The sequence below is a fragment of the Centroberyx gerrardi genome, chromosome 16 (assembly GCF_048128805.1).
Source record: "Centroberyx gerrardi isolate f3 chromosome 16, fCenGer3.hap1.cur.20231027, whole genome shotgun sequence".
Classification (NCBI taxonomy): Eukaryota; Metazoa; Chordata; class Actinopteri; order Beryciformes; family Berycidae; genus Centroberyx; species Centroberyx gerrardi.
In genome coordinates this window covers 6,723,777-6,867,955 of record NC_136012.1, presented here as the reverse complement: position 1 = coordinate 6,867,955, position 144,179 = coordinate 6,723,777, and the positions used below count along the sequence as shown (strand labels likewise).

Genomic DNA, 144,179 nt, shown 5'->3' with positions numbered 1-144,179 from the left:
GCACTCACAACCATGTGGATTGAAATAGCGTTCATCACCTTTATCGCACGTCTGTAACTCACTCTCTGTCTCATCTACCATGTCTGTCTTCAGTGTATCCTTCATTTTTTACAGTCTAATAAAGCAGAAAACACCGTGAAAATAGTCAAAAGCAAACAGGGCAAGGAATCAAGGCTCTTTTACCAAAGAATGATACAAGAAAGTAGGGAATTGCATTTAAATAATCTTAACAGATGTAATTTCTGTGTGCACACACAGGCACAAACACTACGTGCACACACACACACACACACACACACACACACACACAGACACACACACCGTGGCGAGCCAAAGTTAGCTGTGAATAAATTAGCCCATCTCTTCTCCATCTCGGGCTCATGAATAAAAGATTTGGTGGCTGAAGAGGAACAGAAAACACATTTACAGAAGAGCAAAATGGAAAACAGAGGAGAAGGGGAGGAATGAATACCTATGTGTGTGTGTGTGTGTGTGTGTATGTGTGTGTGTGTGTGTGTGCGTGTGTGTGTGTGTGTGTGAATAGATCATCCCAAATAGCTGCTAACAGCATAGCGCTCTTTAACAGGATTAGAAGAGGGATTAGCTAATAGCTGACAGAGAAAGAATAGTGGCGAGAGGCAGAGAGAGGCAGAGAGAGGCAGAGAGTGACGGACAGCCAGATAGATAGACAGGAGGAGAGAAGAAGAAGAAGAAGGAGAGGGAGAGAGAGAGAAGGCAAAAGAGAGAGAGAGATAGACACAGGACAGGAAAGACAAAGGGTGAAGGAGAGAGAGAAACTGGGTTTAAAGGCTACATGAATAGCATGTGATGATTATAATGAAATAGGGCTGAAACAGAGCGGTAAAGGAGCAGCTCGGCAAGGTCAACCGGCACTTAGACATAGAGAAAGTGCAATGGGGTCGCAGAAGCCTTGGTAAATCCACAAACCTGTATGGGGCAGAGCAACACCCTTAGAAAAATGAAATTGGTAGTAGGGCAAATAAATCAGCAGTAGGAAGCTGCGAGGTGTGCCAGAGCAGTTTGTCAAGTTAAGCAGGGGCAATGGATGAACTGGGAAAGTGTATAGAGGAAGACGATTGGTTAGAAAGATGTAAACAAAAAAAATGTCGTCCCTCACGAATGATGCAGTCGCCCCCTGGGCCAACCAGTGACGAGATGCATCATCCCTCTGACGTTCGTCAAAATCGGACCAGTGGTGTAGCAGTTACAGCCTTTCAGAGTTCGAAATTTTGACCTTTGATTATAGCGCCACCATCAGGCCAATCAGTGTAATTGTTTAAAATGCATCATCCTTCAAGGTTTCGTCAAAATCGCACCAGTGGAGTTTGAGATATGTTTGTGTTTAAAATTTTGACATTTAATTATGGCGCCCTCGTGGTCAATCAGTGAAATTTGTAAGGACAGCGGATGTTTGTAGCAAGTTTCATGTCAATTGGACCCTTAATTATAGCACTCTCATTAAGCTAATCAGTGTAATTTGTAAGAATAGCTAGATGTGTGTAGTCTTGTGTCTTGTCTTTTTTGATAGGATAGCGCCCCCATCAGGCCAATGAGTGAACATTTTTAAATTCTAGAAGACACTGCAAACATACATCGTCCCTCCATGTTTTGGCAAAATCGGACCAGTAGTGTTCCCGGATTTCATTGCATTAATTAGTCAGAAACAATTTGTTGGAGTATGGAGGCGTCTCGGATTAGATTCATTATCGGAACATTATGTGCTGCCTTCCTTCACCCAGAAACTTCAAGCAGTTTCTTGCTGAAGAGCCCTCGAGTCCTCTGTGTTCAGACACAGCAACAGTTAATCATATTTCGTCAGGATTCAAACCCAGTCTGTCCCAAGGCCGATACTCTTGGTGGCATAACCAAGTGCTGAAGTGTCTGGCTGTAGCAAATGAGAGTTAACAAACCAAAATCAATTCTTTACACAGGGGCAGACTGCGCAAAAAAATAATGGCCCTGGACTTCATGCATAACTAGCCCACTTTCAACTAAAAAAAGAAACAAAATTGTTGCATCTCTGCTGCCTTACAACAGAATGGAACAGAACAGAATATTCAGTATAGTCAGAATTATTGGCATTGTTGCCCATCTTAATTGTTTTAAAGCTGCACTAGGCAAGATTTTTATGTATAAATATATAAATCACAAAGTGGACTGCAATAGAGAAGAGCATCTCATCCCCACTAATTGTCCCACAATGTTGCCAGTGTTTCATAGACTTTTAAATCCATCCATCCATCCATCCATCCATCCACCCATCCATCATCCATCCATCCATCCATCCATCCATCCATCCATCCATCCATCTATCCATCCATCCAGCCATCCATCATCTATCTATCCATCTATCCATCCATCCATCCATCCATCCATCCATCCATCCATCCATCCATCTATCCATCCATCCATCCATCCATCATCCATCTATCCATCCATCCATCCATCCATCCATCCATCCATCTATCCATCCATCCATCCATCCATCCATCCTTCTCACCTTGTATGGTTCTCCAAACAAGTTGAATCCGGTTGAGAACAGGTCTTCATCCTGTTGGACCTCCTGGTTCCTCCTCTCCCACTCTCTTCTCTTCAGGGCGCTGCGCTCCGTCTCCAGATGACTGGGAGGACACACAGAGAAAACAGCTTGTTAGCATTCCTCATTGAGGCCAACACATAGCTTCCAGCTAATGAGACTCATTGGTTTTAATGAGAATACAAGTCATTTTTGGGCCTGCAAAGGGCAGTTTGCTGAAATGTTTTTTCCCACAATGTGACCAGAACAGCTGGTGAAGGAAAATAACCTAAATCCTAACATGTGAGGGTAGCAAGCAGAGTCCTGCTACATGAAATAACAGAGAAAAGTGACAAAAAGTGACAAAAAAGGAAGAGGTTGGAGGTTTCTGTAAAATAAGAGGTTAAAGGAATAGTTCACTCCAAAATAAAAATGTGTTATCTCATTATCTACTCACCCTCATGTCAGTCTAAACACTAGTGAAGTTTATATGTCCACACAACACACAGCGAGTTAGCTAGTTCAGCTTCATGTTAGCCTTCTACAAAACAACTACAATGGCCTGGAAATGGTTCTTTAGAGCTCCAAAAAGGGGAAAAAATTAAAAATGATTGGAATTGAAATTGAAATTATTTCAAACAGCTCATTCAGCATAATCCAAGTGTTCTGAAACCAAACAATTGCACTGTGAGTCCAAAAGTCCAATATTTACATTTACTGCACAAGCTGTTTGGAGTAGTTTTATGGTCATTTTTTGACAGTTTGAGTGACAGGGTGAGTAGACAATGACCAAAATTTCATTTTTGGGTGAACTGTTCCTTTAAGGAGGGGATAAGTAGGTGGAAATACCCAACTTGGTCAGTGTGGTCGAATGGTATATTTTAAGTTGCTAAAAACAGTATTTAGACTTATCAAAACTGTCTCTCTGACATTGTTCTGTGGTCTTGTGGTAAAATGCTACATGCTGCACATAGATTATTTTTCAGTACACATGAATTGATAATCCTTGCATAGAAGCCACAATACCACAGAGGACGTTCTTAACTGGAGTTATGGGGACTTTGGTGCAGCTGGTGGTATTTGGCTGACTCCTGGAATGCACTTAACATCACAGATTGATGGTAACTAACAGTGTGAGAGTATCTGAGTTTTCCTTTAAGGGTTTCAAACCCAAACGGCTGTAATGGTTGTAATGGTGGTCTTACAGATATAAAAATCCAGCTATCCTTGCCCTATCGATTTCCCTCAGGACCATTGAAGCTGGACATTTTTGATCTTTTGAAAACATTTATTTCTCTAGAGCATGTGAAAGGTTTCATTCCAAAACATAACTGATCTAATTTGGAGAAAAAAATCTACGACGTTAACTGCTCAATATTACAACATTATTTAGTTGATTGCATCCTCTAAAATGTTACTATTTTTTAAGTAAAAGGCTCATAACTTCAACTATATCCAATTTGTATATATGTATATTTGAGCTGTACTTTCATGCCAGTAATCATTAATCATATTTTCTTAATAGTCGATATTTCTTTTCTGTCATGCCAGTGTCATATTTTGCAGTTAGATATATGATTTTAGAGTCAAACTCTTCATATCTATACCAAAGGTGGTGCATGGCTGAAATGGACTGAAATACATAAGTGTTATAAAAACTATCCCACTCAACTGAACAACATGGATGCTACTGACCGATGAATGTGAGTCGGTGTCGTACTGCAAAAGTCAGAACTCTCGAATGGCAGCACTTTTAGACTTTTTTTCTATCTATTTATAGCAAGGTTAATCATATGATGCAACATATGCCATTGGTGGCTGCTTTTATTCAGGAGTGCATCCATTTTTAGCGTAGGTGGGCCCGGTGGGAACCGAGCTCCTAATCCAGGCAGTGTTCGTGACACAGTGTCCCCGCTCAACCACACAGGACTGCAAGACATGAGAGATGGATGCAGTTAAGTCCTGTCACAGTGTCATTGGATGGAGCCCAATAAAACTCGCAGTAAGAGTCAAAACCTAATCTTCCAACATTCCCACACAGCTGTAACCTGAAGTGACCGCTTGTGGCTATAATTAAAAATTATATTTTACGGCATATGGGAGAGTTCACAGTAAACAATGACAGGAATGCACTGGAAGCGGGGGAGAGGTTGGCCTGTAGGGAATAGGGAGGGTGGTATTGTCCTTAAATAGCCATATATTTTCAGCCAATGCACTTTAACTAGGGATGGGACGATACATCAAATTTCAATATAGCGCGATACAAAAATGTGACAATACGTATCATGGGGCAGAAAAATAAATTGTGATATTAGCTAGATTTGATCCTGCTGTAGTAATCACAAATGAGACGCTTTCCCATCACAATTTCACAAGCTCTCCATTGAAAATATATTATTTGAATATTGTAATGACATTTTTTTAAATTGTTGTTTACATTCTAGCAAGCCAATGACATTGCTAGAAATATCCGTGTCTCAGAAATAAACATAATTCTGCACAGTCAGACTTTGTTGTCACTGAACTTTTATTTACTACATCGTAGCGTATCGTTGTATTGAATCGTGAACTCCATATTGAATATCGTCCCGTCTCTACCTTTTACCTCGCAAAATAGCGAGGCCTATCCTGCTCCACTCTTTCAGTCACCCTCCTCCACTGAGAAATCAACAGGTTGGCAGTCAAACTCACGTCTCAGAGGTACAAAGTCTGCGCGAGCATGTGTGTGAGTCTGAAATACAAGGGACGCATGGGACTGCAGCCCGCTGACCCACGAAGGGCCAACCTGTTTGAACACAACCCGCTGCAGAGAGATGAGACAGGCCAGCTAATCAGCCATCAACACAATTAGCAGATCCCCCCCCCTCTCTCTCTCTCTCTCTCTCTCCCCCAGATTTTGCCTTCAATATTTAATCCATCATCAAGATGAGAGAGTTGGAATGAGAAAGAACGGAGAGGGAATGAGAGGAGAGAGAGAGAGAGAGAGAGAGAGAGAGAGAAAATCACAGAGAGACTCCTGGGAGGAAAAAAAAAAAAGCCCCAGTTCCAGGGCAACAGACAAGTTTCTTAAAAAGGAAAGAAAAATAACAGAATGATGAAAGAGAGAGCGGCGGGAGGCGGGGGGGGGGGGGGGGGGGAGGAAGGTGGAAAGGATGAGCGAAAAGCGAGGGAGAGCAGTGGGAATTTGAGACAAAATGATTGACAGGTGAGGTGTGTGTGTGTGTGACAGCTGTACAGATGTAATCATTGTGTGCGTGGGGACCGGTGGTTGACATGTGCGTTGTCCGTCAGTGCAGAGAGATAACTGACAGAGCTGTCATGCCACTAGACACACACACACACACGCACACACACCTACACACACACACACACACACACACACACACACACACACACACACACAGACACACACTGCTGTCCCCTGCCACAGATCACTGTCTCCGTCTCTGTCTCTCACGCACTAGACATGCATTATAGAGGGAATCAGGTCAGACGAGGTAATTAACACATACAGCCTTTATTTCCCAGCATGGTGCAGACACAAGCCGGGATCAGACTACAGCGCTACCTGTCATTAGCCTGCTACTGGCTCTTTATTCAACACCATTGAATTAAACACTTTTTTTTTTTCTTTTTTTTTTAGCTTTTTTTACTGCAGCAAACTCAATCAGAACTGAGTCACTCTACTCCTAAAAGTCATTTTGTACACATCAACTGTCTTATTTTTTGAGCAGTATATAATTAAAAAGTAGTATTAGTGTGATTAGTTAACTTAAACTATAAATCTTTGCATTTTAGCCGCAATTTATTCTTTCTTCATGTTCAAGTTCGAGTTTCAATTAGCCTACTTCTTCATTTTAGAACCCTAGAACTTAGCCTTTTGTCTGTTAGCTTGCCTGGACTGTTACAATACAGCGATGTATACAGCAATACATATAGATAAATCTTTTCATGTTTGTCATACAACATACTCCAGCATTTTATAATAAAGCACATTGTATAAGCAGTGCTTCTATGTATGTGTGTAATATGCTATAAGCTGCTGTATGTTTGCTAACGGCTCAGTTGCTAATGTTAGTTAGCAAGCTAGCTAGCCTAACGCTACTGTGTTCTCCATAGGAGAGAGGAAGGCAGCTGATACTAGGAACTTTGACACTGTTAGTAGTCTGTAAATCCATATATGTATATGTAAATCCATGTATGTATATCACTGCTGCAATGACCCACTTTAGTGATCTTTAAAATTTCATCTTGTCTTAATTCAATTGACTGAGTTGACTGTAATTGCAACAATTAAATAATTCTTAAATGTATTTTTGAGCTGGTTTGCTTACATTCTGGTCTAAAACATGCTGAGAAATGATTTCCCACTTAGCAGTCTTGTGGAACAATTAGCCTAATGAACCGTTCTGCACACCTGAACCAGCACAGCAAACTGCCTGACTCTCTCAGTAAAGGAACAGCGCTATGGAAATGCTGGATGATAAATATTTTCCTAGCCTTAACCCTCATGTCAGCTGCAAACCAGCTGCAAACAGGATGATGAAATGCAGCCACAATCTCACACTGAACACATTTCAAACTGAAATTTCCATAGAATTGACATAAAAAAAAAAAGAAGCACTCTTCAGCTGCATAACAATGCATATCCAATATTGCAAATCAACATCCTTAAAAAATAGCTTTCGAAATATAACTCAGCAACTCATTTGGAAAGAATACAAATGGATTAATTTCACTGGTGTTTAGTTGAAGTAAGCAGTTGAATCCAGACTCGTGTTTGATTCCAGGCCATGAGGCGCAGTCAAAATACCTCAAAATTAATCACAATAATGTGGAATGATCTGAATGAGTGATTATATTTCATCTTTCTTTCTTTCTTTCTTTCTTTGGCAGTAAAATACAGTATCTGTTTAGTTTTGCAATTGACTGGATGCTTTTCATAAATTGCTGCCCATTACAGCTAAACAGATTTACACATATTTTGAGGCAGTAAAATCTTTGTTTACATTCATAATTCTTGTAAACATTGAAGTAAAATCAACCTGTATTTTCAGCCGTCTTGGTAATGCTTATTTTCCATCTACAAGCCAGAGTTTTTGGCCACATTGCACTTGCCTGCTCAATGCGTTTTGTCATCTGATCTGGCCAGGATGCATTTCAAACCTGACCAATTTATGCCTCCTGGCGTGATCACATGGTGAAATTCAAATTGAAAAGACAAGTGTAACTGTGGCATTGGAGAACATCAGTGAATATGCCCAAAATGTAGACGGTCAAATAGATTCCAGATTTCATCTCCGAGTCATTGGAAGTCAGACAGCATCCTCCCGTTGCAACAATACCAAACTGTCTCCTAGTTTCACCTCAAACAAACAAGTCAGTTTCCAATTCATTGTGAATGGAGCAGATCCAGGTCTGGTCCGTCTTGTGTTGTTGACACAGATTAGAGGCTTTATTCTCTGGTTTCTGGCTTTGGGAGAAAAGCCGTGCACGAACAACAGATATCGACTGAAATGTCTGAGAACATAGGAAAAACATCTGTTTTAAGGTGGATTGTCCTTTTATAAAAGCTTTGGAAATAAATAATTCACAATAATATACAGTACTTCCACAGAACAAAGCCTATAGTGTCAAATCCAATGGTATCAAAGTGTCTCCTTGTTTCTCCTCACTTGCCCAGAGAGGTAGAAGAAAGAAAGAAAGAAAGAAAGAAAGACAGGATGGATGGATGGATGGATGGATGGATGGATGGTTGGGGATTAATAACAGTGGCGATATCAGCGGTGGGCATACTGTCGATGTTGATATTTTCTGTGAATGAAAATGTAGCGATGGCAGCTTTCTTTCTACCACTTTCTACCACTCTCCTTTACTTCTGTGCGTGTGTGTGTGTGTGTGTGAGGGTGTGTGTGTGTGTGTGTGTGTGAGTGTGTGTGTGTGTGTGTGTGTGTGTGTGTGTCCTGAAGTAATGCTGATAGCCAGAGTGCCACAGTAAGCTCTGGGAATTTAATCTCAGCGGAGCTATGCTGTGCTCCCCTGATAACTAAACACACACATACACACACACACATTTCCCTGACTAGGGAAATGAAAATGCGGTGAGAGTAAATGGGTAACACTCTTCCCTTTCCTCAACAACTACTGTTGAAGTGCCCTTGAGCAAGGCACCGACCCCCCCCCCCCCCCCCTCAGTGTGAATGTGTGGAAGTGTATAAACATGAAGCAGGGCGGTGTAAAAAGAACACACACATGCTCAACAGTTCTTCCCTTGATAAATGAAGGTTTAAACACTACTACCGTTTAAGTATATTAGATTAGATTACATGAAACTTTAATGATCCCTATGGGGAAATTGGGCCGCTGCAGCAGCAAGTAGTAATAGGATACATTCAAGAAAAATAGGATATGGAATAGAGCAAATGGGGGTTATAGAAACATGTGCAACTGACATTTTTACCATTAGAAAAAATTAAGTGGAAATGTATGAATGTGCAAAAAAGGTATGGTAAAGTATTAATAGGAGCAGCAGAAGAAGTAGAAGAAGCAGTAGAACTTAATGAGACAGAAAGACAGTGTAAGACTTTTGCATTTCGAAAAAGGTGAATTAGAAAATTATAAAAATGGATACAGTTTACTATAGTAAAGGAATACTTGTAACAACTTTGCATGTTCTAAATGAAAAAAAAAATGTAACTGTATTCTGTTACACTACCTAAAAAATGATGTATTCTGATTACAGATATACTATTGAAGTGTCAGGTGTTCTACAGCATTATAAAATGTGGCACAGAAGAAAATTGGTTTTGGAATGCAAACCTGAAATACATTTCCTGAACTTAGTATTTTTTGTAACTGTACCTTTATACCTCAAATATGGCAAAATAACCTGAAAGTAATCAGAATACATTACTGACTACAATTTTAATTGTAATGGCATACATTTTGAAAGTAATCTACCAAACCCCAGAAAAATCAAAATATGTGCAATGTATAACATGAGGAATATGAGAGTATGAGAAAGACAAAAAATTACATATTTACAGTGTCTAGGCATGTGGATGGGTTTGGAGAAAAATTATTAATCTTCCACATATACGTATATAGTCTAGAACAGTGGTTCTCAACTGGTCTAGCCTCAGGACCCACATTTTTCCATAGTCATTAAGTCGCGACCCAAATTTCTGAAATTTTTGAACCACTCAAATTTATTTCACAAAAAAATAGTGCAGTAATACACAATGCCTTCATGCACTGTTAAAAACATGAAATAAACAACAAAAAAAAGTGCAACAAAAGTGCAACTAGGGCTAAAAACCCAATGAAATAAAAAGGCAGAATTATCTTGAATTACAGGCATAGGCCTATATGCTTTTTAAACAAGTTTAAACTGGTGATGCTCATCAAGTTTCAAGAATCTAAATTGAACTGTATGAAATATGAAATAAAAAGGCAGACTTTTCTTGAATTAAATAAAAAGGCAGACTTATCTTGAATTACAGGTATATATGCTTTTTAAACAAGTTAAACTGGTGATGCTTATCAAGTTTCAAGAATCTAAATTTAACTGTAGCAGAGATTACCCTATCAGGGGATACATACTGAACAGCATTGTATTATGAAGAATATTCAGTAGCACTTTACTTGAACCCTTCATCATAAGGCTGACATAACAGACCTAAGTTTGGGGGAACTAATGGGATAACTGGGGTGCTTTTTGCTCCTGACAAGAGTCTCAAAGTCTGGGGTGATGGTAGACAAAGCAGCTCTGAGGTCGTGCTCAATGTCCAATCTGTTGCTCTGCTTTGTCTTCAGCTGGACCAGAGCTGAGAAGCCACTTTCACAAAGAGAGGTAGTGCTGAATGGTATAGGATGATTTTGATTGCATGGGTGGCGAGGGATGGATACTCAGTCATCACAGTATCGCACCAGAACTGGGGGAGGCTTACCTCAGTGAATTTCTTTTTCAGCGTCTGATCGCATGAGAGCTCCACCAGCTGACTCTCTTCGTTGCTTGGCAACGTGGCGCTTTCCGTATCGATTCTGAAGGGATCGCGTACCCAGTCGCCATCCCCGTGTTTCTCCAGGAAGTAGTCGTTAAACCAATCCTGCAGTTTAGTGAGATGTGCCGTGACAGTTTTCTTCAGAGCATTTTTGCCTGCAGTGTCCAGTTGTTGTGCCTCACGACAAGCATTGGGAAACATGTCAAGTCTATTTTTGGAAACATGATTCGCCCACAATGCGATCTTCTTTTTGAACGCCTCGATTTTATCAGACTGTTCAAAAATATTGTGTCCCCTCCCATGCATAGACACATTTAATGTGTTTAACTGTTCGAACACATCAGCGAGATAAGCAACTTGTGCGAGCCACACATCGCCGCTAAACAGGTCGGCAAGAGGCGAGTTGTTCTCCGAAAGGAAGGCTGCGATTTCTGTTCTAAGTTCGTAGAAGCGTGAGAGTACCTTTCCCCTCGAAAGCCAGCGAACTTCCGCATGATACAGCGCCTGTACATGCTCACTGCCCAGGTCTTCGCACAGCTTTTGAAAGCACCGGGCGTTCTTGGCGATCCGTTTAATGTGGTTCACCACTTTGACGACATCTTTCAAAGTTTCATGAAGCACTGGCACCGTATCCTTGGCTGCTAAGGCCTCTTGATGCAAAAAAACAATGGTTCCAAGTCGCATTCGGTGCCTTTTCAAGTATTCTCTTCACCACCCCTGGATTTTTTCCGGTCATGGAGGCAGCGCCATCAGTTGTGATTCCGACGCACATATCCCAGCTTAGGCCCACCGAACCAAAGTACAAATCCACAGTACTGAAAATGTCCTCTGCAGTTGTAGTGGTGGGAAGATCTCTAGTGCAGAGAAAATTCTCCTGCATGTCCCCTTCCCACACATGCCTCACATACACAAGTAAAATCGCATGGTTAGCTATGTCTGTGGATTCGTCCATCTGTAATGCATAGTGAGCACTTGCCTTGATGCGAGCTGTGGTCTGTTGTTTGATGTCATCGGACATTTCTTCAACCCGCCTACTTATGGTATCATTCGACAGTGGTACGGTCTTCAGTTTATCCGCTGCAGATTGATCCAGCACCTCTCTGACCATGTCAACGGCTGCAGGTAAGATAAGGTCTTCTGCAGTGGTGTGGGGCTTCTTGGACTTTGCAATACGGTGAGCTACGTGGTAAGATGCACGGAGTGGCTGCTCTCGCCTGGAACATGAAGACGTTAGGCACTTCTGCGATGCCCTCAGATCCTGGAGTCGTCTTTGAAAGTACTCAACAGGTTTGTCTTTATAAGCGGAGTGTTTCGTTTCTAAATGGCGTTTCATTTTTGACGGCTTCATGCTCTCATGTGCCAGCACTTCGCTGCACACAACACACTGAGGTTTTGGTCCCTCTCTTTTGTCCTCAATGTAAGAAAACCCATATTTAATGTAGTCGGTGTCGTATTTGCGTTTCACCATGTTTACAAATGCTCGAATGAGCGCGTTACTGTCATGACAACGCTGGCAGCAAACGCTACTGCATGCGCGCTGTGTCATGGTATGTCCTTCAAAATAAAAGCGCAGCATCAGAAATTCTGTAGACTTTTTCCCTCAACTTTTTTTTTTTTCACGCAGACATCCGCGACCCACTCAAAATGGCCCCGCGACCCATTTTTGGGTCAAGACCCACCAGTTGAGAACCACTGGTCTAGAACACTGAAGTCTGATACCAGTAAAATGCCAGAAAAATGAAGCAATTTCTGGACACACCACACATGCTGACAGATGTTGATGCTGGACTGTGGACTGAGATCAGTGTGTTGTAGTTTCTGAGTATTGCTATCAGATCCAGAGGACCTGTGTAAGTCATCAAGACATCAACCGTGTCTGGAGCTGCTTCATTGAAAATGAATTGGAGCAGACTTGTGCTGCATTCATGTCATATGGGAAAAACCGTCTGAACGACTTGACAGTTCAAAGTTTATTTTGGTGGCTTGTGATCAGCTTTTCCACACTTAACACACATGCACATAGTGAGTGATGCATCTGACGCGACTAGCTGTGTCCTGCCATGGCATTTTAAGAGTTCAGATCACAAAATTGGAGATTGGGGACAAAATTACTAAAATATAGGTAAAAATCATTTATTTTGTTTTATTTGATATTTATCATTCCCTACACTTGACTGCAGGTATTTCTTTGTTGGTGATGTGAGAATTTAGTAAGCCAGAGAAATCAGGGTTCATCACCAAACTTTCCCAAGTAGCATTTATAAGCTGAAAGCTAATGTGAAGGGTATTTTCAAGTAGGATGCTCTTATCTACTGTCTTTCCCATGTGACATGAATGCAGCAATAGAATGGTTGTTTAAGCTTAAAGGTCCCAGATTATCCAGTTTTCATGGCTAATGTTGTTTAGTTAAAAGGGAATTTATTGAATGAACAGTCTCAATACTGGGCCCTGATTGGCCGACAACAGGTCAACTGAGGTAAACCTGCTGAGTGGAGACTTTCCAGTTCAAATGCTGCAAACTGGCCTGACTGGAAGGATTTTAATAATGCTTTAGTGAGCTGAGCCAATCAGGATCAAGTCCAGCTGTGATGCGTTGACTGGAGCTGGTCTGAAACTGCCTGGAAAAAAGGATGGATTTTTGAAATGCAGTAACTTTAAATTTAACCATTCAAACAAAATCGAATTTTAACAATGTCTTCATGAAACATCTCTGATCATATATGTATATAAATAGAGGAAAATTTGAATTCCTATAATAGGGCCCCTTTAAGTGCTACCTCTCCCTTTGTTCATGTTCATGTTCACAAATCTCAGCTGTACTGTTCAAGATCATGGTAAGAATGACAAGAAATTTTGTTTTCAGGCTTGATTTTTCTTTACTTCAAAGTTTAGCCTACACTTCATTAGTGACACTCAGCCAGTCATTACGACAATTTATTTTAGAATAAATCATCTTATTAATCTATTACTTCCAGAAATGAAACACTGCTGATTATTACACCTTATATTGGTTCAAGTGGTGCGCTTATGATGAAAGCCATTCATATTTCCAATCTTTCCATTTTATTTAACCTGTATTTAACCAGGCAGCTCAATTAGGAAGAAATTCCTGAATGCGTTTGCGGTGTGTGCGTGTGTGTGTGTGTGAGAGAGAGAGAAAGACACGAGGGTGGGATGAGTGTGTTGGAATGACAGGGAGAAGTGAGGGGGATAATGAGAGGAGGAGGAGGAGGAGGAGGAGGAAGAGGAGGAGAGGGGGAAGGAGAGAGGAATAGCTGTCAGGCAGCAGACAAAAGCTTTGTTTGAAGTGTCAGTTCGACGACGCATTTTGTGTGTGTGTGTGTGTGTGTGTGTGTGTGTGTGTGCGTGTTTGCTGGCTGGTGTGCTCATTCAGACAGCATTAGACATCAGAGGGATATCAGCAGGCATTCCTGGATAGACAGACTCCGAGAATGAGACGCAGAACGCCATCAAGACGGATATGAAAATATATAGCTTCTAGATTTCTGTATGTGTATGATATGCGGAGGGAAATCAAAATACACTGCTTTGTGTTTCTGTGCGCGTTTGACAGGATCGCAGGTATAATAATGAGACGCAGCCTTCAAGCATATTGTTACCTTACTGCTTTGGTTTCACGCACATCATACAAATGCACGTCTTTGACATTGATGGATAGATAAATAGACAGAGAGAGGGGACGGAGGAATAAGAATAAGAGAGGACTGCCTCGCTTTGTGTTGTTATGTGTGTGTGTCATATGATAGGAGAGATAATAATGACGCACAAACATACTGAAAGCATACAGTTCTTCCTCTCAGACACATGCTATACATATTTTCTTCTTCTATTGTGTTTGCTTTCTTGTCTCGTCTTTGTACTTCGGAAAACAGTGATCCCCGATACGCTCAATATGAAAAATGTTGATTTCTTTCTAATCTTTCTGTTTGTTTAAGAAACAGCAGAGAAACCAGTCAAACCAGTTCTGCAACATACTGATCTGACCTGAAGAGAAACAGTATAGAAACCAGTCTAACCAGTTCTGCAACATACTGATCTGACCTAAAGAGAAACAGTATAGAAACCAGTCTAACCAGTTCTGCAACATACTGATCTGACCTAAAGAGAAACAGTATAGAAACCAGTCTAACCAGTTCTGCAACATGCTGATCTGACCTAAAGAGAAACAGTATAGAAACCAGTCTAACCAGTTCTGCAACATACTGATCTGACCTAAAGAGAAACAGTATAGAAACCAGTCTAACCAGTTCTGCAACATGCTGATCTGACCTAAAGAGAAACAGTATAGAAACCAGTCTAACCAGTTCTGCAACATACTGATCTGACCTAAAGAGAAACAGTATAGAAACTAGTCTAACCAGTTCTGCAACATGCTGATGTTTGCCACAATAGAAACAGTATAGAAACCATTAACTACTTCTACAACAAGCTGATCTGTACAAGTACATATAGGGTTCATTAACATTTTGATAGGGAAACACTAAAGTGAATAGCTGGACACATTTAACAGCCAAATACCGTTTTAGTTTTATAACCAATAGACAAATCTCTCCATTGGCTTCACTGTCATCCTCAAAATAACTAGATAACAAGGCAGCAGAAAACATGTCGCCCTCCACGAATGATGCAGTTCCCCTCTGGTCCAATCAGAAACGAATATGTCACCTTGTATTGACCTGTAATTGTTGCGTTCCCCTTCTCGGCCAGTCAGTCTAATTTTCAAAATGAGGTGTTGCATGTAAAGGATGGATGAACGAACGAAGAGACTGATCCATAACACAAGTATCAACAGATCCCATGCCATCTTAGGTAATAATATACAATAAATAATTCCTGTTAAATTACCATTTCTTCATAGAATAGACTACAGCTGCTATTGCCAGTGCCTTCCCCACATGGGAAAAAGAGAACACCAAATATCGTAATAGCAATAATGCTAAAAAGGTGTGTGTGTGTGTGTGTGTGTGTGTGTGTGCATATACTAATTTATTTGCCGCGATGAGGTTGTAGGTACTCTAACATAATGGCTTTTAGAGCCCAGTGAGACAGAGAGAGGATTAGAGAGAGAGAGAAAGAGAGAGACAGACAGACTGAGACTTCAACAAAGAGAGAGCGAGCGAGAGATAAGGAGAAACGAGATGTTGAAGTGTGTGTGATACAATGAAAACAGGCCACTCGGGCACATTTCTGAGTGCAAACACTGTTGAGTAGAATCATTGTCACGGCAAACACAGACTGGAGTGACTCTAGAGGCCATTCTCACGCCATCGCCTCTCACTCTGGCCGCGATGTCCTGAAATTTATTGTATACCCCCAGGGCCGAAATGGCCTTAACAGCTCTGCGTCCCATAATCAAATTCATGAGAACACGGCCACTCCAAATTTATCAACATTTGAATTATTATTGGTCACAGCCGGAGTTAAAGGCTTTGATGTGTCCCAGGTGTGCGACCAATCCAGCCTGGCAGTTGTTTATAGATCGCTGGTGGCAGAAGGCAGGGAGTAATAGTATTGAAAAGTTTGATTCCCTTTTAAGAGGCGTCTCTTTTGAACCGGGCCCATAACAAGTGCAGATTCAGTACGCTCCCACGGCACATCTGAATACGAGAAGAGAGCTGCGTGATAATTCACAGCTAAGGTGTGAAGCTTCGTGCCGTTCTTCACAATAATAGAACATTTCCTCTCTTTCATTAATGTGATACGGCTCAGTAAAGAACAGCTGAATTGTGGAAAATTATTTTCTCAAGTGCTGTAAACTGTGATGAGGTGTAGGGGAGCGAAGTGTCTCACCCCGACTGAGCAACCTGAATTTGCCATGATGCACGGAGGGAAAAAACTGTAATGTTTCAACTGATTGGTGCTCACTTTAAGTTGTGTGATGTGTGTGTGTGTGTATATGTGAGAAAGCAGACTGTGATCCCCCCAACGTCTCACCTGGATTGTGTCAAAGTCTGTTTTACTCAATTGACTTTTTGTGCCCTACATGATATTGCAACACTAACTTTAACTCATTATTTAAAGGTCCCATATGGTCTAAAACAGGATTCCCCTTGCCTCTGTGATTATAAAGGAGTTGGATGTGCTATCTAAACATGGTGAAAGTATCAAAACGCACGGTCGCCAACTAAATCCACACAATCCATATTAGAAAAGCGAGCCTCTAAACGAGCCGTTTGGACTTCCGTAACTTTGTGGCGTCACAAAGGTTAGCATTATCATTTTTGTAAGAAATAATAGACTAAGTGTTTTTTTCAAAGCGGTTGAGCGGTTGCCATTAGGGCTGCAGCTATCGATTATTTTAGTAATCGAGTATTCTACCGATTATTCCATTGATTAATCGAGTAATCGGAAAAGAAATACTTTTGCTTTATTAAAGAGCAATAGTAAATATACAAAAGAGAAAAGCTGTCCGCACGAAGCTGTCCATACGACACTGTGATTTACTGAAAACGAGGTGAAATAATAATTATTATTGATATTTATTACTAGGCCTAAATATCATACAAGTTCAGGACTGGCTAATGTACATTTATTTACTATGTTGAAGGGTTGCCCTACACCTGCTGACCCTACTCACTGCAATCAAACTAAACTGAATATACCTGCTGTATTCGACTGGTGCATTTTAGGCTCCAATTGCTACTTACACCACCTGATATTTTGCTTTCTGGGGTATTTTATGCATCACTGTGAGGGGAGTAGGTGTGTGTGTGTGTGTGTGTGTGTGTGTGTGTGTGTGTGTGTGTGACTATCATAATAATAACATGAATGAAGCTCAGGCTTTCACAAATTGACTGCAGCATTTTATTTTCTGTGGTTATTTTCTTGAGCAAAACTTAGGGACATCATAACTAGCCACCATATTGATTTACGTTCTTAACTAGCCATTACATATAGCCATAATTAACATACATTCTTTACTAGCCTTCATCTCATCCCGTTTTAATATTAAGTGCTGACTCCGCCCACCCGGGCCAGTTTCGGCGTACGCCGGTAGCAATTACAAGTGGACCCTATCCTACAGTCCCTGCTCTCAGCGGAGGGAAGGAGCTACGCTGTGTGTGGGAAGCGCTGTGACCGTCAGACCTCTCTGGATTAGACAAGCAAGTAGAGAAAACCGGCATCAGAATTTGCATCGAAGCTTTTCGATGATTTTTAGTAATCGAGTTACTCGAGTTCCTCGAGGAATCGTTTCAGCCCTAGTTGCCATCATATATTACCGGAGAGTTTTCCCCTCGTTTTCCTCCACTCTTGAAACGGTTAGCCAATCAGAACAGAGGGGTCGTTAATATTCATGAGCCTTAAAGACACAGCAACCGAAACAACCTGTTCTTGGTAAGGCTCAGAGAGATGCTGGAAAATGAACGTGTAAAAATGGATTGAGAGTGTTTTTGGTACATGACACCACACACACAGCTTTGAATGGACCTCAAGACACAAAATAAAACACTTTTTTTAGAAATTATATTTTAGAAAATATATAGCTTTCAGTTTCTGTATGTGCACATAAAATTATTTCAAAATTTTCTAAAACAATAGGGGCCCGAGAATGGAGCCTTGCGGGACGCTGCATGCTATTGTCACCTTATCTAATGTCCATCCATTGAAACTAAATAATAGTTACATACAGCTACAAATAGTGACAATTGCATTTTCTAAACTTTGGCAAAAAAAAAAAATAAATAAATCAGTTGTTTGCTTTCACACCCAAATCAATCAATACAATTTTCAAAATTGGGTGACTAACAAATAAAGGCATCCAGACAGAAATGGTACCATAAGACTTCACTATCCTCACTGTTCATCAATGTTCTGCAGACTCCTCCATAGTATCTCCTACCCGCACCTTGATTTCCTCATAGGATATCAATGAACTGTGATTACACCCAGCAGGGCCGTGTTGTGAAGCTTCCTATCATCACATTTCATTTTTTTTTTTTTTTTCCACTCTGCCTTTGATGTGTAACTCACAAATCTGCCGGAAGGGTGTTTTCATGTGGCAACAAGCCCAGCAACTTCCAAACTGGACCCGAAGAAAGCACCAAGCGAATCACTGGGGAGAGCGTTCGCGACAATCACACTTTATTCCAAGCATTAAAACGTGTCATCGCAACTATTTCGCAGCAAAATATGAACGCCAAAAGGCCACATGTCGCGTCCCTAGCTGTAAATGCTGTCGGCGTGATAAATGAGACAACGGCACCATGAGTGACAGTGTGAAGAAAACCCTGCAGTTGCTCACTGTTGCCTCTTAAAAGGGATAGCGATTATTCCCTGATTACCCAGATCAATGATAAGGGCTTTCCTCAGCTCCTGACGTTCACCTGATAACGAGGGGTTAATAATTTAACACACACTCAAAAACCACACACACACAGACACACACACACACGCGTCCTTACTTAATCTCCGCACTATTAGCTGATGAGGAAGAATTAGTGCTTGGTTAATTAGTTAATTAGTGAACACACTTAACTACATCCTGTATTCTGTGAAATCAGAGCGAGAGAGAGAGAGGGAGATAAAGAAAACGATAGGATGAGGGGTGGAGAGAAAGACAAAAGACGGAGAGAGAGAGAGAGGGGAGAGAGGAAGGAAAATTAGACACAAAAAAGTGAGACAGGGAGATAGCGGGAGAGAGACAACGAGGAGAGACAGTGGGAAGGAGAGAGAGAGAGAGAGAGAGAGAGGGAGGGAGAGAGAGATCCAGACCAAGGCATCTGGTGACGTTAATGTTTGCCTCAGAATGCACTGAACCCAAACACTGGAGACATATAGTCTGTCTAAAACACACACACACTCAGTCTCATTCTCCCTCTTTCTCACAAACACACATTGGGAGGCGTCCACACATGCACACATGTACAAACACACACACACACGCACACACATGCCGCAAGCACGCACACGGTGCGCACACATACACACACAGCGATAAGAAAACAATGTTAGACAGGCAGTTTATCATAAGGGCAGGAAAAGACAGAGAAAGATTAGAGACCATCCCACTATTCAGAGCAACACAAACGCTGTGTGTGTGTGTGTGTGTGTGTGTAGGTGTGTGTGTGTGTGTGTGTGTGTGTGCATACCAGGTTTTATTGTATGATTTCCAGAAAATGACTCATAAGGACATTGTTGCCAGTCGCCACAAGGGACAAAAAAAAAAAGCTTATTTTGAATTAATGCTAGGTTAACATGTGTGTATGTCTCTTTGTGTGTGTAGGTGTGTGTGTGTGTGTGTGTGTGTCATCTCCTTCCCTTCTCCCTCTGTTTGTCTCTCTCTCTCCATATCTAATGACATTATGTTTGTTAATATCTGTATCACATAATCCTTGCGCTTTAATCTCTCTCACTTATATGTGTGTACATGCCCGCATACATACATTCTCTTCTACGTGTATGTGTGTGTGACGCCTGTGTGTGTGTGTGTGTATGTGTGTGTGTGCGCCTGCTCATTTCCACGGTGAATGCAGTGGTTAAGGTTGTTTATATGTTAATGAGAGCTGTCATCTCCAACATAATGGCTTTACTAATGTAATCACACCCATTATCACGCTTATGATCTCTGTCTCAGACATTATCGCTGATGTCACATGCTTGTCAGCGCCGCCGGGAGCCTATGAGAGCGTGCGGATCGTTTCTGTGCTACGAGAGCGCGGGTCGGCTCTCCAGAACTGTCGTGACATTTCCTCCGCTTCCTCTGCCGTTCGCAGTCGAGGAACGACGCGATTTTGAAAATTGAATTGAAAAGAAAGCCATATAATCCTCACGCTTTAATCTCTCTCGAGTGTATGTGTGCACATGCCCACATACATACATTTGCGTGTGTGCCTACGTAAATGTGCATGTTTGCCTGTAGTCTAGCATAGATAGGTCTCCGGAATTCATTTGTTCGTAAAGTACCACAAACAGTCACAAAATCCCCAAAGTAGGCCATACTTCAGTTTAATAATAATAATAATCAGGCATCAGCCAGTCAGTAACATCCACCTCTGATATAATGGATATGATGCAGTTTGTTTGATTACATAGGCTATTAATTGCAGAATTGATCAATATTACACTGGTTGTCTATCGGAATACCTTAAGCTGACTTGAGTCTGATGTAATATTTTGATCAGAAGTCACACAAGTATACATGCATATGTCATTATTATTATGATTATGATTATTATGACTATCCTGGGTTACAAATGGAGAGTTTTAGTGTCCCATGATGGTCTAAATGCTGTTTCAGAGGCTTTTCCACCCTGACAAGAATACATCTATAGGGGAAACACCACACATTTACATTTTCATGCCAAAAATTCCAAAAATAATACAAGTATTCAAACTTGTAATATTTTGGAAATTTTTGGCATGAAAATGAAAATTTAATGATACTGAATACTGGCACAAAACATCAGCTATTGCCAGCTTCAATCCAAAAATAAAGGTATCAGTATCTGACTTCAAAATAGCATACAATGCACTACAAAATACCACAAACTACCCCAAAGTAAACCCACAGAGTACTTTGTAGTACCTTATAGTACACTTTGCAGTATTTTGCTTTATGAGAATGGTCAGCTTGCTCTGACCGATCAAGCGCTCAGTCAGAACTACCTGTTGTGCAATAGGCTACAGAGAACAGAAGAAATAATGAATGAGTAAAAGCCAATTATCCCCAGTCAGTGGCATAAATAAACTATCCTGCTGTTCTTACATGACCTCCTCTACTCTGCTGCAACACTCTGCCTCCGCCTGTCCTCCTTTTCCTTCAACCTCTATCTCTCTCCCTCTCTGTGTCTCTCTGTGTGTTTTTGCCTGCCAGCATGAACAAGCTGTACTGGACACACACAGACACACAGACACACACACACTGCTGCCTGCCAGTTCGTATGTGTGCAAGAGAGATGAGGGAGCATGTATGTGTGCTAGTGTGTGTGTGTGTGTGTGTGTGCCTGTGTGTGTGTGTGTGTGTGTGTGTGTGTGTCTGAAAAAAGATAATACAATTTTTGGGACTCCAGCAGCATTACCTCTTCTCCTATGTTGCTATGGTAACAAGCTCAGGACCAGAGAGAGAGAGAGACACAGAGAGAGAGAGACGGAGAGAGAGAGAGAAAGAGAGAAAGATGGATAGAGAGACCCCCAAGGACACACACACATACACACACACACACACGCACACACACACACCCAGAAACACCACACACGCACACAGAAACACTGCAAACATGCCTCCACACCATGTTCCTTCTCTCTCCCTCTCTCTCTCTCTCTCTCTCTCTCTCTCTCTCTCTCTCAGACAAAGGCTTTTCCAGCCAATTATCCAGCCCCAGTGCATGAAGGGTTAACAGCTGCTTGGTGTCTGTACCACAGAGATTTTACCTCGAGCCATTTGGTCTTGGCTGTAATCGCTGCACACTATTCTGTAGCGTTAAACGTATGCCAAGTATGTGCAATAGCATTCTTTCATTGTGGGGACTTGGGAATGGCAATAGCAGCATCCCACCTAACACATTACATGCCAGCAACGTGACATATTCTGACTTTTTGGTGATTTCACCACTTACTGGCTGACAACACTGTGACTATGTTCTATGGTAGTAATTTAATTAGGGATTTGACTCCATATATACAGTATATTTGCCTCTATTAGCGTCATTACAGTGACTCAACATTGATATATTTGCGTCTATTAGCATAATTACGGTAACTCAAAATGGATGTATTCGTGTCTATTAGTGTCAATATGGTAGCCTAAGCGCAAGTGCAGTTGAAGCAATGTAAAGGATGCTTTTGATTAGGAGACTTGATGAACGCTAGCTAGTTATTTTATTATCTGTAAGTTATAACCACCATTGTTCACCAGTATTTGAGATTTACTAGCTGTAGACTAGCCTACTTAGCCTATCAAAAGCTTGAGCAGTGGTGTTAATTAGCTTAATATAGGGATAGCCTCAGACAAAGTTAGCATTTCCAGTCAAAAACCAGCAGTTTCACTAAATCCTGCAACCATTTTATAGCAAAAACCTACATTAAACACCTCAAAAAATACCTCTGATCTGTCACATTTTGTCCCACGGCACATTGCAAACTACGACTGGCTAGCTAAAAACAATTACGGAACACACTGTAATATCTGCCATAATCCATGTCAGGCAGGGTTGTGAACTGTCACCAAAAAGTCAGCAGATAAGATGTGTATTTCAAATAATACACCTATACATCAAAAAATAAAAACAGGAGGGAAAAAAAGGAGTTTTTTCCCACAATGTCAACATGAGTAGTCTTAGATTAGACCGTTCTTTCTGAATGCTAGAAGACGATAGCTGGACTTGTGTGAAAATTCACATCAAAGAGATTTCCACAACAATAGCACTTCCTTTTATTAAGCAGATACTGCTCAATGAAGAAAAGACATGATTTGTAGCTGATTTTCTCAAGTGCTGTAAACTGTGATGAAGTTTGACAGCACACAGGTACAGTGGAGCGAAGTGTCTGGGGCCTGACTGACCTGTATTTGCCTCTTGCTGTGGTGAAAGTGCCGTGGGGAAAAGACTGAAACGTGTTATTTTCAGCTCCCCATTCCTTTTCATGTTGTGCTTTAGTCTCGCTTTCACAAATAGCTCTTTCTGGGCTTATCATATTTACATTTACTGTAGGACATGTAGTTTAGACTTACAGAGTATACCCATCTCTTTCACTGGGGCATAGGAGATTATATTCACCTATCAGCCTAGATCACATTATTACTGTGCAGGATCCAAAGGACAGAAAAAAAACTTAATCCTATTAGCTGTTCATAGTAGGTGAAAAAGCAACCATTGTTTTCAACCTTCTTTTACAGTAGTGGCCATTTTGAGCTTTCCTCACACTCGGGATGGGAAACTACCCAGAAGACCAAGTACAGCCCAGCTATGTCCGACTGTTGTGTACCAAGATGCACATCAAAGAAACGTCGAGAACTGGAAAAACATATAAATCATTTCACAGATTCCCCACTGAAAAACGTATTTGAAACAAATTGATTTCAAGAATCGGGAGGTATATAGGTTCACATTATAGTTATAGCTACTAGAAGACTAGCTAGCTAGCAGCTAACTTGTAAGCTAGAAAGCTAGTTCCCTGCTAAATTCAGACGTTGCAGTTGTTGTTCCTGACATTGCTAGCTAATTTGATAACTGTTAGGTCTATCTGAAATCCTCACTTATGTGTTGAAGTAATGCTAGTTTCATATGCCAGGTAGTTTCCCACCCCAAATGTAAGTTGCAAGTTCAAAATGTCCGCTATAAGGACAGTTAGATCTCTTTCCCCAACTACCTCTACTACTGGACATTTCTATACGGGGTAACAGAAAGTACTGAAACACATATTGTGGTCAATCCCATTCCTTGTGCCTTCTTACACTGAAAGGATAACAAAATGTCCAAGCTGTTGAAATGTAGCAGCAGTGCAATAAGTGTGCAGCAAAATGTGGGACTCCAACAATGGCTGCAACTATGTAATTGTATTGTCTTTTGTAGCTCAGTGGGTAGAGCCGGCTGACCGTTCTGCTGTTAGAGCTTCCCTCTGGGTAATGCAGTCACGGTTTAGAAAAAAGGAGGCCGCAGTACAAGGCTCAAAAATGTTTATTCTAGAGATATGAAGAAAAATGGCTTTCTTTTAGAGAGAAAAAAAAATGTCTTTTGAAGAAATGTCAAAAAAAATATTTTGCTCTGTAGATGGGAATGAGCTGCGAATATGAGCTGAAGAGAAAACATCCCAACCCAGATTTGTGGTGTTCATCTCATCAAAACATTTATTAATTGAGGGCTCTCTGGAGAGACACAAAGAAATGTGAAGTCTTTCTTTCTTTCTTTCTTTCTTTTCTGTGTGTAAGCAGCTGTTCCTGGGGGGGCCGGGAGAGGAGGACCTGACAGGACAGGCATCGTTTTCTAGGTCGGCTCTCCTTGCATGGCAGACCATCAAGGCCACCCACGTACCTGGTGCTACACCGGGGATATGATGTTTTGAGAAGCCTAGTTCTTCGGCGGCTTCAGACAGACAAGGACTTTGTGTTCTGCCAGTCTGCGGAGCTGAGCGAGTCAGACGGGACCTGGAATCTGTTTTCAGTTGTTATCCCCTCGTGGGCACAAGATGGCTCATGGTGATACAGCATTACACACTGACCCAGTTCAGCTGCAGGACAAAACACCAGTCTGGGCCTCTACAGTAGGGTTACACTGATACATCGGTATTGGCCTTTTATTAAAAATTGGTTTTATTAAAATGTGATTTATATTGTAGAATTGATCAATACTACACTGCTTGTCCATGGGAAGCCCTTATCCTGAACTGATATTTTTATTGGATTTATGGAAGTATGCATGGCTATGTTTTTATTAATATTACTCTGGGTTAGTTTGGATGACTTTTAGTGTCCCTCGATGGTCTACAGCAGTGGTTCTCAACGTGGGGTCCGGGGACCACCAGGGGTCCTTGAGGGGGTTCCAGGGGGTCCGCAGCAAATTGGTGAACTTCAGCATTATTTCATTTACAAGAAGAACACAATTAGAGAATGTAGAAGAATGACTGTTTTGATCACAGTTTCACTGTTTATCTCTCTATCTACAATACAGATAGTCATGGAATTCTGGACAAAATCATATCTAGCAATAAAAACATTCTCAGATTTGGGTCCAAGAGACAAAATCTCATCAAATGGGGGCCATAATGTGGACTAAATTAGGGTCCTTGATATGAAAAAGGTTGAGAATCACTGGTCTACATGCTGTTTCAGAAGCTTGTCCACAAGAACAAAATTCTGGGGCAAACACACCGAATCTTTGCCTTCTTATCTTGAGCTTTGAAACAGTTAAATGTAAACATATCGAATATCTGCACGAAATATGGGTTGGCGGCAGCTTCAAACCCCAAAAGGTCAAACCGTACTCCGCGAGCCGGTCGATAAAGTGAGCGGGCAACTTGTGCCACACATCTCTGAGGTTATTGAAGGGCCGCAGAGCAGCGGCGAATCAGGCAGCCACACACAGGGTACAACCAACAGCCTTGGCCTTTTCAAGAAGCCGGGACAGGTCTCGAATTCGGGCATGTTTTTCTTAACGAAGGGGTATAAGTGGAATCAGAGAGGCCGAATTTGGTCTGACAGCTATTTTGCCAAAAGGGTAATATTCTCAATTCATATTTTTCAGCTACAAAACAGCAGGAACATTTAAAACTTGTATTCTGATTCATCCACTACATTCCACATATCACAAATAATGCTACCTTAGTCAACCTTTCACGTCTGCGTACGAGTTCATTTGTGCAATCTGCAATACCGTCTAAATATAAACTTGTTTAACTTGTTAGGGCCCGCTAACAACTTCTTAAAACTCACTAAGATGAGCAAAAAATCATTAGAAAGTAATTATAGCCCAGCGCAGCGCAGTGTAACGTTGTAGAGATCTGCTTTTGATCTCCAGAAAAAGGAAAGTAGAACATTATCTCTGACTAAAATAACTAAAGCATGATATTATAAAATAAATGATGAAAATATTACAAATCCCCATGAAGCCAAAAGACTCCAGTCTGAGGGATTTACTTTGATGACATGGTAATTATGCCGAGAGAGAAGGAGAGATAGAGGGAGAGAAAACCAGAGAGAAACAGACAAAGAAGGAGACAAAGAATTGAAGAATGTAGAGAAGAAAGGAGAAGAGAGAGAGAGGGGGGTGAAGGATTGAATAAAAACATATGGAGAGATGGTGGGAAGTGTGTGTATGTGTGTGTGTGAACACGTGGGAGGTGGGAGGCGTTGTGTGTGTGTGTTGTTATTTACAGTAGTATTAACAACTTGACCTGGTTTCTTTCTTTCCTTCTTTAGAGGTTGAAGCCCCGCAGGGTCTGAAGCTCTATTGTTTTTGCTCAGGTTTATTATCCTTATTATTATTCTTCTGCCAATTCTCAATTTCCCCTGAGAGCCTACATGAGACAGACTTCTGTCATTGCACTATGATATCTAATGATGTTCAAATGCTTCAAAACAAATATTAACCTGGTTTGCCTAATGGTGGCGCTATAACTGAAGTTCAAACATTAATACTTTAAAAGCCTATAACTGCCAGTCTTTAAAGGTGCAATGTGTAGCATTGCATCATGGTCAAATTAATAGTGATACCTTGGTATAATTACTGTAAACAAATGAGACCATGGTCGAGACAACTGGTAGCCTCTATCTCACACCAGTGGTATTGTTAGTGCTAGTGTTTCTCAAAATTAAGACTACATTTCCCATAAAGTTGCTTCCTGCCCCCCCTCCTCCTCCCTGGTGTCGCACCGGGTGCGTTTGTTTTCTCTTTGGCTTTACTGAAGAGGATAAACATGTTGAAAGTGATTTTTCCATCGGCCTTTCACCAGCTGTCAGAAACTCTGACAGCTTTAGCTCCGTTTGTGCTGGAAGAACGGCGCCCTCTTCCTGCTTTGTGCCATAAAGCAATTTGCCTTTGTGCCGTAAAAGTGCCACATGTACCATCTTTAAGTCTGATTAACATGTAACTTCATACACAGATCCACCTGTCTTTACAAATTTGCCCCAAGGAGCATCAAAGTCCATCATTTGTCAATTTTTACAGTAGGTATAAGATTAGATTGATATATCGGGTGGATTTTTCAGTTTTTAACCTATCACCACCAAACTTGGTACACCGCCTCAGGAGACTGAGTCACACAAATGGTTTATAAAATGGCCCAATTAGTCAAGTAGTAGGAAGGAAACGTCTGGAAAAGCATACTAAAAAAATGAAAAAAAAAAAAATGTCTTTCTTTCTTTCCTTCTTTCTTTCTTTCTTTCTTTCTCCTCTAATCATCCAGGGAATAAGGGAGCACAGGCTACAGGAGAGGAAAATAATGACTAGACGACATCAAAGAGATGAATTTGAAAGAAAAGCAAGACGGAGCAATAGCAGCAAAGGAATATGGAATTATGGATAGTCCCATAACAGTAAACACAAACAGTAGGACCAGCTGTGTGCATAAATACAGACACCCACACATGCGTGCGCGTGGCGTGTGTGTGTGTGTATGTGTATATACTGTATATGTGTGTGCTTGAATCACTGTTGGATATGAGCCATCGTAAACATAAATGTATTGATACAGACCTCTCTTTAATTCTTGGAGTGTGCGTGTGTGTCTCTTCATGTCCTATTGTGCGAGCGTGTGTGTGTGTGTGTGTGTGTGTGGGCATGTGAATACCTGGAGTTCAAAGGAGATGCTATTTCGCTCCGATGACTGTGCTGCATTATTATATTTGTGGGAGAAGTGGGAATAGGGAACTGGCCGCACACTGCCCAAAGTACATCATGTCCAATTGCCAATAGCTGAAGAATGTCCTCCTGAAAACTGCCTTTAAAATCACACTGATGAATCACGCTGCAATCGGCTGCATCTGTCATAATTTCTCCAGCCGAGTGTGTGCAAGCCAGCCTTAATGAAACTAAAACAACCACCAACCATCAGATACACAAAACAACACCTGAGGATCAATACGCATTTAGACAGCCTGCGCTTGGTTACAGATATGCATGCGCAGACACACATCGGCAATGCACACACACACACACACACACACACACACACACACACTTAGTGTATTGATTGAGCTCCCTGTTAGCCATTTTCTCCACTTGCTATATGGGCAGACTGAAGGCTTACAGCTTGCAGTCTGTCCTCACCAAAGCATTGCCATCTATCTACAGGCTAATGAGGCTCGGCAAAGGTTGTTTTTTTTTTTTTTTCAGTGCTTAGCAGTGGTGTAGTCGGGATTATACACAATTATACAGAATATACCTCTTTCTCTGGGGCTTGTACAACAGCGTGTACCTAAATATCAGCCTGGTTGTCATTGAAAAACATAAGATGGATGGGAATAACTACTGTATACCCTTGACTACTACTACTACTACTAGAGATTGTTCAATATATTCACAAATCCATCCATAAAATATACACTGTATATTGTTTTCAGTATTGTTTTCATTTGCCACAACGGATACACAAGGATTTTGACCTGGCTGATTGATGCTGACACCATACAAGACAGTCAGACAATATAGATCTAACACTCAAGGTGCAGAACAAAGCGTAACACCTTGCAAATAGCAGCATATAGTGGTAGCAGTTGCAGACGAGACGTACTGCATGACAGCAGACTAAACATGAAAAAACACTATGAGTATATTATTCAAAGCCAGTGTAGCAGCATTGGCATCATAGTAACAGATGTTCAGAACACACCCAGGTTGATGTATAGGAGAGCGTGCGTAAATGACAGATGCACAAATATAGCTTGGTCGATAGACTCTCGACTAAATAGCTTGTGTCAGTGTCCATGTGCAGATTAGCACGGTTCAGTCGGTCTGTCAGGCGAGGGTGGTGTGTGTGTGTGTGTGTGTGTGTGTGTGTACATGTGAGAGTATGTCTGGGGATGGAGGATGTGAGGGGGGGCTTGGGGTTTTGGTGGCTGAGCTACTGAAAGCAGAAATTTATAGCATTTGTGAGCAATGTTAGTGCAAGTCAATGGGGATAAAAACATTCCTGTTAAAAAGTCACATGTTGTAGCGCCTTCCAAACTGTTTCCTAGTGTCAAAACCATAAAAAATGATACATAGATAGATATACAGATATATTTTCTGTTGATTTATAGGGTAGACATGGGGCTGGTTTCATAAACAGGAACTAAAGGGGAATTCCACTGAATTTTAGTATTCAAATGTTTTTGTGCACCTGGAGGAGATGATACTGGGCTGAAGGGATGCTGACGGATTCCCAAACGGTTTCATTTGATGGCCTTAAACAGATACACATCAGACTACAGACCCCCATTTGATAAGATTCATCTGAGAGGGTATTTACTTTTTAAACAGCGCTTAGAAATGCATTACATAACTGTTCATATTGCAGCTGGGAAGAGAACAGAGGAGAGAGTGACACCTGTGATCAAAGTAGTCATTCTTCTGCATTCTGTCATTAGCTTAACTTTTACTGTTTGAAATAACAGTTAAACTATATTTAATTGTGCTGAGGATCCTCTGGGACCCCCTTGAAGAACTCCTAGGAGGCCCCCGGGCCCCAGCTTGGGAACCACTAGGCTGTAAACACACACACACAGAAGCCCACACAGATAGAGACAGGCTCCCAGAGACGCAACGATAAAGTGAGAGAAACTAAGAGGGATGGAGACACACACACACACACACACACACACACACACACACACAGCAAATGGATCTCTGCGTCTTGCCGGCTTTCAGACAGACAAATGTTCTTTGTAGGTAATAGGGCTTCAGAAGTGAGGATGAGGAGCCGTCCTGAAATTCATCTAGTCAAAAAAAAAAAAAAAAAAAAGCGAGGGGTGGAGACCAGAAGGAGAAGATGGAGAGAGAGGGAAAAAAGTCAAAATGAAATAGTGAGAGAGAGAGAGAGAGAGAGAGAGCGAAGAAGACATCTAGACAGAGTAAAAGAGATAGGAGGGAATCAGACAGAGAGAGGGCGCATTAATTAGGGAGCGAGTTGATAACAAATGTATTAGCCGGGCCTCTGAAGGACGGCAGGAGAGGTGGAGAGAGAGAGAGAGGAGAGGAGGAGAGGAAGAGGGGTGAGGGAGATAGGAACAAGTTAACGGAAGGGGGAAGAGAGGGGGAGAGAGATGGAGAAAAAGACAGAGAGTAATTATGAATGAGGTGATAAGTGGGTAATAAAAGTCCTGGAGGACAGCAGGAGCGGCAGAGACAGAGGAGAGAGAGGAGCGGAGGGGGAGAGAAAGAGGGTAAGGATGCTCTGATATACCACTTCATGACTGTCGATACCGACTCTCGGTACTTAAACTCTGAGTATCAGCAAATAGTAATACCTGAAAAATACTAGAGATGTCAGAAAGTCCCAAATTCTGTCTTCCAACAAGGAAAAAAGCGACGGAACACTGTAATTCCACGATTTCTGTCAAGCTGCAGTTAGCCTCTCTGGCGTCACGTCAACATGGCGGCAGACACTGTAAACGCTACACAGTATCTTCAAAATACACTTAAGTTTGATTTTCAGCATTGTATGACCTTAAATGTATTAAATCACCTGTGTGGTAAATGGTTAAACATATACATTTGAACTGAAAAGCAGCACATTCAGTTGCTAACGTTCTATGCTAACTAGCTAGCTAGCGCTGCCAAATGTCGTTAACGTAACTTTAGCTGCTGCATGCAGAAAGAAACCAGCCATGTAAACATTCGTTTCTTGCGGGCGTCCATGCTTTTCATCTGTTGTTTTGTTTTTTTAGAAACTGGACACTGGCAGTTGTAATAGTGCTGGGAAACTGTAATTAAGACCAGCTGGGGATTTTCGACTTCCAACTTTGAACTGAACGAAGCATTAGACCTTCAGTTTGATATTTGACAAAAATACTTTGTATCCTTTTTTCTCCATTAGAGAGAGATAAAATCTTTTGAGTTCTAACACAGAAAACCAAGAGGCTTTGCTTTGGTCGCCTATGAGTTACAAAACCGGTTGTTTTCCCCATTGATAGGTCATTTTAATGTCATTCTTCATTCTTCATTTTAATTTATTATCAATAGTTTAGCTTGGTCCCAGGGTTATGAGAAATTTACATACACATGGGACACACTATTAACTGTCAGTTAGATTGGTGTAAGAGGTTTTCTGCAGGACACCGACAATATGTGTTAATCAAATATTATGCTTTATTCAGTTAAGACATTTCCTTGCAAGAATGAAATCTAAATATTAATATTTCTGTTCACTCCCAAATCCCAAAACATTTAACTACAAATCCCTTTGGCTCTTCCCTTCTCCTGAAAGACTGGGTAGCCCACGGGAGACACGCACACACGCGCACACACACACACACACACACACACAGGCATACGGGCAAACAGACGCAATCACACAAGTACGCATGCATAAAAACACATTCACACACACAGACAGTAAGTTGGTCTTTGGGGAACTGGATCCTCTCCTTTAGGGGAAATATGAGCCAGTGAAATGTCTCTAATTCGGTTCTTAGTAGCTGTACTTAAACCATAGCTGTGTAATGTACTGAAAATAATAGAAAAATGGAATTAGATTTTCAATCAGAGAATTAACCTATTTTACTGTAAACACTGCTATTTAGCAGCCATATTTAAAACATGTTGGGTAATGAACAGAACATAATTGACAACTGAAATTCTAATAAATTAAACCAGTAGTATAATCTTATGTTCTGCATCTTTTCTCCTTTATTGAGATATTTTGGCAGCCATTTTATGTCGATTCATCATTACCATAGCATTCCAGCGTATCTAAAAAATTTCTAGCTAATCGTAAACACTTTGAAAAGCCATGAAAATCATCACATTTGATTAAAACACCATGGTAGTCTATGGCAGTAAGTCAGTTACATTTTCCTCCATTAGCTGCTCTAGGGCTCCGCTGTTTCTAATGGCATTCAGGCTTTTTTATTCTTTTTTTTATGCTCAATATGAATAGTAGCAAACGGACAAGGTCACCTCTTGAAAAGTACGATCTTGACTTTCACTACATAATTAAATAATATTAAATACTGTATGCACTGCAGCCTTTGTGTCTTTTTGGGTTTAAAGAGTTTGTAGCTATTTTTTAAATTTAGTCTCCATCTTTGTTGCTGTGGTGTTTCTGCACTACTCTTCCCAGAGATCACCTGTCAATCAAACAGTGTGTCCAGTACTGTGGCGTCTTTCTCCTTGGATTTTCTGTTGATGCAGTTTCTGTAGGTGGCGCTCTTTTCTCTGTCTGTTCAGCCATGGTGGCTATCACTACTCATGTTAACTACCCAGTTCTTCTTCTGTTGATTCCAAACAAACCGGACACGTGAAACGCATCACTTCCAGGGGATTTTTCCCCAGGAAAGAGCTACCAGACACCGGCTGTTTAGAACAGCAAATGTAAAAGCTTTCATGAACTGGTTGAAAGCTGAATCACTATTGTGTCTATTCATGTGAAAATGTTGCAGATTACTACTTTAAACTGTGAATTTCGAAGTAAGTGCATGTCCCCGGAGCAGCTAATGCTAGTGCTTGACAGATGATGAAGTCCCCACAGTGCTACCTGCGCTAAAAAATGAAAATGTCAAAACGGCAAAACGCAACATCACTTTGTGTCAAGAATGACACGGCAGTCACATATCAAAAATGTCGCTGTTGTGCTTTAACAAGAGCGTCATTAGAGTTAGCAAATGTCATCAGGGTTCTCCTGTTAACACTGTAGGCCAATTACAACCGCTCAAACACACACACACACACACTCACTCTCTCTCCTCTCAACTCTCTCTTGCTTTACTCTGTGTCTCTCTGTGTCTCGTTGCCTCTTTCTACCCGGTGTAAATAATGTAATTTGTCACAGACAGGCTTCCGTGTAGGAGATGACCTTTTGAAACCTCACAGTAAATTGGTCTCGGCTAGAAAAGCTACGTCATTAGCCCTCTCTCTGTCTCTCCCTCTCTCTGCCTCTCTCTCTCTCTCTCTTTCTCTCTGCATTCAAATTCAATTTTATTAATTTTGTTTAATTTTAAATCCGGTGTTTAATCTACTCTCCTGTAAGGCTAACTAGCTTGCTCCGTCCGTCTCTCTCGCTCTCTTTCTCCCAACACACACGTGCCAGACACACACATACACATGCACACACACACACACACACACAAAACCAAATCATACAACCCTGCTGGGATTAATTGGACGAGCCTTTTGATTGGCTGATGCGAGCGAAAGTGTTTTAATTGAAATACCCGCAACTGCTTATCAGCGCTCTCTGTTAAATCTCTCTCTCTGTTTCTCTCTCTCTCTGTATAGTATAACATCCAGGCATTTTCAGTATGTTGGAGTAAATATGGTAGTGCAACAGCATACTGGTCAGCAATTACTCTACTAATTGCCAGTTAGCAGTCTGATATCTTCTCCGTCAAGCTCAGGAAACATCACAACACTCTCGGTGCTTCCATCATACTGATGTTGGGGAAAAATGAGCCGACTGAACCGTTTTAAATTCAAATTACAAAAACATCCCACTGATCAGCGGCTATACAGTTTTCAGACATGCCCATGCAGAGTGATGATCAACACCGCTATCTGCCCCCTTAAAAGACTCACACACACACACACACACACACACACACACACACACAGGCTCTCACACACACTGATATAAAGACACAAAGTAGGTATCAGCAATATCAGGAGTGCCAACTGCAACAGAGAGGAGAGAACTACTAGAGTACTGGGTTCTAGGGTGTGTGTGTGTGTGTGTGTGTTTGCGTTTGAAAGAGAGACTGTGTAAGTGTGTGTGTGTGTGTGTGCACGCGTTATCATTCCTCAGCACCATGCTCCTCTTGGCAGATGGCACTGCCAACCTCAGGACCTGGGGGGGCGGGAGTGTGTGTGCGTGTGTGTGTGTGCGTGCACGTCTGTATGTGTATGTGTGTGTGCGTGTGTGTGTGTTGTGTTGGTATCTTGGGGGCACAAGGGCAGGAGCTACCTTGTGTTGACTGCCAAGCCTCTCGCTCTCTCTCTTTCTCTAAACCCCTCCAATACTCACTCACACACACACACACACACACACACAGACACTCTTGCTGATATGCCTTGCCCAAGTCACGACTTTTTATTGTGTATTTGATTGGATTCTATGTTTTTTTTTTTATCATTTCTAAAGCACAGTGGTAACACTGCCTATGAAAGGTGCTGTAGAATGAAGCTTATTATTATTAGTAGTAGTAGTAGTAGTATTAGTAATAATAGCAGTAGTATTATTATTAGTAGCCTATTATATCCCTTAATAGTTAAGTGTTACCCTGAAAAAAGCAGTCACCAAAATGACAAATTGGGAATGAAAAGCGCAGACCTTGGCATAGACAGAGAGGTGCAGACGAATTTTGAGAGAACGAGAGAAGAAAGAGAGGGAGAGACAGAGACTGAAAAGCCTTTTGAGAGGCAGAGCAGAGAAATACAGGAAGAGCGATGCGAGATGGGGAATGCGTGGACGGAAACAAGACACATTTTCCTAAAGAGACGCTCGGCTCCGTATGCGAGGCGACGTTCCTAAATGAGATTAGCAATCAATAACCGGGGCAGTAAACAAAATACACGATCGCCGCGAGAGCCGTTCATTAGCCGCCGTCCCGCAGCGGGGCCGATGGGGACGGCTCTTCTTAACCTTTATTTACACGGGGCGGGTCGACGGAGCGCACCTGCTCTTGTACTGCAAGTCCCTGCAGGAATAAAAAGGGGCTGGTAAAGTCCCGGTGGATTAGCAGGGTAAGGCAACATAGACATGTACTGCCAATTAGGGCTGTTATCATAGAGAAACATATTGTGAATGAAATAATGATACTGAGTTATCATGTCCAAATGAATGATAAAAACACACATACTTAATTAACTAATTAAACTCATAAGTATCACAACAAATTAAGGAATATTATTTGAAAATGAGTTTCATCATGTTTTACATTACCATGCACTTCAATGTGATGAACATCAATTTGATTCTTAAGTGATTTCTTATTAATTTTGCCCAATGTTGTGGGTCTGAATCTGCTCACAGCTTCTATTGCAGCTCCCCCTCCCTTCCTTACCCGCGTCTCTCCGCTGTGTATTGTCTAATAAAGCAAAACTACCCCAAAAGCAATCTTTAAAGAAGACATAAAAGGGGCTTTTATATCTAGAGCAATAATCACACAAATAAATATGAGTATTTAAAGGTGGAACAGCGCTGTGAAGACAATGACTGTGCCAATATTAGACCAGCAGCTACAGCAGAAGCTCGCTGATCCAGTCCCACGGGGAACACCTGGTACAGTTATGTACGCTATTCCTCTTTACAGTCTAATTAGTGCTTACAAGGCTTGTAGCTGCATCGACGGGGAAATCGCAATAATTGCACGCTATTAAAAGAAAATCTTTGAACATTGTGGCATGTTTCATATCTGCGAGTTTGGTCAAGCAGTTACAGCTGCGGCAGGCAGCTCGAATGCTAAATATTAAATGACTTAAATATTTGAATATTGACTTCATTTTTAATTAGGGAGAGCTTTTGATCCGGAGACTATTCCATCCAAGTCTCTTTTTACATAGATGTTTCAGCTTGAAGAGACACACCTCTGTGTAAGTACTTGTCTTTTACACTGTATTGAGCTATTGACTCCCTGTCAGCTCTTATCACCTGATGTTTGCGGTGATTTGTCTTGTGCGCTTTTATGCTATGTGTTTTTACTGTGGTTTTATTATCCGTTTGAATTGTTAAGTTGAATGAATGAATGGCTACAAATAAAAACACCACATAAATCTTCCCTCTGACCATGTTTGTGCCAGAAAGCAGTGCTGCCTACAATCTACAGTACTGTATATCATGACCTTGGAATTATAAGCCTTTTGGTCAAAAATGAGATATACACACAACATAGCTCTTCATACATGGTGGCTGAAGTTTTGTAAATGTTTATCTAAGTCAATAAAAAAATAGCTTTAAAGGTAAAAGTAAAAAGTAGATTATAATGGATGTATTGTTTTTGCTGGCGAGAGATTTCAGCACCTTGGACAGCGGCTGTTTCCTCCCAGATGGAAACCAGGTGAGCTCATTGGTTCATTCTGGTTGGCACAAAGTAACACAGATCCAATTCTACAGCCTCGAGGGACAATTGTGCCACCAACATGTGTTAAAATGGACTTTTGTAAGATAGTAGCAATCCGTCTGGTACAGGTTTTGTGTGTGAGCCTTTGTGAATGTTTGGCAGTCCGGACTGAGATGAGCCTCGTCTTCCTTTCACAGCCTCAGTGATGTTTAGCGATGCTCCTGTGTGAAGTGTCCGTTAAGTGGAGCTGGTTTGGCAAGCAGATTTCGGACTGATGAATGAGTCCTGAGCCTGGAAGTGTGACTGAATTGATTGAAACCTTGGGAGGATGGATGGGCAGATTGAATACTGGACTGTGAGACTGAACACTGAATGCATTGACTATAAACTGTCGTCCTGTATATGTCATCCTCTCATCCTCTTCTCTCCTCATCCCCTTCTCAGACTCAGTTTTTCACCCCAGTCTGGAAAGTTCAGTTTTGATTCCAACTCTATTTTAACACACAATATAATAAACAAAATAAAAACAAAATATATAATATAAAAAATGTAAATACTACTACTACTACCAATACTACTCCTCCTCCTACTACTACTACTACTACTACTACTACTAATAATAATAATAATAATAATAATAATAACATACCAATAAACATAATTACATTTTTTTTGTCATCAAAATCTCCAAACTACTCGTAGCGCAGCTGGAACCTTATAATTCCAAGCCGACGATATGTGTAATCAATTCACTAATTAACTATTTAAATGGTTCAACCAATCACCATCAGTGTCAATTAACATGCAGAGCGATCTCCCCCTGATTCCACTAGCATGATTAGCCAGATACATGATGGGCAATTACAGCGAGGCGTATGCAACAGTCAAATGCGAAAACCCATTACAATCATACAAAGCCTTCAGATCTCGGTGTAAGAGAATGAAGCGAGGGGAGAGAGAGAGAGAGAGAGAGAGAGAGAGAGAGAGATGGAGAGGGGGAGGAGGAGGGAGAGAGAGAGAGCAACAAAGAAGAAGAGGAGATGAAAGGGTATTTCTTCGGGAGGAGGAGGAGGAGGAGACCTACAGCGTACGATTCGTTCGGATTTAACAAAAGGCGCGGGGAGCTTCAGGATTGTCTACTCTCGTTTTTTTTTTCCCTTTAAAATGTCTAGTTAGAGGGAAAATCCACTGTCAAGGCAGGAGTCACACATCAATGCTGGCAAGTGACAAACTTTTAACTCCTGCTTTAGAGGCATTCATGCATCAGCCTTCATGGGGTTTGAGCTGTGAAATCCATTGTGTGGATTTTTTTTTTTAAAAATGAGAAAATAACACAGTTTCTCTCAATTTCTCAACAGTTGACGATGTTTTCATCTCCCAGCGGCCGTGCGATCCCTACGATCTCGGACGAGTTGGGTCGTGATTTATGAACATTTATAAACGCTGAGTCGTCAGCTACATCAAAAGACCCTGGTGAGGAGCGGGGCAATGTGTTTGTGTCTCAATCTGCTCATGTAGTACATAGACCCATACAGACACGGCCATTTGTTTCCTTTGGTCTGCACCAGAGTGGGAAAGTTTACTTTTGTTGCATTTTTTTGCATTTGATTTGTTTAGTTCCAATTACAAGTGAACCAAGAGCTTGTAAACAAAAGTCTTGATTCCAGTCAGGCCCTGTAACTTTAGCTAAGCATGATGGGACTTGGCTGCGCTCTTTTGCTGTAGTTTCCCTTCTCTGGTGTTCATACCGGTTAAAAATATGTGAAGAAATAGCTGAATATGAGCATCAGGCCAGACTGTGGTTTGCCCTCGGGTCGTTTTTATTATGTTAGGCTTGCAAAGTATGAGGAAGTGCTGGCTATCGGATGTCCATATCCGTCTACTTATACCCATAATACCTTGTGTTTTTGGGGTCATTTCCTGTAGTTGGTTCGGATCATGTTCTCACTCCTAATGAACAGCACCAGACTCGCATTTTGAGGCATCTAACTGCGGTTATTTGGCGCCACACAAGTTCAAATAGCACCCAAATTTCTCATTTCCCACGTGCTGTAAATGTACTAAATTCTAACACACACACACACACACACACACAGCATCCACCTCGTCATCTGATCGGCAGCACCTTTCATTGTTGGACGTGGCATTTTTAATCTTTGCCGCTTCTGTGTTTCGTTTCACGCAATTAAGCGTATTGCTGCGAGCCCGATTTCCCATCAGGGACGATTTACAGCGCCGGCTCTGGCGGTGGAGCGGTTGTGGGGGGGGGGGGGGGGTTACACACATAGACACCCAGAGCTCGCGGCCACGGTGTGAGCGGCCCCACTCCAGCAGCGGGGGGTTAAGTACCTTCGCTCGAGGGCCCTTCGACGGGAGCCGCCGAGGGAGAGCACCAGCGCTGGGATAAGGACTTGGAAACAGCGGCCGCCAGCTCGCCTATAGTCGTCGCGCTCGCACCACAGTAAAGTCTCGGGACTGGGGGAACGTGTTATACTTTGGCACCTCCCTCGATCCTCTGTCCTCTCTATGTGTGAAACACCGATATGATGGTGGACAGCTCAGTATGTGTTCAAAAAAAATGGAAAAAACAGGAACAGGAACAGGGAAGGCTGCCATGAAAACACTGCATACAGATAGATAGATAGATAGATAGATAGATAGATAGATAGATTCAGCTTAATTCAAGACATTCACTCATCACAGCATTTCAGGACAACAGGCTAATTGACTGACTTTAGAGAACTTATCTAATTGTGTAGAACTGATCATTTCAATTTAGTTGCACCAACAAATGGATTTGCATTTGGACAGCTGCCTTGTTCTTACATAACCTTGTGTATTGACGTGGATTGCACTGAAATGACCTGCACAACACTTTATCCAACACAATGCTTACACTTAACACACCTGTAGTGGAGCATGTCTGATGTCCATACTGTTAGGATGCAGGCTATGTTGGGGTTTTTTCCAACTCTTATTTCTCCAGGGATTTTGCTGAGCGTGCATGGACTTTTTCATGTGGTCAAGTGACTGCTGTTTTGACTTTTACAGTTGAAATATCTCAGCTCTCAAAATGCCCCTCCATGACTTTCCTTAGACCCACTGTACTGTACAAACCGGTGCTGTTATATTTTCAAAATCATGCAAATAAACACGGTTTATAATTAGATTTAACAACATTCAATTGGCAGCTTCTTGGCCTTCTTTTAGGCCTCCGAAACCTCCTTTGTCCTTTCTAGTGTTAAATGGCTTGAGCAGCACCTCGCTCTCTGCAGGCCTTTGCTCTTATCTACTCCGCTGCCTCTAAAATTGCCTCATTGAGCACATTAAAGGTTTTTTAATGCGATGTAAGGTAAAGTCATGTAATGGTGTATGGGTCAGCTCAAAATCCCTTTTACTCAAGGCATGAGCGAGCAACATCACTTGGTACTGACTCTCCTCGTTGGCTGCATGTTAGCCTACACATGACAGCAGCATGTCAACATGCACACTCAACAGGCACGTCGCTGTTCACTGAGTTCATTCATATTCAACATCAATATATGTTAAAGACCAAGCAAATCCATTTGTAGGATTTATTACCTAATGACTGTTTTATTAGCACTTGCAGCACCATTTAAGACTAAGCAATGAAATGTGTGAAGCAGCAAGGTCCCATAGACATCCCAAAACCATCACAGCCCAACTTCACTCATTCATGTGTCCGTGTGTGTGTGTCCGTGTGTGTGTCCGTGTGTGTGTGTGTGTGTGTTATGCCCAAAGCAGACCAACCAGCAACACAGTTTACCAACATTTTTCTCAAATTTCCATGACCTAAATTAATAGTATACTGTATATCACAGTAACTAGTATGAAACTAACACAAGTTACATGAGAATGTAGCAGGAAAAAAACATAATGCATTTCTGAAACTAGAATAGATTTTTGTTTATATTGGAGGTCGCTTGCCTTATGATGATCACTGACTGTTGGGTAATAGTTATAACTGACCCACCTTCATTTTATTCACCACTACATCACTGCTGCTCACTATTTCACCGCACTGTCCAATAACCCGGTGCGGGTCTGACATGCAAATCAAACATTCCTCAGTATAAGAATTAGGCAGTAAAAGCCGGCGTTGTGCTGCGCGTATGTGTGCGTGCGCGCGTGCGTGCGCATGCTGACTGAGCCTGACGGTTTGTCTCAAGCAACAACGGGCAGCTTACGGTGACAAAGAAAGACGGTTCGCACGATTTCTCCCAGCGGAACGCGGGACGCAGTTCGGGTTGCCTCTCCATCTCTAACAACACACTCCTACGCATTTTAAGCCTTGCTTTTGCCTTAAAAGCGGGGATGCCATGTCCGTTCATCCCTCTTAAAAATCCCTCACACATTAAAGATAGCAATAAAAAGCTCCGAAAATAATAAATCAGCGTGTGTCGGACTTACCATGGCTGTTCAAGCTCCCAGTCTCTGAAAAAGTCGAATTCAAAGAGATCCATTGCCGCTTCGGGTGGTGGTTACAATCCAAAGCTGGTGCTACGTGGTTCTACATAGGCTACTGATACTGAGAGTGTGTGTGTATGAGAGAGAGAGTGTGTGTGTGCGCGAGAGGGAGAGGGAGAGAGAGAGAGAGAGTAGACACAAGCGGCTGCCGCTGCCAGGAAGCTGCTACGTGGTCGAGGCAAGCTGACAGCCAGGCAGAGGTGGAGGGAGGAGAGAGAGAGAGAGAGAGAGAGAGAGAGAGAGAGAGAGAGAGAGAGAACACACACACACACACACTGAAGAGCAGAAGAAGACAAGCCACACTGCAAAAAAAATCCTTCCTAACAAGTATTGGGCTATTTACAGTGCACAGAGTCTAACAAAAAATCACCCTTTTTCCCACAAAATCATGTAAGAAGTGGGTCAGTTGTCTTGAAACATTGACTTGGCAATGTGTGGAAACTAGTTTATAGAAAACAGTTGTTTCAAGATGTTATTTATATTGTGTTTGGTGTTGCTGTCACAGATCACATTTGATCAGATCGATCTTCAGCGCAGGAAACCACTCTATACCATACTGTGTCCTGACAAGACATTTCAGCTTAGAAGACACACACACACACACACACACTCAAACACATAGAAATACACTCTGGTTTGCATTCCAATATAACAAGTCAGATTCAAACTTGCGGGTCTCCCACAGGAATCCATTAAAAGGTGATTTTCAAGGTGTTACTACCTTATCCAACAGTATAAAATGGAGAATGGCAGCAATCAAACCTATGGCAATGAAGTATATGGGATAAGTGCATTGGCACAGTGAGCCATGAGGACTGTTTGTACAAATAAAGTATGCATTAGTGCAGTGGTTCTCAACATGGGGTCTGGGGACCACCAGAGGTCCTGGTTCCAGGGGGTCCCCAGCAAATTGATGAATTGCAAAACTTCACCATTATTTAGTTCACAATTAGAGAATGTAGAAGAATGACTGTTTTGATCATAGTTTCACTGTTTATCTCTCTACCTACAGTACAGATAGTCATGGGATTCTGGACAAAATCATATCTAACAATAAAAATATGCTCAGATTTGGGTTTGATTCCTTGATATGAAAAGGTTGAGAATCACTGCATTAGCGCATGGCATGGAATAATATCACTACCTACTGTATGTGACAAGATGCATGCAGAGTGGAATTAAAGCTGCACTAGGCAAGATTTTTATGTAAAAATCCACCTGTCTTATCAGCCTAAATCACAAAGTGGGGCTGCAACAGAAAAGAACGTCACATCCCCGCTAACTGAGACACCATAGATTTGCCCAAATTAAATTCTGGTGTAAGTATGGACACTTCTCCACACCAAGAAGTGACAAAGCTGGACTCACCAACATTAGATCTTTTTCCTCTCTTGTCTCTTTGGTATAGAGTATCACAGACCTCAAGTTCAAATTTTTGAAACAGTTCCCTCTCGCTGCCATTTGGGGTCGCCAGTGTGCAAAGTTGCCTAGTGCAGCTTTAATGAAATAACTGGGTGTAGAGAGGCAGGGAAGCAGTAATTAATAAGAATGAATGTTCCCAAAAACATTCCCATCTTCCCATCAGCCTCCATCTTTGTTGCTGTTGTGTTTCTGCACTGCTCTTCCCAGAGATCACCTGTCAATCAAACAGTGTGTCCAGTACTGTGACGTCTTTCTCCTTGGATTTTCTGCTGATGAAGTTTGAGTTTCTCTTTTCTTTGTCTGTTCAGCCATGGTGGCTATCACTGCTCATGCTAACTACCCAGTTCTTCTTCTGTTTATTCCAAATAAACCGGAAACATTAAACGCATCACCTCCTGTGAGCCAGACACAGAGTGTTTAGAACAGCAAATGTAAAAGCTTTCATGAACTGGATAGAGGTTGAATCAAATGGCACAGATTATTAGAGGATTTAGGGAAATTAGAGGAACGTCACACCAGGACCTTTAAGTAGAAAGTATGTCCAGCAAATAGATAAAGTAGAAAAGACATGAGGAAGAAGTAAAAAAAACCTGCCCACCATCCCCTCTTTGCTATCATACACTTGGTACAACACATACCCGGTGGCACGTTTTACTGTTTACGCCTTACTATGAATAATGATTGAGCAGATGGTTGAAAGCTCTCACTCAGCATGTGTCGGTAGCTGTAGCCGGAGCGCCGCTTCCCTGTGACATCATCGTCCTCTCCTTCGAAAACTGCTCCCGGGCAAAAGCCTGCGTGTTTTTCCTCGTGATCACAGTTCACAGAGCAGGAGAAGTCCGAACGCATCGGAAATAACGCTTGAAGGAATACTGCGGGATCTGAGTGTGGGTGTGTGTGTGTGTGTGCATTTATACTTGCAAGTGCATGCATCTGCCCCTGTAAGTGTGTATGTCTATGTCTTTGGTGGTGTGTCAGTGTATGTGTGTATGTATGTGTGTGTCTTTATTTTGGTCTGGTCTGGGGCAACATGCCAGCACTACTCTGCATCACACTCCGCCAGTGCAAACACAACAGCAGCCTGTGATGGAGGGAACAGAGGAGAGGAGGAGAGGAGGGAAGGAGAGGAGAGGAGAGGAGAGGAGGAGAGAAGAGATGAGGAAAGAGGAGAGGAGCCTAGAAGAGTTAAGTGGAATCATACATGGAATAAAAAGACAGCAGCTTCTATAGGAGGGAGCAGAATACAATAGAATAGAATAGAATAGAAATCATTCAAGGGCACATTGTTTGACATTAACTTACTGTTCCACTGCACCTGTCTGTGGCTCCTCACTGGAAGTGCATGGGTTAAGCGTAGTGGAGTGTAATGGGAACAAAACACTGTGGGGCAGAGGCGATATTGTCTCAAAGTGCTGTATCATGACCTTGATAAATTCAAGCCATTTCAAGCTTTCAAATCAAAATTCCAGACATCTCCGGACCTTAAAAACACCACATAAAAATTCAACCATTTTCAAGGTTTTTAAGCACCTGCGGGAGCGTTGTGAGTGTGTGTGCGTGTGTGTGTGTGTGTGTGTGTACGTGAAGTAAAAAGGCTGTCCAAAACTAGGTCAGAGACTGAGAGACAGAAAATGACTGGAGAGAGAGAGAGAGAGGGAGAGAGAGAGAGAGAGAGAGAGAGTGAAGAAAAGAGAGGGACAGAGAGAACATAATATGACAGAGGATTTAAAGAGGAACGGTGGAGCTGATGGAGAGTTAGGTGGACAAAGGAAGCGAGGAGGGAGCGGATCGGAGCGGCGGTGGAATTTCGATGAAGGAAGCGGAGGAAGAGGAAGAGACAGAGACAGACAGGGAGACACTAAGATAAACACGAAGAGAGACAAATACATAGAGACACAGACACAACTACAGAACCACAGAGACACAGAATCTTGATTATAACTGTTTGTTTCAATTACAATCATCACCAAAACCAGAATTGTTGTTTGTGTGGAGATTTCACTTTTTCTTAGCATCTTTGCCAATGTTGTTAAAAACCACAGCCATGCCAGTAAAGTCATTTAAATGTGAATTATATAGAGATAGAGAGAGAGTTACGAGTCACACAGACAGACAGAGACACAAAGAGAAACAGAAACTGATAAAATAGTCAGGAAGGAGCAAGTTCTCTGCTTTGAGCTCATCATACTCGCTGTGTATCTTGCAGAAGTTGAGAAGTCCATGTCATGAATTTTCAATGGGGCAACCAGGCTCTCTCTCTTCCTCCTCTCTCTCTCTCTCTCTCTCTCTCTCTCTCTCTCTCTCTCTCTGGCTCACAAAGCGCTCAATCAACACTACAGTACCACAACTCCACCATGTGGTTACATTTTGGCATTACACTATCCAAATATCCACGTGACCAAGGGATTTCATGTTTTATTCAATCTTAAAATATATATTTTTCATAACAAAATCTTCCTCTGTCTGCTCTCTTTTCTTACTAGAATTTTACTTCTCATCTACTTTTCTCATCTCAAATCTCACTATCCATGTAGGTTTTCTCTGTTTTCTACCTTGTATAATCTGTAGAAGAGGAAACGGGTTACAGTTGAGATTGCAATTACTTGATATCAATTTTTCCTATACAGATAAAATAATACTGAGAAACTTATTTAATTTCACTTGTTTCACTTCACCTCAGTTTGTTCTATTTACTTACCCAGTGCCCCAAAAATGGCCTGAAACTGGGAAATAACAAATTTTGTTGAGGACCAAAAGCTGGACAATTGCATCCGTAAGTTCCATGCACACATAATGAAGCAAATTAAAATTGTTGAGACACAACCAGAAAAGTACATTTATTTAGCTTGCAAATACGCTGAACTCTACAGTTCCCTCAGTGTTATGGAAGTGTGACAGATACAATTTTGAAATGTAAGAGTTTCATTTATAAAGGTTAATCCATAGCTATCTGTCCCTGTTTTTTCTAGCAGCTCCCTGCACTGAGGAAAATGTTCCTTCCACCTCTCAGCACCAGGGCAGGAATGCCAAGTCCTCCATCATCACCACAGTATTCAGTCTGCAACCCAAATTGGACAACTGAGTACAGCACTTTTTAAGATTTAAAGGTGCACTAGGCCAGATTTTTATGCAAAAATACAGCTTGTTCCTGCATGGTCCTCGGTTCGAATCTAGTTTAGGACTTTTGTCGTAAGTCATCCCCCTCTCTTTCTTCCAACCCTTGTGCTGCTGTAAGATTTAGGACTCAGTAAACCTACAGCCCAACTAAGTGAGCATTACTTAATTTGTACTCTGCATCTGCCAGTGTGTATTCTGCTCCAGAATATTCTCTATTATAAAGTGATTTCCCTGTAAAATCATTGGCCCTCCTTGAGTTGTGGACCCAGAGGGAGCCGTCTGGCCTCACCAATGGTTCCAAGGGTTCATGGTTAACTCAAGGCCTGCTTGGGAGTGGGGGATTCGTCCCTAAAGATGACCAAGGTGCTGACGTGCTGTTTGAGAAATTTTGCATTGTGGAACTGGTTCACTCAGTCCATGTTTGGAGATACAGATGAATGAATCATGGATCATGAGCCAAAATGTGGCTTTCTTCAGGATAATATATGACTCTTTAATTTTCAGAAATTCACAAAAAAAGAAAGAAAGGAAAAGAACCTCCCAATGGCAACGAGAGATCCAAACTTTGATTAGCAGCTGCTCCCATTTTGCACATGCATAGTGTGGTAATATTGTAATTTTAGACAGTTATATGCATATGCAAGATCAATTTTCCCATCCCTATGCGTTTCTGCTTTAGCGGAAAAGGTTTTTGTAGGCTGGAATAGCATGTGCAGTCATCCTTCCTTCTCCATTAGCTTTGCCTGTACTGCGTTAGCTAAATACAGTAACTATCAGGGGTGGAAAATGGCAAAAAGAGAGACAATGACTACCTTACAATCTGAATGAATGTAATTCTTCGTCCATGTCAAATGTTAAGAAACATTTTGAGATGCACAATGCAGCATTTGCCACTCAATATTCTGATGAAAAAAACTTGTGCTGAACTTCAATGGAAAATGCAAGTCAGTCAACGGCAACTGCTAGCATGTACTAACAAAAGAGGGAATCTGACTTCTTCAAGCTTTGCCGGTACTCTGAAGATTGCACATAAAGGAAAACCACTTACATATAGTGGGTATGTTAAGAGCTGCATGTGTAGTGTGGCTACCAAACTGTTTGATGGCCTCCCAAACAATGATAAAATCATCCAAAAAATGAAAGACGTGTTTTTGTTGGCAGGAACGGTGCACTCATGGTGGGTCATGAGAAAGAGAAGATGCAGATCGATCCACGCAGATCATTTCTCTCCCTCGGCTTGGACTGGTCTAACAGTGTGAGCGATGTAGCGTAGCTAAGCATTGTCGGGCAGTATGTGACAGGTGAGGCAGCGCGTGAAGAAAGTCAGTCTGATTTGCCAAAGAAAGATTCAACCAGAGGCAAAAATGTGTTGAACATGCTAATGGACTTTGCCAGAGAGAAAAATCTCCCACTGGATAAACCTGTGTCTGCGTACTGACGGAGCACTTAGTGTGACAGGGGAACACAACCCCTCTGTGTGAGCAAGTGAAGTGGCCAATCTTCAACTTCCACTGCATTGTACATCAAGAGGCACCGTGTGCTCAGTCATGTGGACGGGAACTTCGAGAAGTGCAACATGTTCTCACAACAATGGTCGTACTTCAGTTGAGGTTAGGCAAGCAAAACAACTTTGATTAAGATTAGGGTTAAAGTTAGAACAACTGGTTAAGATTAGGGTAAGGTTTTGGTTATGGTTAAATAAGAACATTCGCTGAAATTGCTGAGAACATTTTTTGCATGAGTCAGGACACAAACCTGGATCCCTGGAGTGAAATGGTTACACCCATTCACCACCACACTATTTCTACATCAAACCTTCCTACTGCCTCCTCCTGTTTCACTCAATTTGTACAATATCATACAATGCCTCACTTTTTGTAACTATAGCTACAAACCTCATATGAGAACAGGTTGAAAAGTGATGTCAGTCATTTTCATTGGGTACTTCACGGTGGCCGGGCTTTTCAATGAGCACCAGTTTAAAGCCTGTTGCAAGAAGTGGGAAGTAATTACCCAAGGCTGCTGTTGCACAGCAGTGTGCCTTGGCTATCAAGAGGAAAAGCTCTTGTTCGCATTGCTGTTCATCAATGGAAGACGCCTCTATGTGGGCCAGACTACAAAAAGAGCAACAGAGGGAGCAGTGCCTTAAAGCAATATTCCACTTAGTCTGAACATGGGGGTTATTTGGCACTTGACCGCCATGAAAACCAGAATATAAACAACTCACCAAGATAAGATGCAGCTGGACGAGTTTGTAGTGTTCAGATTTTTACTTCACATTCATTTGAATGACCCACGAAAATAGACTGAAAACGTACATTTAACATGTTCGTGAACAGATTCAACAACAGATCCCACCATTAAGACAACAAAGCATCCTGGGTCCATTGTCATTTTGCATTTCTATTCTTGGTTTACACTAAAATTAGTATTTAAAAATAAAAAATAGATCCGGTCTCCCAAACAGGAAATGTTTCTCCTAAATGGTATTTCTCTGCTATGTTCTCTTCTATCAATAAAAATGATATTTGGTGAAATTATGTTCTAAAATGTTGGACCCACAGTCAATTGGAAATCACAGTAGTGGGATGTGTTGTTGAATATGTTCACAAACATGTTAAATGTATGTTTTCAGGCAATTTTTGTGGCCTCATTCAAATGAATGGGAAGTAAAGATCTGAACGCTACAAACCGCAACACAGCCACTGTCAAACCAAAACAAGGCTTCAAGTGCAACACAGTCACCACAGACTCACAAATCCTCAAACTTCCTTGTTCATTCATTCATTGCCATCATTAGGTGACACCCAAACAGCATACTACTTCATGGCACAAGCACGATACTGTAAGATTTGTTTGGTCCATTCAGTTACTAGTGTATGGGTTAGTAGCTCACTTGCTGTATGGGACTGAACGTAGGCAGCGCCACCTTTTGGTCGGGCAGCATGAAAGTTAAGGCTAATTTATACTTCTGCGTGTCACTGTACCTACGTCATAGGTCTAAGAAGTTTGCAAATATGTTAATTCGTAGGACACCTCATGCCCAAATTATAAAGATTACCTGATGTCACTGAAGTCAAGGGGAGAAATATCGCAGAACATGGCTTTCAGAGAATGTCAACACTACTACTTCTTCTGTGATTACTTCAGTGTTAACAAAGCACAACACTGCCATCTAGTGTTTCCGTGGTCTACATGCAGAATCACCAACGGAACTACAAATGTTCGCACCGCCGTACATACCTACAGCGTAGCCCAGCAGATGCTTGGCCATGAATGGGCTTCCTAGGGTTATATGCCTGCACTCTTCCACACATCCTATTCACTGTAATGTGTGCTACCAACCATGCGTGGATGGCAGCTTTTCATTCTGGATGTGGCGGTACCCAATTTCCTCTATTATGTGGCACAAATGGGAAGAGGAAATGGTTCTGCCGTGTGCAAATCTAGACAATAGAAGAAGAGCCGAGATGAATGGCCAGGCACAGTTCATTCCAGATATAAAGGAGCCTCTGACTGCCTCACTGCTGGCCTCCTTCCTACCCGAGGATCAGAAATACATGCTGGGTGAATGTCTCCTTGCTCTTGTGCAGAAAATACATCCCGTCCAGGCTAGTAGGATCATGGGTGTGCTGTTGGAGGTGGAAAACTATTACAGGCTCCAGAGTCAGTACAAGAGGCTGAAGTAGTGTGGAGCAACTTTAGCATCAACTTCATAGAAATTCTAATGGGGAGTACCAGCAAGCATCCGAGTTGATGTTGGCTATGGGAATTGGTTGCCACAAATTCAGTTTGTTTGGTTTGTTTGATCAGCATCAGCATGACATTCACAGAGTTTTCAGTTTCTTAAATTCAGAGATCAGCCAGAGAAAACAGAGGAAGATCGACCTTTATTTATTGAAACTGCTTGCATACAAAATATATTGCACTATAACCAGACATGTCAACTCAGTACGACCCCAAACATCTTCACCGCTAGTAGTATGTACAAAGGAAAAAAGAAAGAAAAAAAATGCCCAAAAGTGCACACAAGGTTTTCAGCTTTTTTGACTACCCTGGTTTAAGTATCTACAGAATCTCTGCTTGTCTCCACTTTCTGGCGCTCTACTATTAAACAGCCCACAATGTGTCTAGTTCTTATTCGTTTATGTTATATACATTCTGGAAATAAATTACTGAGAAAAAAATCTGTGGTGGTTTTGGCAAGCAATGACCAAGAAGTTTTTGGGTCCTCATAACTTGGTTCCACATTTGCCATGTTGCAACCTCGGCTGGATTAAATGCTTTCTGGTAGGGATGCAAAATGGCCACATGTGATTGCTAGGTGCGTTCAAGTCAACTTCGGGCTGGAAGTGTCTGGTTTGTCATCACAGGCTGAACTGGTGGTGTTGGGGGGGCTATTGTGCTTTCTGCATTTATCCTTGCAGGTTTGAGAAAATTTTATAGGAAATTTCGTTTTGAGACGTCCGGTCAAGTGAAAGCAAAGGATTGTGGGCGGGGCCAGGTCTACACTCACCCGCCCGCATCTGTGAAAACACAAATCATCAGTGCTGTTAGCTCTAAGAGAAAAGAATGGTTCATTGAGACTAATGCCTTTGAACGTACCATTGGGCTGAGGGAGAATGGAAGTCATTCATTCTAATCACAGACGGTTCATGGATTAGCATTCCCCTTCTGCAGCCCAATGGATAAAAGGTAAAAAAAAATAAAAAAACTTTGTCTATTGTTTTTGCATACCTTCATCTTCAACACAATCTCCACACCCAGAATATTGGAACATTGCACTCGCCCAGACAAAACGTAAATGTTCAACATAGTTAGCAGGAAAACATTTTGGACAGAAAATGCTTCTTAAAATTAAAGAACCACATGACAACTATCACCAACATCAACCTGAACCAACATGAAGCCTTTCATTATGTGAACAGTTGTCAAAAATCAATTTCTGGGGACCATAAACCATAGCTAAAACTCTTCTTTTTCTCACTTCCAGCTATTTCGACGGTTCGTTTACGAGGATGCTGGAAAAACCCAAACTATCCATCATCTGTCGGCCAGTGGAGCAGACGACTACAACAGGCCGCTAATCCATTCCCTCTGTTGGCCAACATCTGTGTTGGCAGCGGACTGTCAACATAGCTGGAAGAAGACAAATTTTGGCACTGGTTTTTATCAGCAAACAACTTCAAAACAAAGCCTCTCTCCAAGAAATGAGTTAACAGTATTCAACAATTTTTGTAATGAAAAGCTTCATGTGGGTTGATTTGATCCATTCCAAAGAAACATTACTTCTCCAAAATCTATTTATTCTACTTTGAGGGTGTTTTACAATTTAGGTAGTAGCATACAACATTATGGAGAACCGGCCCCAAAATTCATGTTCTGGTAGAGTGACTGCATTGTTCCAGTGTTCTGGAGAAAAAAGATTGCATTGAAGACGGCGGTATGCAAAAACAACAAAGACAAAAGAGTTGAGTATCTCAAGTACAGCATATCTGCAAATCTTGGTGTCCTAACCAGTGTTCCTCACTCTATTATCTGGGACCCAATTTGATTTGTGGAGCTGTTTCTGGTGGGCCCCCCACATGACAGCAGTACTACAATGTGTCACGAGTCCCAGGGTGAATCGAGATGTATGAAGTTTGATCCTGGGATGAAAATATTTGCAAACCGTTCCCTGTCCTAAACTGTAGTTTTGGACCCAAAATGGGTCACAAGCCTACTTCTGGTGACATGTTTCCTATGTGGCTTCCCACATGATTACAGTAGCAATATGTTCTCATGAGCCTGGATCCCAGACCAAGAGAGTACATTTCTTGTAGAGCTAGATTTCTTGATCTCGACCGGGCTCATCTTTTGTATTAAGATCATCTTTTTTAAATGAAGATTGGACAGTAATGTCTCAACCGGTCAGAGCTGCGGGTGCCTCTGAGCAAAGTCCCCATTGTCCATATACTCTCCTTCACTGTCAAAAGGTAAAAATGCTACCTCAGCACCAATTTGTCAATGACCACAACCATTCAGCATGCAACAGTCCTCTACAGACCATTTCAACTCACATTTCTCCCCACACTAGAAGCCTTATATTAGCCTTATTGGGCGATTCTGTTTGTTATTGGAGTCAACTCATTTTCGTCCCTATCAGATTCATCCTAGAATAATAAACACAAAAGCCATCAAACCACATGTGGCAATTGGTTTTCAATTCAGAATTTAGATTTCATTTCAGCAGATAAAAATGTAATTGAATTTGAACAGATTCTCTGAACCTGGTGTTTGCAAGTAGAATAAAATACACCCAACAAGCAGGTTGAAGCAGCGCCACAGATGCAAAGAGATTCCGTTGCTTTTTCTTTAAGAGAAACTGCCATGGTGAGATGCCCGTTATAAAATGTATTTGGCAGAATCAAGTTTACTTAGCGACGGCCATGGAGTTTAACTGAAGGTTAATGTGGTCGTTAGTAGGCTGAATAAGTTCTGTGACCCTAGGACCCATAACACCTTCAAAAAATTGGAGAAGAACCGGCTTTGAGGAGATAGCCTCTCAATCAGCATCTTGCTGCTTTAACCTTATGAGAATTGTACACCATTCTAACACAACAACTAAAAAAGGCTAAAGGAAGTACAAACAAAGTAATAGTCATTACCCACCCTCACGGTACGTTGGAAAAAAGAAGCTACGCTTACAGAACTAGGATGCATACCCTGGTTGCTAAAAACTATGTCTGGAGCAAAAAAATGGGTTGTTGACAGTGTAGGATTCAATTTCTCTTTTGAGTCCCAAGCTGTAGAAGCTGAGGACCGCAGGGTGGGGATGACCAATGTACAAGAAGCATTTATCAGGGCTGGGAATTTTGTTAAAAGGGTAAGTCCACCATAAAACAGAATTCACAAAGGTTATTTCAGTGACGCTGACAAATCTCTCCCAAAGCTACAAGCTAGGGAACAGACTAATATCTGATTTCATTACAAGGCGAAACCTTGACCAGTACCCAGTCATCTCCAGCTCTTAAAGGAATAGTTCACCCCAAAATGAAAATCCAGTCTTTATCTACTCAGCCCCATGTCAGTCGAAACTGCTGTAGTTCCATCTCAGCTTTCTCCTAATCTATTGAAGTTAACAAGGCCATGTTTTTACAGCTCCAAAAAAGAATAAATGTCCATCAAATTTCTCCAAACAGCTTGTGCAGCATAATCCAAGTGTTTCATGGCCAAACAATGGCACTGAGGATCCAAAAGTCTAATATTTCTATATAGGAGTTCATGAGGTAAATACTGGACTTTTGGAGCTACAGTGCAATCACTATTTGATGGATATTTGATTCTTTTTTTGTAGCTGTAAAAAGATGGCTCCCGTTAACTTCAATAATTTGTAGATAATGACTGACTTTTCATTTTGGGGTGTACCATTCCTTTAATGACACTGAGTCTTTTCTCATTTGTAACATTTTAGTTGGATTTGTCCATGTTCAATTCGGTTTTTGGGTGGATTTTCCGTTTGAGGTGAAAAACCAAACTTCAGAAGTCATCGTCTCACCCTAATGTATGCTAGTCTGCAAGTTCTGTAGCACTAAGGACATTTCATTATTAATAACAGATGTGTGTGACTCAACCCTGCTGTGGAGGATACTATTTTTCACACATAAGTTTATTATCAAGAGCTCTAGCATTTAACTGATATTAAACACAAAAAGAAAATATCAGGATAAGTGCACATTTGAAACAATAGTACAAATCTTTTCTCAGACAAATAATGACATCATTATATACAGTATGCAACCCCCCCTTCTTTTTGCCATCATTTACAATACAATGCAGCCCTATCCTGTTTGAGTCTCTCCTGACAATATTGGGGTTACTTTCACTTGAGCCATTTTTTGTTCCCGGATGCATTGCGCTGAATGTTTACTAGGAAAAATGCAAAATGGCTGCTGCAAAATGGCCGCAGCAGGGAACCGTGACATCAAGTGAAAGCAATGGTCCTAACAGATTAGTGACAGAGGCATTGACACAGATGATATTTTTGAAATGAAAAGGTAAATGAGCTTCTAAAAACCTTTTTCCATGATTCATTACACGCCTTACATAAACGTTTTCTTGTGACATTTCCTCAAGGCGATGAAACATGGAAACAAAACACTGAGGCAATGTAGGTGGGCAATTTTACCACAATGTTTTGATCAGCAGTGTTCTTTCTTTCAGTTCTTGTCCCCACCCATGTTATTCACACTGATTTTGTCCCATTTGCCAAACCCCATTCGGGCTGAAGGCAACACTGCCCATCTGCATTCTCTAAAAATATGTTTCCCATGTGTCATTGACTTTAATTAAGTTGATGGTTGTTTCATCCACTGAGAAGGAAAGAAAGAAAATGTTACTCATCACTGGCTACTCCACTACTTCAGCCAGAGGGAAAAAAAAGAGACATAAACTAAACATCCACGTCTCTCGTTTTGCCTCTGTGTCCAAACCCACTGGATGTCTCCGCTGTCCATAATAAAGATGTACATGCATCGACCGACTAGAAAAGACCTGGCTCAACTGCTGAAATCTGTTCAATTACTTTCATTGCTCCAGTTGTTTTCCTGGAGGCGAGATGGATGGGGACTGAACTACAGGTTACATTGACTCGCACCATTTTGCATCCCCAAAATCAATAAAACCCGACTGCGTGGAGGGTGCAAAATGTATTTGTTTCTGAGCGTTTACCTGGGATGACAAATGGCTGGGGTTCGCCCCTTTGGAACAGAAGGATCAATTCACTGCACTGATCTTCAGAAGTAACTGAATCCATTTCACAGACTAATTGAACCAGGTCAGACAGCTATAGGCTTGTATGTTTGTGGACTGTACAATGACAGAATAACTTCAATGGTTGTAATGGATCAGGTGGTTAAAGCAGGCAGTTTCCTGGTGTGGCAACGTTACCCATAATACACACTATCAGCGCCTGCTCCTGGATTTTACAGGAAGCTCCGAAACACCGGGTGTCACGCTGAGCGATGGGCCAGGGTGACCGAATGATGTCACCCCAGGAGGCAGCCATCTTTATACACCTGGCCCATTATCAATGTCTCTTCTTCCCTGATTTAGATGTCTAGGTTGTGATACTAGCCACAATTAAAGGCACATGTCACACAAAATATGGTAAGGTTTCCCTGAGCATTCGTAGCTTAACATGTACCTACTGAAATTAGAGCGCTCTGGGTTCTAGCTTTGTGAGAGAATTGTCCATGTTCACAAAGACTTCTTGAACGGTTCTAGGCCACAGGAATAGCATGATAATGAGTATCTAGAGCCTGTAAAGTACTGGATTCCACAACTTTCTCGCATAGCCACAAGACTGTTAAAAAAAATGAAAATCACTGCTAATCTGCTAGTCTTGATATGTTGCTAGCTATTGTAGCTTTGCTAATCAACTACAACTATATGAAAAAAAAAAAGGAATGCGCTCAATGAATTGCATTTATTACAGAGGAAATACTGTATTTTGAAAAAATACTGTTAAAAAACTAATTAAGGCTACGAACATTCTGAGAAACCCTGCCATGGTTGTTGTTTTTTTTACACTGGTATACCTACATTTGAACAGTCCTTTACGTTTAGTTGCTCAGAAATAATCTGAATATCTGTTTCAATCAGAAATCAGCAAATACTTTCTACACTAACCCATCTAAATTACTGCAATCAGTTTGAAGTTGTTTTAAGACAGTGGACAATTTGAGACAGCTGAGGATGTACATGTGCTGTAAGGGCCTTGACAGATTTTTTTTTTTTTTGCCTTCTAGTTTTTATTTATTTTGGTGATAATGCCACTAAATATCTTTCCAGGCAGAATATTTATGAAGTCAATAACTCAATGAGCTGTCATAGGACCGGCAGGCTGGAACACAGTAGTGGCTCTAGGTGAGAGCTTCAAGTCAACATGTGGTCTTTCTGTCCTGTTCCACTGAAAACCAGAGGATTCTGGTTCCTGCACTGGTCCCATGAAAGATGACTTTCAGCTATTTGAAGACATGATTGTCTAGTCCTCTTTTTGTCAGGTCTAGGTGTGTCTTAGAGCTCTGGCACGAGGCAGAGAAGAGTAGAGCAAGTCCAGAAGAGTGGATCTCTTACGGTAAGAAATACATTTCCAGTTTCAGTTAATTACTCTCGCGCCATTTGGCCTCCCCAAATGAATTAAAACAAATGCTTACAAGGAGGGTCTCAGAATGGCCACCGCAAACCATGCTGCAGATGGGAACCGTGACATCAAGTTATAGTAAAGGATAGATCGGAGTCTGGCATCTTTAACTATAGGCTGGGATCTAGAACGGGACATGGAAATGCAAAGTGAAGACGCTAAATCTGTCTGTAAGTTTGGTCCAACGGTAAGAAAAAGAAAAAATGAAGAACCCAGCATTTAAAAGTATTTGAAAGTAAAAAGCCTTGCAAACTAGTAGGTCAAGCCCAACGTGTGTCCTAAAATTATTTGAAAGTATGCATGGTCCAATAGCGGAAGAGAATGAAAGAGGGGCATGATCTAGGCAACAGAAAAAACACATGATCATTGATGTGATAAGTATATGCTGGCTCATTTCAAGAGCCTCCAAAAACGCCAAAAACAAAAACACATACCTGTCCACTACATTTCATCCTGAAAAACAAATATGGACGCCTACAGCTAGCGATGATGAGAACCATAGGTGGCTCCACTCGGCAAAATGAGATGGAAATAAGAAACAAAACAGGCCTCAGTCGAACTCTTCTCCGTTCTGCTGATACTAAAGGCATGCTTGATTCGCTCAAGTGTCAATACGATGCCCGGGGTTAAAATTATTACAGAAATATCTAAAGTGCCCCTCCGCTGATGTCATCTCCCAGTTCAAATTTCCCGAGCTCATCTCAAAAAAACGATGTACTGTCAAGATCATCTCCGCAAATCCCAATCTCAGTTCAAACGGAGGTGAAGGTGTGCAGCGGGGGAAACCAGGGAGGGAATACACATCTCTGCCTGTTACAATTGGCTGGAATTCGATGTTACTCCTCTTTTGCCTTGCGATTTCCTCAATAGGCTTGGTGGAGAGGATGAGTTCAATTCATGACTGTGGGGTTTTTCTTCTTACGTCGGCAGCGGGATGTAAAAATCTAAATCGTCCCATTTAGTTAAAAACCAAAAAAAAAAAATTCAGTGCTAACTCACTTGCACCCGTGTGCCGCAAAACTAATCCTGGCGACAGAAAAACAGAAATTGTAATTGGTGGTGAGTGGATGGGTCCGGGGTTGATGCCTCTCTTAGCCACTCAGCTCCGGGCGAATCCCGCTTCTTCCTCTCCGTCCTCGTTTTCTAGTAGCATAGGTCCAAAATGTACTGCTTCTTTTTCTTGTTCACTCCAGAGCAGAACAGTAGACACCAAATCAGTCAAGGACAGACCAGACTAGCAGATACCAGACCAGATCTGCATATACCAGACCAGACCGGTAGATCCCAGACCAGACCGGCAGATCCCAGACCATCTCTGGCCTACAGTCACATCGGTAAACTCTTCCACGTCGATGGAAATGCGAGTGTATGCACGTGTATGAGAAAGACGGAGAAAGAAAGAGAGCGAGAGAGAGAACCAGACCCTACGATGGATTATGACAAGTTGTGTGTGTGTGTGTGTGTGTGTTTGAATGTGTGTGTGTTTATGTGTGTGTGTCTGCATGTGTCTGCTTGTTTAAGTGACTATGTCCTCCAGTGGTGTATCTACGACACTCCGTTGACCAGCGGAGGAGCGTCCTGTTTGTCTTTCTTCATCGCTCGTTCTCTGATGGGTCGATGGTGGTGGCGGGCGGGGCCGTCGCCCCCGGCACCGACACCCCCCTGGGAGGAGGAAGGCCCTCCTCCTCCGCCTCCTCCTCTGCCCCCCGAGGCGTGCTGCACGCTGCGCTCGTTGTTCCCGTCCACGCGGATCTGTGGGACAGAGGAAGCACGTATTGATTGTGTCCGGTCACATGGTGCGTAGCTAGAAATGGAGGGCAAGGACGAGACTGCAAACGCCCGATTAACGCCAATGTTACAATTCACCTTTTCCTAGTGAAGCTGTCAGAACTTTTCCTGTATTCCCACAATAAGTATATCTTTGTCTTTGTTGTACTTTTTGAGAAACAAATGCATGACAATTGAAATCCTGTTGTGTTAAACTACTAAAATGCTCTTGTTTCCAGGCTGCAACTCCATTCAGTTTCTATGTGGTGTACAATGCTTTCTGAATATACAAAGTGGACTGTATGAGGTGAACATTGGCAGCTAAAGTGTCAAGATTCATAGCATTACATTTTCACAAAAATAAACTTTTAATTCATTAACTTTATTAATGAGATACTGCCCAATTAAGAACATGCAATAATTGCAGCAAATAAGTTCCATCAAAAGCTCCATTGAAATTTAGCTGACAGCTTTTTAATGTTGCAATTTCAATCAGCAAACTACCAAAGAACACCGCCAGATACATTTCTAAAATTTTCCATTTTTCAATATGCTACTTTATGTTTAATGTGACCACAGAAGCAACCCATCAAGTCAATTTCTCTTACTCTGCCAATAAAACTAACTTTTAATTCTGCTTCATTTTGGGACACAGTGGACAGTGGAATAGCTGTCCAACACCAAGTGGTTAGCATCAGGTATAAAGCCTATTATTTGACCAGTAACAATCATAGATGAACTAGGACATAGGAAGTCAAGAAAAGTCGTGTGTGTGTGTGTTACCTGTAGGGTGTCTTCCTGTGCTCTGGTCTTGGGGTCTCTGATGTGACGAGGTCGCGGATCACTCCACTGCACATCGTCACCTAAACCAGGACAGACAAAGCCCAAGTTCCAACTAGTAAGTATCATCCTTGTACTCTGCACCACTGTTTCCAAAGAGCACCAAGTCTACACCCAAAGGTGGCTCATGGGAAGATAAAAAACGGGTCCCTAAATTGTTCTGGGAAAATCTGGAATCCAAAACTATTGACTATGGGGTTAATTTTATTGAAGCCTAAAATAGATTTAGGGCACGGGAAGTTGTTTCGTTTTTTATGTGAATCCCTAGAGAAAAGGTGTGAAAGCCAACACCCTTTATGAGAATATTATAGGGAAGGGAGTCTGCAGAGATCTCATTTGACTAATTTCCATTCATCAGGCTATGATTTGATGAGATGCATCTCAATTTGTGATTTGTTCCGATTCAGTACACACTAATTTTTATTTTCTACCACTTGAATGCACAATATCTCCGAGATCATATTTTGCACACTTCATTCGTTTAAAAGATTAATTCAACTGCATTACATTTCATTGTATAAATGGTAGGAAGTGAAAATATTCATACGTCTCTAAGCGGGGCAGAGCGCCTCGCTGTTTCATAACGTGAACACTTGTGCCTAAACTATTGATTTTGATATTCTCTTTGCACACTCTGTTAGGTGGAAGTGTTCTAGGATGAAACCCTGCGATGTGGTTATGGTTCATGCTATTCCCAAAAGTAGCTGAGGTCCATGTAGCACAGATTGCATATCATGCGGCTCTTATCAAGTTCCTTCTTTCCCAGAATTATATAAATCTAAATAAGACCATGTTTACTATTCATGTAGGGGGGAACAGGCCAAAACATATCTTTGCCTCTGCATTCAATCAATCAAAACAAATGGAGTGTAGCAGGCAATGATGCTGTTGAACTTTTTTCAACGTTGCCCCAGCTAACCATTAAACAGATCAGACTTGCACAAGCTAATACTGAAAAAACAGAAAACTGAATTAAGAAAATCAATTTTTGTATTTGATGGATTGGTGCAGGATAGCCTATGGTAGAATGTCAATTCTGCATTGGCTGCAATGATTAGTCCACATTATCCACAATGTCAACAATGTCAAATCATCGATCAGCATTTCCTGTTGTCGATTTGTCGTCACAGATACTTAAGCCTACTTCCTCTCACTTTTCATTTGTATTTTGAGAATTAACTAATTACATAGAGCATGCACTGGAAAATGATTGGAGGAAATGTAAACTAGACAGACAGTAGTAAATGGGCTGTAACTTGGTATTATTATAATACTGGTAACCGGTATTCTCCTTTAACAATGGGTACTCGGAGAGTAAGATAACTATTATGAGAAGTGAAGAAAATCTCTATAATGTTTAAGCAAAAGACTAATGTTGGCTAAAGCGCAGTAATCATAACAATAATGTTCATTTCAGTTTCTGTCACTCGAAGACACCGTTTACATTTCTTGAGACAACGAATAGATTAATTGCTACAGTTGTCTTAAATAACTGACTATCAAAATAATAGTTTCTTGCAGCCGTATTGCTGATTGATAAAGTTCACTGATGTTCCTCTGGTAACATTTGGCTGACTCATCTATAAAATGCAAATATGTAACCATGCCCCACATTGTGAAAAATCCCCGGTGAGGAAATTGAACAGTCTAAAATTCAAAAAAGGAAGAAGCTGAGGACGATTACTACTCACCCTTATATCCTCCCCCTCCTCTTCCTCTCCCCCCTCGTCCCCGCGGTCCTCCTCCGCCTCCTCTCTTCCGCCCGTCCGCCCGCCTGGGCAAGGTCCCGCCGCCTGTCATCAGCTCGTCAGTGGGGGCCAGCGACCAATCGCTGAGCTCGTCTCTGTGGTCCGACTCCGTCTCCGAAGCGTTGGACGCCTCCGAGTTGGTGCCTGGGGGAACGGGGCGCAGGAGTCAAACCTTGTTTACGCTGCCTGGGATAATAAACCGTTTTGTTTCATAATGAAGTCGTCGCCTAGGGGGAAGAGGCTTTCTGCCCGATGCCAACAGCTTTGTACTGGCTAGACGTTCCATTTACTGTCCGTAGACACGCTGTTGAAATTTAGCTCAAGACTACAGTTAGCTTAATCTGTCCAAATAATTTTGGCACCCTGAAACGGGGGCACTGTGTACAAAAAAGGCTGTAATTACCATTCATCAGATATGGCTGGAAATAACCTCAAATTGAGGCAGACAATCTGCACTTTAGCTTAGTCATTGTGCATTGCCAAAGCAATGAGAGTACAGATAATTACTTACGGAGCTCACTGCAGCTGGCAACAACTGCAGATGATACATTTAAATTAAAGCTTTAGGTCATTTCCTCTGCGTCGTCTGTGTGCTACCGCGGTATTCATTTGATGATATTATGTGACTCAAACAATGTTTCTGTGAATATCTGAATGTACCGTAATCACATCGTACCTGAGGCAAAAGCGGCGCCGCCTCCTCGCCGCCCCCTGCCGCCTCTTCCTCCCCCTCCTGCGTAGGGCTTCCCCCCTCCTCCTCCCCCTCCTCTCCCCATCCCCAGCCCCATGCCGTTGTCGAAGACGTAGGTCTTGTCTTTGGCATTCCGAGGCCCCGTTCCTCCCCCTCCGCCGCCTCCCCCGATCTGTCTCAGCTGCTCGTCGATCTGAAGACGCTCCAGACGAAGCTGGTCCACCTCCTACGGAAATAACAGAATTGAAAGCAGGATGTTAAAAGTTGGACCTTGACCTTGCCGTGTTGCTATTATAAACTTGAGATTATTGTAGCAAAATGCTCAAGATGTTTTTGAGTGTAACTTCATGGAGTAAGTGTGATGAGTTGTAAGAAAATTTAAGGTTGCTGTAATAATCTACTTTTTGATGGATGCATTTTTCACACCTCTTGCTCCAGACAAAGGGAGCAATGGGACACAACACAAGCATGGTAAAGCCTCAATCCAGCTTTGTTTTTGGCCCTATAAATAGATAATTAGCTTCTCTAAAAAGTAAATATAATATATATTAAAAATATAATGCAAATATCATTAATAATGAATTCCATACAATTCCAAGCATTGTGTTATTGAGTTTTTATTTATTACCTTGTTGTACGTCCCAGTGGGGATCAGTCTAGAACTGAAACCGTGACACACATCTTCTACTGCTGCTGAAGTTAGAATCTGCACTCACCTTGAGGTAGTTGAGGTGGTAGTCCAGCAGTACTTTAGCATTGGAGATGCTTTCCTTGGTTCCCACAAACACAAATGGCACCATCGCCTGTGAGAGAGATTCAGAAAGAGATGGAGAGCGATTAGAATGTCTTGTTCTGCATTTGACTTGTCTTCAGATTAAACAAAAGTTTCTTTCCCACTGACCTCGTCTGCTGGCGCCACGGGCTTCTTGTCGTTCTCGGGCTCAATGCGAACCCGCACCACGCCGGATTTATCGACCACCTCCTGGATCAGCTTCCCGTTCTTACCGATCACCTTCCCTATGAGGCAGAAACAGGATCCATCACAGTCACAAACCAAAACCATGTTCTTTTAACTGGTCAAGCTCTCTTAGTGTTCATGATTATTTTTGTGGCATTTCTGCTTTATTAGGTGGTATATAGTGGAAAGTGGCAAAAAGGATAGGAGAGAGAAAAGGGGATCAGAATCTTATTCTCTCTTTTCACCTTAAATAACTGCAGTGATTTTCTTACCTACTAAGTTCCGGGGAACTTTGATGACATCTTCAGAAAACTCCAAGAAACTCCTGGCTTTACGGACAGCATCCTGGTCCTGAGACATAAAACAAACACAGAGTAAACTCCTAACTTTATGTACCTTATGCGTCATGCTTGCCCTGATTAGGACACAGAGATATAGAAACGGAGATAAGAAGATGAAGCTGAATGATAGGCTTTTATATGAATAGGTTAGTCCTGGATCATAACTTACAAGCACCATACAGTATGTGTGGAAGGCAAATTTGTCTACATCCAGGTCTATAGTGGTAAATCCAGAGACGTTATGGATCTGTATGCATACCCATTTATGTATCAAAATATCCATCTGTCTAGCCATCCTACCTCTCCGTATATGTGGAAAGTGCAGGTCTCTTCATCCAGGTCTATAGTGGTGACTCCGGGGACTTTACGGGCTTGCTGGATGTTGGCCCCGTGGGTCCCAATGGCCAGACCCATTAAATCATCCCGCACCGCAAACTGCTCGTGAAACCTCGACGCTAGCTGTCTGGAACTCTATAGGAACGCATTGAGAGAAATGGACAGAAAGATAGAAGGAACGAAAGAAAAAACAAAACAAAACACAAACAACACCGAAAGAGAGTCAGCAGGAGTTACAGGTGTCCTGACGGCCAAACCTATAATATAGCTATATATAAACAGTATATGACTGAAGTACATGTATATGTGTGTGTGTGGGTGTGTGTGCGTATATACCTCCAGTTGTCTGCTGGCCTCTTCGTTCCTCTGCATAAGCGACAGTTTGGTGCGCAGGCTCCTAAAGTGCATGTCGCTCATCATATTGGCCCGCTTTGTTGTAACGTCATTCACCGACTGCCAAATCAATCAAATCAATCGATCAATCAATGCACATTTCACACAAATAATCTGACTTTGGGAGGTGTCACTGATGGATGATACCTACAAAATGACGTTATTTTGTTTCAATTCAGAAACGGGTTGCTCCAAACCAACCTCTTCTGTACTGATCTGGAGTTTTTGGCTACATCAAACTAGCTTCCCAGTTGGAGGAGATTAGTTATAAAAGCTAGACGTTCTTTAGTGAAAAGAGAAGGTAACGAACCAGGATGATCAGTTGCTTTTTGTCGGAGTCGTAGGTGATGCTGAACGCTCCCACGGCCTTTTTAAAGTCTTTGTGTGTCGACTCCTTGGAGCACCTGCCGACACACAAAGTTACACATGTACATTAGTGATTAAGCACAAACAGGTTATTATAGAGCATCGAACAAAAGCTTTTGTGTTGATGAATCTTGAGTAAATAAGTCTTTGTCATTGATCAATGTGTGGATTTCTCTACACATTTCCACCATACAACAAATGCCGGTACAAGCGCTGAGGCACTTCTAATAAAGCATTATTAAGCTTTTTATGAGTGTGTCAAACTCACATCTGCCGTAGGTCCTCAGGTACATCCATGCTGATCTTGAGGAAGGTGTTTTTGGTGGCTGGTTTGTTTGGGTTGACCGGCCGTAACCGCTCCAACGTCACGATCTCATTCAATGTAGCATCACACGCAGCATACTCTATAACATAAAACTAGAGAGAGAGAAAGAGACAGAGACATTTGCTGAGTGTGAAAAAAAATTATGTAATAATCTCTGCATTAATGCATAAACCTAAAAAAAAAATGTTCTTAATCCAAGTTTGTGGATTCTCCTGTGTTATTTTTGCTGGAATCTTGTGAGTTCAAACCTTTCAACAGTCAGGCAGGGAAACAGGGTATGAGAGTAAGCGAGAGAGAGAGAAGAGAGAAAAGAAGAGAGAGGAGTGGGAGAGAGATAAAGGCGTAAGAACAGAGTAGATGAGACAAAGAGTGAAACCAGGCCAGAGGAAAGAAAGGGGGATAAAGGAGAAAAGAGAGAAGAACAGCTTGAAGCAATGGAAAATGTCTCAAAGGTTAGTCTAAATTAAATCCTCCAATCACAGATGTTCAAAAAGTCATTATCTGGGTCACAATAACCTCGGACCCAGAGAGAAAACTGTCACCACCAGCTTGCGGTCAGAATTCGAAACTGACACCGGCCGACAGAAAAATGATGGTAAATTTAGGCTGATTATCACTTCAGCTGGAAATCAATCTGTTTTGAAAATCACCCAAAAGTGAGAGAATTATTGTGACACTGTGACTCCCAGGAATCAATGAAACTTCCAATGGAAAGACGGGAAATTAGATGAATGAAATTAGATTTTTTGGAATTTCAGGGACAGTTTGTTTAGTTGGAAACATTTTGAGATTTTTTTTCAAAACCAGTATCTGCTTCAGCTTTGAGTGAATTTTTTATAGGTGAGCAGGTAAGTCACTGATGAAGACCAGGAACAGCAAGAGCCCAAGAACGGAGCCCCGCAGGATAACGCATATGTATCGTCGCCTTATCTTAGGTCCATTCAAACTAGGGGAACCATCTGTTCATGTAGCTGCAGCTAAGGCTATGGACATGACAGTAATGATGTGGACAGAGCCTTACCTCTCCTTTGACCATGCGAACCTTGGCCAGCCACCATCCACACGGCTCCTTGTCATTAGCCCTGGAATAGACCTAGAAACACAAAGACACACACACTAAATTTCACACACAAAGAGCTAAGATGCCTAAAATATATAGGCGTTTGGCAGAGAGGCATTGGCTGAGGACATCCAAATAACCACATGTACAATAGGGATACATTTTGGGCTAATTTCTTACACAATTTTATCACCTGTACTGTATTTCTTCACTCACACTATACATATAGCGTTGGCTCTGCTTCCTGAATTAACCGTGTCTGCTTGTTATGTTAATTTTCTGAAAGGTTTCTTAAAGTATTGAATCAGTCTTACCTCGACCTCATCACTCTCATTAATCTCCTTGCAGACACCTGTTGGAGGAGGGAAACGCACATCCTGGAACGGGATCTGACGCTCTGGCTGCCAACTGGAACAGAGGTACACACACACACACACACACACACAAGAGAACTTGATCATAGGCAACAGGTAACATCTACAGTACACGACTATTTTGTTGTGTGTGTGCGTCACTCACTTGTTTTCAAACGCCACGGATACCGATCCTTCGTGAACATCCTTCACAAAGGCCTATATGAAAAACAAAGGTAAATTAACAAAAGACATGATACCAGGCTTTGCTCTACCTCTCTGAATACCTAACTGTGAAATACACTACAGGCCTATATTTTGCTTGCATCTTTAGCTGGCACAGAGCATGTGAAAGAGTACCAATAGTACCTTTTTCCCATTCCTCCTCTACTCAAAACCCACCACTCATCACCCACCTGGTGATGTTACCACCTACCTCCAAAAATTACTTTTCAGGTTCAAAAACGTTATTTGTGCTCATGAACAAATATTTTAACATTTGCTTTGAAAACACCCAATTAACAAGCACGTAATTCATGATAAGCTGCGACCTATTTGGCTTGTGTGAAACCAAATATAAAATCTACTTTGCTAAGCCCGGGATTAGCACCTGGGACCCCTGTATGAAATTCTGCTGCCCTACCAAGTGAGCTAAAGCACCAGCATGGCTGCCTGAGAAACTTCTAGTGGAGATTTTTTTTACATTTTTGGGACCGACAGACCGACCAACTGGCGAAGTAACTTATAGTAGCTGCCGGTCGCAGCTAAAAATCCTCTAAACAATTCTTAATATATCATAATAGTATATACAGGCCTAATATTAGGCTGTTGAACTACAGCCCAAATAGCTCATGATAGTTTCTAGCTAATGACAGTGTTATGTACTCCATTAGACTTATTATTCAATTACTACTTACTCCTTTCAAGTGAGCCATCCAGTGTTAATGGCCCAATGACTAATGCCAATTTCCTCTAGCAGCGTCTACTTTACGCTCAACCTTTTTAGCATATCAACACAAATTGTGAAATGTTGTCACATAATTAATGTCTCTGGCATCTTTAGGACTAAGCTGCTCTACAACAGCAAGCCGTAGCACAATTATAGATAAGCGGCTGCCAAGTTGCGCATTTTTTCCATGCATTTATGGATATTATTAAACTAATCCACTGCCATTTGGTTAATTACTTCTATTGTGCAAATATTTGATAATGATGCCAAAGAATAAAATGGTATCCAAACCCCAGGCCAACAAATGGACTCCACATCCATAATATGAATAGTTTGCAAAGTCCAACTAAAAGCCAAAGGCATCCCACTGGTGATGTTACCACCTAAACTTGCAAAGCCAAGGCAAACCCAAGACAAGAAACCCATTCCAAACAGGCCTGCTTTCTATTCACTTTCAATTCAGGGAGATGCTTTTCTGAACTACTGGAATGAGAAGCTTGTCAAAGTCAGCCGATTAAAATATCATATTAAGAATGAATGATCTATCATTATCAAATAAACTGCCAATTCTAGTTACATGTCTAACTATTCGACTGGCATTGTATGGCAGGGTGTGGAGTCTACAGTAAAGTGCAGTAGGCCTCCTGGCTAAAACAGAGTCAGTAGGCCACAGTGGAATGCAGCACATACAGGAAGGTTTGCTGGCCAACTCGAAACTCATTAAATCTTAGTCTGCTTTAGGACAGGCTGTGGTGCACATTCATTCCATTCACATTCATTACATTCGTACACCTGCAGCAACACTCCCACTGCAAGAAAGATATGAAAATACTGATAAGAAAGCATTATCCAGTCTTACTAACTCCCAAAATCAAATCAGTATATGGTCACTGTTTACATTTAGCCCTTATGTCATAGTATAAGCATCCAAATCAAAGCCATTTCTGGGCTACTGTCAATTCAGGGACCAGACATGACCACAGAGCCAGAACCAAGATTTTACCCAATGTTGTAAAGAGTCTTTGGTGAGCCACTATGTTGCAGTGTGGCTAGGTGACTGAAGAAACACAGGGCACATGATCAGTACCTGTAACAGCCACAGCCCATACCTGTCTAAGTGTTCATGAGCAAGACTTTGAACCCTTGTTTTCCAAATGGGTAATTTGATGGGAGGTGACAAGGGATTTGCAACTATCTTGGTAGCCCCAAAAATTCCCAAGCATCACCATGTCAGCTACTGATTTCAGGACAATGTGTAGATAAACATCAATTTGGCTACCTGCTCAGCAACCCTTAATAAAACTGAACTAATCACATATGGGCAAAGCAAATCAACAAATCTGCATAATTTACCTTTCTTCTGTTCTAAATTGCTTTGAAAATACAATCATGACAGAATTTTGACACTGCAAACATCCCCTTTCACAAGAAACACAATTAAGATGCTATCGTTTACAATAACGTTAGCTTCAACGCGTTAACATTACTAACTTAACTGCTACAATAACGTTGCTTTACTAGCGAACAGATCGCCAATAAACACAACAATAACAATAACTTTGCTTTGAACTCTGAGGTTCCCGGGGGTGAAATGAGTACCAGCAAGCTAGCGTTAGCTTTATTTACAAATTTTCTGCCTCCACATACTGGTGGTGGCTGGATAGAGGCAGTAAGGCCCACAGGCTGCTAGACAGCTAGCTACAGTAGGCAGCTCTTATCCCAGCAAGCGAATGTAACGTTATTTAGCCCAACGTTAGTGCATTGCATGGTGTGGTGACTGAGTTGACAAAGCTCAACAAAATAGTCATAAACTTACCTTATAGAAGGCCCCACTAGTTCCCCTCACTTCCACGACCAGTTCATCCATGACGCAAGTTACTACAGCTCGCTAGCTAGCTAACTACCGTTAGCTATGTGAGTAGCTAGCTAGCTAGCTGGCTGGCTAGCTTGATGCTAGCCAAAGCAGAGAGTTCGCTACCGCTGGTTTGCTAGCTAGCCAAGTAGCCTGCCAGCTAGATGCGAGAATAGGCCACGATAACTGTGTATGCTTGTAATGTTGTTTCCCCTGTTGCACTCTGTAGGAATCAAGTGTTTGTTTTTTTGCAGATTTGTAATTCCGGATTTAGGATAAATCAAAGGCGAACCATGTAGCTGGCTAGGTTAGCTTGTAGGAGTAGTTATGTTAATGTTATGTGATTAGTGGTGAACCAGCTGCTGTTGGTGCATCTCTCCATGTGACGTCTTCTGTTTCTTCCTCTGCTGAAATTTGAGGCTGCTTACACTCATCTAAGCCTATTGCTGCTCTCCACAGGTAATAGATAGGAATGCCTTCTTCTCACAGCATGGCAATACATCTTAATAAAAATTACCATCTTCTAATGCTGTATTTATTCAGATTACACTGAACCTTATTCCGAATCCCATCAGATAAATCAAAACAGATCATATTACTCTACTATTACAGCCCAGACCCTTTGGCCTGAGACAGTGGAAATCACATCTTATATCCAGAAGTCTTCTGGCCACATCAATCTCAGTCCTCTCTGAAGCTCTCTGAATCTTCTTCCATTGCACAATTTTTTTTTATAACCATACCAATGAAAGCAATTCAATTGGTTTTCTCTAGGCAAATACTTACAGATATATTGCATTTTGACTATTTTGATATTGTCTTTGACTGATCACTCTGTTCTTTTGGCAATAGCTATGATCTTTCTTCGACCCCCACCCTACCCCACCCCACCCCCATACCAAAGCTCCCCACTTGGGCTTCAGCACCTAGGACAGCAACCATTTTCTCTAGGTGAGGGACTAACTGGAGCTGGTGCAGAAAGTAGGAACTGAGCCATATAGTGAGAACAGGAATTATGGGTGATTGAAGAATACCCATGTACTGGACCTGGGACTGTTATTTAAATGGTACTCAGGATAGCCCAGGAGGATTTCACCATCAGATTGAAGACTGGATGAATTGATTAATGGCTTGTTATGACCCCACTGTCTCTTGTGTGTGGTATCCCAGTCTCTTGGTCAGGACTGACAACTCTGTTTTGTTGGAATAAAGCGATCTGGGACTGAAGTTACATTTTGATCTCTACTCAAACCCCCCTACACTTTTTACTAAACTCTCTTTTTTTTGGTAATGCGTCATTGGTGGTCTGTTTTCAATCAGAAGTCTGCCTCTTGCTGAAATCTTCAACACTGAGAAATGTTTCTCCACAGAAAAACAGCGTGCCTTTATTCCTGACAGGAGTATAGTATAGTGAAGAGCGCACATATGGTCTCACAGGGTGACTAACACGGTCCAGCCTTTCTGGAAAATCTCAACATCACTGAATTCATACCCATGTCCCAAAACTTTAACACGTCTTCAAACACATTTTGGATGTCTGTTACTCATTTAAAATTCCTCATTTAAGGGAGTCTCAGCACAATTATTAAATAATTAACCCTTGTTGTTACAGCGTGACCTGCCATGGATGACTTTTCATAGCAATGGACTTTTCATAGCAATGGGACATACCAATAGTTGTATTACCTACATTGCAAGACACTTATTTTTACCATTTTAGATCCTTTAGAATTAACTTCAAATGTGTCAAAATGGCATTTATGTGCATTTTTCCCATCTCCTTTCAATTTATAGTTAATCTCTCTGTCCTACACAGTCAGATTGAGTCACTGACACATTTTATGTTCTTCTCTCTTCACTATCCAATGTCTGGAATCAATGCAGACCTGCAGATTCAGTATCAAGGCAAGAGGATTTAGTCAAATATGAGGCCGTTCCACTCTTCTTCGGTTTTACCCCTCTGATCTTCTCTTCTCGGATTCTCTGCATTCAGCGCACTCATCTGCTACATCCATTAATGGACACATGATCTGGTTGAGAGTTTAATTTTATAGCCAAAGACAAGCCACAAGCCACATGTTTGGAGGGAGAAAGGGAAAGATAGAGAGACAGAGAGACAGACAGGCGCAGAGATGGAGAAAGAAATAGAAAGCTTGATTGAAAAAAATAAGGGACAGACACTGAGAGATAAGAGACACACGTACAAAGACCTAAAGAGAAAACTAGAGAGAGATAAAGAGGGTAATAGGGAGAGAGGGTGGACAGACAGAGCGATAGAAACAGAGGCTAACAGATGAAGAGGGAAATACGATGGAGTTAAAGAGAAACGAGAGAGAAAGATAGAGAGAAAAAGAGAGAGAATGGAAATAACAGACATGAAATAAGAGGTGCCTGTGTGTGGGAGGGAATCAGATCTAACACTTAACTGTCTAAATGCCTTGGTCAGGTCAGATAAGTAGATAATACTGAGCTATGTCCATAGAGAATGAGGCTCTGAGTTGAGCAAAGCTTGTTCAACATCTTTATCAGAAGTCCCTTTGTGAGATTGTGACAACAACAACGTTACATATGAAACATACAGTAGAAGGCAATCTGATAGAATTCAAAACAATAGTAAACTGACAGCAAAAAAAAAAGGAAAAAAAAGAACATTGTCTTCTCAGATTTAACAATAATTATGATAACATTATGACTGCATCATCATAAAAAAAAAACACCACCCTTAAAGACGAGATGAAATGAAAAATGCCTTTTTAACCCTTTTAGATCACATCCCCGGTCATACTGTGCACCTATTTAACAATATATGCCAAAACAAATACCAAAAATCAATTTCATTGTATTCTTATATCAAAATTCAATCATGTTTTCTTCCTGTAAAACAAAATATGCCGTGTGCTTACGTAAGCATGCCCGTAACTAATTTCAACCAATAATATCATGACATCCACCCATCAATCAATCTTCAACTTTTAGCGCACAGAGCTAAGAGGCTAAGATTCATTAGTTAGCTAGCTAGCAACAGCATGGTACTTCGGTGTGTCTTTGGGTGTTATGACACACCCACTTTTCAACGTTCAAATCAAATTCCTCCCAACGTTATGTCCCGCCTGTCTTTCCTGTTTCACTCGGAAATACGTCACGATACGGAAGTTAGATACTCTCGAAATGCCGTTTCATCTCGACTTTAAGGCTTTTGTTAAAGGGATAGCTTGGCATTTTGGCTTTTAATCTGTTTTTCTTGATTAAGAAAAAGGGTGTAGTGAGTAGGTAGAACGTAGTAGTTCAAGTCCTATTATTATAATTATTATTAGCGAAATAACCTTTTAAATGTCTTGAAACCTTAAAACCCATGGCGCAATAGCTGCAAGGGGCCACATTCATTTCAATGAGATGCTAATATGAGGCAATAACAATGCTAACAAGCTAGCTTGTGACAATAGCAGTTGATTTGAGGATGTTAGCTGTGTTTCGGTTATCTGAATTGCCAATACAGAAACTTTTCCTAACAATATGACTTGACTATGACAGGTGAAGAAAAATACCAGACTAAAATTCAAAGTGTCAAGGTATCCCTTTAAGAGCAAACATGGGTTATTAAAAAGGATCACTGCAAATGAAAAAGCCAAAAAGAGCAAAACCAAATGTAAACTTTATGTACAGGGAGAGACAGTAGGCAGGCATACATACTGTACATCTGTACTGGGTAAAATATGCATTTGAGATTATTTCACATGTTTGAATAAGAAACTTGATTTGATGCTTCAAATGTAACTTTCCTCTTGCCAGTGAAAAATGTTTTATACTACTACTGTTGCTACCATCTACACTGTATTCACACTCCAGAACCAGATTGGAAATAAGTCTGTAACTTTAATAAGTAATACATGATCATTTTACTGATCATTACAGAGTTATTGAGTAAATTAATACAGGTGTATAGTGTAAGAAGTGATAAAACTGAAAGCAAAGCTAGCTTAAACCGAACACAGCTTCCATGTTTTTCAATCATTTGAAACCATTTCAAATGTTATTTTATTCAGGTCTGGTAAGTTTATGAAGGAAATGCAGGCACATTCTTTCTTATCGGAGACATGTTCTTACATTAGACTGGTACAGTGTCTTCTCACTTAGAGCTATCAATTAACCAAGAGCTACGCAAACCTAGCGATAGCCAGATCCATAGGTAGTTGTTTTAGACAGAGAAATAGTTGTAGCCTGTTGTAGACTTTTAACTTTCATGTCATCCTTTGTTCTTTTGCCCAACTATGAATCTGGTTTGCATTTATGGAAGTTAAAATCCTCCCTTCAAGTCACAGGTTACAGTGAGACTGAATAGAGTTGTGAAAGGTTTCTTCCTGGTGTGTTATGCACACTTTTCATTGAAGGAGGAATACTGAATCAAGAATATTCCTCAAAACTTTCAGACAACTCATCGACCGTCTGGATTTCACTTGCACTTGCACAGTGTATTTGGTCAATATGATAAATGATTAGATGTAGGTCATCAAACTATCAGCTTATAGAGGGAACATTGGTCCTGAATGCTCTCCTGATGTTTTTTTTGATATGGCTTCCAAATAGACTAATGGCATTTTTTGATCGGGAGCCATTGAAGTTAGAGCATCAGGCTATAAGATTAAGGCCTGGTTGCAAAAAAGCCTCATAACTCTAACATTAGGTTAGTACTGCAGCCGGCGTATAGTATGTTCCTCCATCCACACTCTGACTAGGAACTATCTCTATGGAAAGGATGTCTGTATAAATAATGGATATGTCTTTATGCAGAGTTGTATCATCCATAACTCCCATACTTTTCTACAGACACCATGTGAAAAAGTCCACTAATATATGCTGGCACAGGCTGTACTGCAGGATAAAGATGTCTCCATTATCTATACAGGGGGTCACAGTTTGCATCATCTCTCCTGCCCTTTTCTGAGACCAGAGGCAGTGATATTGATGTTCAGAGCTAATCGTCTAAGACAGACTAAAGGCCTTGAGCTCGGATATTCACCGATCGCTTTGCTCTTCTCAGCGTCTCTCCGACGGCGGGACGACCGGAATAAAACAAGAAATATTGTATTCATTACAGAACATGGCATTGTTACGTCTAACGAGACCGGGAGAGAAGTCAAACAGGGTAAGATCGGCTTTGTTTTTCGACTCCACACACAAAGGGAAAGCAGGATAAACCACTTCTGCTAGAAGGTTAAGCATGGCGAGGATATGTTTACATCAGGACTGGATGGGAAAGAGGAGACTTGCCATGGCGGCCCTTTCTCTAAGTAGTTCTCCTGCATAAGGGTAAGAGGATCACACTGATTCTAAATCAATATCTGACATGCTGTCTGCGAACCTATAGATGTTGCGTTTTCAGGAAGCCAAGCCCTCCAGGTCTTCCCGTAGCTCCTTCACTCTGACCTGGACTTCTGTGTATTAGAGTATCCTAAGAGTATCCTATGAAGGTTGGTAATGTTTAACCACCAGCATTTTTCATGATGCTTTTGTTTCTTATCTCTATGTTCTCCACATTGACTTTGTCTAAGATGCATATTCCCATCCTTCCTACAGGCAATCTTGCTGATTTATGTACATTGCCTCAGAAAGTTTCCCAATGTATTAGTACTCTCACAGTGATGCTAGACCAGTACTCCTATTCCTAGAGGATTGACCCATATGTGCATGATAGTAGTTGATCACAAAAAAAAGGAGCGCTTCATTCATCTTCTTATACGATTGATGTTTCCACTTAAGAGGCTGTCTGCGTGACTGGTTGGCTACATAAATAAAGAACATCTCAAGTGGTTCAAATAATTGAAACCACTTTTGATTATACTACTGATCCATTAAGACCATGATAGAGGCAGCTTTTTAAGGCAGAAGAGCATTTAAGAATACCATTTTTAAGAAGAAGAAGAACATTTTTGGATTTTTGGGGGGGGATTGCCAACAAAATCAATGTGGATAACATAGCAAGATTTGAGAATGATTACAAAATACAGTTGGTCATAATTGACAAAAGACAAACTGTGTTTCTGAAGCTATGGCCTTAAAATAGGTCATAGGTCTGTTTCCTTTGGCTCCCCAAATGATAAGTATGCTTAGTATTAGTGTGTTTAATTATGCCCTGGTCCCAGAAGGAGAGTGTATTTACTCAGTTTCGGTCTGTGGTTGAATAAGTGGAAGAATCCCTGGACTATACTGTGCAAGGCAACACTGTGTTGTCCAGGACATTGTTATATAATATACTGTATGTGTCTCTGCTCCCTCCCATTTTTCTCTTCCTTCCTTTTCTCCTCTCTCTCCTCCCCATCCTCATCCTCAAGGACTTAAAATTGATGCTTCAGTCCCTTTTACTCGCTTTAGCATCCTCTCCTCAAAATCCATTGCTCTTGGTGTCAGTCTCTTGTGTAAATCTCACCCTCCCATCCTCCTCCCTTCCCTGCCCTCCTCAGCAAGGACAGTTTCTCTAGACACGCATTAGCCTCACTCTCCCATCATCCCTCTCCTCCCCCTCTTCCTCAACATGTACAGCTACTTCTTCTCTCTTCCCTTCCTCTCTTCCTCCCCCCTCCTCCTTCTTCCTCAACAAGGACAATTGCTCTTTGTTTCAGTCTCTTGCGTGAGTCTCACTCTGCCGTCCTCTCTCTCCACGTCTCTGTAGAGCAGGGACTTCTGGGCCTTGAGGCGGCAGGCCAGGGACATGAAGATGGAGTCGACGTTCTGGCTCTCCCTCGGGTCCTTGGCCGACGTCTCAAACAGCAGCATGTTGTGGGCGTCGGCGAACTTCAGCGCCATGTTGGAGGGCACCTGGGGACGAAGACACCTCAAAGTTTGGTTGTCAGCTCTGAATAAAGTTTAAAAAAATGAATATAGGATTCTATTCTGTTGTGGACTTTACATGAGTGCACTGACCTGTATTTGGTCAACCAGGTCACACTTGTTTCCCACCAGGACTCGAGGTACAGATGCTGAGACCCGGTGGCCGTTACACTCCTGGAACACAAGAGAATGGGACTTTATTAGCTATGTAACACATACTACTATTACTACTACTACTGCTACTGCTACTGCTACTGCTATTACTACTACTACTACTACTGCTACTGCTACTGCTACAGCTATAACTACTACTACTACTACTACTGCTACTGCTACTGCTATAACTACTACTACTACTACTGCTACTGCTACTGCTATAACTACTACTACTACTACTGCTACTACTGCCACTACTATTGCTACTGCTACTGCTACTGCTACTGCTACTACTACTACTACTACTACTACTGCTGCTACTACTACTACTACTACTACTGCTGCTACTACTACTACTACTACTAGTATTGCTACTACTACTGCTACTGCTATTACTACTACTACTACCACTCCACTTCTAGTATTACTAGCACTACTACTCCTAGCACCAACACTACCACTACTATTTCTACTGCTGCTACTACTAATACTACTACCACAGCCACTACTATAGCCACTACTACAATATCACAACTACTGCTGCAACTACTACTAATAATAATAATGATAGGTTGGTTATTGTAATTATTATTATTACAAATAGTAGTAGTAGTTGTGGTAGTAGTAGTAGAAGTCGTCATAGTGGTAGTAGCAGTATTTTAACAACTTTAATTTGATGTTTCCAGTTTTTGCTTATCCCTCCTACATACACAACCACACAGCCCACTTTGCATAATGTATTTTATCAGAGCAGCCAGAGTGCAGAGTTGGCCACAGTGAAACACGTCTGGAGCAGTTAGGTCTCTGCTGGCTTGCTCAAGGCAGTGGTTAGGGTTAGCATAGCATTAACATGGAGACTAGAGAGCCACGCTTGTGTTTGCAACATCACTGGTTCACCCCAGTTACCGACCTGTATCCACGTCTGTAGGTTGCGGAAGGAGGCCATCTTGGTGACATCGTACACGAAGACCACGGCGTGGACGTTGCGGTAGTAGTGTTCCACCATGGACTTACGGAAACGCTCCTGACCTGCTGTGTCCCATACCTGCACCTGTAGTGATAGACAAGATAAGTGTGTGTTTTTATGTGCTTTGAGAGAGAGCAATGCAGCAGTCAGCAGACTTCCAGACAGAGACAGACTTGAGAAAGAGGAGAAAGACACCCAAATTTACACAGCTGTATTCCCTTTGAGTTTGTAGTTCTCAATAACATATATAGTATATCCTGGCTGGTCATAAACCTTGGGCAGTACTAGAGGGAGCTGTCAGAGATATTACATCCTTTATATGTGGATGGGGGTGACTTATGTTAGGAAAAAATATACCTAAGTTGTTTGGTAAGTTTGTGCGGATCAATGGAGCATTATGGCACATTATTCTTACAATAAATATGAAACTGGCTACATTGAGGATCACTGCACGGCAATATATTGTAAGTGTAAATATGTACCATGTACCCAGACATCTATCATGCAGCCAAAGGAAGATATTGGTGTATTACACTTTGGTCATTCTGTTTGGAGGGCTGATGCATGGAAACACTGCATTGTTTAGGCCTACAAGGGCTTACAAGGACCTTGTCTTACAGGGTCTCAGGAGAGCGCTGCCCTATAGTACTATGGGCTTCTCTGCTTAATCATTAACCAAGGCCTCAAGCAGCACTACTCTGCAACTCTTAAGTGCTTTTCTCCCTCTGTTCATCCTTAGCCCAGGGTTAGCCTTAGCCCCCAGCCAAAGCTTTTTCACAGTGTGTCACCACTTAGCCCAGGGCGCACTTCACGACGCCAAGTGGGAGATAGAGGAGCTGACAAAAAATGTCCATGTCCTACTTCGGTTTTTCCCAGTCAGAGAATAAGAGCGTGGGACTACAGCTTTATGAGTGTTATGAAGTATAGGAGGGATTTGCAACAATGTTTGTGAGCCCATGATGGACTTAACAAACTATAGGCTGGGGAGGAAAAGCGCTTTTACCTTTTAATCTATACTTCAGCAGAGGGATGGACTACATATTCTATGTCAAGAGCTGGACTTAGAGTAAACTAAATGGTCTGAGTTAAAAGGGGGTGATATTGTATGTACAGGCCCTTTCTGAAAAACCACCAATTTACCCTGCATTACCATAAAAACACAGAAGTACTGAGTATATATAAAAAAAATTGAGCACAAATAGAACACAAATGTATTACGTCTGACAAAGTTTCATTTGGTAACTCCTTAAATGCAGTGTGTGACTGTTCAGATTTAACCAAAGAGGCAGAGGAGAGGAAAAGCATTATTTTTCTCCTCTGTACTGCACAAGAACAAGACTGAACAAGACTAGTTCTGATACTGATTTCAAGTGAGATACACATTGTGCTCCTAACGTTTTGCACACAGAGTAAACCCTTAAACTATGTCATCTGCACAACATGAGCTCACACAAATACGTGAAATGAACACGACCTATTGCACTTGCTATATGTCAATATCTTCTACCTCCCCCCCTCAGCCCAGGCCCAGTGTAAAGGACCAGTGAATTACCTCCCATTACCATCTGAAAGGACGAGCGCAGCTAATTAGCATCCGAGGCTGAACGCTACACGGACGCCGCTCGTAACATCAAAGCTCTCTCTGTGTCGAACACTGGAGCGGCACAGGATGGGCTGACAGCAGGTGGAGGAAACGCCACGCTATTGATCGTGCATGAAAATAGGTCTCACAACAATGATAAAAAAGCTTCCTATATTTAGTTTTACTTCCTTTACGTCCCTGTCTTAAATATATAATCATCTATAAAACAAATGTCTCTTTAAGTTAGAATGGAAAACAATACCACAATATAGGTTTATGCCATAATTTTAACTGAATAACAACTTAAACATTGCTTCTCATACAGGCCTAAATGCTCAAAATTGGGGGCAGAACAGCAAAGGTTAATAATTAACAATTCAAATGAAATATATGTGGACAGATGTCTAAGAAGAAAAGCTATGGAAAAACTAGCATTGCTTATATTATGAGACATTTGGGCTACATTTCACATAATCTTGAAAAGTATTACAATTAGTGTGTTGCCTTCATTGTATATCTATACAGACAACTCTTAGTTAGTGCATAATGTTTTTATAGTCTGTGCGTGTGTGTGTGTGTGTGTGTGTGTGTGTGTGTGTGTGTGTGAGAGAGAGAGAGAGTGAGAGTGAGAGAGAGAGAGAGAGAGATATACCACGTTCATGGTGTGTGTCTTAAGGGGCGTTTGAATGGTGCAGACACACTGACCTAATAAGTGTAGACAGTGTGTAGGTGTGTGTAGGTGTGTGTATGGGTGTGTGTGTGTGTGTGTGTGTGTGTGTGTGTGAGTCATCGTTAGGGAGCATCTAGAGGTTGCAGACAGACTGGCTGACTAAGACACAGAGGGGGGTAAAGGAGTGTGTGCACATGTATGTGTATGTGTGTATTGGGTGTAGTAGGTCGCATGCAGATGCCAGGCCAACTGAGGAGGGTGTGTGTGTGTGTGTGTGTGTGGTGTTTGGGGGGGCAGAGAGAGATGTACATTACATATTAGAGAAAGAAATCTCAATATAAAGCCTAATATCAAGTCACAGATCAATCACATGAATAGATGGAGATGTTTGTAAAGGTCCTAGGCAACACTTTGATTCAATGCAAATAGAAAATTATGATAAAATCTTGACCAACATTATTTTTATACTTTCGCTATAGCCCATTTTGTCCTATCTGCCAATTCATATTCCTACTAAAGATCTTGGAAATTGTTACTTTTTAATATAACAATTACCTGACTACTAATACTATGGCCTATATTTTTAACATTCTTATTTTTAACTGTGTACAGAATTGTGTGACTGACATTCCAGTCATGGAGCACCTCACAAATGTAAAGTAAAAGTAAATTAAATGGATGGATGTTTATTAACAGTTTATAAGAGGAATTTGTTAGCAATTCTAAGCAAATCTTGTAACCCTGCTCATTACATTTTCTATAGTAATGCTATAACAATAGAAGGATACTATACAAATATCACAGCAAACCTATAGGCTACACTATTAATATTCATTATGATGCCATATAGGAGATAATACATACCATTAAGTATGATATGGTCTCATGATTTAGTAGACATACTAAAAGTCCCTATAGGAATATTATAGTAATGTTAGTGATTTTTCATTGGGAATAGGCCTACCTGTTTCTGATGGTTCCTAACAGCTAACCAAATGAGCTTTGATAAACATACACAAAGGAAACACATAGTATCAATAATCAAATCCATACTGCAAAAATACATAGCCCTACATTTCAGAATATGTTTACAGAGACGTTTCAAAATATATATATATATTTAAAAAAAAAGGCCCAAAAATGTATTTTCATGTAAAGATGACATTCATCTAAAATGTTTCCTATGGGCTATTGTTGGCAACACATATCTGAAAGAATAGGCTATGCAAAATAGATTGAATGTCACCTTACAAATACATTTTTTTGGTCCAATTGTGTATATTTTTAAAACATTCATCTAAAGATATTTTGAAGTAGATGTGAAATGTAGCCTATTTTTCCAATATGGACCAATAAAATGAAAGGCAGAATGAATGATTAGGCCCTGTGGTGATTCACTGACAGCCCAGGCTGCAGCTGATGGCTGATCAACAAAAGCCCAGTGGAGGAGGAGGAGAGGAGGAGGAGGAGGAGGGGAGGAAACACTTCCCCACATCCATCCCCTCTCGATCTGTTGCTTTTTTACCTTGATGGTCTCCCCCTCGATCTCCACCGCCTTCTCCCTGAAATCCACGCCGATGGTGGCCTCGGTCTTGTCGGGGAAGCTCCCGCCGGTGAAGCGGAAGGTGAGGCAGGTCTTCCCCACGTTGGAGTCCCCGATGACGATGATCTTAAAGATCCGCGTCTGGATGCTCAGCTCCAGGGAGGAGGCGCTCAGGTCCACGGAGGACGTGAGGCTCGGGGCGGCGTCGTGGCTGCTGCTGCTGGGTCGGCTCCGCGCGGCTCGGCTTAAATCCATGGAGGATGTCAGGATGGTGACATTGTCGTCCGCTCGGTTTCTTCTTGTGTTGTTTCCTCCTCTCCCTCCTCCTCCGCCTCCTCCTCCTCCTCCTCCTTCTCCTCCTCCTCCGCCCGGGGCTCGGGTCTCCTCCTCCGGGGAATCGTTGGTCATTATGCCGGAGGAGGCGATGCGCAAGGCGGGGTGCGTGTGTGGAGAGGAGAGGAGAGGAGAGGAGAGGGGGTGGATGGATGGGTGGAGGGAGGGAGGGATGGACAGGGGAAGGAAGGGAGGAAGGAAGGAGGAGACCAGAGATGCAACAATAGCAACGATGCTCTTTCTCAGCAGCTGGTTGTGGCCTTAAAGGGAGAAGCATTTGGAACAGAGAACAATAACCATTTTATCATTTAGGATGCATTTAGGATGCTATGTAAATATCACAGCAAAACATAAACTAGCCTATATATAATATCCTATTGATTTTTAATACCATACTAGATGAAAAATCCCATAAAGTATTATAATAATCCCTATAATATTTCTAGTGATACCATAATAAGACAAAAAATGCCATAAAATCACTATAAACTCACTATTGAGTACCACAGACACATAAGTCCCTAAGGGAATATTATGGGAATATTATAGTGATACTATAGGAAATAAAAAAAAACAAAGTATGATAAGGTCATTATGACCGCACTACTACTAGGCTACTACTTATTCCCTATAGGAATATTATAGGAATATTATAGCCTGATACCATAGGGGATAAAAATACTGTAAAGTACTATAAGGTCACTAAATTAACCACTATATAAGTACTCAGAGGAATTTCACAGGAATATTAGCCTACAGTTATTTTTCATTAGGTGTCTTACAGTGGCGTGTGGAGCAGACTGGAGAGGGTGGCCAGGTTGGGACACAAACACATTTCGGGGTGGCCATGGTATGTTCATTTGTTTCATTATACTAGGCCTATAGTTCATTTTTCCAAGGAAATGAAAGGTGCAAGTTGACGCATCAGTTGAAACAGGTGACGGTGACATATTTTGAAACCAGCAAAGCCATCTGCCAGTGCAATAAGATATTTCGACTTCAAATATTCTGATAAAAGCTAGATAACTCTAAATAGCATAATTAAATAATAGTGAGTAAAAGTTCTTAAACTGGTTATTTTTTGTGATGGAAAATTGTTATTTTGTTGTTCTTTCTTTATTTTGAGTAATAAATATGTAGGCTAATAATCATTATGAAGTTAAAATAATGAGAATGAGGCCTTTCTTGAGGGTTTGTGCCAGGGACAGAGATAGATAGAGAGAGAGAGAGAGAGAGAGAGAGAGAGAGAGAGAGAGAGAGAGAGAGAGAGAGAGAGAGAGAGAGAGAGAGAGAGAGAGAGAGACAGCTTTTGGTTCTCACGCTGACTAACTAGTCATGTGATCTGATCAGCTGATCACATGATCACATTCCATAAACCAACATGGCCGTGATGTATAGGATTGTAATGTAGTCAGATTCCAGGCACATGATTGGTTACTCGTTCCAAGGTAAAGTCAATACCAAGATTAACAGCTAGAAAGGGAATTCCCAATCAAATCAACATTATTACATGATACTTATGCAACAATTAAAGGTTATTCCTTCATATACTTCTGTCAAATCAGAGGAAAAGACACATCCTAATGCTAGTTTTTATAGTCACAGTTATAACCAGTAGCCGTCTTCCTTTCATTTGGGATTACATGGGGAGTTTTTTTGCACAATTTCCAACAAAATGTCAAGAATTCCTCTCTGGTGGAAGTGACACTTATAAAGCAGCAGAGGAAAATGAAGCCTGCTGATAGGACCCATAGGATCCAATAGGTGGCTCCAAATAGGTGCTTGTCAGCTCTAAGAATCTCTTTTTGTCAGTGGCTCATTTTATAAATAACAACTTTTACATTTAAACGCTATTTATCATCTTAGTAGCTGAATTAGTGAAAGCCGTCTTTTATACAGGCCGTTTATTGCTGTGAAAGCACACCAAAAGGCGCAGGTAGGCTCCAGTGTTCAGACTGGGTTAAAAACAACAGTATTGAACAGCCACAATACATATTTGAATGTAGATTTGTCATTGTCCAGTCCTCTTTGTTTCAGACTCAGCTGATGAGAAGCTGCTTGTGAGGCAAAATCAATACCGGCTGGCCTGCCCGGATGATGAAAAAACAACACACACACACACACACACACACACACACACACACATGCCTGGCTTCTGGAGTGCTGGGTATTAGGTAACAAGCAGTAAAGGACAAACAGCAGCACAGAATCCCCTTCAAACTTCAAAAGGTTACTTAGTGCTTAAAGTATCAAACAGTAATAAACAATAATGGCCGAACCTGGACTGACCGACACATTTCCATCCTTGAATGCCCACCCACTATCTAGATTAACTCATTAAAGGCCCAACCTGTTATGGCGTCTCCTGTTGCAACATGACTGGCTTTGTTTACACTGTGATTAACTGGAATGAAGACATTTTGCTCATCCTGATATTCAGTGTCTGAGCTTTTGCTAATAATAATGTGATATTAGAGACATTCTGTTTGCTCTTGCCCTCCTCCACAGAGAGGTCAGAGGTCAGGTTCAGCTTGAACACTTGAATCTGGATCTTCTGGTTGAAGGATGAACTCCCTAATCACTACAGAACTCAAGGACTGACAGTAGGTGACAGTTAAACATGTTTTACACAGATTTTGAGGCTGTTAAAAATGTGCATTTCTAACATTTGTAAAACTTTTAACATCCCTTTTGAATAATGATGGGTTATGAAAGCAACAAAAAGTCAAACAAAATTTAGATGGTGCAATAAATTCCAGATATTAAAAGCAATATTCCATTGGTTGTACTAGACAGTATTATCATTCTCTACTCTTCTCTCCTCATCCCACCATTAGCTTGTTTCTCCCTATGATCGGTAGATTCGTGACATGCTTACAATCAGCGTCCATGCAATATCTGCATTGGCAATGTGTTTGAAAAATGTTGTATACATACTATACAACCACTTTGAGTTCAGAAATACATTCTTTTTGGGCGTGCACGTTCCTGTAAGTTCATTTTTTGGGGAGATTACATGGAAAAATAGAAATTCCATGTGGAATCAACCAGCTTTTTCTCAATTCTTGAAGAGTTGACGTTTTGGAGGTACAGCGTTTTATTGGCCGCAGATGAGAAAATAAATGCAAGAATGAAAAGGAATCTGTGTCACTCACCGTGTGAAATGTGGCTGTACGAGGAGCTGCTGGAGGAGTGAGCTGCTGTGCTTCCATTTTGATCAGCTCTCTGGGGAACAATCCTAACACACACACACACACACACACACACACACACACACACACAAGTATGCACGTGTACACACACCCAAATCAACATGCACACAGAAGCTCATATACCACACTTGTTCTCTTTCCCACTCTCAGACCATCTCTCTCTCGCGCGCGCGTGCGCCCACACACACACACACACACACACACACACACACAATCCCTGTGTTGAACAAATCCTACACACACAGACACAAACAGTCTCTTCCTCAGACACAGACACATACACTCTATCTCAAAGACACACACATAATCTCTTTCTGTCTCTCTCTCTCTCTCACACACACACACACACAACAAACACACACATGCACACTCGCTCTGTGTTGAACAATCCCAACGTTTGTGTCTGACAAAGCTCCCTTCTACTTCCTCAGTCAAAGGCCTGTCTGTCTGCCTCAGTGGGACATTCACATCCTGGAGAAGAACGCAAACTAACACTGAAATATAGCATGTATTTACACACACACACACAGACACACATTATTGTATAACTGCGATGTGCATTGGATCCACATTTCATATTTCCATGTGGTTGTGGTCAGAAAATAGAATACTAAACACCTGTGTTTTAGATATATATTTCATACAAAGATGGCACAGTGAAATACAGTATGGATCTGATGACCAGTTTCAAACATAGGCTATATAAGCAGCCACCAGGGAGGCTACTTTGATAAATATCTGAGTCAGTAATAAGCGCTATGCAGATGACACACAACTGTATCTCTTCTTCAAGCCCAATGAATCTAGCAAATTGTTGTTATTGTTATTTAAAACTGCTATGAAGGTCATGTCATGAAATGTTCTCCAACTCAACTGGAACTTTCTCCGGAACACCTAAATGGAATGGAACCATCATTAATGTTATTAGTTACGCCTGTGTTTACCCTGCTATGACACGTCAAAATGGCTGCTGTGAAAAAGGTCTATGCTGGCCTTTCCCCATTGACTCCCAGTGAAATATAGGATTGATTTAAATTCTTCTTTTAACGTAGAAGGCATTGCATGGTCACTGCAAGACCACTGCAAGGACCCTCAGGTCCTCAGAGCAGGGACTCTTGACTGGCCCAAGGTCAAGGCTAAAAAGTAAAGGTGATCATGCCTTCGCTAGCATGGCCCCTAGAGTTTGGAATAACCTTCCTCAAAGCCTTAGGGAAGCCAAATCAGTCCACACTTTTAAAAAGCATCTTACAACTCAATACTTTTATGTTGTCTCTGTATTTTCTTAATCGTATGTTATTATAACTATGTTGTGTGTATTTGTGTATTATGCATATTATGCACAGAAATAAATGACATGGATACATAATTAACTGGCTGATACACACTGTAGGGCCTAGAACAGCAACTTGGTCTATGTGTATCATCATAGAAAGGAGTCATCATTCACTACAAGTTCATAAAATATGGGACTTTATTAACAGAGCACATCACTGGAAGAATTATGTTATGACGGACCCTTGGGCCCTCCCCTCCCCAACTGGCTGTTGATAAATTGTATAATTGTGAAATTGAAACTGTGCAGTAAATTCCACAATGAAAAGTCTCTCAGCCCACTTTTAGGTGTTCACAAATAGAAAATGTATCATTTCATGAGATATGGGATTTTACATGGATTTTACATTTGAACCTGTAGTGTAAATTCTGCAATGTAAAGTTGAAATTGCAGTATAAACTCTGTAATTCCACCAGCAGATATACGAAACTATGCCTACAGGATACACACCATTACATTTATATATTTCAATCTCAAGAGAGCAGGGTCCTCAATTATTTCACATACAGAACAAGTAATGTAATGTAAAGGTGAAACGGCACTGTAAAGTCCAGTGCTGTGGAAAGAACACTTACACATTGTAATGTTGTATGGGGAATGTGTGCAAAGTTAAACCTACACAGCAAAGTCCAAAAAGTAAAGATAAAAGGGCACTTTTAGGGGTGTAAGTGCATTTTAATGTCCAACATAAGGTAAGGTAAGGTTGAAAGTATACCGTAAATTTGCACTTAACAGGTGAAAATTCACTGTAAAGTTCACACTGTAAGTTTGTTAAGCGGAAATTGTTCCACAAGGCATCTCAGGCAGCCTGCAGCTAGGCAGCTTTTAAGTCTGTCCCCAGGGCATCCTTATCACAGCGTCTGTATATTCAAATCCTAATGGAGAAAAATCCTCATCCAGTCTTATTTCTTCTGCTATGAGATTTTATTAATACAGAATGAAGCACTGTAACTGTCCCTCAGACCACTTGTAGGTACGTAGATTTAAAGTCTGTCCCGAGGGCGTTTTTAGCATTGCATTTATAAATGCCAGAGTTCATGAGCACAGGGTTCTGTATAACCAGACTCCCCTCCTCTGTCATGTGGATCCCTCCCTGCACCGTGAACCGGTTGTGGGGAACCAACGTGGTGCGTCCGGGCAACGTCCACGAAATATCTGGTTTGGGAATACCAGCTGCAAGACAATTTAACATCACTGGCGATCCTCGGTTGACCCTGGTGATGGAGGCCGGCGCGTTGGTGATGCGCGGCGGGAAAACCATCACTGCGACCGGGTAGGACAGCGTCGACGAGCCGAAAGTGTTGGAGGCTTTGCAGATGTATGTTCCCTTGTCAAAGGTGGCAACCCGTCTGAGCTGGAGTGTCCCGTTGGCTAGGAAAGAAACCCGGCCAATGGTTTGGTGTTTGTCCAAAACAAGGCCATTGGGTAGGGTCCACGTGATCGACGCCTGCGGCCAGCCATCCACAGAGCAGGGCAGGTTCAGGCTGTGGCCGTAGGTGATCTTCATCCCACCTGGAAAAAAAATAATGATAATAAATGGATTTCATACAACAATGTACGGAAGAGGATTAGGGCCACATGTGAAAAATGTATTTGAGTTCTGAGATTAATCTCAGCATTCTGACTTTTCTCAAAATTCTGATTTTTTCTTTATTATGTCAGAATTCTGAAAAAAGACTCAGAATTCTGAGATAAAAGTCAGAATTTAGATTTTTTCTCAGAATTCTGTTTTTTTCTCAGAATGTCAGACTTCTGACTTTAAACTCAGAATTCTGACTTTAATCTCACAATGTCAGAATTCTGACTTTAAATTTAGAATTCTGAGATTAATCTCAGAACTCAAATATTTTTTTCACATGTGGCCCCAATTCTCTTCTGTAACAATGTGCTAACACACCTGTGCAGAGATAAATTTAAGTCATCTTTTCAGCAATTGAGAAAACAATAGCAGATTTTCACATTGATGGTCCGTATTGTTTTAATGTTTCACTTCCTCAAAATTTAAGAAAAGAGATTTCTGCTGCACAGTGATGAAATCTAAAAACATACCTGTAGATCCTCTGATCACCGGCTTTCTGCCTGCCTCCAGGGCGTAACGTTTCTCCGCTTGCCCCGCTACATTTTTTGCCATGCACCGGTACACTCCCTTATCACTTGCAACCGGTTGCGAGATCCGGAGAGTCCCGTTTCCCAGATGATGGGTGAAGCGTTGGAGTCTAACGCCAGGCGTCAACATCGTCCCGTTGGGTAGGACCCATGCAAACTCTGGGTGCGGTTTACCACGAGCGGGACACTCCAGGGTCAGCTCCCCGCTGTCTTGCTTGATGGGTAAGATTTCAATATTGGGAACAGCAAAGCTTGGTTTCTCGGCCAGCGACGCCACATCTAATTCGACCAAAAGTGAAGCTTCGCCCAGATGGTTCTTAGCCAGACACACGTACCTCCCTTCATCTGTTTTCCTCACCCCTCTGAGCTCCAAGCTTCCGTTCCGGTGGACTTGGAAGCGACCGCCCAGGTAGGGTGTTGGGAGCGAGTGGCCGTAAGGTGTGACCCACGAGACTCTTGGCTCCGGTTTCCCTTCCGCTCGGCAATCCAGAAGCGCCGTTTGGTAGGAAACAGCCAAAACTTTGGTGGCACTCTTCCCTTTCACTCCGCTGATAAAGGGTTCCTGGGACTCCACTTCGAGTTTCATGTTTTTAACGTCATCGCCAGCAGAATTTCGTGCCACGCATGCATATTGCCCTTGATCGCCAAGCGTCACTTTCTTCACCACTAACATCCCGTCGTCCAAAATCTGATATCTATCCGATGACGCTGATATTATGTCATTTCCAGGTGAGATCCACGTGATTCTCGGCGTAGGCTCGCCTATTGCCTGGCAGCTTAACTTAGTCGATTCTCCCAGCCTCGCCATCACCAGCGATTGCGATTTAAATCTAATCTTTGGAGCGTCCGGTCCCACTTTGACACTCACTTTTCTCTCGTCCTTGCCCAGTTTGTTCTTGGCGTAGCAGGTGTAGTCGCCCTCGTCTTTTTTGCCTATCTGCTGGAGGAGTAAAGTTCCGTTGCCAAAGATAACATAGCGGCGGTGGCGGAGGCCGCTGTCGTCAGACTGAAGGGCGTTGTTGATTAAGGTTCCATCTGGGAGACTCCAGGAAACTTCCGGATCGGGGAGGCCAGTCGCTACACAGTCCACCTAGAAAGGAAATGAAGAGCGAGGGAGAGAAAGAGTGAATGGATGAGGTCGTAAATAAATGTATGAATCTGTTTCATTATTATTCTGATTTGATTGACCAGTTAAATCAATGGTTTTCAAACTTATTCTCTAGGGACTATACTAGGGACATTATTACCGATTTAGTGAACTATGTAAGAAGCATATATACTGTTGACTGCTAAGTACATTGTTTTATTCACCCTATCTTACTTTGCATGGATGGGAAATAGCTCCACATAAATACCTGGAAGTTCTCGCCGAAGGTGACCCTGGTCTGGGCGGTTCTCACGTGTTCGATCCTGGGGGGAGTCATCAACACCTCCACCTGATAGACAAGTAAATAAACAATGTCAGCGAGCAAATGTGTAATTATAGATAGAAAATTTCACATTCTGCAAACACTTAAAGAGTAACTAAATCCCAAACCCAAATCTGACACCTAATGGTGAAAAGTAGGGTATTGCATTTCTCATCTGCTATTGGCTGGTCTTTGTGCCAGGTGATGTCACCACCTGTTGTACTCTATGGAGTGTCAGGCTTCACCACAGATTTTGGTTACTCTTTAAATATATTATGTTACAGCTTCTGCATTCCACATATTTGCAGTATTGTGGGTCTGAACCTGGCTCACAGCCTTTTGTCACGTCATACATTTTCTTTCTACCATACTTCTTGTAACTGCTGTGTACAATCAAATGAAACAGAAATGCTGTAAAAACCCAATCATATACGTGAGAAAGAAACTTTGTGGAGAGACCCCCGTCTTTGATCCTTTTTGGCTCCTATGGACTTTGATTGGTTTAGTTTAGCTTAGTTTCCTATTAGAACACACCATTCAAGAATCTGTGTATCTTAATGTGATCAAGGAAGGCATAAAGAAGTGTTTGGTCTTTGATGGTAAGCAACAGCATAGGGATTCATGATGAACAAAAATTATCCTTGGCCAGAAATTGAATGGAGACTAAAGGAAAAGATTTGGCAGCAAAATGAAACTGTCCTTATCTGTCCCTGATGTGTTCTCACCTGGAAGAGCTCCATGTCCTCCCCGTTGGGCCGCTGGAAGACACACAGATAATTTCCACCATCCAGCTCCGTTAGCTGCAGGATCCTCAGAGTCCCATTACGAAACACTGTAATTGGTCTCTCTGGGCTGGAGAGAGGTGGGGAGAGGAAAGAGGCAGAGATCCAAGCAGTCAATCAAATTGAATGACAACTAAAACCTTTTAATTGTATTTATAAACTTGGTCAGCATTGTAGCGGTTCATGAAGTTATAAACTGGCCATTTCATTTACCTGTATCGATGCTCCATTATGGTCTTGGAGGGTAATTGCCAGATGGTCCCTCTCGTCGACCCGGTAGACTCCGGACAGTGGAGGTAGACAGTGGAACCGTACATTGCTGAGACAGAGTGCTGCTGGGATGGCCGTGGGACGGCGTGGCGGTTGGATGGAGGGATGGGGAGAGGAGGAGGAGGAGGATGGCGAGGGGAGGGGGGGAGTTCTGCTCTAACCTCCAGCTGGAGAGTCCTTTTGGCGATGCCCACGGCATTAGTGGCTGAACACTCGTACCTGTGAAAAGATTGATAGCAGGGTGAATTTTGTAACCCATATGTTAAGATCTCAGATTACCAATCATGATATGTGGCATGTTTTGAACCTTGAACTGAACAGCCTACCTACTTGGAGTTAGATTGTGAATTCATATTGCTTTGAGTTGGAATACTGTGCATCGCCTGAAAGTACACAACCTCTGTCTTTAACTATGTATATACAGAACCTCTATTGTCTTAGTTATGTACAGAATCTGTATTGTCTTAGTTGTGTATATACACAACCTCTACCTCTTTAACTATTGCTGCATTCCATTCACAGTTGGAAGTTGGAAATTAGCAGTTGGTAGGTTGTAATTACAACCTTCATTCCAGTGGTCCAGCTTGGAAAAACCGGGGAGAAACATGGACGCCTGCCAGATTTGATTTGCCCATGCAACAGCTAATGTTATGTCATTGATCTGACAGCTAGCTAGGTAGCATTATGTGTTTTTATAAATTTAAAGTCATGTGATGCTCAAGTGTATTTACAGTGTATGCTGCCATTTTGATGTGATGTCAGATAACTGCATCTCAGCCACCCCAAGTTTCTTACTTGGAATTCTGATTTGACGGGCCATTCCACTGCATTTTTCATAGTTGGAAGTCAGAATTTTGACTTTCCGTCATCTCTGGAATGCAGTATACGTACAGTATATACACAACCTCTACTGTCTTACACACAACCTCTACTGTCTTATACACAACCTCTACTGTCTTTAGCTATGTGTATATGTAGCATCTAATGGCTAATGTACACTCAAATGCACAATCTTTAGATTACAGATAAAAAAAAGTAATAGTTCACCCCAAAATGAAAATTCAGTCGTTATTTTCTCACCCCCATGTCAGTTGAGAGCGTTGTAGGGTGCATGCATGACCAAAGCACTGTCAGTGAGGAAAATATGAGATAATGAGGTAAAAATAGGTGTTTGGGCCCAAAGTGTAATAGTTTGGCTGCAAAACACTTTGATTATGCAGCACAAGCTGTTTGGAGAAATTTGATGAAATCTGAAATTTTATGCTTTTTTGGAGCTGTAAAAATATGGCCCTGTTAACTTCAATAGTTTGGGAGAAAGCTGAGATGGAAACCACGAGGGCTAACTGTGTTAGGTGGTCCTACCAACTTCAATGGCATTTTGACCAACATGAGGGTGAGTAGATAATGACTGAATTTTTATTATTTTGAGTTGACCTATTCCTTTAAATCGACTGACACAACCCTTCACCAGAGGGATTCATTTAGCTGGGTAAATGACTGAGAGCACATTTTAATTTAATCAGGCAGGTTGATTAAGAGATTCTTATTTAAGCAGCAGATACTGACAGACTAAATCATATGCCAATACACTGAAAGAAAGAAACATAACTCCCGTACCTCCCAGCATCAGCTGGCGAAACATTCCTTACATACAGCGTCCCATTGGGGAAGATGAACAGCCTGCGTCCCAGGAACTGTGATGGCTTAACATGGACCCCCACTGGGAGCATCCATTTCAGTGTGGGCACTGGTTCACCTTTCGCGGAGCAGTGGACATACACACTCCTGCCTGGTTAGATTAGATTAGAAAACGTTAATGGGATACCTTGACATTGTGAATATTTGTTTCTTTTTTGTTTACCCGCCACATTATGGGGAAAACTTTAGGTTTTGGGGATTTTGGGACTAGTTTTGTGTGTGGCTTTTACATTTCTATACCATACCTGGCTGAATGATCACAGTATCCGAGGCTCCCTCATTGATGCTCGGAGGCAGAGCCGCCACATGGAGATGATAGGTTATTGTGTCAGCACCTGCTGCGTTGCTCGCAATACACTTATAGTCCCCTTTGCTGGAGAAATTTGCAGACTGAATTCGGAGAGTCCCATTTTGAAGCAGAGACACCGGAGAGAGGAGAGCGTAGGCGGCCCCGACTTCGCGAACAAACGTCCTGTCTGGAAGAATCCAGGAAATTTGGGCCGGTGGTTTTCCAGAAGCAAGGCAGTCGAAACTGACGCTCTTCCCCAAGTAGACCGCTACTTCTGTGGACTTGGGAGGTCGGATCTTGGGCGCCTCAGTCTGGACCGCCAAGGTAATCACCATGCGGTCCGATCCAAGCCTGTTCTGGGCCGTGCAGAGGTACTGGCCTCGGTCCTGGAGCTGGACGTTTTTAATGACAAAAGTGCCATTCTTGAAGACTTCAAAGCGGAGACCGTGCTTGGTGTTGGCTGGGATGGTGGCACCTGGGGAGAAGAACAGAGGAGAGGAAGAGGAGGGAAAGATTTGAATTCCTTTTCTTAGTCACTTGTTTGTCATTCTCTTATTATTTTTCAAAATTACAATCACATGAATTGAACATGAATGAAAAATGACACACAACAGAAACCGTTCAGCCACCTAACCATGTGACAATTCCTACTATTCATCTTCACATCTAACAGCTGTAAGATACAAAAATAATTTCTTAATGGACTAATAAATCATCATCATCATCATTAGTAGCCCATTCACGCCCACACAGAAGCAATGCCATTGTTCACATTGTTCATTAACATGTATAAATTAAACTCACAGCCTCCAGAAAAGAGAGGAGTCTGATTACTCTTTAAACCTTTATTAGTCTAGTAAACCTTTATGTGTGGAATCTCAGAGGGGTGAACCTGGGATTTAGAGTCGTTTAATTCCAAAATGTGGCTGATTTAAAAATCAGCCACATGTAGGATAACACACAAATGCAGGTACACACACACACACACATACACACCTTTGCACCACCCATGCATGCATCCACACCAATGCATGCTTACTAAAAAAAAACAACAACTCTTTTTCGTTTTCTCTCTCTACCTCTCTGTTACAAAGATGACACATACACACTTTTGCTCTTTTTATCTCTGTTACTCTGTCTCTGTCTCTCTCTCTCTTACCTGTGGAGACTTTGGTCCACGCCATGTTGGGTTCAGGGTTTCCTGAGGCTTCACAGGGCAGGAACACATCGCTCTCTGCCAGTACCGACACGCTAGCTGCGGTTACCGTGGTGATACGGGGCTTCACCCCACCACCTCCCACTCCCAACAGCCCCGGGAAAGGAGGCATGGCGGTGGGACGCCGAGAACTGATTCGCCCTCCTGCAAAGTTGGACACATTTAGACCACAACAACAACAATTACAGCTGCAAGCAGCATTTCCGGAGGCCAAGCACATAGTACATCACGGAGTACATTGCACATTATTGCAGAAAAAACCTAGTCACAGGGACCAGATTTTTTTTCTCATTTGATTTATTGATAGCTGTCGGGATGTAAAGAAAATTTCACCAGATATTACCAAAATGGTTCTAAAAAATTGCCTACCCCAGCTTTAAATAATAGGTAAATGTTATTCTTCCACCAACCAATATAGTTCTTGAATAATAGCTAAACAAAGTGGTTGCTAAGCAACACATTAGTAGCGGTATGAGTGGTGATTTTTGGCTAGCGCATGGCTGTTATGCTATCAGGTTGTGTTTAACGGGTATTTTACAATGACTCAGCCAATCAGAAGTGAGGATCAGAACTATCTGTTTTATGTAATAACAATAAAAATTGTAATGACAAATACTTGGCCTATTTATTGTTTAAAATGTATAAACTTTCAATGTCCACACATTTAAAATACATATATTTTCAATAGTGCACTTACCTCCAATAGGCCACCGACCTCCATACAGAACTCCAGGGGTGGTGTGGGGGCGAGGGAGGGAGGTAGGGAAGAAACCAGAGAATGATGATGATGAGGGTTTAGCAGGTTTTGGAGGTTTCAGGGTGTAGGTGTATGAAGCGGTGGGTGCTGGTGGTTTGGGTGTATGGGGTTTGTACGGGGATGGAAGGCTGGGTTTGGGTGTGACGAAGGATAGAGGGTAGTGATGGTTTATATGAGGTTTGGCTGTCAGTGGAAGAGTCACTCTCCTCCCGAGCTGAGCGATGCGGTCGAGCTGCGCCTGGAAATATCAAAACGAGAATCTGAATTCAAAATTACACATCAGTATAATATAGCATCAACCCATTTCTACCCAGCATTAAATCCCAATACTGATAGCAGATGTGTAGATCATAGGTCCAAAGACACATTTAAACATGAATAAAAAATCGGTTACAAACGGATCAAGTTCAAAGCCTTGGGTGAATTTTCACTTGTACTTTGATGTGGCTTGGAGCCCTCTTTAGAGCCAATCTTGACATATTTCAACTGCATTAATATTTTAGTTAAGCATAATCATAGGGCCCTAATTTCATGCCGGCACATATCAAGTGCAGCGACCTTGCACCATCAGTGTGGCGGGGAACGCACTGCTTTTAAAGGGAATGAAAGGAGCTAATTTGATTGGCCATGATTGACCTCACCTATCCATAATTTATTCCTCCTAATACAACCCCTTTTACAACTGTGCCTACTGCTGTGCCAGCGCCTCTGGTCACCAAATTACCAAATATCTGTTGGTCACACCCACCCACCACTTATCATACCTGTCTGTATCTGTTCCTCAGCCTTGACAGAAACAGTTTATCTATGGTTTGGGTCCTGCTCCCGCCACCAACATGATGATTTTGATGGTAATGATGTGACGGATGGGGAGTGGTGGGTGCAAATCTGGAGTTTCCCGATGAGCCGGGAATGATAGGTGTGGGCTTGACCGTTTCCGCGGTGATCCCTGGTCGGTTGGTGACCCCTGACCCTTGAGCCCAGAGGTGGGGGAGAGGCCAGGGTCGGTAGGTGGGCACAGGGTACGACCCAGGACCTAGGTACAGAAAGCAACCTTTGTGTACAAAAACATTTCAGTACATGCCAAATGCTAACTGGTCATCTGCTATTGGCTGGTCTTTGTGCCAGGTGATGTCACCCTCTATAGAGTACAACAGGTGGTGACATCACCTGGCACAAAGATCAGCTAATAGCAGATTACCAGTTCAGTACCCTACTTTTCACCATTAGATGTCAGGCTTCACCAAAGATTTGGGTTTGGGGTTTAGTTATTCTTGAAATATCGGATGCCAGATATACCACTGACCACAGCTACATAAAACAGTCTGTAAAACTTGCAATGGAATTTGACTTTGTTTGCACATATTATTTATTCATTTAATTGTTATAATAATGTTTTTTCATTCATTCATTCATTCTTATCCCAGAGTTTCCTCTGTCATTGAATGTGGTGTGATGTGGTTAGTCACCCTGCATTAAAGAGCTGCTAACCCTGAAATAATTTCATTATCCTGGGTTTCAATGGAGAGTTTCACTGCCCCATGATCTAAATGCTGTTCCAGGCTTTTCTACCCCTGACAAGAATAAAATTCTGGGGGAAACACTGAATTCTTGTAATTTCTTGGCATACAGATATTGCATATTGGCACAAAATATCTGGTTTCGGGATGAGCCTTAAAAGCGCCCTAATGCTAACACTAACTACTACAGTCAGATTTGTGATAACAGCCGTAAACACTACAATCTATTGCCACTGTCAGCTGTTTGTTGGAATATTTAATTATCCCTTATCTTAATTTCATTTTACACATGTCCTACACATGGAAGCTTTAATTACCTTGCCTGGGATGAGGAAATGACCTTTGATCTGGCCAGGAAGGGTAGAGGGGGTGGTAGTGATGTTGATGATGGTGCGAAGGCCGGTGGGGGGTCGGGGCGACGTGGGGAGGCTGAGAAAACTTTTCCTGCTTCTCTTCCCCCTGTTTTCCTCTCCTTTTGCCTTCTTCTCTCTCTTTTTCTTTTTCTTTCCTCTCATTTCTATCTTGGTCCGTGTGCGACGGCCTGGAAGAGGGGGTTTGCCCTCTTCTCTGGTTGTACTGGTGGATCCAGGGGTGAACTGGGTCCATTATGGGGAAACCGGGGATCTCAGGCTGTGCTTTGGGCTTTTCCACTTTTTCATCTTCTTCTTTCCGCCTGCCTTCTTCTCTTGTTCTGTCTCTGTCTGTGTGTGAAAGAATGACTTTGGAAGGGGAAGTTATTGCTTGTGTTTTGTCTTCTTGTGAAGGTCTAGTGCGAGGTGGTGGTCTATTCTGTGTTGTTACCTGGATGCTGTCCTGTGTATTGAAGCTCTGTGTTGCCCCCTCCTTTTTAGCTTTTTCCTTCCCTCTCTCCCTGCCTTCTGTCTCTATTCTAGACTGCTTTTCTTGCTCTTCCTTTGCTTTTATAGGCTCTCGCTCCCTCTCGCTGTCCCTTTCTTCTTTGAAATTTTCAGTCTCTTCTTTGTCTTTTTCTCGTTGTTTCCCGACTTCTCCCCTCAATCTTCCCTTCTCTCTCTCCTTGCCTTCGTTTGGTTTTACAGATTCTTTCTCCTCCTCCTCAACAGTCATTTCAGTCGGATACGGGACACTGTCTGGCTTCGGAGTTGGAATAGTCTTCGGATTAGGCAAATTATGTCTACTTGAAGAGCTAATTTCCCTCGAGTCATTTTCTCTATCTAATGTAGTTGTGGTATGAATACTATCTGAATCATGAGTGGTATGAAGGGACTCACTGTTTAAATCTTCCTTTGCATCCTTGTCATCATATTCTTCATAATAGTCTAAATCACCACCGTCTTCCTCTGTTTGATCATCAGCATTTGAAGCTTCATGTTTTTCCACTGTGGTTGGAGCAGTGGTTGTAGTAGTAGTAGTAGTAGTAGTAGTTGCTGTTGTGGTAGTTGTGGTTGTTGTTGGTGGCATGGTTGTTGTTGTGGTTGTTGTTGTTGGAGTGGTAGTGGTGGTGGGTTGGGGGAGGGTCGTTTGGGGCTTGTTCGATGAAGGGTGGAAGGGGTTCAAGTGCGGGTGGACTCTTCTCATCGGCGGTCTTCTGCGTCTGTAAGGCGGCCTCCTCCTGTTGGGCCGACCAGGAGAAAGGTGGGAGTTTCCTCTCCCCTCCCCTGTGTGCTTATGTTCCGACTGTTTGATTGGCTGAGAAGTTTGGGTGGCAGGAGGATCTGTGATGGAGTCTGATTTTTCTGCGATACCCTCACCACGGTGTACGGATGGTTCCTTGCTTCTGGGAGGCTGAACTGGTTTTCCAAGAGGGGGTCGTAAAACCTCTCGCTGATTTTCCGATATATCAGATTCCTCATCTTTATCCTTTTCTTTCTCTGTTGAATGGGATTTAGCTCTTGTGTTGATGGTTAAATTTATTGGCTCTGTGGTAACATCAGGGGTAGTAGTATAATCGGTAGTGGTAGTAGTAGTAGTGGTAGTTGTAGTGGTAGGTTTGGGAGTACTAGCCATCACAGTAGTTGCCATTTTAGTGCTAGGCTCTGGTAGAGATTGCAATATGGGCACAGCAGTGTTTGCTTTAGCGTTAGCTTTAGCCAATATCTCTGCCCAGCGACTTGGATCTAATTCCTTAACAGATTTATTAGGTTTTCTCTTTGAATCTTTGAGTCTTTTCCCTTTCATAAACCCACCAGAGTTCCTCTGCTGTGTTCCTACCCTCTTAGGTGACTGCGTAGCAAAAGGGCGTTTGATTTCCTGGTAGTCTCCCCCTGATCCCTCTCCTTCCTCCCCGCCAGCCATTAAGATCTTATGTTCTATCTCTGTCTGTACTTTGGTATCAGATTCCTTCTCTCCTGAGACTTCCACGATGTGTGACAGCATGTCGACCCCGAATAGATTTGAGACCAAGCAGCTGTATTCCCCCGCGTCTTCTTCTGTCAGCTTCTTTACCACCAAAGTCCCATTTTCCATCACTTGTGCCCTTCTGGTCTGTTGCGTGGGGAGAAGAATCTGATTTTTGGGCAGGTACCAGATAGTTTGGCTGGGCTGAGCCGAGGTCACTTCACAAGGGAGAGAGAGCGAGCGTCCCTTCTCAACTGTCATCTTTTGACCGTTGAAAGCAGTGGGGCTGAGTGAGCGCTCTTTGACGGTGAGCCTCACAGGCACCAAGTCCACGCCGGCTTTGGTTCTGACCATACAGTGGTAGAGGCCTGAGTCAGACAGCGTGGTGTTCAGAATCACAAGTTCCCCTCTCTCAGAAATCTCGATTTTATCAGTCGCACCTTCGACAATGGACAGATCTGGCAGCATCCACTCCACTTTTACCTCTGAACCTGAAGTGACGACGTCGCATTCCAAGAGGACCTTTGAACCCTCAAGAGCGGACTGAACCCGCCGCACTGTCCCTCGGTGAATCAGCGCCCAGGACGAAGAGATGTCATTGTTGTCGTCGTCCTGCCCTCCACGGTTGTTGATCTGCTTGGAGACTAAAGTAGTAAAATCCATCACAAGTTTCTTGGTTGTCGTCTGACGTCTATTGAGCTGTAAAGTGACTTTGGGTTGAAGCAGCCACGAGGGTTCTGCCACCAAATAACCCTTTAAGTCGGTGAAGTACGGGGAATTTTCATTGACGGCTTGGGCATATTGATAGGTTGCTCCGGTTGTGTTTCCCCTCTGTTGGCCTCTCTCTAAGATAGCAGGGCTTTCATAGTAATAAGCAACCAATCGCCATAGATTTTGCAACGTCTCCCGATCAATCTCGCACTCGAGGACGGTCACCAGTGACACGTTCACGGATATCTCTCCGGGTGAGTGCGGACTCTCTGTCCAAGTCATCGGTGAACTGTCGCCAGGCCGGCGCACGTCACACGCCACGTGGGCACTATTGCCGTGACTGTCGGAGAGAACGAAGGTCAGATGGCCTAAAGGTCTTTCGAGATCACGGGTGTACGGGAGATCAGGCTCTGCGTCGGATTCGGCCCACAGCGGGCTGTCCCACTGTTTGAGAGGGGAGCGGAGAGCCGGCCGCTCGCAGGTAAGCTTGTCGGGAGTCAACCCCAGAAAGAGGCTCCCGTTCAGGGCTTGAGGAGAAGAGCATTGGGGGCAAGTCTCACTGGAGGCTGAGTCACGCTCCTTCTTACATTTTATTACCCCTGGGAGTAAGAGGGAGACAAAAGGAAGGGTGGGGGGTTGAGAGAGAAAGAGGCGAGAGGAGAGAAAGAGCGGGAGAGGGAGGGATGGAAACAGGCAGGGGAATTGGAGGGAAAGAGGAGAAGAGAGAGGGAGAGAAAGAAGAAAGAAGCCAGGGGGATGGAGGAGGGAAAGAGGGGGGGAGGGTTGGAGGAAGTAGAGGGAGGGATGGAAAGATAAAGGATGGGAGGAGGAGACAGAGGTGGAGGAGAGACAGAAATGGGGGAGGGAGGGAGGGAGGGAGAGAAAGAGGGAGAGCAGCAAGAGGTAGCGAGAGCTAAGTGAATATCAGAGTCACAATCTACTTTAGAGTAAAAAATTCACATATTTCAACATAAAACACAATGAGAAAACAGGGAGATGGGATAATAAGAGTGAAAAAAATGTGGATAAAAATAAATCATCTATTCCTGAGTTTGAGTTCAGTGGAAGTTCATGTATCCAATAATACATTTCTGGCTTTCATAGCCTCCTATTTTCAGAGGAAGCAGGCCATAAACATAATGATGTATTATCAACTGTTCTGCTGAGACAAACAGCTAACATATGGGACTGGTTATAGATGATAAGCAAAAACATAACAAACCAGCGACAAATGATTTTAGTTTGAAAGCATATGTGTAACGAGAAGTTAAAGGTGAGAAAGAAGGGTAGAGAAAAAGAAATGAAAGACAGAGATGTTGAATAAGAGTCTTAGTATAACATTAGAGGATTAGTTTAGAGTATTCCTTTACAGGATTTGAGAATTTGACATGTGGTTCTTGCCTTGACAGGTGTTAACAAATCTCAATGATACTCCACATATTTTTCCACTACAGCAGCATTACAAGAGATTCTGTACAGATTTAAACATTCCCCTCTCCCCACAAAAACTGCTATATTTGATGAAAACACCATGCTAACCTCTACGCAGTCTTATTTCTGAGTCTCACTCAACACTGAGGATATTTTAGCAATATTTATGACGGACAAAATGTTGTCAGTGCATCGGCCCTCTGGCCTTCAGTCCTCCTTTGATCCTCCGTCCTTCATCAGTGACATTGATGGCTGATTGATTTGTCCGCTATGAATAAAATATTATTAAAATATCTTTGCTATTGAGTGCAGCCTGTTTCTTTTGAAAATACAAGTTTCTGCATTGAGCTTTAATCCTCCCTCTGAGGTACATCCTCTTCAGATGCTGCTTTATGGCACCATGGAAGCGCAGTATTTAAATCAAACATGTCAATTATTCTAAAGTTTGAAGGTAATAAAGTAAGAAATTAAGAACTCATCCAGAGAGTTATGTCCTTACCTTCATGGCTGGAGCTCCACTCTACCAGCCAGTGGAGTTGACAGTCGCAGGTCCAGGGATTACCATGAAGAGACAGCAGCTCCAGCCTGGGAGCCGTCTGCAGCGCTGCAGCAGGGAGCTGCTCCAACAGGTTGTCTGATAGGTGTAGGTGTCTGAGAGAAAAAATATTCAATCATTTTCTTTACCTGCTCACTCCAACGCAGGGAGACAGTGGGATAACACAGATAGACAGACAACCACTCACACTATGGGCACTATGAGCAGAACATACAAACCCCACACAGAAAGAAACAGGTCCAGGAATCAAGACTAGTCCAACACTCTTAAACATATAAGAAACCTCCACACTCTCGAGAGTCCTTACCTGAGTCCAGACGTCCAGAAGGCTCCCAGCACTGACACCGTTATGAAGGTGTGAGGGTGGATCTCCTTGAGGACGTTCCCCTCCAGCTGCAGGAGCTTCAGGGAGGTGAGGCCGGAGAAGGAGTAGGGCTCTATGAAGTGGATGAGGTTGTGGTCCAGATGGAGACGGATCAGACTCACCAGACCCTCGAACAGACCGGGGTTCACCGACGTTAGCTTGTTGTAACTCAGCTTCAAGATCTGGACGAAAAGTGGTCATAATATAAAAAAGATAAGGCATATATGCGAAAAACTCTGGATTCAATCCAAATCTAGGATCTATGAGATATGTTCAAATGTGATTATATCCTAGAATTGGGTAAAACTTCAAACTTCAAACTTCAAAATTTGAATAATTGTTGTAGCACATCTTTATCTTCTGGACAAACACACACACACACACACACATACACTCTACCTGTAGTGATCTCAGGCTGTAGAAGGCCCCAGAGTGAACTGTGCTGATGTCGTTGCCGTGCAACATGAGCATCTCCAGTTGCCGTAGTGACCTGAATTCTGATCCCTCCACCTCCGTCAGGCTGTTATAACTGTTAGAGAAAGTAAACAGGACCAGTTACTGAGATAAAAGAGTAACGGGGGGTGGAGGGTGGATAGGATTGGAAGCTATTTGAAGCAGCAGTCGGTGCTCACGTGTTGTTGGGTCTCTTTGTTCCATGGGTGTCGCAATGTTACTGTATCATTAGAATAAAGAAAGTGAGAAAGAGAAAGGTGAAGAAAGTGGAGCTGGCTAACATTAGTGTGTGTGTGTGTGTGTGTGTGTTAGGGGGGGGGTCTTACTCATTGCATAGGGGGCCATGTAACCTTTCAAACCAAGGAAAAAAGATAGATGGAAGGAATGACGGATGGAAAGATGGAAGGAGGGGTGACAGGGGGCTCTGACCTCAGTCAACCTTTGAGCCCTGCTGATTCCTTCAGAGTCTTAAAACCTCACCATGTGCCAGGCAGAGGAAACACACACACACACACACACACACACACACACACACACACACACACACAGGGTCCTGGGTTCGAACCCCGGTCTGTCCCAGGTCCTTTCTGTGTGGAGTTTGCATGTTCTCCCCGTGTTTGTGTGGGTTTCCACCGGGTGCTCCGGTTTCCTCCCACCATCAAAAGACATGTATGTTAGGGTTAACTCCTGTCAGTGCCCCTGACCAAGGCACTGGCAAAAGAACTGGAGTTGGTCCCCGGGCGCTGTACTGCGGCTGCCCACTGCTCCTAGTACTAGTGTGTATAGGATGGGTCAAATGCAGAGGACAAATTTCCCCACGGGGATAATAAAGTATACAAATACAAATACAAGTGGAGTGGCAGGAATGATATCAACAAACATGAACCATGATTGGTCGATTCTAAAAGAGGGTGTTCCAATTATGATAAAACCTCCACAGTTGCTGATTCGGAGTTGTCATCTACATCAAAGTCACATCGTAAAGTCGAATCATCTGATGTAGGGCTGAAACGATTCCTCGAGAAACTCGAGTAACTCGATTACTAAAAATCATCGATGCAAATTCTTTGCATCGAAGCTTCGTTTAATCCATATAACTATATACACACTCAGTGTTTCGCACGGATGATTATTACTGTTGCACAACGCGCTGGAGAAAGAGAGAGAAAATAGCGAGGGGCGAAGAGAAGAGACAGGCCAGAGAAAACGACAGAAAGTGTCCAAAGTTTCGGATCCAGTGTTGCCAACTTGGTGACTTTGTCGCTAGACTTAGCGACTTTTCAGACCCCCCTGGCGACTTTATTTCTCAAAAGCGACTAGCGACAAATCTGCCGACTTTTTCTGACCATGGGAAGCAATGTTAATGTGTTGAATCCCAAAGCATTTGGCAATAAATTGGTTCGGCTGATGCCGGTTTTCTCTACTTGCTTGTCTAATCCAGAGAGGTCTGACGGTCACAGCGCTTCCCACACACAGCGTAGCTCCTTCCCTCCGCTGAGAGCAGGGACTGTAGGATAGGGTCCACTTGTAATTGCTACCGGCGTACGCCGAAACTGGCCGGGTGGGCGGAGTCAGCACTTAATATTAAAACGGGATGAGATGAAGGCTAGTAAAGAATGCACGTTAATTATGGCTATATGTAATGGCTAGTTAAGAACGTAAATCAATATGGTGGCTAGTTATGATGTCCCTAAGTTAGCTAAGTTTTGCTCAAGAAAATAACCACAGAAAATAAAATGCTGCAGTCAATTTGTGAAAGCCTGAGCTTCATTCATGTTATTATTATGATAGTCACACACATACACACATACACACACACACACACACACACACACACACACACACACACACCTACTCCCCTCACAGTGATGCATAAAATACCCCAGAAAGCAAAATATCAGGTGGTGTAAGTAGCAATTGGAGCCTAAAATGCACCAGTCCAATACAGCAGGTATATTCAGTTTAGTTTGATTGCAGTGAGTAGGGTCAGCAGGTGTAGGGCAACCCTTCAACATAGTAAATAAATGTACATTAGCCAGTCTTATGAACTTGTATGATATTTAGGCCTAGTAATAAATATCAATAATAATTATTATTTCACCTCGTTTTCAGTAAATCACAGTGTCGTATGGACAGCTTCGTGCGGACAGCTTTTCTCTTTTGTATATTTACTATTGCTCTTTAATAAAGCAAAAGTATTTCTTATCCGATTACTCGATTAATCGATGGAATAATCGGTAGAATACTCGATTACTAAAATAATCGATAGCTGCAGCCCTAATCTGATGACCCAGGTACATATTCAGACCAACTTGTATCAAAATAGACAACAACATGAAAAAGAAAGAAACACTATTCAAAAACCTTCCTTGGTTCTTGGTTCCAGCAGTCTTGCGGTATGAGCACTTCACAGCAGACATCGCCCCAACAGCCACACTGATTGCCAAGTACAGTATAGAACAGTGGATCCCAGAGCCAAACATGTCGTCCAACAATGGAACACCGTCTACAGCAAAACACACTTTCTACTGGCAGCGGCTGATAGGACTTGATAGACTGCCCTATGAGAGGTAGCCAGGACTTCCAACAACAGGAATCAGCACAGTGTGCTATGGTAGAGTCTGCTATCCTGCAGTGAGCAAGCTGGAGTTGTAAAACACACAACATTCCCAGGATGCAGATATCCCAACCCAATTGAACACATATGGGAGATTCTGGACATAGCGTTTTTCCACTACCATCAATAAAACTGCAAACATATATCATTTGGTTCGTCACATTTATCCAAAGTGTCTTACAGTACCATGACTGCATATATTTTAAGTGTGGGTTTCCCCAATGGGAACTGAAGGTCTAACCCTGGCGGTGTTAGTGCCTTGCTCTTTTACCTTAACGAATGGTGTTGCATCCCACCAATAAAGTTCCAGACATTTTCAGAATCAATTCCAAGGCACACTGAAGCTTGTCTGAAGCTGGTCCGGCATCTTACTAAGACACTTTTGGTTCATGTTTTTTTTCTATTATTTGGTAGTTACATGTCATATTGGCAGGAGCTGATATGACACAATAGATTGGGCACCACTGGGGGTATCTGGGTGTGATCAATACAGTTTGTTTTCTTTGGTTTGAACAAGAGCGGAAAAGTTTATCTAAGCGGAAACTTTATCTAAGCATGATGGACTTGTCTGTGTTCTTTGCTGTAATTTACTTTCCAGTTATGAACACAAGAAATAGCTGAATATGAGCATCAGTCCAGACTGCAGTTTGCCCTCAATTCATTTTGTTTTGCTAGGCTGTGCAAGCATGAGAAACTGCTGGCTATCACATGTCAACATCCGTCTCCTAATACCCATAAAACCTTGTGTTTTGGGTCGTTTCCTGTAGTCGGTTCGGCATTGTTCTCACCTGCCAAAACGAACTGAACTGAAACAATAAACACTCCAGAATTTGAGTAAACTGCTCAAAACATGCTCCAAACATTTTCTACTCATGCCTTGCATGAATAGAAGGTAAATCACCCTGGTCAGCACAACAGTCAGCAGGGTGGTCTAGTGGTTAGAGAGGCTGCAGGTTTGGCTTTCCTCCAAACGTCTGCCCTGCTGAAGTGTTCTTGAGCAAGTCGCTGCATCGCTACCAGAGTGCCTTTTGCCCTCCACCAAGACACAGGGTTAATAGAGCATCAGAAAAGAAGCACAGCATAATCCAGAGGGTATAGTGTAGCACAATGTGAAACACAGATCTCCTCAGTAAAATCCATTAGAGTAAGTGGTAAACCGGCAGAAGTGCCAAGAGGAGGATCAAATAGACTACAGCATCAGGTGGGAGTTCAGTTTTGCAACAGCAGAAAGCCAGACACACAGAATCGGCCTATCACCTATCATCGCTGTCATGTTGAAACAATGTAACTTCAATTTTGATCTTTTGGATTTTTACGTCCTGCATCCATGAAGATATATTGTATTCCACGTGTCTGTTTATGTATGTGTTGTGAGTGTTTTTTGGTGTGTTTCCACCCATCAATATGTCAAGACAGAGCCATGAAACACAAACCAGAACGCTCAGTAGAGCATATCTAGGTATCTATTACCTTATCCCATTTGGCCTGAAGGGGGTGGTGTAATTTAATATTAATATAACACTTGCTGTTGCCAAAACCTTCCCCTACAAAATCCCTGCAGTGGAGGGCCGGCTTTATAAAGCAGCATATGCATTTTGTATCGGGTTTAAGAGATTATCTGGAATGCACTGATAGCTGTTCCCACGGTCGAGGAGCCCATATGGAGACAGTTTGCCTCCTGTGGACAAAACCGGAGCTTGGCACCACATACGTGAGGTAGCTTTTGTGACCATTTACCCACTGAAATGCTTCATCACATCAAAGCATTATGTGCAGCAGTGAAGCTGGAGATCAACTCCAAGCAGTGATTGTAATGCACCTGAAATGCAGCGATAGCCTTTTCCCACAGCAGAGCCCCATGTGCAAATGGCTACAGCGTCCTGTGAACAATAGTTTGGCTCTAGATGCCTCTAGCCAAGACGTTTGCCAGGTAAGTATGTATTGTTCGCAGCCAATTATTAGACGGAGCAATTTGTTATATACAGTGGTTTAAGTGGTTGCAGTGGTTGGCTGGGAAATTCCTCTAAACAACAGTTGTTATGCGACTGGACGGCAGTGGAAGCTCTGTCCACAATAGAAAGACCCACATGGAAGTGATTTATCCCCTACAGTGTAAGTTTGTCATCACATGCTGGTGCTAAACCCTCGGTTTAAAACAGATGTTGGCAAATGAAATGCACAATGGGCTATATAAGGAACATCATGCTGGGCAAACTGGTCCCTGTGGCTTTAAAAAAGGTTTATTTTGTTCTCGAGGCAGGTTGAAGGATGATGAAGCAACGGGTTGGCACCCAAAAGGAGTCACTTATCTGCGTAATTTTGGCCCTGACATGACAAGAGCAGCAACATGTTTTCATTATCCCACCTCCCGAGGCAAAGAGACTCAATTTATCACTTGGATCCGTGGGATGAAAAAGTGGTTTGAAAAGAGTAGAAGAAGCTCGTCTCATTTATCATGACCTGGGTGCTTTTAGTCCGACCAAAAGCACTTTAATCCAGCCAAAAAGAATATTATTGGAGGTAGAATTAATCATTTCAAGACAATGGGGCTAAAAAAAAAACATTTCTCAAATCACCTGACATACAGTAGCTACATCCCAAACCACTTCCTAGCTATTTCACAAGATTAATAACTATACAGGACATAGACGATTCTGTTTTCTGCCTCTTGGAATAGCATTGCTAACAATGACTAAGTGCTTGTGTGTGTATGTGACTCAGTCTTACCCCAGGTTGACTCTCTGTGTGTCTTTGGGAAAGGTTTTTGGTATGGTGGTGAGGTGTCTGAACGTACAGTGGACCTCTTTGACTCCTGGACAGCTACAACCCCGCGGGCAGGACGGGACGGCATGGACAGGAGAGATCTACAGGGGAGAGGAGAGGGGGCAGGGGGGGTGCAAAAAGAGAGGGTCGATGAGACGAAATGAAAGGAAAGGAAAGGGGTAGAGAGGAGGAGAATAGGATGAGAAAAGAATGGATGGAAGGAGCAGAGAAGAGAGGAGAAGGGAGGAGGTGTGGGTAAGCAGTGAGGAGAGGCAAATTATGAAATTCAGAAAAGATCAGATAAGAGATGCAAACAGATAGGTTCAGACCTGTGTAGGCACTGACAGTTTGGAAACAAATCAGTGCTAACTACACTAAACAGACTAGGGGGCTTATATAAAACAGACCAGGTGCATAAACATGGCAGCCTCCTGTGCCTAGTTGCATGAAGCATCTTAGATTTTCCTTAAAGATTCATTCAAGACTTAAATGAGTTTTCACCTAATATATATAGGTATATATAGAATTCACCTAATATATATAGCCTATATATGTTTTCATCCTTATGTGCTTTTTTATCCTAAGTCATTACTTAAAATCCTAAGCCATTACTTAAAATTGGTTATGCATTGCACAATCACCATGAACAGCTTCATAACTTGAGTTTTTTTCATTGAGGAGAATGAAGTTGTGCTGAATTTAAATTAGTCAATAATAATCCTTAGAAAAACTTAGGATGTTTTCTGCAACCAACCGTGTTTCCTTCTCATATAGCCTACCTGTACTCATCAAGTAGGATAAGCTTTCTTCCTCTGTCCAGTTTGGCCTTCTTTTCCTAAGATTTTCAAACATTATTGCTGCTGTGGCGGGAGCGTGTCTATGTTCCCTCAGCCCTATGTTCCCTCAACCCTATCCCAACTTACCTTCTGACAGCCTTGACCGCAAGCTTGCTCTAACCTTATCCTCAGTGACCTCATGCCTCAACCCAACCACCTCATCTGCCCTGGAACCACTCGACCGCAAGCATCCCTAACCCTAACATCAACCATACGAGCTCCTTGCCTAAACACATAGGGCTGAGGGAACATAGGGATGACCACGCTGTGGCTTGCTAACTGTAACGTTTGGTTAGCTAACTAGCTAACAATGTTAGCTTTAGCTACAAAATTTCTTCGTTACCCTGAAACCTGTAAATATTTAAACCATATTTAAACCGGTCTGTTAGTATTTTTTCTTACTTAAGGCTAAGGAATCAGTCTGAAATGTTTGTTACAACTCTCTTAGCCTACAGTGCTTTCAGGTGATGTAACACACCCTCTGGCGGCCATATTGGAGGTCCTCAGCTCTTGGCCAAAAGTGTCGGTGAACAGCTCATTGTTTTTCTGTATATGACTTGATACCTCAACAGAGTTCAATAATGGTTCATTTCTGTGCTGCATTTGACTCAGAACTCATTTTATTACTACATCTGGTCCATTTTGTTTTAGATAATGTCAGCTTGTTAGCTAGCTAACCATGTAGGCCTATCTGGTCTGCTAACCATCACTGTCTGGTTGTGAACACATCTGATTAGCACACTAGCTAACGTATCAAGTAGAAGCTAGCATTAGTGGCCAAAAATCACGTTAAGATTTGCATTGGTTGCATTGTTAAATGAACAGTTAACAAAGCAAAAAAACAACCTTTTTTTTTTGTAATTAACTGAGCTGACTCTAAGCTACAATTCATCGTGCTTTGTAGCAGAGACTGGGACCAAAGTGGCTAGGGCTAAAGACAATACATTTTACTGTGTCACAGAAATCTACCGTTGGAAACAAATCCAAATTATCAGAATATTCACATTTAATTATAACGTCACTGATGGATCTACAGCCACACCACAACAGTCTTTTTCAGGTATCTATCTCTTGAGCAGTTGTCATATATTTAGATATAATTTGCACACAGCCAACACTCCAACTCCATGATAGCACCAGCTGTGGTTGCTGGGGGATTTGTGACGCAACTACCGCAACTACAAAGCCTCTATTTCCTGGAAAGAAATAAGAGAATCCTTGAGTGAAATCCCTATCAGTAAAATTTAGGATGATTTGTGCAACCGACCACTGGACTGCACTGAGGACGTTAGTGTACCGTTTGCCACAGGAGTGCTGAGAGGAGCAGGGGAAACCACACTGCAGCCAACCTGCAGAAGACGGTAGCGCACCACCACAGCGCCATGACTGGATGGCTGGCTGGCTGGAGGCTCACGCCATCAATACACCTAGAGGAACAGACAAGTACAATTAGATGCAGAGGTTTTATACACACAAAGAAGGATTTCATTCTAAAATGCTATATATCCATTTTGGTCAGGGATGTAGTGGAGGGTAAACCTGTTATATCTATATGGGTAAACCCATCTAAACTCAGTTAGCCTGCCTTTTTATTTGTGGAATAGAGTTTATCACCTTTTTAGGCTGACATTAATCTTGCTGAGGTAAATTCATAGCAAGTAGTATCAAAGTTATATGGTAGGGTCTCTTATGGGGCCAAAAAACATCTGAAATCTTGACAACATTTTAACCAAAGTATCTTTCCTCCTGATTCCTTGTCTCTTGACTTTTGACAGCAGAAGAGCTCTTGGAACGGGGATCAACCTAACTCTCAGATTTCTTGTCTCCAAACACACAAAGCTTCGGCTCGACACGATGAAAGAGAAAATTACCATAATGCCTTGCAAAACGCATCGCATTAATAACCGCATTGCAAGCCCAAGCTGGTACACCTGCAAACGCTAAATCTGATGCATGGGGAGAGAAAGAGCGAGGGAGGTAGAGAGAGGAAGAGGGGGAGGTAGGTGAGAGAGAGAGAGAGAAAGAAAGAAAGCATGAGAAAGACTGTTTGAGAGAGGAAGTGAGAGGTGTGAGAAAAACCTCCAAGTCTCAGTAAGTTGACAACTTTAGCAGCTATCCTAATACCAAACTATTCGCCCTGAAGGCTGATAAAAACACATCAGAGAAGCTTGTTTGAACACTTGCTGAAATCCCGTCTGACCCTCACTGCACCTCGGGGAAATCAGCGGACTGCAAATCCTCTTTTATCCAAGATAATCACGCTCTAAACTATGAATATGTGTATATTTGTAGACACACTATACATCCATCTCCTGTCTGTACTGGGGGTTTAAATGGGATTAATGACTCAAAGTCACACTCTGGTATCTCGAACAGAATAGAATAGAATAGAATAGAAGAGCAGTGGAAAAACAACCACACAACCTCAGCAGTTGTGGTTTGCTACAATGCCAGGTGGTTTGGCACGTATTATGTTGGTCTACCAATTACAATTACATACAACCACACACACACATACACATACACACACACACACCCACGCTGATAGTTAACATACACCGAAGATGGCTTCGTCCAATGCCAATACCGATCATGTAGAGACACTCTGAGAAACACAGAGAAAGAGAGAGAAGTATGCAAAGGAAGAAACACACAAACACACACACACACACACACACACATTTGAAGCCATTAGAGGCCAGTTTGGGGGTTCTGGTTTCCACGTCTGTCTCTGTGTTCTCTCCTCACAGGGAGGCTAATTCACCTAGCAGCTGTGTGCGTGTGTGTGTGTGTGTGTGTGTACATGTGCGACAGGAAGAGAGGTAGGAAACTGCCCTAAAATGTGACCTGGATCGTGTTATTATCATACCAACGACAGATTGATAAATCACACATACACACACACACACACTTACACAGCAGTGGGGACTTCCTGATCCGACAAACACATTAACCTACATAGAGGTCAGTCAGATTTGCCTTTGGTTTCAGTGAGGAATGCTGACAGCGATGACAATTTAATCTGAATGAATAGCCACTATACAGCAAGATTTTCTCCACATTGTAACAAGTGACACCTGGTGAGAAAAGTAACAAATTTACCATTGAAAATAAATTGAAAATTGAAAAGAAGTTGGCTTTCCGCAATTGCGCTTTTCCTCCCTCTGATGAATTTCAGAATGATTGGGAATTCTATTTACTATATTTTTTACTTTAATATTAATTATATCTTAATGAAATTCAGTCATGGCTGAGATGCCATTTTGAGAATTACACATTAACAACCACCTTGATACTAGTAATGTATTTACTGATCCCCAGAGGGAAATTCCCCTCTTGCCCATCCCCACAGGGAGGTCAGAGGTCAGGTTCAGCTACAGAGCAGCTACAGATTCGGTGTCTTGCTCAAGGACACTTTAACAGGGAGGATGATTATAGTATTTTTCTACCCATAACCCACAATGAATGTCACATATTGTCCCAGTCAAGAACTGTTAAACCACATGTTGAAAGGACATGGGGTGTATTTTATTAGGGGACTCAGCCCATGTAGTGTCAGGCTCCTGTATGGAGAGTAGAAAGGTGATCATAGGTCAGTGCTGTCAGCCGGCTAGTTCTCTCCTCCTGCTCTCCCTACCTGATGGCTTTACCAGCTTTCTGTGTCAGCACACTGGGGACAGAGGGAGGGGAGGCAAGGAAATGAAAGGTAGAGGAGAGGACAGGAGTTAAGAAGGTACAAGAGGAGAAAGGAAAGGAAAGGAAGAGGGAGAACAGAGAGAAGAGAAGAGAAGAGGTAACAGATGAGGGGAGGAGGAGTTGAGAAAAGGGTTTCCCTGTACTATTAAATCACTTAGTACCCCTCCCAGACTCTCAGCTGACAGAGATAAAGTGCTGCACTTCCACTAACCTAGACAGAGCGCTGTACTGTTCAGCCCCCACTTATCAAAATCATATGTTCACTGGCACACAATGGTTCTGCGTCAATACGGCCAAAATGCATCCTTCATTCCTACGTTTCTTTCTTTACAGTCTGGCGTTCCTTCCATTTTTCCATCCTCAATTCTTCTATGCTGTACTTTTAGACGCTATCAATGAATGAAGTGCTGGAACAAGAGTACAGAGTACGTGTATGGCAGGAGTCAAAGTCACGTTGTCATGAAGGGAATGGAAAGGAAGAAAAGAGAAGGAAGAAAAGAAAAGGATGAATGAAGGAAGGAATGGCAGGAAGAGAGAAGGCAGACAGTATCTTAAAGGAATACAAACGAGTTTTTGGAAGACTGGCCTATTGGCCAACTAGTTATGTGATGAGAAGATAGACACCAAAATCATCCATGTTTCCCTGGTAGACACCATGCTAACACTGGAGCCTAATATCACTCAACATAGTATATGCTAAAGTGTTAGCATGGAGCCTACTATCAGTCCACATAGTGTATGCTAAAGTGTTAGCATGGAGTCTACTATCAGTCCACATAGTATATGCTAAAGTGTTAGCATGGAGTCTACTATCAGTCCACATAGTGTATGCTAAAATGTTAGCATGGAGCCTACTATCAGTCCACATAGTATATGCTACAGTGTTAGCATGGAGCCTACTATCAGTCCACATAGTACGGTATATGCTAAAGTGTTAGCATGGAGCCTACTATAAGTCAACATAGTATATGCTACAGTGTTAGCATGGAGCCTACTATCAGTCCACATAGTACGGTATATGCTAAAGTGTTAGCATGGAGCCTACTATCAGTCCACATAGTACGGTATATGCTAAAGTGTTAGCATGGAGCCTACTATAAGTCAACATAGTATATGCTACAGTGTTAGCATGGAGTCTACTATCAGTCCACATAGTACGGTATATGCTAAAGTGTTAGCATGGAGCCTACTATAAGTCAACATAGTGTATGCTAAAGTGTTAGCATGGTTGCTTACTATCAGTCCACATAGTGTATGCTAAAGTGTTAGCATGGAGCCTACTAACTGTCAACATAGTGTATGCTAAAGTGTTAGCATGGAGCCTGCTATCACTTAACATAGTGTATGCTAAAGTGTTAGCATGGAGCCTGCTATCACTCAACATAGTGTATGCTAAAGTGTTTGCATGGAGCACTGGAGCGAACAACCTACCCGGGACATGTGGATGATTTTGGTGCCTGTGTTCTCATCACTGAACAGGTAAACTGACCAATGGGCCAATCTCCCAAAAGCTTGCTGTAGTCCTTTAAGAGCGTCAGAGTGAGGCCAATACATCTTTATGTAAAAAGCATTACGCTGACTGGCAGCCAAGTCACAGCTGCCCAACGCAAGATAACACATGTCAAGAGACGACTACAATATGATTCCCATATGTTTTCCATGCAGTCTGTGATATCATGTGCTATCCATATATCCTCATTCAGAAATCTCTTACAGTATATGTGGCATCGCTCCCATCAGACGCAAAGCCCATCTCCAAAGAGTTATTCAGCAATGAAAACAGCCGCATTTTCTGATTGATGACCATGTATTTTAACCATTATAAAATGTTTTGTGGAGTTATGTGACATAAGCATTATCTTAATTCCTTGACTTACTTTCTAGCCATCTGGTTTATGGTAATTTTATTAAAATTTCTCACATAATGACATGATTTAACATACAAAATCCCTTCCAACTTTATCATCATTATTTAATGACATCTGGGGGCAAATAGAGTCTTAGAAGTCTGTTTCAAAGCTTCATTTCATAGAGGTTCGAAAACTTGTGTAGGGTTAAAATATTGGACTACAGCTTGTTTTTCTTTTTGTTCTTTCATGTCATGAAGGAAAGTATTTCTTCTGCATTCAATAACATGGGGGGTGAGGAAAAAATACCTTCTTAGTGTACTGGATTAATTAGCGGGAAGATTCCCTATTTTCCACTGGTCACTTTTAACCATTTTACCAGACAAATTCGTTACAGAAGACCCTTGAAAGCAGCGGTTATAAATCTGTCAAGGTGGTACACACTGATGTGCCATGGAGAGAGAACCAGGTGTGCCTTTCTTTTTTTTTTTTTGCTTAAAAGTCAAGGAAAAACAATGTCAAACTCTATGTAATGAGCTTTCCTTCCAGGTTTGTCCAGTTTGAGCCAAGTCTAGTAAGCTTACTCTTTCTTGTTCCTCAAGCTGGCTGTCATTAGTCATCACAACAAAGCTGTGTGTGGCATTTTCAAGCTATCAATGCCTAGTGTGTGTGTGTGTGTTGGAATGGAGCTGCTGTTTGGCTCAAATGGTCCTCGACGCCAAAAAAGATTGAGAAGCGCTTCGCTGAAGTATCTGGTTACTGTAAACAGAGCAGCAACAGCCAGGATTTCCGTGGTTGGCCATACAGTAAATTTCCTCCTCATAAATATATTAAGTATAAATATAGGAATTTTCAGATGTTCTTTGAAGGCAATCAGATTGGAATCTTGTTCTGGTGCTATTTACAACCTTTAATCCTAACTTTTTGAAATGACATAGACCTTTTTTTTTTTTTTTTAAAGGTGTGATATAGCTCAGAGAAAAGTTCTAACCTTCCCAGCCACAGCCAAAACAAACAGCATTTGACTGGTGTCTGCTGCTAATTTCCCTCTCAACACAAGTCAGTCAGCTGATGGATTGCAATGACATGAGCCACATCTGTCACTGCATGACAGTGAGTATGAAATTAGATTTCAAAGCGAGACGGCGGCCTCTGATGCCGTGAAGACAAACACCGCTCTAAACTGTCACTCTGGCAGCACCTTGACACCTACCAGACAACTTCAAATCCTGCGAGCTGACAGTTTTAAACAAGGCAAATTACACTGACAAATAAGTCAGTCTCGCAGAAGGAAAGGTATACTGCGAGGAAATCACTTCATGCAAACTGTGATTATTAGACTTTTCAATTATCTTTCAATTAAGCTTCCAGCTCAAATGCATAGGAGAGTGTGGAAAACTTCAAAACTCATTCCAAAAATTCCCAAAAAACACAGTTATTTTTTTTTACATCTGGGAGCATTTAACAAGTTCTCATTATGAAAAACCACAAGAGACTCACCTGCAAATTCCTCCAGAAAAGAAAAGAAAACAAAAGCCTAACTACAAAATAGAAACCCCCAAAAAAAGAAAGAGCGAGTCCTTTCGTCTGGACTGCAGGCTGGAAAGTGAGAGTTTTACAAGAAAAACAGGCGTAAAAAGTATCCAGTTGATGTTTGAATCCCGTTGATGTTTTGCTGACTTGTAAAGCCAGCGAGGTCCCGGACGGACTCTGTGTGTGTGTGTGTGTGTGTGTGTGTGTGTGAGAGAGAGAGAGAGAGAGGGATGGAGAGCTGTGTTTGCGAGTGTGTGTGTGTGTGTGGATTAGTTTGACCCTCTGTTTGGTCCTTAAAGCATCTGGATTTCAGATTAACGCGTCTTTCTCTCTTCCTGTCCCCCCTCTACTCATTCACTCTCTCTCTTTCTCGTCCCACCTCGCCCTCTCTCTCGCTCTTCCTGTGTGTGTGTGTGTGTGTGTGTGTGTGTAACTGTGCAGTCAGGAATGCTGCTTACCACATCTCCATCCCCTCCTACACCTACTCTCCTTCCTTCACCTCCTCCATTCATCTCCTCTCTCTCTCCCTCTTCATTCTCTCTCCTAAACCCCCTCTCTCCGCCACTGTTTTTCTCTTGACATGCTTTCACCTTTCCCTCTTCCTCTCTTTTTTTTTTTCATTCCTCTCCAGGTACATTACGGCTTGTGAATACAGATTAGCCAATTATAATAATCCGTCTATAGATATTGAGCCTCTGCCAGCGGCTACATACGCTGATGCACACACACTTCACTTTGCCAGTTGGCGGACATTCAATATTATTCATATGACCTGACTGGTATAAAATGTAGCATGAATAAAGCTGGATGGGAAAAATTTTACACTTTAAGCCCTGGTAGTGTTGAAACCCTGCAGCACCCCGCCTCGGCTTTGTTGACATAGTGATTTATTGGATTGAAGGCATTTTTTTTTCATCCAGAAATGTCATGTAATGTAATTATAAGACTGATGGCAGGTAGGTAAATATGAGTCTTACATATACATTTTGAGGCTGTAAAAAGTTTCCTGTTTGTTTATGTTTGGAATCACTGAAGTAACAGACATGCATTTTTAGCCATGATGGGTTATGAAAGTTGTATTAAGTTTTTACAAGTCATACTAAAAATAAACTCTATGTGATTAGGAGGTTAGGAGTGTTTCTTTCTTTCTGTTCACTTTCACTCAATTTAATTTAACTGGGGAAGCAAAATGGCAGACGAGAAGTCACCCATAGTTTACTAAGACGTATTCAATATTCAAACAATAGGGATGGGACGATTTTGATACGCGATATGGGGTTCAGGATTCGATACAACCACATGATGTAATAAATAAAGTTTTGGTGACAACAAAGTCTGAGTGCAGAATTCTGTTTATTTCTGAGCCACAACTCTTTCTAGCATTGTCATTGGCTGCTAGAATGTAAACAATTTAAAAATGTCAGTACAAAGTGACAATAATATAATTTGGATGAAGAGCTTGTGAAACTGTGATGGTCAAGCGTCTCATTTGTGAGCAGAATAAAATGTAGATAATATCACGATTCATTTTTCTGCCCCACGATACGTATTGTCACATGTTTGTATCACGATATATTGAATTTCAATATATCATCCCATCCCTAGTTTACAATGTACAATTTGGAAAATATCTGGGATAAGTGAGTGGCGCACTCATTTAGGCACTTGAAGAGTTTCATTAAAAAATGAGATTTACACCATCTGAAAAAAGTGACACTCTAAAATGATGAGTAGCACAAAATTATGGTCGTTCTTATAACTTAAGTCCCTTTTCTTAAATTTATAACACTTTTACAGAGTGGAGATACTGAATGATGAACTTCACATAATTCTTTTCCCCCAAAATGGATATACAGTATAATGTTGTGGAAGAAAAATTTTCCCTTGTACCCTTTTTACCAGAAGAAGGCTTACTATACCTATGATGAAAAAGATGCTGTGCATTTATATGTAATAACATTTTTTCATCACATCTGTGCCAGACTTACAGAAAGAATTCATTCATTCTTTTCTAATCCATCGTTTTCTCCTGTCAGATTTGCATCACTCAGCACTTTATCTTTCTTTCTCTACTTCACCCCCCCTCACACACACACACACACACACACACACACACACACTTTTAGTCTGTCATCAGCTCATCACAGTGATTATGGTGACTGGTGCCAGTAGCATCGGCCAAAAATCACTGGCATTCCTGTGCCATCCTCCTTCTTTAACACACACACACACACACACACACGCACGCACGCACACAAATGTACACACCACCCACCCACCCACCCACCCACACACACACACACACACACACACACACACACACACAAACGCACGCAAGTGGGTCATTATCAGTGATAACAAGCTTTGCATCCTCTGTTGACAGGCTTCTTCTTGTAATGTTTTGGCATTTCTGTCCAAAAAACTGTTAACTGGAAAATGTTTGTGTGTGTGTGTGTATGTTTGTGTATTTTGTATAAGTATTTGCGCATTCATCAGCACAAACATGTCTCAGCTGCATCCACCTGAGATTTTAATATCATGTTTTCTCTCTCTGCAGGTGATTCCCTTGCCGAAGGCCAGAATAATCAACCAAGGCCGGTCCCTGAACAACCTGGTAAAATAAGATCTGAACTAGATTTACTCCCAACAGTACATGTGCATAAAGATGGCGGCTTCCTGGTGTGACATCATCATTTGATAATCTTGGCTCCAGCTAGCAAGAGTTTGACATTTGGAGGCTTTACACAGTCGGAAAAAGCTAAGCAACATCTCACTAAGCATTACCTGACTGATTGGCTGACTGACTGACTGGCTGACTGACTGACTGCCTGACTGAATGAATAAGTTTTATACCAAGACAAATGTCTTTCACTTAACTTTTGAGGATGTAATGGAGAGAAATGTATTAAAAATGTCAAAATGACATCTCCACCATTGGTAGATGTTGCTTGTTCAAAAACTGTTTGGTCAATCAAAAAACAAAACATTGTATTATTACATGTTCATTACATGTAATTAAAATGTTTAGGTCAACATATCTAGACTACATCGACCCAATGTGATTTGTACCTAAGTCAAACATATTTATATTATGTTGATCTGATATGAATTGTTTCCTGGATGCATTTCTTTCAGGTTTTAACATTACCTAAACCAGAAACCATCATGTTCATAAAATGACAACTCAAATGGCATTTTAAGGTGTTTATTGCAATTCTTTTAAGTGCAACTGACAAATTTCAACAACCAGGATAAAGAGACAGAGAAACAGAGAGAGAGAGAGAAACGGAGAGAAAGAGAGCGAGAGAGGGAAAGAGAAAGAGGGAGAGATAGAGACAAAGAGGAGTCCAAATCTGCTCCTGTTAAAAGGTACTTTTAAAGAACATGATGTAGAGTTCTAAAAAAAATGATGCAGAATCCTTTAGAAGCATGCATCTGAAAGGGAAATAGCAAAGCATGTAACCCCTAATTGCTCCAGTTAAGCTCCCTAAGAGTACAACAACTACATGAATACCAAACGTGAATTCTGACATTTTGATCTTCTCCTTCACCTTTAGGCACTTGTTCCACCAAGCTTAAAAAGAAAAAAACATGCATGATTCTGTCCATCAGTTAAGTCACCTGTCAGGTGTTGTAACATTTCAATGATAAATGCTTTAATGCTAGCCATTATGAGTGACTGAAGAATAAATGCAGAAACATTTCCTCCCATAATTCATTTCCCTGACAAAGAAAACAATAGCAACGGTAACAAATGAGAAGTTGACAAAGGTTAACAACAGCTAAAACACCCAAACAAGGGTAACAAGGTAAACTGCCTGCACATGAGCACTGTGAGTGCATTTCAGGTAGACAAAAGTTGTGACGTCTACCCACACGTCTTTATTGTACGTTTTTCTGTCCGACAGTTTCTGTCCATCCAAGTTCAGAAAAAGTTTTGAAACACCTCAAGTGTATTGCAGACCGGTTGGGTAGCTCAGATCCAGAGCATAAATCAAACCAAGAAGCACGGTACAGGAGCAGGCAACACTCGGAAGGCCGCTGAGCACCGTCACTCCCTTAACGACCATCTGCTCCTTCTCTCTCTTCACCAGGTCACAGTCCTTAAAGACACAGAACACAGCACAAAAACACTCAAGTTGAGCAAATATCTTCATCATAAGCCATGTGAGAGACCAAGCAAGCAGGCAAAGGGGTCGCAGGTGTACAGTAGTTTTCAAAAATAAGGGCTTTTATTACCCAAAAACTCAAACTACATAGCATAAATGCAAAAAGCAAAGTTCAACAATAAACAATAATTCTGGGCCCATAAAAGAGGTCAACTGAACAGATTCTAACTCAAACAATTCCAAATGAAACACAACTGAACAGAACAAACTGACCTAGCAAAATGACACACTGGGGGAACATATATAGTGGCTGATCAGACCAAATAAATACAGAGGGGGGATAGACATGAACTAAACAACTAATACACAAACATGGCCATCTGTTCTCAACTAAAGTTAAACTAAACAATATTAGACTAAAGAATATGCAACCATAATAATAATAATAAACTATTAACATAAATGGTGAGAACTAAACAAAATCTTCAATCAAATAGTTCTCCCCCATGACGCGGTGAGTAATGGTATCGCCCAGGCCCGGCTCCCGGCTTCTTAAACCCACAGCTGCAGTTAACTAGTGCCGGGAAGTTCGAGTCTTTTTGTTGATTCGTTCATGTCGGGTCAGTACATCCTAAATGAATCGAACTTTCGAGTTTTTGAGCTTTTTCTTAGACGGGGCTATCTGGTCTTCATACAGCTCCAGGCAATGTCCTGTGTGCCTACACACTGAGTGTTGTACTCGTTTTAGGCCAGTAGAGGGCCAGATATCCTATTTAATTACTGTTAATTGTTTCTGTTTCATTATACGTATTTTAGATGGTGACTTATGAAGTCATGCATGTTGGTAAATGTTAACAGTGTACAGAGTACAAAATCATACTTTTATTTAAATTTGTTAGAAATATGGACTTAAGACAAAGTACAAGATTAGCTACACCAAAAGGATAAACAACTACCAGCCAAGCTGTAAACCGCAGCAGTGTACCTACAGTACCTGAGCAGACGCAGTATCTGCAGGCTGTCCAAGACAAGCAGCATGTCGAGCGTTCGATACTGCTGCCATGTCGAGTAGAGTTCGAGTTTTCAGTACCGGCACATGAACGACTCATTCAACAAAGCAGTATCTAAGTACGGCAAGCCCCGAGGGGAAAAACACAAGTTGGTACGTGACACAAAACTATACAACCGCTCAATACAAGGACATACAGTAGTATACACAATAGGGTTGTCGCGGTGGGCGGTGTTACCGGTGGCATACGGTCTTGGAGTCCACACCGGTGTTATAGTCCAAATCACAATTGTAAACAAACAGATTGGCTATACTTCCGGGTGGGTAACTCGCACCTGTCGGCAGCGGAAATCGTTCGTTTTAAGCAGCGGTAAATACGAGTCAACTAAACAAAACATTAGCGATTATGCCGAAATCGGGTTGTGTTTGGGGCTGTAATGCCAAATATAGCTTGGTACATAATAGATTAGGTTTAGGCTTTTTCCGTTTTAAAGCAACCTAACGGAATCGGTGGATACAGATAATAGTTTACAGGCCGTCTGCATCTGCAGAACTGGGGACAGGCTGGCAGCAGCCACTCATGACCGGGTTTTTGTGGCAGGCATTTTCTTACAGGTCAGCAATAAAAATGATAAACGTCGCTGTTGGGTAGCATAACGTGCAAGCTTGCTAGAGTGACAGTAATACAGTCTCTCGGTTTTGCTAGTCTCGTTCGGGTCTAGCACAGCAGTAGCTCCGTTGTGACTGGCACTGCACTGCCAGTCCCAAGGCGTTCCATTAAAAACCGTTCGGGTAAAATCTTTCACTTCATGTAGGTAAGGTTTCCTGACCGAAATTTTGCCAACATGATAAGCTTTCTGAAATCCTTGAGCCCTTTTCTGTCACAGCACAGCACAAGTAGCACAACACACGCAGTGGTTTGTGAACTGGCTTTGCTATCATACCCTGCTTTACAGTCAAGATGCTTTACAATCGAGTCTGCAAGTAAATAACGGACAGTCCACAGTTTCTACTATAAAGCAAAACACTAAAGAATGACTGGTTTGAGGTTGCTTTGTTAGATCAGCACTTGAATTTGAACTTCTGCTCGCTGAATCACACTAACAGCCTACTTTGTGTCACTGGCTGTCACTGTTTGGCTATATAACATAATATAAAATAAAAACAGAAAGTTATGGTTAATTTGTATAAGACAGTGGCCAAAACAGAACTTTTAAGCATGTCTAAACATTTTGGTAAAATACAGTAGTTTGTGGACACGTGCTTAAATAGGCTATATATTTAGGTTATGTTAGGTTATACACTAACAAATATCAACAGCAACGACATCAGGAACGTCTCGTTTTCGGCGGACAGCCAGAACTACATAATATCTGTGTATTTCTAATCACAAGAGCTTAAAAAGGGGTCTTACTTTGGTTAAATAACACGAAAAATACTGTAGCGCCGATGCAGCACCACCGACGTTATCCACCCGGAAGTAAGTTCTTTGTTGTTGTGACGTCACGCTGATATGGCCTATTAGCCCCACACCAGGAATACCGGGAATTTTGTAAAATAAAAGCACATATTCAGAGCTTCCATGTTCAAGTTAGGCTACTAAATGATAAATGGACATACTAACAACATAATGATCACTATTATCTGATCACTAATATTACAGATTAGGATGAATAGGATGAATTATTTGTCCTTACCTAGTGACAGTAATGAGTCCAGTACAATCCAATGGTAGCCTAAAGAAGGGCAATATGCCAGAATCTGACCTGCACTCACATTAACTCTCTGAGTGATGAGCAGTGTTATAAATCTCTGATTAAAAAGTGTTACCGTTTATAAATGCCGTTAACACAGTTTGGAGAGGAATTTTAAGTTTCACTTTCATTGTAGTGACGCTGACTTTGCTAGCGCTTAGGCCCCCTAGTGGCGACAGGCGGTATAACCGGTATGGCCGGTGTTGAGGAGGGAAACAACACTGGTGTCAAAATGGCACCACCGTGACAACTCTAATACACAAAGAATATTATTTGTTTGTTCAGTGAAACCATGTCAACTTATCGTCCCTACAAGAAAACAGTTTTGTGGTAAAGTACCGCAGGCACAGTGTGATTTGCAGGCTGTCGGCAACGAGCAGCAACTCCAGCATTCAGTATTGCTGCCGTGTCGAGTCGAGTTCCATTATTCCGTATGCGGGTTACGTACGTACTGAAACTCGAGAAACTGAATGAACGGCTGGCTCAATGAGGAAGTAGTACTACATTGCTGAGCGAGCCGTTCATTCGGGTTCTCGAGTTTCAGTACGTACGTAGCCCGTATACGGAATACTCAAACGACTCAAGGAACGACTCGACATGGAAGTATCGATGCTGCTTGTCTCGGACAGCTTGGATAGTGATTTGAAAGCGAAACTAGAAATCCTGAATGAACGGCGCCAGGGTCAAAAATTAACTTTTTGGCTTACCTGCCAAGGTGGCTGGTAGATGAAAAAACTTACCGGCCAGACAGATTTTTTACCAGCCAAAAATAATATATTGCTTTTTACTATTGCAATTTGCTATTATTACTATTTAGCATGTCATCTTGGTCTCATATGCGATTCTCAATCAATATTATAGTAGTGTGCAGTAATAATAGTAGTAACATTAACTGTATGCAGAAATATTAATTCAACTGTTTCAACACTAAAGTGTAACACATTTGAATTCATAAATTCAGTGGTATTTGTCTTTAAGTGCAAGAAGGATCATTTATTAAGGAGTTTGAGAATATAACAATTATAGAGGAATTAACAATAGCAAGTAAAAATAAGTAAAGGCCCATTCACATCTAGAACGATAACTATAAAGATAACTATAACTATAAAAAGATTTAAATCGTAGTAAATAGAATGTCTGTGTTCACACTACAACTGTAACTATAAAAACATCCAAAACGACAACTATAACTATATTCTTGGTTCCATCTCAGAGCGATTTTTCTGGCGGTAGAGACAACGATAAAACATTTTCAACCAATCAAACTAAAGTTCTACAAAGAAGGGGAGGGAGAATTCAGTAGTTCACTGCAGTGATGGAGCTGCTGCTGAGGAACTGATTACAGAAGTCCAGAGGAACCCGGCGCTGTTTGACAAAGACCATCGCCTCTAAAAATGTTGAAAAGAAACGTGACATACCGGTCGGGATCGGAACAGCTCTTGGGATTAGCGGTAAGGCTGTTTACTGACCTGGAAGCTAATTAAATCGCTACCTTTTGCTAGCATGATGCTAAGAAAATAGCATAATCTCTTGGCCAACCTGACCGCAAATGCTGCATTATCCTATGTTTTTAATATGACCGGGAGGGAACAACATGTGTCCCTCCAGTATCCTGTTGAAACCCGTTTAGCCACGGTGACGTTCAGGTGTTTCTCTCAACATGGTCTACAGGAGACTTTACTCTTTGATCCACAGTAGATGTGGTGTGCAGAGTCACCTACTGGTAAAGAAATGAATAGCTTCACTTGGTGGCCATTAGTACAATTAGCTCTCATATAAACAAAGCACAATAATGTTATGAAAGCGCCATAAAAGAGCATTATTATCTGCCATCTCATCTCTCTTTTGCGGCAATGCATGAGCCCAAATCCTTCGGCTATGTCGTTATTACTTTAGCGAGCGAGTAAAATAAAAGCACGTCGGTAAAGTAATCATGCTCCATTTTTTCTCTGAATATTCGGCGCCGATATTGTTGTAGTGTGAACGCTTGAGCAACAGCATATCGTTATAGTTTATAGTTCAGGGTTGGAAATTAGCACCGGCCACCGGCCAAATGCCGGTGAATTTCTGAAGTGTGAAGGTGACTTTGATCAACCTAGCAGCCACAGTGGCCGGTTAGCTATGTCTCCTCCTGCATCTAGAGTCTCGACCAATCAGAGTAAGGTTCGGACCACTGACCGCCAATTTGATTGGACGTGAAATTCAAATTCAAAGCTGCGTCTAGTCTGCCGCAAATTGCATCAGAAGAAGAAAGAAATCTGACGGACTAACGTTATTTAAACAACAATGTGCCGTTACATTGCGGGTGTAAAGAGAGCGGCTGATGTAAGAACACCTACGCAAGAGGAGACAACAACTCACCAACCAAAAGTTAAAAGGCGATTTTTTAATGAGAAGTGGAGAAGAGCCGACAGTGGGGAGTTACGTGACTGGCTAGTTTTCGATGAGACTAGTCAGTGTTTTGCTCCCACTGTCGTCAACACGCGGAGAGAGAGACAGTAGCTGACATGCGCAAAACATCGAATCCAGCACTCTGAACATGGACATACGTTTTTAAAAGATGGACCTGCGTCGGTTATTTCTTTACTGCTGTTCTTTCTGATGAAGCAACAGTTTTATCAAAACATACGACTCCATAAGTGTCAGAAAAAGACGTTTTGTTTTGCCCGCGCAATGATTGGCTCCATCTGTAATTTTCACCGCTGTAAACCGAAACTGGCCCGGAGAGGCGGAGTCAGGACTTGATATAAAAACGGGCTGCACCGCCTACATCAAGCCCGAGCGCCCCGGGGTTAATAACAAGCACATCCATTGGAATCCTCCCGGAAAAAAAGGGTAACGTAATTGACGTTACTTGTGTTAAATGCGCGAGCATGTGCAGAAAGAGGCGAGATAAAGAAAGTCATCGGGATGAGTGTTTACATGACGAAATTTTATTCATCGACTGGATTATGAAAGGGTTATACCACCCCTCTCAAACGGAATGAAATTTCATTCGGATCAGCCAGTTTATTCTGATCGAGGCGTTTATATGAGGCATTTTTATTCTGATTGGGCTGCACTCTGATTAAAAGGCTCCATGTGCCTAAGAAGACCACAGTTAGCAGTCTGTCTCTAGTCTACCTGCCACTGAACCAGCCTGTGTCACATTGTGGCCGGTCTGTCAGCATTAAGACTCTTACATCATCATTGTGAGCAAAGTCAAGCCACTGGGGCTCAAACTAAAGCATCACTGTTGGTTACTTGACGTGTGTGTGTGTGTGTGTGTGTGTGTGTGGTAGATTGTTATGAGTTTGTTAAAGTTTGATGTTAAAAGGTTCTGACTTAAAATGGATCTACAGTGCACCGCTGTTTGGGTGTCTGTAGGGATGCCGCGATCGATCGGCCAGCAATCGGAATCGGCCGATATTCAGTATAAATATGAGATCGGAGAATTCCAATAATGCTTTATAGTCGCCAATTGCAAAACCGATCGATGACGCAAAACACGTGAGCCATTTCTCTTCTTGAACTTCTTAAATTCATATTTCTTTAGGCTACATGTTAATTAAAAACACAAATCTTCATGGACAACCAGTAACGTCACAGTCCGTCACGCCCGCTACTTCCCCTCATTTAATTCTCTGCTTATTTAATGCATCAATTCATCGCATGCCATGTGCGTTTGTTTACATAATGGTCTGCACTCTGCACCGCTGTCCGCGTCGAACTGGACGACGGTCGAGACCCTAACAGCGGAGAGGCAACTGAAAAGTCTAATTTCTCTCTCTCTTAAGAACATTCACTTATACAAAAACAAAGACTGAAACGGATATATATCTTCGGAGGGTGTCTCCATTTATTTAACTCGACTCAACAACACAGGCAAGTGGCAACAGTCTGAGTCTTGTGCTTCGTTATCTCACTAAATCATGCTGCACTACCTAGAACGCACATGGTTTTGTTTACATAATGATCAAGTCAATATTGTGGTAGAAAAAAAGAAAATGTGGATACTTTTTAACCAGGACTCAATTTGATGGATGAAATGTATGTAAAATGGAAACTGACCTATAATACTGTTATACCAGCTGCTATAACAAAACAAAAAAACTATCTATGGCCGATCGGTATCGGCAGATATGGCTCATAGATGATCGGCGTCAAAAAACGTTATCGGGGCTTCCCTAGGTGTCTGTATTTTGTTTTTGTGCATTTGAAGTGTGTGTGTGTGTGTGTGTGTGGTGTGAGGGAGAGAGAATTAAAAATGGATAACCATAGGTGAATATATATTAAATTAATACTTTTTATGTTGTTGTTTTTTTTCAAAGCAAGACAAACGTTACACAAAAGTTAGTTACACACAAAAGTGCAATTACAAAATGGTGGTTGGTAAAAAATATGAGTGGCTGGTAGAATTTAGAATCCACCAGTCAAAGTGGCTGGTGGAAGAAAAGGTTAATTTCCAACACTGTTATAGTTATCTTTATAGTTGTCGCTCTAAGTGTGAATGGGCCTTAACAGTAATAAGTTCAGAGTCATAGTTCATAGTAATAGAATAGTAGAACCAAGATGTTCTCCAATTTCATAGTTGTAGTGCCAACAATGAAGGAATTGCCTCTGCGCTTTTCCTTTGCGTTAACACGACACACATTACAAAACATGACCCCCTCCTTAAACTCCAGCCATGTTCTTGGAGCACCTGAATCATTGTATCGCCACCTCTCACAGAATTTCCTCGATGATAGTTTCGGCGGATGAGACAAGGACGGGGCGCTTGCATTGGCTGTGGCAGCAGTGGTCTCTTCGGCCTGAAGTTCGCCTGTTTTCTTTCTCTTTCCTGGGGGCTCCACTCCCGCAATAAATCTCCACATGGCTGGGTTTGTTTCAACTGCCCGGATGACAACAAGTACCTCACGTACTGTAACAAAAAATTGCGCGGTTTGATGACTGACGCAATCACGTACCACGCACGTCACACGCAGCACGGCAGATCTAGCAGACTGAAGTGACAGCAAACCAGCAGCTTTCTCCAGCGCGTGTAGGAAATTCATTTTTTTTCTACCAGCCAGAGTGACGGGTGCTCTCCATAATTTACTCGCCAAAGACTAAACTTACCCGCATTTGGCGACTGGCGAGTGTTAATTTTGGACCGTGAACGGCACGCTCAACAATAATATATACTACTTCCACAAAGAGCGGGTTGGCACGCGCGATGTCTTAATTTAAGGTACATGGCAATCATTCAGTCGTTTAATGAGCTTTGGAGACTCGAAGTGGGAGGAACCAGTACGTACCACTACAGACTCGGTATGTATCGAGCCCGAGAATGATCCGGTACAAATGATTCGTTCGTTCATTTTTGACCAGCACTACAGTTAACGCATCTTTTGCTCAGCCATGGACCGGACACCACTCCAACAGCACCGGTAACTCAAAGAAATTACAATTAGAACGATGAAACCAACTGAACTGAAACAGAGTAGCAATATAGACCATATCATGTTCACTAAAATGTGCGCGCTACAAATCAGAAAGCATGTACTGTCTATTTGCTAATAAAGTTGTGAGTATGCTATATGAAACAAAAAGCCATGTGTGGAGTCATTTATTTGTTTGCTTGTGTGCATGTGCATTGTGACTGTAAAAAGTGCAAAATGTAATGACTAAATGAAACAAAAGTAAATTAACCAAAGTGAGTGGAGCGTAGGAGTGTTCACCGACTTGTCAATGTGTGGCGGTAGATGCGGCCATCACAAGCCATTATATACAATATCCCATGATGCAACTTGGCGGGACCCATGTTTCACCAAGTTCTTCCCCAGTTTCAAATTTGAGCGCGTCTTACAGACAAATCTATAGCAAACAGCTCTTATTCAGTAAATGAATACTGTTTGTCTTGCAGACATTTTGACCTAGTATGTCTTGGAGTGCATAAGCAGTCACTAAGTCCAGCTGTTGTAGGCTTCACTAAGCAAGTGATTTGTCTGCAAGATGCTGCTGGTAGCTTAGTTGTTGTCTCTTAGACATGTAAAGGCTACAACAGCTGGACTTAGCCATTGCCTTAGTGCGGTCTCAAAAAAAGATGATATTAAAAAAGTAGACAAAACTTCTTCTATAGTCGCCGCCATCTTTAACAGCTGAACCGTGTAAACAAATGTAGTGTGTGTCCTGCATTGCTTAGCGACAAAAGCAGTAGTGATTTGTGTGTGAAAGGGTACAAGCCAGCATTATCTCTATTTATAACTAACATATTGTATTCATCATGTTATCTCATTAATGCAATACAAGTTAAAATAATCAGGGTTCACGCAGTTAGCTGATATAGGCAGAGGCCACTTTTTAAGGTCCAAGACGATTTCATAATGGCAAATGCCGGTACAGCCAATGTGTAGAAAATGGAACTGGGGGAAGCTTTTATACCGTATCAAACCGGTTAAACCAGACCCGGCCCAACCCACAATCACATCAAGTACTTTACACTGTCAGATAAATGGATTCAATAAGTAATACCACCCCAAACAATAGATAAAAATACATATAAATTGGATATTCAGTGTTCAGTGTGACAAAACCATTTCTGCATTTCCAAGACAAAACATACCTCATCTAAGGCAGCCAGATGTTATGGATCTTTCTTCCAACTCCTCCTCTGGGCTGCAGAAGATCTTCACCAGCATATCAGACTGCTGGTCCAGTTTCCCAAAGAACATTGACTGCAGTGGAACCGTAGTAATCCGCATGAACTTAGTATTTATCTGCAAAGACATAACTAGCTGCCATCAGAACAATGAACAAGGCGGTGCACAGCAGGTAGAAGACCAGGTGTCTACAGAAGCTAACTGAACCATAAGTCTACTTCTAACAGTCGTTAAGATATTTTTACTATCTGTATTAATATAGTGTCAAATAAAGCTTAAATGATCAAAATGCCGACACCACATAGTAGCCTATGCCTCGCTTGACAGAGCGGGAGCCATGGTGGTCCCGCGAGATCAGCATTCCATTCAAATCAACACTTTCATTTCTCACTCCTTGATGACAACTGCAATACAACCTGAACAGCCTGATTTAGGACCTGTATTATATCAAAACCACTTCAACCACCTCCAAAATAATACCAACTGTTACAGACACACACAGTGCCCAAAAAGCCTTTGTCACAACGACCAATCTTTAATAATAATAATAATGATTAAAAAGATTACAAATACATCTAAAGGCTTTTGTACTCACCTTCTGTGTTGATGGCTCAGTGCACCTCACTGGATGTTAGCTCGTGATCTGGTTGAGGAAAAGGCAGATAGCTCAAACTATGAAACTCCAATGCATTCAAAATAATGCTACTCAGCATTAGGTATTAACTAGACCTACATATATCTAGGGACGTTAAATAAAGTATTTTGTTCATTCACAATCGTTCTAGCCCCCTTCAGTTACTTGCAACTAAAGTTACATAAACCCCACACCTGACTAAGTTAGCTAGCTAGCTGCCGAACGGGATAAGCTGGCTAAAGCTAATATTTGCTCAAGTTAGATAATGTTAGCTAGCTTCAGTGTCTGCCATGTGGAAAATAACCATAGAGATATAAAATCCCACCTGTCACCTAGATCGTTGACATTTTCAGAGAATCGCTTTTCAACTAACTTACAAGTAGCCTATTTAAACTAAAAACAACCCAATTACTGCTACAGTAATGTTAGCTAACTAGCCACATGGGAATGTGATCAACTCGGTAATTAGAATCGGTTTTTGCCAGCAAGTGTAGGCCTTCCGAAGCAATCTAGCAGCAAACATAATGCAATGAGGCCAGTTGCAACTCATTTTTATCAAACTACTTCATGACATATAATAAAACATTGAAATCCTCACCGAAATGTAGCTGGCAATGTCCTGTTTGCCGCCTGTAATCTTTCAAACAGCCCTCGCACGCCGCCCAGGTTTCTGACATGCGCAGTAGGTGGTCTCCGGTGACCAACTAAAATCTTTCTCATTAATCCAAATTTTTTTTGACTCTCATTACATGTCCAACCTGTTAAATTTACATTTATCCAATATGTATGAATAGAAACATGTTATTTTTAAATAAAGCCAGCAGTTTTAGAAGCCCTTTTTGAGCGTGTGCGTCTTTGGAATCTTGCCAACTTTTCTCAACCAATTGGCTTTCACGCTGTCTGCTGACTCGTCACTCTTCTTCTTTATGACGTCATTGGGACTCCAGTAATCCAATAAAACAGGCTGCTGGAGCCACAGAGGCTCTGTTGGCAAAGACGGTGAACGAGTACCACGGGAAGAGAGAGCAGCCACAGGATAGAGACAGGAGACCATTAGATACACTATTAGATACACTACTAGATACACTACTAGATACACTCTGACTATTGGAGGCCTTCTCAAAGAGAAGGTTCTTCTCTAGACATGGAGCGGAAAGAACAGCTCCAGGATGAGGAGACCATGGATCCCATCGAGCTAGCCAGGAAGCTGAAGGTGTGTGAGGCAGAGAAGGCGGGCCTCCGCCGAAACTACAAGGAACTGGCCTCCGAACATGAGGATCAAATACACGCAAATATGGGTCTGCAGCATCAGCTGAAGGCGCTCAGGAAAGAGATGGCCAAAAGCGGACGCGAGCAGCCTAAGGCAGACAAGGACTATGAGTTCCTCCGCCGAGAGAACGAGGAGCTCCGAAGGAAAGTGAAGGACCAAGCCATGAAACCCAAGGCCTGCGAGAAGGAAGGCATGGCCCTCCAGAATGACAAGGAGTGGCCCAGCCTTCCCCAGAAAGAGAAGGCCTTTGGCAGACGTGAGCAGTCTAAGCCAGACAAGGAGAACAAGTTCCTCTGCCGTGAGAACAAGGACCTCCGCGAGAAAATGAAGGAGCAGGCCATGAAACTTGAGGCGTGCGAGAAGGAGAATATGGCCCTCCAGAAAGAACGGGAGCAGGCCATTAACCTTCAGGCAGAGAAAGAGGAGATCCTCCGCCGAGAGAACGAGGAGCTCCGCAAAGAAGCAAAGGACCAGGCCATGAAACTGGAGGCCTGCAAGAAGGACGATATGGCTCTCAAGAAAGAACAGGAGCGGGCCACTAACCTTCAGGCAGAGAAAGAGGAGATCCTCCGCCGAGAGATCGAGGAGCTCCGCAAAGAAGCAAAGGACCAGGCCATGAAACTGGAGGCCTGCGAGAAGGACGATGTGCCTCTCAAGAAAGAACAGGAGCGGGCCACTAACCTTCAGGCAGAGAAAGAGGAGATCCTCCGCCGAGAGATCGAGGAGCTCCGCAAAGAAGCAAAGGACCAGGCCATGAAACTGGAGGCCTGCGAGAAGGACCATATGGCTCTCAAGAAAGAACAGGAGCGGGCCACTAACCTTCAGGCAGAGAAAGAGGAGATCCTCCGCCGAGAGAACGAGGAGCTCCGCAAAGAAGCAAAGGAGCAGGCCATGAAACAGGAGGCCTGCGAGAAGGAGATTATGGCCCTCCAGAAAGACAAGGAGGGGCTCAGAGAGCAGGCCACTAACCTTCAGGCAGAGAAAGAGGAGATCCTCCGCCGAGAGAACGAGGAGCTCCGTAGGGAAATGAAGGAGTGGAAAGACAAGCTTCAGAGTGCCCATGAGCTGGAGAACGCTCATCAGCAGGAAATGGAGCAGATGAAAACGCTCCAGAAGGAGCTCGCCTTGATCACTGAAAAGCTGACAATCAAGCTCAAGGAACAGTTTGAGGAGAAGAACGCCCTCCAAGAAAAAATTGATCTGAATCAAAACCTTGAGAAAGAGAAGGCTTTGAGCCACCGTGAGCAGACCATGAGGCTCCAGGAGGTGGAGAGTCTGGTGAAGGCACTCCAAAAAGAAAATGAAGAGCTGAAAACGCTCCATGCAGAGGAGGCCTTGACCACCCAGAACCTCTCCATCGATCTCAAGGCAGAGAAGAAGGAGAAGATGGAAGATGAAGCCCTCATATCCACCATCAGTGAGGCAGAGGTGGGAGGATCTGGAGAGAAAGATGGAGAACTCCCCAAAAAACCCAAAAAGGCTTCCATGATGAGAAGATTCATCAAGCTCTTTACCTGTCAGAGGAAGGAGAAAAAAAAGGAGAAGAAGGAGAAGATGGAGTCCGCTTGAGTTGCTTCAAGCCAAGAACCTCAGCACACTGACACCTGTGCTCACTCCCTCTCCTCTTTCCTCACCCTCACTCCTGACACCTCCTCCCCCCTTTACCTTCTATTTTCCCTTAATAAAAGATATCAACAATGATATCTTAAAAAATAATGCACCACCTGTATTGTTTTCATTCTGTAAGTGGCTCTACAGCCAACATTGTATGCAGAGGATTTAAGACAGCTGGACATACAATGTATCAAAATATCAAAGCTTGACTTTTTATGTTTTTATCGTATCAATTGTTTGTGTGGTTTTGCAATTTAAATGCTGTTGTCAAACTGAGAAATGAAAGTGGAACTGCTGTGGTACATTTACCTCATCCTGATGTCACATCATGACCTTGGAATAATAAGGTCCCATCTGACATTTTAGTCAAAAACAAGTTATTTATATAATGCAGCTCTAAAACATGTCTTAACATATTGCTGAATATACATGTAGATAAGGAATGTGAGAAACTAAAAGCTTAATATTTCATAACTCCTCTGAACACAGATGGGAGTTTCACAGATGGGTACATTTCCAAGAGTTTACATTTCCAAGAGTTCCAGCTGAAAAGATGTTGGTATCACATCCTTCATGGTAGCAAGGACCATTTGGGAGATCAACTCTCCAACTAAAGAGATTTCTGTGACTAGCAGCATGTATTTTGCCTTACTGGCCAGTTTAGAAATTCAGAAACACACACTTGATTTAGACAGAGGATGGTATCGTTCCTACATTGTTATATTTGACAGAAAACTCTGTCTGACCAAGAAACTAATGGTCAGTTCTCTGTTAGTTGTTGCAGTGGGTCTGATGTCAACCACTAAGCTGCATTCACATCGCTATTCTGTACATCCACTGCTGAAGAATTGAGCCTCTCTCTGGTTAGGTGTTGTTCAGCAAAGTCTTTATTATCACATCCAGTGCTTAATTTGTGCCGGATCCTGCCGGAACAGGATCCGGCACCTCGTGGTTTTGGACTACCTGCATTCCGGTACCTATTTGCGTGGACCCGGCACCTGGTGGCATGAATGTTTTTTTTTTAATTTGTCTGCCATGTAATAATCACAATAGTTGACTCTTCTTTCCTTTCCCCTCCCTTCCAAAAACCTAACTGGCTCATTTCCATATGAAGACAGGTGTTTACCATATTAGAAAGTAGCAACAAGCGCATAGTAATCACATGAGTGAGCTGCTCTGCAGAGTGTGTTATGGTAAACTTCAGACAGCGTCATACAGTTAATGAGACATTTTGAATGGGGTTTCTTATTTATCTAACAGGCACAGATCCTGTACAGACCCACGGACATCACCTAAATACCACTGGTAATAACGTCAACTACCGTTACGGTTTGCAAGACAGCAGAAGATGTGGATGTTTGTAAATTGACGGCGAAGAGTGCGGCTCTGTGAGATCCAATATGGCATTATCAGTATGAGACTGAATGTGGCATTTAAAGAGGCCATCTCTTAGTCAAAGACGCCCTCTAGAGGCCATCTGATGAAGTGACATCTCACTAAGCGTTACCTGACTCACTGATTGACTGACTGACTGACTGACTGACTGACTGACTGACTGACTGACTGACTGACCTGAATTTGCCCCAATGCCCTCGGCTGCCCATTCCTTGTGGAAAACTCCACCCTCGTTTTACACTGTTATAAATCATCAATCTGTGATGTTCAATGCATTCCAGGAGTTATTTTGTGATGAAACGTAAGGAACTTACTTTTTTGTTGTACCCACTTTCCCTTAACCTGCCTCGTCTACTTCTACTTCAGTTAGTTATTTCCTAAATTTCCCAGAATGCCTTTCAACAACCCCCAGAAAAAGTGTCTGAACTTGTTGCATTCAGCTGTGGATTTTATGTGCAGATAGAGAGAACGATAGAGATACCGATAGTGATAGTAAGAGAGTGAGTTTGAGTCACATCATTCAAAACACAACATGTCTTGTGGCTGCATTGCATTCTGGTCCATTGAGGCTACTGTCAGTGGAGAAATTGATCTCTCTCCTACGATGGATTTCCCTGTATGACTGTTGAATGTCGGTGCAAAATGGCGGCTCTAGAAAAAAGCCCTCGCTCTTTGATTCTGAGGGACTGACACCAAAACCTGATGTTTACTGTAGATCGCTGAAATAACATTAACATTATTAAATTCCTTTATAGCTGCTGGAAATATCTCAACGCGACGTCAGAAATGCATGGTACATCGCCAATTGTTTTTTAGAAGTGTTGAAGTGTTTTAGGGTGGAATGTCCTTTAACATACGTCCTGGTGATCAGATTGTATTCAAAAACTCATCAAATCCAGGTGTTAATGCACCCAAGATTCACTGAAGATCTGATTACCCAAACCAGCTCCACAGATGGTCAGAGACATATTTAGATACATTAGCAACAAACTGTAAATGCATTGCGACTCCTGTCCACAAGCAAAAGAAAGGGTTTAAGTGTCAATTTTAAAAGATGCAAATGTTACAAGAGGAAGTGATGCAAAAATTTGGTGCTGAATCTGGTACATTAATTCTAAACTAGTGTGCTATGGAGAGAGTTTACGTGTGCCTTAGGATTTAGCACGTATGCATACAGAAAATCATGATCAAAAAATGCCCCAAAAATTACTACATTACTATTGTTGAAATATAATGAAATCATCCTATAATCATATTTGTCCCCATTCCATGTGAATGCAATTTGCTCCCTGGCCTGGCATGATATTGTCTGCCTTAGCATCTTTCCCTCCAAATTGTCTTTTTCTTTCTTCCTTTCTTTGTTTTTTCGAGACTTCCAGTTGAAAGTTCAGGGTACAGTCATATTATTGTGTCTTAACCTGGCTGTAATGTTCTAGTAATCTCCTCCATTCCTAAATCTCTCCATGTTGTTCTCTCATTCTCTTAATCTCTCACCTTCTGAAGTTCCTAGTGGCTTCATTAAAGCGCTTTGTTTCTCTCTATCTACTCCATCTCTCCCCTGCTGGCGCCTAGCAGCTCCATAGTTCAGTAATCTGCCTACTCTCTCTTGTTTCTTTACTCTGTATTATAGTCCTCCAGGCTGAGCAATAGATTTCAAAGGAGATCCCCCTTGAAAGGAGCTCTTCAGTTTAGTTTATTTATAGTGACTGCAGTGCAGGAGAGCGCCCATTCCAGCGTTAACCAGTGGATTAGAGACTTGACTGTAGTTGACCTGATTCCCTGATTCAGTTGGTGCTGTGATGTAATGGTGCAATGTTCAACTCTGGCCCTGAACTAGGGCTGTGACATTGACAGTCGATAATCGATAAATTATCTAACGCATTCATTGATTGCCATATTCGAACATCAAAGGGAACGTTCGATATTGGCTATCCAATTGTGTTGCCTATTTTGATCACTCAGTTTCACGTGATCAAAATAGCCAATGCAATTGGATCGTTCAGCTGCAGGAGCACCCGATGAAAAAATTATTAGCACACCAGAGAATCTTGCCGTTGAAGCCTAGGCCGTGACCGTTGTGTCTGTCCGTCTATGTTCATTTCAATTCATTTTCAATGAGAGCTGTCCGTTGTCCGGGCAGCGCTGATGACGCGTCCGTCTCGTCTCGGTTTTGACGGAGAGAAAGTTCAACCCAGTTGAACTTTTTCTGGACGGACGGATTCGTCACCGTCCCTTTAGCAAATACGAGACGTTCCAACTTTTAAATTAAAAAATTATTATTATTATATAAATTATATAAATTATTATTATTAAAAAAAAAAAAAAATTTGACAGAAATGTATCCGTCAGTAATTCTGGATCAGTATGGCTGTGGCCGACAGGAAAAGTTGCCCTAAGTAAGATAAATGCACTGTTTGTGTTTGTTTTGTTAATAAATCTTATTAAATTAACTGCGATTGTCAGTGTTTCTGTCAAAACCTTGACTATATTGCCCTCTAGTGAACATACCCAGTATTACACTAGAAATACATGAACGTTATTGATTAAAAAAATATATATAATAAAATATCGATAATTATCGATTTTAGATGTATTTCATATTTAAATATTCAAATTGTAATTTTTGGTCAATGTCACAGCCCTACCCTGAACCTGTGTCGCTTTTCAACTCTCTTGCTCTCTTGTTCACCATCAGCCAAAGCAAAAATGTCACAAAAATCAAAATAAGAATCACATTGTGTGCTACCAATTACACATATTTTTTCAGGTTGGGATATTCTTTTTTTTTTGTTTGTTTCCATGGTTACAGTTCTGCTACAGTGTAGCCAAGGATGCTAGCTACAGACATTTCTACGGTTACAGTTCTACAGTGTATGGCTGCCAGCTACAGACGTTTCTATGGTTACAGTCTTGCTACAGTGTAGCCATGGATGGTAGCTACAGGCGTTTACATGGTTCCTAAACATTGCATGAGAAAGTTGAATGCGGCGACCTTCTAAGTACTTAATTTTTACTCAGAGGCTACCAAAGAGCATGTATCACTCCGCAGATCACAGAGTGATACATCACTACGTGTTTGTGTTCTCGGGGGTCTCTTCATCTTCCTTTCTCTCTATTGCATGTTTTTTCTCGATGGTATCTCTTCTGTCCTGCCTCCTGTCTTTTCTATTCTGTCTCTATGGATTATCCGGCCCAGCTGTGTTGATTTGTTAGCAGCGATGGGAACCGAGACAGAGCGAAGGAAAGCACCTGTATCCCCCTCATCTCTCTTTCTCCAGCTCTTGTCACGCACTCCTTCTCTTCGCTTCTTCACTGTTCGGAAAACAAAGCCAAGTTTCCATCAACCGATAGACCATAAAACTTGAATGCTCTCCATTTGTAGTATGTCGCGGTATTTTATGTATTTTGCTCACTGTTTGTTGTTTGTAAGATAAGTATAACCATATTTATAAGAGGTATGTTCATAGGTAAAATTTTCTACAGTGTTATACCCAGTCACGAAATACATCTTTGGGTCAATGTACAGTAAGGAAGATTAGGATTTAGATTGTGTATGTGTGCGTGTGTGTGTGTGTGTGTGTGTGTGTGTGTGTGTGTGTCTGTGTGTGTCCTCCCTGCAGGTGAAACCAATTAAAGGATAACTCTGCCAAAACTCCCCTTCCACCGTCCTTCACATACGTAGGGGTGCAGATCCACAGGAACCTCACAGATTGATTTCATTTTGAGGGCTACGATTTGATAATAAAAAGGTTATTGAAGCCGTAACAACATAAATGTCATCCTCTATGATTAAATACTGAGTCAGTGCGAATTTCGTTGTATAAAGTCTCTCATCAAGGTATACTGATCATGAAGAGAATTCATATAGAGTTTATTTATCCAGAGGCAGTCACAATGTAACAGACACCTTGAGAGTATGCATGAGGGTATTGATCTGTATCCATACATTGTATACACTCACTGCACCTGTTTACACTCACACTCATGCATGCAAACTGTCTTTTTCTATGAGTCTAAATGATTTATTATTGGCTCTATTGTTTGGAATGTTTTTCCTGGAGACTCTGAAGAGCCAGCGGTCTCAACATCAGAGGGACTGGAACTTTAAAGAAGTTGATTGATAGAAGAAGAGATGGTGAATAATCAAAAAAGGTCATCTTTGCACAACCGTGTGTATGAGTAGGAGGAGGACAAAGTAGAAATCTGTAGACTCCCACACACTGTCTTCACTTACAAGAATTGTATTTATTTATTTATAACGGGCATCGTCAGGTATCTCCTGACGATGAGATACCTGAGTCTACAGATTTCTAGATGGTGAATAATGCCATACGTTTAGAATAAATTGGCATTTTGGACTACCTAGTTTTAGGAAAGACATTTCCCAAACCACAGCTAGAGTTACGGACATCGGTGCTATAGGAGCTCCCTCATGGCTCCAGCCTGTCCTCAGGTCAGGATTACTACAAATGCTGAAGCAGCCTAGCTGATCCCATGAGACCGAGGTCCCGGTTCACTAAGATTGCATTGCACAGGCAATTTGCAAATTTCATCTTATTAACTAAGAAATATATGCAAATCAAGTTGTGGCACAAACAAGTCAAGCAAGCAAATAGCCCTTTCATCACCAATTGCAAGCACAAATTGCATGCATCAGCTGTAAGCTTAATCCACCAAGGCTGGCACCCATGTGCCCTAAAGCCCCTTTACAACTGGAGCGTTCTCTGATCTGATTTCAGATTCCAGGACTAAAAACCCTCTACCTTACATGCCTGTCTTGCTGGTGATGATGCCTGTGTCTTTGTGCCACCTTTGAAAGGATCTTATTTGGGAAATCGGTGTTGTGATCTGGGTTTAAGACTACTATTGGTGGATGCCTGGTAAACAGAGGAGTTATGGTATGATCCCAGGCAAGTGAAGCTGCTCTTTGGGCATCCCAGGTAAGTACAGCAGTTCCTGGCTGGTTCCACAAAAATAAAACCTGTTTCCAGATGGGGAATTACTGGTTGATCCTTGGGAGTGACGCCACTGGTGGATCCCAGGTAGATAGAATAGATATTTGTTGTTTTCAGAGGGTGCCATCCAAGGAGAACCGTATCAATATAAAGGCGATATCTTGTCATCAGCGTACTTTTCCATCAAAATCTCCTGAGGGAAATGACAGTCAAGTTCACTTTCTTTAGAAGAACGTGAAAACTGCCAAACACCCAGCCCTGCTTGCTACAACAGGCTTCCCTTTGTTTCTAGATGAAACTTGATTTTGCTCATCGCATTCCTAGAAGTACCTGCGCTTTGTGGGTGGTACACTTTCTATATTGTGTGGCTCTTGTCGAGTTCATTCCTCACTGGAATCACATAATACACACACGTTCCTTAGCTTCTGCACTGCTATTAGCAATTACTGCATTGCACTGATTCAGTTTCACGCTTCGGTCTGTCACAGCTCGGTTTTTCCAAACATTAAAAATCCTGAAGATTGGATCGAGAAAATCAATTTGTGCATTTTGCGTATCAAGACAAAATCATAAGAAGACAGACAGAGTGGAGATTTTTATATGAATCAATATTTTCCCTACCCCTAAAACACACACACACACACACACACACACACATTGACTCGCTGTGTGCTGGTAGGTTTAGGGTCGGAATCCTCTGTGTGGAAATGAAAGGCATCCGTGAATTGGAACTTTCCTCTCATTCTCACACACACACACACACACACACACACACACACACACACACACACATTCAGACGCAAAAAGAGAGATATATATGTGAAAACGAATCATATCCCACCACCCCCTGGTTCCTGCTGTCATTTGAAAACCTCATAGTCTTGTTAAAGAATTACGAAAACTATCTCTGTGGAGTTAAAGTTAAACGTCTGCAATGTGAACCGCACACCTTGTCAAAGCTTTCAGCCAATAAACCCTCCAATCAAGCACATCATTACATAACTGTAAAACACTTCTGTCTTCTTCTGCATTGCAAACCAAGCCAGGTGACTTGATACACAGCCACACAGCTGTAAGACACACGTGTACACATCTGTCACATTTTTTGGCGTTTGTTTGCATAGTAACCGTTGTTTGGATTTCGCAGCACATACATCTATCACTAAATATATTTATCTGTGTTTGTACTGACTTTTATTATGTATTTATTGATATTGTATGTTTTTATTGCATGTAAGTAATGAGTGATTTATGACTGGGATGGCCGGAGCTGCGCTTTATATCAGGTCTGATGATGGTCTGATGATGATTCAGAGCTGATGATGTTTATGGTAATGTAATGGTTTGGTTTTACTCACGCCATTTTGCATCCCTAATCAAATAAAACTGGATGCTTACCAGGAGGAACTCAAATTGGATGCCGCAAAAAATGGCTGCAAATGTAAATTGTGACATTAAAGTGATACTCTGACTTAATTTCTTCATTTTATTTTGCCGTTTTCCCATTTAGTTTTCCATTGATTTTGTGTTGATGCAGTTTGAGTTTCTCTTTTCTCTGTCTGTTCAGCCATGGTGGCTATCACTGCTCATGCTAACTACCCAGTTCTTCTTCTGTTTATTCCAAACAAATGTAAAAGCTTTCATGAACTGGATTGAAACACTGTTGAGTCATAACACTTGGTGATAGAGAGCAGCAAAACTGATTATTACTATGGATTATTACTTTAAGTGAAAGTAAAGGGTTATGGTTAAACATACATATAAACTTAAGTATTTCAAGCGAGCTGTAAAATCTCCCAGCATGCTCGGATAAAAACATATCAGATGAGTTTTCACGTTTTAATGTCTGGTCACAGTGGCCCCTGAAATCAAGATTTGATGGAAAAGCATGCCATACATATGTTTTCATGTTATGGTAGCAAATTGCAATCGCTGAGCATGAAATGGGGCATGCATGAAGAGGTATGGGAATAACCAGCATACAGGCTAAGAAGAAGCTTGGCTCGTTGACAAGAAGGACTTGTGGAACTGGTTAGCTGTTGGACTGGACTTATTGTGAACTCAGAGAAGAGACAACAAGAGATGATCTACAGCTCATGTGATGCTCGTAAATCGTCTTCCTCATTGTATCTTTATACGCCCTGAAGGAGCGGGCTGGTCTGTGTTTTCACTGTGGTTGGTGCGAGCTGTTATCACTATGATGTCTGATTTCACTACAAACTGTTGCCGAACAATTTATACCTTTAGCTCTTTTTATGGATTATAGTGTAACAACAGCCATTTTGTGAAAGTATTAACTAAACCCTAAACCTAATATCAGTTTATAAAGAGATGCACACAAGACAGCCCTGATTCCCTGGTCCCATCAGGTCCCAGTACTCCCAGTACCAGGATAGACACTCTAACCACTCAGCCACTGATCTGGTGGAATAATACAATATGATGCTAATAAATCTTTTAATCCATGATTATTGGTACAATGTGGTTTCTGAACTGCTGAGCACACTGTTTCAAGCCAGTAGGGTCAGTGGCTGTTGGGATCATAATGTGATACTTTACTGATCCATATAGGGAAATCCTCTCCTCTCTTGCCCTCCTCCACAGGGAGGTCAGAGGTCAGGGTCAGGAGCGTTTACTCGTTTAGTTCAATTTGTTTGGCCAGGTGAGAACAATGCCATTTGAACTCAGGCGGCACCAAATAACTGCATCAATACACATGAAAATGCAGGTCTCAGTCCTCTTCCATACAAACTGCTGTGGGGTTCATTTGGAGAGAGAACATGATCTGAATAAACTCCAAGAAACGACCCCAAAACACAAGCTTTTATGGGTATAAGGAGACAGATGTTGACATCTGATAGCCAGCGGTTCCTCATGCTTGGAAAGCCTAGTAAAATAACATGAACCCAGGGCAAACCACAGTCTGGACTGATGCTTATATTCAGCAATTTCTTCATGTGTTTTTAACTGGTATGAACACCAGAGAACCTAAATTACTGCAAAGAGACGAGTCCATCAGGCTTAGCTAAAGTTACAGGGGCTGGAATCAGATTTGTTTTGACTCCCCACCGCCGCCAAAATCTCTAACCTGGCAGGATGACAGGTTACCAGAACTCTGTCCAATCAACAAGCTACTTGCAGTCCATGTGACTTTTGTTTAAAAAGCCGTTTCGCTTGTAGTTGAGCAGCGTGAACCCAAATGAACCAAATACAAAAATGCAACAAAGTCAACTTTTGTTCTCCTCTGGTTCAGGCCAAAGAAAACAAGCTGTAGGTGAGATCACACCCTCAGCAGGGTGGCTGCCTGCACGTTAACCTGGGTGAAGGACGGTCTGTGTAACCACTATGCCACCTTGATGCCCAACAGTTGCTTGAATAATGTGGTTTCTCAACTGCTGAGCCAGTTCACAGGCCTAATTCACTGAGACATCAGTGATGGGATGGGTCCATCTGAGAATCCCCATGACATACCTGCTCTCTCATTCTCCCTCTTTTCCTCTAACATCCAAGCCAAGCTTCTCAATAACCATTCACCCCAGTCTAATAGCACATGGGACAGATCCTGTGTACTGGTAAATTGAATACTTGTGCTGTTTTTTCTCGTTATCTGACATACTATGCTGACGTTTACTGTGCTCCAGTACTGACTTTTTCTTCTCTTTCACTCAGTGGGATTCACCAACCTTCAATATGGACTTTTCCTTGACACCCCCCCCCCCCCCCCCCCCCCCCCCCGGCCTATTGTTGACTGCCATTTCAGAAAATCCACTACATCAACAATCCTTCATCCTTCATCTTTGACAGAGATAAACTGTGGATTAAGGGAATGTAGTGCAAGGACTGTTATTAACCTATCAGCAGTGTGTGTGTGTGTGTGTGTGTGTGTGTGTGTGTGTATGTGAGTGAGTGAGTGAGACAGAGACACTCTATGAGTTTGTGTGTATTTGCGTGTGTGTGTGTGTGTGTGTGTGTGTAACACCCCTGGGAGGGGTGACATTCACCATATTTATAACTGTGTATTATTTTGAATGTGGGTATGTTTATTATTGTATTTGTGCAAGTAATATCCATAGCTGCTAAACAATCGACAATCACCATTTTGATAACTGTGTGTGTGTGTGTGTGTGTGAGATAGGTAACACCCTAGGCATCTGTATGTTGACATCCACCATGGCAACGGTGTATAGGAATGACTAAGAGAGTGTAGGTAGGTAGACGTGCATCTGTGAGTGTGTGTGTGTGTGTGTGTGTGTGTGAGGGTGTGTGTGTGTTTGACAGAGGGTAAGAGAGATTGAGTGTGTGTTTCAACAAACAGGCAGATGCTTGACAGAACAGATTTGGACCCCGGGGCCAAAACACGTCAGCTAAGGATGAACCACATGCACACGCACGCACACACGCACGCACGCACGCACGCACGCACACACACACACACACACACACACACACGCACACACACACACACACACACTGTCTGATTTCACAGCTATGCAAATGTAGAACTTGTCAGGCTTCAAAATAATGTTCAAAACTTTCCATCAATTATTCTAAAAGTTTAAAAGAGGCAAGACAAGTTTTCTTTACAATTGTTTCTATACAATCACTACTAGGCCTACATTATTGGTCTGCCAATATATTTTTAATGGAAAATCATAGATTTTTAGTAAAATACATTTCAGAACCTAAAAAAGCTGCAATGATAACCTCCAAAAGACACTCCTTCATATTGGTGTTTGCAGATAGCAGAAAATGACTTATGCTTGCACAGAAAAAAGTCCTGAATGCTAATTATTTCAGGGGATTCCTTCAAGTTGGATGACCCTGATGAAGGCCACAAGCCGAAACACGTTGGTCTAACAATAAAGTTGTTCTATATACTACAAGTGTTGCTGGAGTTTTGACCTTTTCAGACCTTTTTCCCTTCTCCATGCACCTTGGAAGTAGGTGAAGTTGTGCCAGAAACCCCTACTCTGATTCCTTCAAGTTGAAAAGCTGGGAAAGCTGTGGCCAAATTAGCATTTTGCTGAGCCAATGGCTGTAGAAATTCACCAGCAAAATGGCATTAGAATTACTTTTAAAACACATATTGAATATTGATTTCTGAAATTAGCAGTTTTTTCAGCTAACGTTAGCCAATATCAAAGTGACATTTTTATGGATCATAGTTAAACTTGCTACAAGGAATCTATCTATCTATCTATCTATCTATCTATCTATCTATCTATCTATCTATCTATCTATTTATCCTGCTAGCAAGCAAGCTGCTAGCATATAAATGAGGGAGATTCCATTCAGGATGATCGGTGCTTGGTTCACAACTAGGTTCAAATCTGGTCACACACACACACACACACCATCCCTGCCTAATGCTCACCTGTGTTGAACCTACTGTAACCTGTAACATCAGGAATACATAAATACATAAACCATTCAACCCGTAGAAGCTCTGCCAGTTAGCCACAGGGCAGAGAAAGAGGGAGCGGAGAGAGAGAGAGAGAGAGAGAGAGGGCAACAGAGAGAGAGAGGGAGAGAGAGAGAGAGAGAGAGAGAGAGAGAGAGAGAGAGAGAGAGAGAGAGGCAAAGAGAAACGTACATCCAGACATTCCAACGCAAACCAGCCGACAAGCCGACACACATTCTGCGGGGCGAAGGCGAGGCGGTGCTGCCTCTATCGACTTCATGTGAGCGATTATTCACACCAGACCCTCCATCACACTCTTCAAAGGTCACAGGTGGAGGACTGTCTCTCTCTCTCTCTCTCTCTCTCTCTCTCTCTCTTTCACACACACACATTCCCATGATCCCAGTGATTTTAGGGGGACTGTGTTTTAAAAGAATATATCTCACAATACAAAAACTCCTACCTCCTATTCACCCTACCTAGTTTTGACTACTTGTTTATGAATGATAGACAGGTGAGATTTTTGTATCCAATACTGATTTGATAATTGAGAGCTTAAAATGTCAGCCAATAAGCTCATTTTAGGATGTTCTGGCTCTGTGCTTGTAATACTTTGGCAGTGAAAAAAACAAAATGACTATTAAGTTAAAGTACAGACTGTCAACTTTGAATTGAAGACATTTGCAGCCATTTCAGATAAGTTAACTATGTTGAAAAGGTTAATCAAGTCTTATTGCCAGGTGGAATTATATGGAATTACATGAGAATTCAATTGTGGACAACATGATGCATGAAGAGAAGACTTGAGACTTGACTTGATGCATGAAGAGAAGACTTGAGACTTGACTTGACTTGGGTTCTGGTGACTTGGGACTTGACTCTGACTTGTACTTTGATGACTTGAAAAGGTTTCTAAAGTCTTGACTTGAGATCTTGTGTTTGTGTAAATGACTTAAATTGAAAGTGATGAGATTTGTTCCAGCAGACGACTGAATTTAAATTCTGTTTTCTGAATTTGTATGGAACGATTGAATTTATTGAAGTTGAAACTGATTATAGAAATCAAACTCATGATGCTCTTACCAAGTTTTTATCCTATTAAAACCATATTGCATTGAAAAGTGTGTGTGTGTGTGTGTGTGTGTGTGTGTGTGCACAGGGACTGTGGGTGGCGTCTGGAGGGGGATACCCATAAATCAGGCTAATTCCCTTAAGGGTTTAGCTGTCACACACACATTTATACACACACACACACACAGACACACAGACACACATTAATACATTCACACACACATAGACGCTGCAGGCGGACATGACCCCGACTATGTAAGGTTGCGCTGGTAGACCTCTTGGGCACATCTGGTCTTGCAATCACTCACACACAACACACACACACACACACACACACACACCTCTATTCTTCACAGTGAAAAAAGAGAGAGGGAGGGAGTAAACTGGAGAGAAAGAGAAAGGCAGAGAGTGAAGAAATGAAGGAAATGGAGAAGAAATGGCTGCTGGAGCATCTTTGAAAGCGATTAACCCTCTTGTTGTAGAACTGTGTGTGTGTGTGTGTGTTTGTGTGTGTGTGTGTAATGTATTGGATGTAGAGTAGCTGGTAACATTTTTACTGCTTTCCTCACTGTGTTCCTTGCTGCTGTGAGTTTGTTCATACTCGCATTACTTTGAACTAAACCTGCAGAGGCATGATTTTGTTTTAACTAATTTATTCAGCTTGACATTAATAAATGATGTCAAAATCAACAGATTAGCACATTAATCCTTAGATAAATGTTACATAGGACCCACATGTAAAACTAGGACTGGACAGTGCCAGCTCAAAAATGCTATTTTTTTAATCTGCGTGGCACCGCCTTTTCACTTCTGTCAATCACACAATATCACACGCAGTTTGTTTTTCCAACATGTGGACACCGGTGAAAAGATTTGGACTACGTTTGCAAAAAGCGCGTCTGAATTAAACCTGTGTTTGTGTAAGTGTATAGCCTATGTCAGCTGATGAGAAGCTTTTCATAAGGTGTTTTGGAAATCCCAGCCCATCTGTGTGAAATGTATATATATATAAAAAAAAAAATCAGATTTGACCGGGTGATAAATTCTTGTCATTGTTTAACTTACAAAAGTCTATTACAAATATTTCTGCAAGAAAGACTTCGGTTTTTCTTGCTTAATTAACTGTGTTGTTAACACCTGGCCGTGTTTTTTTTTGTGATACGAGTGCCAGCATCAGGTTTTTTGG

At 41.9% G+C, this 144,179-nt stretch overlaps 4 protein-coding genes across 4 annotated transcripts in view; all 4 read right to left on the bottom strand.

Moving 5' to 3' along the window:
* aff2 (AF4/FMR2 family, member 2) overlaps window positions 1-40,665 on the bottom strand; it is a 121,812-nt gene extending 81,147 nt beyond the window's left edge. The window contains exons 1-2 of the mRNA XM_071927121.2: window positions 40,613-40,665; window positions 2,522-2,642 (exon numbers count right to left, since the gene is read on the bottom strand). Of these exons, the coding sequence (XP_071783222.2) occupies window positions 2,522-2,642; window positions 40,613-40,665 (174 nt within the window). The remainder of the gene's footprint in view (window positions 1-2,521; window positions 2,643-40,612) is intronic.
* Window positions 40,666-52,838: 12,173 nt separating this feature from the next.
* fmr1 (fragile X messenger ribonucleoprotein 1) lies at window positions 52,839-67,683 on the bottom strand. The gene is made up of 15 exons (XM_071927161.2): window positions 67,335-67,683; window positions 64,736-64,788; window positions 64,531-64,624; window positions 64,178-64,249; window positions 63,100-63,248; window positions 62,776-62,869; window positions 62,409-62,525; window positions 62,037-62,207; window positions 61,668-61,746; window positions 61,339-61,454; window positions 61,154-61,240; window positions 60,423-60,663; window positions 59,690-59,890; window positions 57,942-58,021; window positions 52,839-57,143 (listed from the first exon to the last, which is right to left on the bottom strand). The coding sequence occupies exons 1-15, from the start codon at window positions 67,383-67,385 to the stop codon at window positions 56,937-56,939; spliced, it is 1,812 nt and encodes a 603-aa protein (XP_071783262.1). The 5' UTR covers window positions 67,386-67,683; the 3' UTR covers window positions 52,839-56,936.
* Window positions 67,684-73,958: 6,275 nt separating this feature from the next.
* On the bottom strand, window positions 73,959-79,521 carry rab33a (RAB33A, member RAS oncogene family). The gene is made up of 4 exons (XM_071927195.1): window positions 79,096-79,521; window positions 75,262-75,402; window positions 74,289-74,369; window positions 73,959-74,183 (listed from the first exon to the last, which is right to left on the bottom strand). The coding sequence occupies exons 1-4, from the start codon at window positions 79,519-79,521 to the stop codon at window positions 73,959-73,961; spliced, it is 873 nt and encodes a 290-aa protein (XP_071783296.1).
* Window positions 79,522-84,141: 4,620 nt separating this feature from the next.
* Window positions 84,142-107,508, bottom strand: LOC139933101 (matrix-remodeling-associated protein 5). The gene is made up of 19 exons (XM_078289251.1): window positions 107,383-107,508; window positions 105,214-105,350; window positions 99,816-99,945; window positions 99,360-99,598; window positions 98,996-99,147; window positions 95,779-97,664; window positions 94,759-95,151; window positions 94,356-94,680; window positions 93,283-93,554; window positions 92,468-92,756; window positions 91,705-91,923; window positions 90,502-91,020; window positions 90,176-90,347; window positions 88,689-88,777; window positions 88,502-88,634; window positions 88,232-88,358; window positions 87,453-87,533; window positions 86,041-87,187; window positions 84,142-85,503 (listed from the first exon to the last, which is right to left on the bottom strand). Exons 1-19 carry the CDS (start codon window positions 107,467-107,469, stop codon window positions 84,950-84,952), a joined length of 6,951 nt encoding a protein of 2,316 aa, XP_078145377.1. The 5' UTR covers window positions 107,470-107,508; the 3' UTR covers window positions 84,142-84,949.
* Window positions 107,509-144,179: the final 36,671 nt, after the last annotated feature.

Excerpts from the sequence above, each read along its gene's own strand:
- rab33a (XM_071927195.1), bottom strand. The coding sequence starts at position 79,521 with ATGACCAACGATTCCCCGGAGGAGGAGACCCGAGCCCCGGGCGGAGGA. Across the intron at positions 75,403-79,095 it reads TCGAGGGGGAGACCATCAAG|GTGCAGGTATGGGACACAGC; the intron begins GTAAAAAAGCAA and ends CTATCACTACAG. Across the intron at positions 74,370-75,261 it reads ACCTACAGACGTGGATACAG|GAGTGTAACGGCCACCGGGT; the intron begins GTCGGTAACTGG and ends CTTGTGTTCCAG.
- LOC139933101 (XM_078289251.1), bottom strand. The coding sequence starts at position 107,469 with ATGGCGCTGTGGTGGTGCGCTACCGTCTTCTGCAGGTTGGCTGCAGTG. Across the intron at positions 105,351-107,382 it reads CAGCACTCCTGTGGCAAACG|ATCTCTCCTGTCCATGCCGT; the intron begins GTACACTAACGT and ends TCTCCCCTGTAG. Across the intron at positions 94,681-94,758 it reads CAATAACTTCCCCTTCCAAA|CCCAAAGCACAGCCTGAGAT; the intron begins GTCATTCTTTCA and ends AAAGTGGAAAAG.
- fmr1 (XM_071927161.2), bottom strand. The coding sequence starts at position 67,385 with ATGGATGAACTGGTCGTGGAAGTGAGGGGAACTAGTGGGGCCTTCTAT. Across the intron at positions 61,241-61,338 it reads CCGTGGCGCCAGCAGACGAG|GCGATGGTGCCATTTGTGTT; the intron begins GTCAGTGGGAAA and ends TCTCTCTCACAG. Across the intron at positions 59,891-60,422 it reads CGGCGCCGCTTTTGCCTCAG|GCACCAACTCGGAGGCGTCC; the intron begins GTACGATGTGAT and ends CCGTTCCCCCAG.